The following is a 137,644-nucleotide window of genomic DNA, read 5'->3' as shown; positions in this document are numbered from 1 at the left end:
TTTTGTATGTGTAATTAAGTCAGTTTATGATTATGGAGATCTGCATTTTTCATTAAATTACTTGTGAGTGTGTATCATGCTCACCGCCATTTTCCCTTAGGCACCTGGAGGAGCAGGTGAGCCCCATCTCCCTCGTGACGGTGGGCCTCATCCTGGCCACCTGGTACGAGTGTCACATCGGCCTCACCACGCCACAGTTCTGCTCGCTGCTCTACACGCAGCTGGTGGACCAGGACGGACCCCTGCCCCTCCCACTAGACCTCAGGGCACACCTGACCGCCGCACCCCACAGTGCCCCGGCGCTGCCGCCCTTTGACCCGGGGAAGCACTCCGCCCTGCGCCCCGCGTGGCTCACCGAGCGGCAGTGGCTCCAGGTTGTCGCTCTTTCCAAGATCAATCCATTCCAGGAGCTGGCGGAGCACATCGTGGCTCACGAGAACCTGTGGCGTGTGTGGTACATCACGGAGCAGCCCGAGGCCGGGGCGCTGCCCAAGAAGATGGAGCGGAAGATCAGGGGTGTGGCGAAGCTCATTTTGATCAACTGCCTGCGTCCAGACCGCCTTGACGAGGCGTCCATGATGTACGTGCAGCGAGTTCTGAAGCACGAGACCAGCGAGGCCACGGCCAAGGCGCTCCTCTCCGTGGCGGGCAAGGGCAGCGCCGCCTCGCCCGTCATCGTGTACAGCTCCGTGCCGCTGGACGTGGAGTTCGTGCTGCGCCAGATCCAGACGCTGTGCCACCCCATCATCTCCACCGACCCCGAGCCCCTGGACGTGCTGGCGCTCGGGCAGGGGCGGGAGGAGAGCCTCTCCCTCAGGCTACAGCGGTGCCTCCTCAAGGGCCACTGGCTGCTCCTCAAGAAGAGCACCACGGCCGACTCCTGCATCACCCGCCTCAACAAACTCCTGCGGGACGGTTCGCTCGCCGCCGCGCACAAGCGGTTCCAGATTTGGATGTATTTTGACAATGACGACAAGCTGCCGTCCAGCCTGATGACGGCGTGCCGCAAGGTGTACCTGAGCCTGCCAGGCACCGTGAAGGAGTCGCTGCGCCACCTCTACGAACTGGTCGGGGACTCCCGTCTCGCTTCCTACTCCAACGAGTGGAGCAAGTGGTGCCTCCTGAGCCTGGCTCTGTTCCACATCGCCTTCATCACCCGCCAGACGCTGGAGAACAACAGCACCCCGCTGGCCATCGTCCTCGGGGACGCCCAGTGGGAGGAGGCAGAGAACATGCTGCGGACGCTGCTGACAGGCGGCCACCCCGCTGACGGCTCCCTGCTGACCTCCCTCACCCCGCACCTCGTGGACCTTTACTTGGGGGGTTGCCTCACCGAGGAGTGCCGCAACGTCCTCACCCAGCTGATGCTCGTCTACCTCTCCCCCGAGGCCATCCAGAACGTGCCCGGCAGAGTGTCCGCCCTCACCCACTACACCGTGCCCCGCGCCAGCTCCCTCGAGGACCACTTTGCCCAGATGGAATTCATCTACTTGGCGCAGGATGTGTCGCTCACAGGCGTGGCGCCCATGGTCATCCTGCAGAACCAGCGGGACGAGGCCAGGGACATCAATATTGCCCTGCGGACACTCAACGAGCAGAAGACGTCCTGCCGCTCGCTGCGGGACACCGTGTGGCCGCGGCGCTTCGCTGAGCTCAGGGACAGAAAGCTGAAGTCCCGGAAAGTGCAAGGGGCGCTCCAGGCCATCATGCGGCAGGAGTACGATGACTGTTCGTGGACCGTGCGGCAGGTGGCCTCCAAGCTGACCGTCACCGAGGACTTGGACACCATCAACGGCCTTTTGCAGGACAGCTCCCCGAGCCTCGACATTACCAAGGACGACACGGAGCTGCGCAAGACCGAGTCCAGGCTCAGGAAGCTCAACGCCCGGGCAGACTTCCTGTGGGAGATGGCGGGCAGCCGCGAGCCACCGCGAAGCCTCCGGCTGGGCTTGCTGCAGGAGCCGGCGGCAGCCTGGGCGGCCGTGACGCGCAGCTACTGGGGTGAACTGCGGCCGGCTGCCCTGGAGGTGGCGGTGCTGACGAGGTCCCTGAGCGCTTGTCTGGCCTCAAAGGGGGCGGAGGAAGACGTGAAGGGCGTCGGAGAAGAAGAGGAAAGTCCCTCGCTGGTGCTGGAGAAGCTGGTGCTACGCGGCGCTTGCTGGGACGCGGCGGCCGAGGTGCTCATGACGGAGGAGCTGGGGGCCGGCCTGCCCGCCGCCACCACGCTGGACCTCACCGTCACCAAGTGCACCGCCCGCGTCAAGAAGGTGCTCAAGAAGGCCGGCAGAGGTAAGTCACTGCGTTTCTCTGTTTCCTTGACGTGCTAGCTGTGGCCGCTGTGTCGCCACCCTCACCTTTTCCTCAACACTCACCTTTTTTCCCACAGCGTACCGCACACCCGTCCACGTTGGGGGCGAGGACACCTGCGCGCCGCTGTTCTGGGTGCACCTTCCCCTCGCCTCCAGCATCACCAGCCACACCTGCCTCCTGAGCGGCGTGCGGCTCATCACCGCCTGAGCCAGCAACCCCTGACTATAGGCCCTGTACACGACGCCTTATACGCGGTCGTCCCACTCCAGGCTCCAAATTTGAAGTAGTTCGCGCAGGGCGTCACACGGTTCCGCTATAAGGGTTCAACTCTAGGCTCCTAGGTCCCGCTACCTTTAACTTGCACTGTATTTGTTACACAAGGGTCATCCTGTGCGTGGGACGACTATGTATTCTTGGACTGTGCTGTTCACTACAACTTAGTAAATTCACACGTCAGATTCAGGCAGACCCACCATCGTGCATTTGATCACAATCCGATATGCAGTCGTTGACATACAAAGCCTTTCGACTAGAGATATATACTTGTTAGAGTGCGTTATTGTCTTTATTTTCATCTCTGGTATTTCGTAGGGGAAAAGAAATGTTGAAAAAAGTCTTCAAGTTTTATTCAACTTCGCACAACTGTGAACGCTTCCCTGTCCCGAATATGAGAGGAGAGGGCGGCTGGGGTGTCTGAAGAGGGATGGGTGAGGGCAGATTACGACCCATACAATTAAACCATACAAGGGGACGAATGTAACCCTTTTAGCATCCCCCAATATGACCTCTCCCGCCACCTCCTCAATACCTATCCCTCTCTAGGTGCTCTGATCTCCACTGTAACCGAGTCGGGGTGAACCTTACTAACCTATTACCTAGTTACATCTATACAGTAAGGGAACACTGCATCAATAATTCCTGCCGCGTATATAGAAAAGACAAGCTTGCGACTGTACAATAAGCGGAAGAAACACTAATTCCTCCACACCAGTAAGGAGGATTATCAGGAGTCTCTACCCCACGAATATATGTATTGTGTGACGCTAAAGCTAACATAGAACACATACAAAAATACTGCATATCTCCAGCACCGCCCGCTAAACACACACACACACACACACACACACACACACACGCTCCCTACCACCTTGAGGATCAGCGACAGACTTAACTAATACGGAGGGAATACAACTGATTTCCAGGACTCCAGCGGGCGCAACCTACACCCTCCCCCCTTTATATCTTGATGCCCAGACCTGTGGGGAGCGGAGACTTCTTGGTGGAGTTTTGTTTAGGGTTTGGGCGGGGCGTGGTGATGACTGTGGGGCGGGGTGTCGTGTGGGTCAGCGTGGGGCGAGGCGTGTATGCTGGGGGCAGATCTCTCCTTTCCCTGCACGGGGCGGGGGTACAGGTGGGCGTCGTGGGTTCCTGGCAGCAGGGGGGATGGCTGTACGTGGATGGCACCCGCACGGACACCAGCGCCTGTTTCTTGATGAGGCGGCCGTAGGAGCGCACCACAAGGCAGCAGTACGTGATGACCACCACGGCCACCACGGAAGCAAGCAGGTCGAGCGTGCGTTTCTGCAGGGCCGCACGGACGCCGGACCACACCACGGCGGCCATCACCACCACGGACAGCACCAGCCACGGCACCAGCAGCCCGCCGCGCTCCTGCACCAAAGAATAAAACACGTCAACACCACATCACCACGCCACCGTCACCATCAGGTACGCACCCTACACTACACACCTCATAAGCCCTTCACCACGTACAGTAATTATCAGTATTTTAACCATCCCTGTCCCCTTTCCTATTGCCCGCACAGACCCCATTTGATAACTCGTGTACCAGATTTCGTTATGTCCACTTAGTTAGATGTCTTTACCCTCACCACCCGAGTTATTACTTGGTCAGCATACGCGGTCATAATAGGAGTTGTTTTGTTCCTATTTCTTCACATTCGTACCATCAATTTTATAAACACGAAGATTTTTGTATGATGGTTATGCTGAAATGGAGCTTTTTAGTTGTTTCTCCGTCTATATGGAGCTACCCAAGATTCTGTTTACTGTCATTCATTAACTATTTACTTCTGGGTTGTTTACTTATTACTTTTTTGCTGCGTTGTATAGTAATGTTCTTTTTCCCTGGATAAACTACGATGATTTTGTTTATAATGTCACCCGTTGCCCTCCCTCCCTCAGCTCTCTCTATCTCCGACAACCCGCTGCCTCCCCGCCTCCCTGCCTCCCTACCTCCCCGCCTACCCGCCTCCCCGCCTCACCTTGACCGCCGCCACGATGAGCAGGATGGAGAAGGTGAAGAAGAGTAGCCACACGCTCACCTGCGCGTACACGAAGATGCGAACTGCGGAGGAGACACGAAGCACAGGTTAATGATTTACATAGATTTACATAGAAAGCACCCACCCACCTGAGTCTGTAGTGTGTGTGTGTGTGTGTGTGTGTGTGTGTGTTGATCCTCCCGTGTGTGACTATGTGTACGTGATTATGTGTACGTGTGTGAATATGTATGTGTGTCTTTGTGGGGAGCGGAAAGGAATGTTTGTTTGTTTTTCCGTGTGTGTGTGTGTGTGTGTGTGTGTGTGTGTGTGTGTGTGTCTGGGGGGGAGGGTAGGAAGGATGGCAGGAAAAAAAGGAAGAAAGAAAGAAAGAAAGAAGGAAACAAAGAAAGAAAGAAAGAATAAAAAGGAAAGAAGGAAAAAAAGGAAAGAAAAAACAAACAAAAATGTGTGAATGGTCGTGAATAGAGAGTGAGATGGGAGAAGGAGGGAAAGGTGTATGTATGTATGTATGTATGTGTGTGTGTGTGTGTGTGTGTGTGTGTGTGTGTGTGTGTGTGTGTGTGTGTGTGTGTGTGTGTGTGTACCTGCAAGTAATTTCGCGGTGTCCGTCAGATCCCCGCAGGGTGGCAGGACTCCCAGTGGGTCATTTGCCTCCCCGACCCTACAGGCGTCCATGTGCTCCTCCAGGGTGAAGGCCACGGCGCCGTAACCCACAGTGAGCACAGCCGAGCACACCTGTAGAGGGAAGGGCAGGTGAGAGGCGCGGAGGGAAGGAAATCCGAACAGACATTTAAGAACACAAATGGATAGAACACTAGAAGAAGAGAACGGAGAAGAAAGGAAATGGGAAGAGGAAGAAGGAAGAAATGGGGGATTAAGGAAGAGAAGAGAACGAAAAAAAAAGTTATAAGAGGGAGAAAAGAAAGGAGAAGGAAGTGGAGGATTAAGGAGGAGGGAAGAAGATAGTAAAAAAGAAAGGAAGAGGAAAAAGAAGGAAGGGAAGAGTTGAAGAGGAAAGGAAAACGAAAAAGAAATCGAAACCATGAGGTGAGAAAAAGAAGAAGGAAGTGTGGAGTTAAAGAGAACAGAAAAGAAAGGAAAAGAAAACATTGACCAGGAAGTGGAAGGAGGAGGAGGTGGAGGGCTAAGTAGGATGTTACGAGGATGTCCAGAACTCGATGCAGACAGTGTAAACAAACCTCGAGTCGCTCACAACAGGACGTAGTAATTAAGTGACCGTGTGAGGGAGGGCAGGGAGGCAGGGAAGGAAGGCAGGGGAAGGGAGGCAGGAAAGGAAGGCAGGGGAAGGGAGGCAGGGGAAGGGAGGCAGGGGAAGGGAGGTAGACGAAGGGAGGCAGACGAAGGGAGGCAGGTCTTGGGGCGCCCGGTGGAGGGAAGGGGAAAGGAAGGGCAAGGCAGGACGAAGGTAAAAAAAAAGAGGAAAAGAAGGGAAGGGAAGGTAAAGCGATTATGGGGGGAACGAAAGCAGAGAGAGAGAGAGAGAGAGAGAGAGAGAGAGAGAGAGAGAGAGTAGGAAGTGGAGGGAGGGAGGAAAGAATGTGAGGGTCAGTTTAGACTTATAAAGTGTGATCTGGAGAGGCTTATCGAGAGAGAGAGAGAGAGAGAGAGAGAGAGAGAGAGAGAGAGAGAGAGAGACGACAACAGGCTTGCTCTGTCCCCTCTCTCCATCAAATTCTTCTCCTCGTCCTCTCGAGACATCAGAAGGAATTAGACTCCACTTTTTAAGCGTGAATTATCTTCCCTTACCGGAGGAGGGAGGGAGAGGGGGAGAGCAAAAGGGAAGAGGAGGAGGAGAGATAAAGTACGGGAGAGAGGGGAAGGGGAGAGAACAGGAACAGGAACAGAGGGAAAGGAGAGAAAGGAAGAACAGGAATAGAGGGAAAGGGAAGAGAGGAAGAACAGGAAAGGAGGAGAAAAGAGAGAAAGAAAGGAGAGAGAGAGAGAGAGAGAGAGAGAGAAAGAGGAAGAAGGAGGAGAATAGCGGCGAGAAGAGAGAAAGAGGAAGGAGACAGGGAAGAGGAGGAAGGAAAGTAAAAAAAAAAGAGTATAAAAAGGTAGATAAGCACACCCTTATCTAATACATTACACACATGAACAGTGCGCGGGTTGGGATAGGTTAGTATGTCCTTGATTCTTCGAGGGATTACGTGCGATCAGACTTGAGATAACAGAGCAGAAGGAAGAGTAGTGGTAGTAGTAGTAGTAGTAGTTGTAGTGGTAGTAGTAGTAGTAGTAGTAGTAGTAGTAGTAGTAGTGGTGGTGGTGGTGGCGGTATCGTTGTTGTTAATGGAAATAAGAAAGAAAAGTAAAAAAGAAAGACAAAACAGAGAGAGAGAGAGAGAGAGAGAGAGAGAGAGAGAGAGAGAGAGAGAGAGAGAGAGAGATTGAGAGAGTATGTATGTGTGTGGTAAGAAAAAAAAAAAAAGGAGCTGATAAGGGTGAGGTGAGTAGGAGCAGACGTGGGAGAGATATGCTGGTAGGAGGAGAGGTTATTCTGGGGCTGGAGGAGGAGGAGGAGAGGAAGGAGGAGGAGGAGGAGTGTGAAGTGAATCAAACAACTTAAGTGGTGGGAGGATGTGACTAAGAGACCTGTGGGGGGGGCGGTGAAGGGAGGGAGGATTGAGTGTATTGCAGGATAAGAGTTAACTAACGTAGAAGGTGAAACTGTGAAAGAAATTAAGTGTAGGTGAGAAAGAGGAATAGAATAAAGACATAAAGAGAAAGTAAGGAGAGAAAGTAATAGTGATGATGATTATAATAAATACCACGCCAGGAGGAAAAAAGTTTTGATAAGTTAGAAAGAGGAATAAAACTGAGGCATGGAGAGAAAGTTAGAAAACGAAAAAAAGTAATAATGATAATGAGAACAAACAAAATAAAAGAAAGTGTGTAGGTGAGAATAGGGAATAAAATAAAGACAAAAAGAAACTAAGAAAGCACAAAGAAAGTAATAATAATAATGATAATAAATAAACTCAAAAAAAAAGTGTAGGCGATTGAGGAAAATAAAATAAAGACGCGGAAAGAAATAAGAAAGTGAAAGAAAAACTAATAATAATAATAATAACAAACATCACACTATATTAAGTCCAGCATATTACTAATCCGCGTCGGGTCTGGCTGGTCTGCTCCTCGTCGAAGCTCTAAATCCGCCTCTTCAGCGTGCATGTGTGAGCGGCCAATACGCTGCGTCAAGGTGCCGCAGCCTTCACTCTTGAGGCCCATCGCGCAGCCCGGCAACGCAGATAACGTTATTTTTACGGTCTTCCTGTGTGCCGTGTGGGGGGTAGGGGTTTGTAGAAATCTGACCTTTTTTTTTTTTGCGCTTCTGCCTATGGCGCCGGTAGGCTGTCTTCGTGGGGCCTGATGGCCGGCCCCAGCCTGTTATAGCGTAGGCGAGTGTTTATAGTGGCGCCATCTTGCTTGGCTCATGCTGCCCCCCGGGGCTCATCTTTGATCTAGAGTCCGGACTGATAGGTGGTCTTCAGGACAGCAGGTGGGTCCTTTCCACTCTGCGGTGAATGAAAAATCCCAGCTTGTGGAGGCGGGCAGGACGCGAACCCGCGTCCTCCTGGTCGAGGTGCCCGCCAGCCCCTCCTCCCCACGCCCCAGTATCTATATATATATATATATATATATATCTATATATATATATATATATATATATATATATATATATATATATATATATAAAAGGTCCCCGATAATGAATAACTACATCAGAACGATCAACGAACCTAAACCATACAACTGTACACTCCTGCTGTATCTCCTCCCCTGTATTGTAAAGCAGGAAACATTTGAAACATTTGAAACATTTTGTTATACTTGCACAGGGAGGTTGGTGAGGGGGAGTCGGTGATCCTTTAAGGTTTGGGCAAGGTTATAATGGTGATTTATTGGTGTGGGTGGGTCTGAAGAGGGTACGGGTGGGGAGGGTGTACTGAATGTAGGTGTAGTTTATGGGAGGGAGGTAAGGGACGCTATATTGATGACGATGGAAGGGCTGTAGTAGATGGATGGTGATGGTGAGGATAGTGAGGGATGGTGGTAGTGAGGGTGTACTGTGTGTGTTTCAGGGTGTGGGTGAGGAGTGTGAATGGTAGGGGGGTTGGGATGGTGTGTGGGGGGGGATAGTGCTGATTGTGGCGTAGTGGTGCATTTCTAGGGGGTCAAAGGGTGTGGGTGTAATGATGGTGGTGTGGAGGGCTGTGGGGGGTACAGGGGGTGGTCTGGTGTTGGTCTTCGTCGCCATACACACACACACATACACACACACACACACACACACACACACACACACACACACACACACATACTCACACATGCACTCACACACTCCCCTGCGAGCATTGCCCCCCCGAGGCCACTATTGCCGCTACATACTCAGCAGTGGGCGTAGGAGGGTGTGGGTGAAGGGGGGCTGTGAGTTCCGCCAGACCTTGCAGCCAAACGCCCACACCCCCGCGGGAGGCGTTGGGTGTTCTGTGGCGATATGCGGCGAAGCGATTAATAGCTGATCACGGCACAGAAGACCCGTTACTAAAGGATCTTCCGACATGATTTTTGCTTTCTTTTCCTCTAGACTTTCCTGAACCAGAACGTGATTGGGACGCGTCTCCACTAACTGATAACGAAATAAAAGAAGACCTTTTTGAAAAAAATCTGTCGACATTTTTGTTTTGTTTTTGTTTTGTTTTCTTTGTTTTCATTTTCTTTGGACTTTCCTCCACTGACACGTGGTTGGGACGCGTTTTTTAAATAAGTGAAGCGAAATACTGTTTTGTTTTTCTATTTGTGTTTCGGAAATCCTGTTTTTTAAGTCCCCGTGAGGTGGACACGTAAGAGGGCAAAGGGTTCGCGTGGCAATGCGTAGGAAGGGGACGGCGAGGGGACAGGAAGGGCTCGTAAAGCAAGCACAGTTTCCTTATTTCTGAATGGTCCGTTGTCCGCGTGAACGGCATGCCTAACAAGATGAGCTGTTTCCTTACACTGGCGGCGTCAGGTTGCCCGCCCTCCCCCTGCCCCGCTGTTTGTTTGTGTTGGGTATTCACCTGATGTAGTCTTGAGAGAGGCGCGATGGATGGTGAGGAAAAAGAAGAAGAGATATAGGCGGACAGGAGTGGCAGCCAGCGGGAGATTGGGTGATGGAAGGAAAGAGTACATCATAATCAGTAGCAGTGAGGTATGACACGGACACGAGGAAGCGAGGGCGGAGTACGAGCAGGAGAGGAGGCCAGGGTCGCCACCATGATGTGGGATTATCACTTGAGGTGAAGAGGCCGCCCCTAAGTGGCCAGACAGACCTTCAAGGCAGAGACGTTACTTACGTCCCCTTACCTCCCCCTCCACCCATCCTGCGTAGCCCCCCCCCTCCCCACCACCCTACACCCCTACTCACCCATCCCCCCTCCCCCTGCCCACCTCCCCGCCCAGGTGAGTGGCGCGAAGAACCTGATAGATTAGAATGAACGTTGAGGCGGCAAAGAGGGCGGAACTTACCATGCCCAGCACCCCGATGGCCACCACCCCCTTCTGGAGGCTGACGCAGCACCAGCAGCACCGCCGCATGCCGCCTGGGGGGAGAGAGAACGTTACTTCTCACGGCCTGTCACCGGAACACACTGCAACACTATTTTCCACTGTCCTGATGTCACCTGTCAACGACGTGCGAGCCAACACAACTTACTTGCTGTCACCGCTCGTCACAAAAACTGTCACTGTCACCGCGGTGTCCCGGAACTGGCCAGGCGAGGCCGCGCGTGGCGGGCAGCGACGCAGCAGTGCTCCTCAAGCCACAGTGTCCCGCCCTGAGGGCCACCAGTTGATATCAGTGCTGTAACACGCGATTCGGCCTCACTGCTGCTCCTCCAGGCGTTTAGTAAGGTGTGAGGGCAGTTCCCGTGTCTGCTGCGGGGCCTGGCTCGCGGAGCGTCACAGTGGTCGATGCGGCGGGGCGGGCGTGCTGTCCCTGCGGCGGCGGGCAGAGTAGTGGCGGGACGGGCCAATGAGACAGTGAATGACACTGACCAGCTGAGGGCGGCGGCGTGAATGGTGCCACCGACTCACACAGTCTGAAGGCTGCGAGGGAGGGGCTCCACCTGCCAGTGGCTCACAGGTGCACTACATACCTGGAGGGCCACGACAGGTGAAGGCCGCGCCGCTGCTCAGCGTCACTGATTACCCAGAACAGTTTTGTATCATCAGCAGTCAGTGGCTCGCGTGCCCACACAGTATCAGCTTACAGTTGAAGGCTCTGTGACAAGAGAAATTCCGGCTGCTACACGAGCTTTAAGCATCAATAGACGTGACTTGCCCGCTGCGTTACATGCTATGTAAGTACTCGTATTGATAAAGGCTAACGGGTGAGGATTTCAGAAAAAAAAAATACCCTCTTATTAGAGATATAATTTCACGTCCCTCCGGCCAGCAGGCTGGAGAAGCCCTTTACAGGAGAGTACCGAGTCGATGAGTCCTGGACAGTCCAGGACGGAGGATATTGCATACACGTGGCTGCCTCTGCCCCGGCGGTGGGCACAGCACCACCGGGATCCCATCAGGGGGAAGTGCCATCCACGCTGCCGTAACGCGGCAGTCGCGCGACGACCCAGAGGCCGATATAGAAACACTTAAGGAGGAGGGGGCGGGGGGGAGAAGACAGTGTTTCATATCCTGCTTGCCTCACCCCCACCCACACCGCCCCGCCTCACCCCTGACCCTCCAGTCCCCTGCTGCACAGCCTCAGGGGGCCGCCGGCCTGGCCGCCTCCACCCAAGAGCCATGCACTGTCCCGCCCCGCCACAGGCACGAGAGGGTCCCGGGTGACCCCTTCCCCTTCCTCCCCACCCGGCGGACGTGGTTGTGTTCACGGCCTGCTCCAACACGACCCTCCATTGCGTGCCCCCCATCGGCATGTTCACCAAATATGGGAGAATAAAGTGACAGCGACATGTTCTGTTATGTTGCTGCTTACCGGCGCAGTTGCTTATTTCTTGGTCCTCCTAGAAATGTCAACAGTCCTCACGCAGCTATGGGCGGCCAGGGCCGTGCGGGGCGTCAGGACTATCTTCCCTCAGAGATGAATGCACCGCCGGGGATTGACTAACTGGCCTCGCGCTCGACAGGAGGCGCCGCGTCGGTGTGCCCTCGCTGCCCCGCGGCCTGAGTGGAGGCTGTCACTCAGTCCACACACCTCGCCGCGTCCCTCGCCAAGCCTCGCGGTGACCCAGCTCTCGGCGCCGTGAGTCACCAGCCTCTAATGGACACGAGGAATCCTGAGAGCTGCCCTTCGGGACCCTTAATCTCCAAGGTTGCCGCAGCCCTCTGGAGGCCGCCCAGTGACCTTGAGCCTGGCCACTCGCTGGCCCTTAAGTGTGGCGTCGCTGGTTGAGTTTATCAAAGATAGGTATGCCGTGAGTCTTCTGACGAATCTGTGGCGTTCCTGCGACTCTACTGCCCCGCCATGCCCACACCCTGTGCGAGGCTGTGACGCACCGAGCCTCGGGGGACCCCCGTGGATGCATCGGTGGAGAGAGTTGTGGAGTCAAGGCCACAGGAGTGCCGTGAGTGCCACCTTTGTTGAGGGCGACCATTGTGACGATGACGCTGGCCATGTCCTGAGTGTCGGGGGACAGATTACCGGCGCGCCGCGGCGTCCTGGGACTCGCAGCAGCTCGAGGCGATACATTCTGGGGCAGCGAGCGAAGCGTATTCATTGCGCAGGAGCCTGCGGGGCGCCGCTTGGGCCCTGCAGCGGCCAGTGTGAGGCTGGGAAGGGGAGGTAACGCCCTGAACTTCTGACAACCCTTATTATTCCAGAGATCGGCGACTCAAGATGAAACTTACTCAGAAGAGATCGATGAGATTATTACTTTCTTTGTTTACATCTTCTGATATTCCTCACCCGCCGCGGCATTATGCTTGAGGAAAGGTCGCAATCACTCTACTTGTGGCTGACCTCACTTGGCGGGGTCACGAGGGTCAAGGGGCGGCAGGGCAAGTGGCGGGGTGCGGCGTCAACACAAACACAAACACACGAACAACAAAACGCAGAGGCGCGCCGCGGGAACTATTGGTCTGCGTGCCGGGGCGGGGTAGGAGGAGGAGGAGGAGGTGGCTGCATATTAATCTAGATGGGTGACTTAAGGTCGTGGAGCGGGCGTGGGCGGCACAAATGGTGACGTCAGGCGCTGATGGAGATCGTCAGGCCATTAATGCATCGCCGCGCCTCGCCCCGCCCGACCATCCCCGCCTCTGAGTCACCAATACGCAACGGAAATGTCTCCTACAGAACAAGAGGAGGGCGATGGAATATAATAGCGAACCCCTCGTTGATTCGTGAGTCTGTACGCTTGGTTCAAAGAAGGTGCTGGTGAGAAGGAGAATGTTTACGTACTGATGCATGTAAACTTCGAATATTTGCGTCCTTTTAATATTAAATAACATAATACCAACATCAACAACGCCAGTAAACCAAAACAATATAGATATCATTATAATTATTATGTGTCCAAAGTCTACCATGCACGGAGAGAAAGAGGAGAGGATAATGACTGAAACACCACGAGTCACGCCGTTCCTGACCTCGTGGGCGCCTGGGTCACCACCTTTTTGAGGAATTCACGTCACGCACTTATTCTTAAGCACGAATATCCTGTAGGTGATCGGTGAGGCAAGTCTGGGTGTGTGTCTGGGTGTCAGCGTGTGTGTGTGTCGTCCGCGCGGCGTCACGTGTATATTTAGCTGCGGACAGGCCTGAGGATGTTGATTACTGGCGGCGTACTGCTGGGCATGCGTCTGTCCCCTCATGCGTCCGTTTGTGTGGAGTCAGACGTAACGCAACATCCTGAACCGATACTTAATGTGTGTGTGTGTGTGTGTGTGTGTGTGTGTGTGTGTGTGTGTGTGTTGGCGTCACAGGGACATTTCCGGACATGGATGTAGGGTAGGGGCTCAGAGGACGTGGGGAAGGGAGGGTGGAGGGAAGAGTAACATGCAGAGGGGAGAGAAAGAGAGAAGGTGTGGAAGAGGAAGAAGGGAGAGGGAGGAGAGAGTAACATGCAGGAGGAAGAGAAAGAGGAAGGAAGGAAGAGTGTGGAGGAGGAGGAGGAGCGGAGAGGGAGAAAGGAAAAGTATCATGCAGAATATTGAGGTAGGAGGAAGATAAAGAGGAAGGGAGAGGGAGGAAGAGCGGGGAAGGAGAGATGGAGGGAGGGAGGAAGAGAGAAGGAGAGGGAGGGGGAGCCACGCACGACACCACACAGTCAGCTCATTGATTCCCTCTTGTTTACGTTTGACCGAGCGACGATAAGCGCTGCGTATTAGAAGGAGATGAAAAACAGCAAGCAGGTGACAGCCAAGGGGGCGTGTAACTACTTCTGCCTTTTTACATTTGCATCTTATCTGCCGCTCTGATGCTGAGGCTGGTACACTCAGACACCCCCGCCCCTCACATCAACTACTTCCAAAGGCCACAACGGAGCTCAGTTGGACTCAAAGTAGTGTTTCTTTAGATGCATGGTACAGAGGAAGGATCAGACTACCACCAGGGTCATAAAGCTACCTCTGGAAATGCTTAGAACTCCTGTGAAAGCCTTGTCAAATATGTGAGCTAGCCCGCTGAAGTGTTTAAAAATATGACTTCTCAGATCTCCTTGCCTTACCCTCCCTTTCCTCCTCCTGGTTTTCATCCCAAGACTCGTACTCTCAACCGTCATAAATCTACCCCTGGAAATACTCAGAACTCCCATGAAAACCTTGACAAATATGTGAGCTTGGCCGCCGAAGTGTTTAAAAATATAACCCGATTCAGCTCTTCTCCGCTTCCCCTCCCTTTCATCCTTCTGGTTTTCATCACAAGACGCTTATTCTCAAATCCATAAAACTACCCCTGGAAACGCCCACAACTCCTACGAAAACCGTGTCAGATATGTGTGCTTGGGCGCTGAAACGTTTAAGAATGAGAACCTTATCCTCTTATAGCGGGTCAGGTCCTGGGGGGGCTTCTAAGTTTGTGTTTAAGGTCAGGACGAAGTGGAGTGAGGCTGGGGGAGGCGAGGCAGGCATGAGGCGAGTTTTAGGGTCAAGGAAGGCAGGAAAATAAAGTGCTTCTAACTGATCTGTGTAACTTTATGCGAGGTTGAGTTACGGTATATTAAAGAACCGGGGCGACATGATTTAAGTGACATGATTGGCCGAATGTGGGAGGATAGAAATTACTGAAGGGATAAATAATGTAGAAAGTCGTTGTTGGTGATTTGTCTTTTTGTTTTTTGTTTTTTGTTTTTTGTTTTTTGTTTTCTGTCTTGTGTTACGTGTCAGATGTCAGGGATGAGAGAGAGAGAGAGAGAGAGAGAGAGAGAGAGAGAGAGAGAGAGAGAGAGAGAGAGAGAGAGAGAGAGAGAGAGAGAGAGAGAGAGAGAGAGAGATGTTAAAACTGACAAACTGGAGATAAGAGAGAAAAATACAACAGGAAAGAGGAAAAGAAAGAAGAAAGAAAAAGAAAGAAGCAGAAATAAATAAAACGAAGAAAAGCTAGAGAAAATGGAAGGAGGAGAATGGAGAGATAAAAAGAAAGGAGAATGAAGGAGAGAAAGAAAAAGGAGAAAGATTGAGATCGAAAAAGAAAAAACAACTCGCATATGTAACTTTATTTTTTCATCTTGTGTTACGATTTAAATGTCAGAGTACAGAGAAAACGAAACATATAACAATACGAACTTACCACAGAAGAATAAAGATACTGAAAGAAAAACAAAAAGTAATATAAGATTGTAGTTAATGTATTGTTGATGTGTTACTTTATTAAAAACTTCACCCACGTATCAAATATCAAGGAACAAAGAAGAAAACGACGAAGAGACAGCGATGACAAGACTGAGCGACCTTGAGGGATAAAAGACGCAATAGAAGAAGAAGAAAATAAAGATAAAAATAAAGAAGCTGTAGAGTGTTTGATGATGCTAATTAGACGTAGCGGTGAATTAAAGGATCCAACTCGACATCTTATTAAACGGGAGGTGGCGGTGAAGGTCATTGTTTATTTGTTTTTATTGGTAACAGTGGTCATTAAGTGGTATGATGATGGTGGTGGTGACAGTGGCTTTGAAGTGGGTGGTGTTGAAGTGGATGGTGGTTGGGGCTAAGTTCTGAGTGGTGGTGGTGGTGGTGGTGGTGGTGATGGTGGGTGGTGTTAACTTCTGGGATGGTGATGATGATGGTGATTGTAAAGAGTGGAAATGGTGGTGATGATGGTGGTGGTGGTGGTGATGGTGGGTGGTGTTAACTTCTGGGATGGTGATGATGATGGTGATTGTAAAGAGTGGAAATGGTGGTGATGATGGTGGTGGTGGTGGTGGTGATGACTAATGTGGACTCTATGGTGGTGGTGATGATGATGGTGAGTGTAACGAGTGGTAATGATGGTGGTGACTGATTCAGGTTTATATGGTGATGAAGGTAACTTTAACGTATTTGGTGATGATGATGGTGATGACTAATTAAAGCTTCTGTAGTGATGACAATGACTCTAATGTGATTGGTGATAGTGGTGGTGATGGTGGTGGTGACCCCTGAGATGAACGCTCAGCAGCTGGTGGACGGGAAAGCGACGAGGATGCTGCACCGCCATCTGGGGAGTGTCTGGGATGCTGCCGTGACTTCCAGCCCGTCGCCTCCTCCTCCTCCTGCCCCGCCCTTCTCTGTCCCTTATCTGTGTGTATGTGTGTGTGTGTGTGCCTTGCTTTTCCTATTTATATCCGTGTCTCCTTCCCTCCTCGTCCTCTTCCTCCTTCCATTCCTTCCTCGTCCCCATTCTCTCCTATGTATCCTTTTCTTTCTTCCCTTCTCTCTGTTTGTCTTGTTTTGCTTTCTTATATCCGTGTTTCCTTTCTTCATCGTCCCCTTCCTCCTCTATACCCTTTTCTCTGTTCCTTCTCTCTGTGTTGTTTTGCTCTTTTATATCCGTGTTTCCTTTCTTCATCGTCCTCTTCCTCGTCATCTTCCTGTCTCGTCCCCTTCCTTCTTCGTTCCCTTCCTCTTCCTGTCCCTTCCTCTGTCCCTTCCCTCTATATATTAACTTTCCCCTTTCTTTCCTCTGTTCTTTTCTCTCCCTTTCTTCCTGTTTCCTTCCTCCCTTGTCCCCTTCTTTCTTTTTCTCTATCTGTTCTCGTCTCTCCAATCCATATCTTATCCCAACCCATTTCGTGTTTTTTTTTCTCCCACCCCTGTTGTGTGTGTGTGTGTGTGTGTGTGTGTGTGTGTATGATCGTAGCGGTAATTCCCTTTATCAGTACATGGCGCGCCCCTCGTACAAGATAAGGGCATATCACCTCACACCACCCGCTGACCTTTCCTCTCTTCCTCCCTCCCCCTTCCTCTCAACAGTTTCCCTTCCCTCCCACCCACCCCTTCCTCTCTGCTTCCCTCCCTCCCTACCCTTCCCTCTCTTCCCTTCCCCTCCCTACCCTTCTCTCTCTACTTTCCCTTCCCCTCCCTACCCTTCCCTCTCTTCCCTTGCCCTCCCTACCCTTCCCTCTCTTCTCTTCCCCTCCCTACCCTTCCCCTCTCTTCCCTTCCCTCCTACCCTTCCCTTCTCTTCCCTTCCTCCCTACCCTTCCCTCTTCCCTTTCCTCCTACCCTTCCCTCTTCCTTCCCTCCTTACCCTTCCCTTCTCTTCCTTCCTCCCTACCCTTCCCTCTTCCCTTCCCTCCCTCTTCCCTTCCCTTCCCTCCTTTCCCTTCCCTCTCTCTCTCCCTTCCCTCCCTCTTCCCTTCCCTTCCTTCCCCTCCCTACCCTTCTCTCTTCCCTTGCCCTCCCTACCCTTCCCTCTCTTCTCTTCCCCTCCCTACCCTTCCCTCTCTCCACTTTCCCTTCCTACACTTTTTGGGCGTGGAAAAGAAACTAATTATATATCACAGTTTATTTTTATCATGTGTCTTATTGGTTACTGGCTTATTCATCTAGTGATTCATCTATTATTAGTGCCTCTTAAAAGTACTATTTACGTATATCTATTTTGATTATCGTAATTTATGTAACTTATCTATATTAATTTTACTTGTCAGTCTGCTTATTTTTACATTGGTTCATTACTTGATGTTATATATTAGTTTAATCTCGTCTACCCAACACACACACACACACACACACACGCAGAAGGCAAGTTGTAGCGGTGGTGGTGGTGGTGGCAGCGTTGCGTCACCCAGCCTGTTGCCGCTTGTAAGGTGTGTGGAAGAGAGGGACGAAGAGGATGACGATGACGGAGAGGACCACCATGACCCCCGTGATGGGTGCTGCAGGGGCGGGATTGAAGGTCAGCAGTTGAAGAGTAGTAGTAGTAGTAGTAGCAGTAGTAGTAGTAGTAGCAGCAGTAGAAGTAGAAGTAGAAATAGAAGAATGAAAAGAAAAGAAGAAGATAAGAAGAAGAAGAAGAAAAAGAAGAACAAGATCAAGAAAAATATTAGAAAGAGAAAGAAAAAGAAGTAATAGTAGCAGAAATAGTTGTAATATTAGTAGAAAATAGTAGTAGTAGAAGTAGAAGTAGAAGAAAAAGAAGGAGATAAGAAGAAGAAGATCAAGAAAAATATGATAAAGAAAAAGAAAATAAGTAATATTAGCAGAAATAGTTGTAATATTAGTAGAAATAATATTACTAGTGGTAGCGATGAAGTTATTAGTTGCAGTGAAAAAAAAAGTGATTCTGATGGGACCAGGTGTAACAGGTGACCCAATTAACACACCTGAGTAGTCCCGAGCCTCCAGGTTAGAGGTCAGGCCGGCCGTGCACACCTCCACGCCCTCGAGGCTCCGCGGCAGGTCACTGGAGAAGTACACGACGGCGTTGGTCATGAGCACTCCGAGGACCTGACCTGTTGGGGAAGAGTCAAGGTCATGAAGGATACCTGAACACACCTGACCCCTCTTACCTGTGGAGCTCATTAGTGTGTATTGCGTTTGGTGGCTCTGAGGGTTTATATTTAAGTGTATGATCGAGTTTTTGGCATGGTCCATTGTTTGTTTGTTTGTTTGTTTGTATTACGATAAGGGGGGCCACTCCCACACTAATATAAAAGAACAGACTACTGGGCTAGCTTTGGAATAGGTGCCCTTATGGAAGAGGGCTCCTTTAGCTAGTGTCACCCTATGCCCCTTTTTGTATACTTTTGTTGAAATAAAAAAAAAACATCTCAAGGGCAACAAACAAAGAACAGGAAAAAAAAGAAGCTAATTCGCTGGTCCTGCAAAGAAGAGAGGTCAGCTTCGGATGTAGAGTTCTTGATAAGTCTTAATACTCTTAGCGATGTTGTTTTGATTGTTTTTGTGCTTATCTTTGGTGTGCCGATTGTCTTCACTCTTGTGGCACCATGATTCTGTTTGCCCTTGGGTGGACCAGCTGGCGGTGGGGCAGGGAACACAGGGGAAAGTTCATATGTATTCAGAGAGACACAGTGGGATCCTAAATAGTGTAAAATCAAATTGGGTGATTCATGAGTAATATATTGCGACGTACAAAATACCTTCACTTTCTCTGGGTCACCGGTGTTGGTTGGTGCCAGGAAGACGCGCGTTGTGTCACTCACCCGTCACATACATGAGCGTGGCGCTGATGGTCTCCTCCACGGGGTAGGTGGTCTCAACGCCCATCTCCAGGCTGAGGGCGAACACACCGTTGCAGAAGAACCCGAACAGCGAGGCGGCGATCAGCAGGAGAACGCTTTGATCCGGCACGAGGTACATCTGGCGAGGCAGGTGTTAGGGGGCTACAGGTGTGCAGTGCAGTGGCCAGAAGAGAGGTCAATTTCGGATGGAGACTGGAGAGTGTCTTGGTATTCCTTAGCTATGTTGTTTTAATTGTTATTGTGTTTACCTTTGTTGTGACGTTTGATTTCACATGGAATTTTATACGTGAACCTAAGCGGGTGGAAAGGTTCAGCTAATGTGGACAAATAACATCAAACCTTCCGTGTCGTGGAAAGACCAGTTAAACCGAGACTCTCAGTGGCTCAACACACTCACCTCCATCATCACCACGGCGCAGACAACACCAAACGCGTAGGAAAACTTGACGATCGGCGTGAGGGCCTTGGTGCGGATGGCCACCACGGCGATGGTCAGCGAGCCCACGAGGCCGGCGATGACGAAGGTGGTGACCGTGGCGCCGCTGAACAGCTGCAGGAGGACAAATAAACCGCTGGACACAAGGAAGCGAGGTCCATCACGTGGAGATTTCGACAATTATTTGCTGTGTCATGAGCGTTACAGGTGAGCTGCCAGACAAGCTTCTCCGCGGGTCGCCCGCCGTATCATGGCAGAGGAGCGTCGTGATACGTACGTCACTGTATCCCATGGAGCAGAGTATCTGTTGGGTGAGCGTGCTGAAGGAGAGGAAGGTAGCCACGATGATGGCGGTCATGAGGAGCATGCCGAGGAAGGGGAGGCAGGTCAGGGTATCCTTCAGCTGCTGCAGGAATGGCGCGCGTTTTGCCTCGCCCTGCTCGGCGCTGCGGCTCGGCGGTGTCGGCGGCCTCGATCTGCGGCCAAGAGCTGTATTAGGTGGACGTTAAAATTGCACGGCTGGTTGAACCATTGTACCTTACTGTCCCGCCATCACACGTGTGCCTCGCGCCCCCTCCCTCCCTCCCCCACCCACCTGGTGACGCAAACGACGGCAACGAGTTCGCAGAGGACGGCCAGGCCAGCGTACGCATAGTTGAGGGTCGGGAGTTGCTGCGTCTCCGGCACCAGCAGCGGCGACACCACCTGCGCCACCGAGATACCGAGGGCGGGGGCTTGAGAGAGGAACACTTTGGGTCAGCAAGGAAGGTGTCGGCAAGGAGCGTCAAGGAAACACGGAGCTACTCACAGAAAGTCACGGCGGTGGTGGCCATCATCCGCTCCTCGTCCGGGAACCAGTTCTGCGCGACCTTGGTGGAGATGAAGGCGAGGTAGGTCGAACCGATGGCCGCGGCGACCTGTGTGAGGAGCCTTTGCGTTAATGCTGCCCCTTGGACCCGTGACGCCACACACACACACACACACACACACACACACACACACACACACCTGCCCGGTCAGACTGACGGCGTACTGCGTGGAGGCTTTGTTGATGAGTCCCGAGGTGGCCAGGGCGCGCGTCAAAGCTCCCACACAGTTCAGAGCCGACCCGAGGTGGATCTGTGGACATACGTATTCAAGCAACCCTTACAGTCTACAGTTTAAAGTGCTGTGAGGCAGAGATCAACCAAGACGCCAAGAACTGCAGTGCCCTGACAAAACTATAACCATGAACGGAGAACTATAAAGAAAGATGTGGTGAGGCTAACTCGAACTCAAGGAAAAAAAGAAAAAGGTAGTTCCCTGATAGTATTACACCGGTTAATCCTTTGGCTCGGTACTCACGCCTGCCTTCACGCCGAACTTGTTGAACGTGAAGGTGGAGACTAAGAAGAACATGAAAGGGACGACGAGGTAGACTTCCGAGAACCAGTTGATCTGTGGCAGCGTGGCCTCGAAGTAGTCCGCCGCCTTGTACGCCACCGACGCCAGGTTGAAGCACAGCTGGAGGGCGGGAGAGAGGGAAAGAGCTCGTGTGTGTGTGTGTGTGTGTGTGTGTGTGTGTGTGTGTGTGTGCTCACCCCGGCGTTGCACACGTTGAGCAGCATCACCGTCACCGCCATAGCGAAGCGTCGTCTGTAGGCCCGGTAGGTGGCTCCCTCACCCTCGACGCCTTGCCCCTCCGCCACGACCCTCCCGTCCCCCATCTCGCCTCACCACGTTGCCGCGACTCACTGAAGACACACACGCGTTACTTCACGTTACACTGGTTAAAAGAGTAGAAATATATCACGGTTATGGAATTTACGATTTTTTCATAGAGCGAAGATTAATATTGTTCAGTCTCGCTTTACCACGTCGATGCGATTCACTGATGATGACATACACACACTGGTTCACAACTTACGCTGACTTTTACGATAGGAAATGTATCACAAGTATGGAATTTGTTGTTTTTTTCCACCCAGTAAAGATAGATATTGCTCCGTTGTGCTCCGTAGTCCCTATCACAAGACAGAATCTGATGTTATTGAATTCTTTGTGATTGTAGTGTTCGATTAATGACAGGCAGGTTCTAATTGCTTGAGTGCCTGATCTGCCAACCTTTAAAATCGTAGAATCGGATTAGCGTCAGGCAGGTTTCGAATGCGTGAGTGACTGACCTACCAACCTTTGTAATTGTAAAGCTGGGTTGATATCAGGCAGGTTTCCCGTGTGCCTGACCTGACAACCTCTCCACCGGCCGCCGAGCACTGGCCACGAAGTCTGTCAGGGGGAACGTTCACTTGGCCCACCGATAACGGATGCTGACGGTGGTGTGTGGAGAACTGTGCATGTATGGGGATCCTCCTTCCCTCTCAACCTTTCACCCGCCAGCCGCCTGATCGTTGTCTCTTCCTGACGCGTTATCTCTGCGGCTCCCGTGTTTTGCGCCGTCTCGTCTGCTGTTGGAGGGTATCATCTTCCGCCCTGTGCGCCTCCTCCGTCCACTATCCTGCTTATCTCTAACCTTGGAAGACCCCGTCACGTGTGGTATGACCCCTTCGTGCCTAACTTACAGTGACTTGCAGAACTTTCATCCATGTGCAAGCTGTTAATGAGGCACCAAAACACACGTGAGGTATGTTGATATTGAGTTGTAGATGTCGAAAGAAAAAAGTAACAAGTATATTAGCCTTACCTTATAACAGGAATATCTTAGTGCGTGTTTTGTTTTATGTTTCATTTGATAATTACATAAATCTTAATTCACGGTGAAAATATTTGCCAATGAAGACCTTATGAAGAAAAAACATCAAGTATATAATTTTTACACTAGAAGAAAGAGCTCAAAGGCAAAAAGAAAACAAAAAAAAACGCTCAGCACTGCATCTAGAAACACGAATAGAAATGAGTTACCCAAAAAGACTTAAGCTTACCCTAAAATTGAGGCATCGTAGTGTTTTCTTCCGCTTAAGAATTACGTAAATCAGAACGGTGAAATTAGTTGCCAGTGGAGGCCTTGTGAACCTAGGATAAGAGTTTAAAAATATTCCACGGTGCTGCCAGCCTGCCCACGTCACCGATAGGCCGAGAACGGTTACCTCACCAGTACCCGACACACCGACTGGACGTAAATGTGTCAGTAAAGGGGCTAGTACACTGGGCGAATACTCCGTGGGTCTTCAGTCAAACCACGATTTCCGCCAGCGTGGTTCTCATTTGTTTCTTGTTATTGCTGCTGATGATGATGGTGAGTAATACCGTCGTCCTTCAGTGAAATCTACCGTAGCTTTGGAAGATCGTGGACACGTAAGAAAACCACGGAAATACGAGAACCACGCCAGCGGTAATCGTGGTTTGACTGAAGATCCACGGAAAATTTGCCCAGTGTAATAGCCCCTTAAGAGGAAGGAAGGGCTGAACACGCTGGCATCACCACTTCAGCACCACAGAATATTTGGCCACCATCATCACCAACAGCAGCAGCCATTACCAGACCACTGCAGTACATATGTTAGTTAATAAATGTGACTCTGACAGGGCTGAACACATTGGCATCACCCTTTCACTCACACTTCAGGATTGTCAGCCATTATCATCACCAACAGCAGCAGCCAATACAAGCCCACTGCAGAACACATCTTAGTCAGTTCATCCTTGTGACCATAACAAGCACACAACAGGCCACTCTATACAGGCTCCAGGGAAACCTTAGTATACATGAACTTGAAGAAATCGCAGAATATCGAGGCGGAGGAAAACATAGCCGTGTGAAACTCATTTATTTTTCGACTTTTCAGCCTAACTACGAATGAACTCCAAAAAAATATCACTGCTAATAAATAGTGTCGGCGGTTCCCTAACGGTACGAGACGGCTAAACACTGAGATCGTTAACGTTATGTGTGGCGAGTGGCGGGTAGCCTAAACTGTGCTCCTCGTGACAGCGGGATGATCTCACCTGCCCTCATGCCAACAGACGACCCGCTGAAATCACTGACATTCCCTGGCGTCGACTTGCGGCTTGTGAGGGCGAACTATTAATCATCGACGGCGGCAGTGGCAAGTTAGCGATAGGAGGTGAAGGAGGAGGAGGAGGAGGTATGGAACTGAAGGATAACTGCTCTCCACCCTCCACTTCCAACCACCACCACCACGGAAGAGGAGGAGAAGGCACGGAACAGGAGGAGTAGGTGGCGTAGGTGATGGGGAAGCATGGAAGAGGAGAAGGAAGTATGGAACAGGAAGAAAAGTGGTCTCTTGCTTTCCACCACTACCTGCCACCACCACCACTACCCACCACCTCCACCACAGTCTGTTTCTTCCTCCACGGCACAAACACCCGCCGCAGGACCTACAAGCGGCACTGTTCGACGTCTGAGTCAGCCTCCGTCGCCGCCTCCTTCGCCTCGTCCTTGGCCAGCACCGTGACGCGGGTTTTGGAGGAGTTTGAGGTGGTAGTATTGTTTCTTGAGACGACCTCTGAGCCGTAGCCCGAAGTGGCGGTGAGGGAGTGGCTGGAGGAGGCGTTTGAGATGTCCGGGTTGGATGCGCTCTCAGCCTCCAGTCTCTTGTACGGCGTCTTGAAGAATATGATGATGAGGAGCACGACGAAGGTGAGGAGCGCCATCATCCCCGTCAGGGAGACTGTGAGAGAAAACATGATTGGTTGGAAGCTGGAAACAAGGCGAGGATATCTGAAGGCTACACAGGAAGGAAGATCGAGGTGTATAAAGGTCTAAGAAGCGATACAATGCGTCAGAGGTCTACAGAAGAAGAAGATGAAGAACAAGAAGAGAGAGAAAACATGATTGGTTGGAAGCTGGAAACGAGGAGAGAAGGATATCTGAAGGCCACATAGGAAGGAAGATCGAGGTGTATAAAGGTCTAAGAAGCGATACAATGCATCAGAGGTCTACAGAAGAAGAAGACGAAGAACAAGAACAAGTAGAGAAAAAAAATTATTGGTTAGAAGCTGGAAACGAAGAGAGAAGGTTATCTAAAGGCTACACAGGAAGGAAGATCGAGCTGTAAAGGATTAAGAAGCGATACAATGCGTCAGAAGTCTACAGAAGAAGGAGACAAAGAAGACGAAGAACAAAAACAAGAAGAGAGAGACAAAACATGATTGGATGGAAGCTGGAAACGAAGAGAGAAGAATATTTGAAGGCTATACATCATACATGGGAAGGAAGATCGAGGTGCAAAAGCCTAAGAAGCGATACAATGCGTCAGAAGTCTACAAAAGAAGAAGAAGACGAAGAACAAGAACAAGAAGAGATGAAAAAGAAGAAGAAAAGACCATCAAGCCAGATCAACGCCACACTACTTCACCACCTCACCACACCAACACCACATCACATTGACGCCACACTGCCTCACCACCTTAGGCTCATAATCTCAAACATTTAGGGGCTTACACACATACCAACATTTGATAAGACTTTCGTAGAGGCTGTGGGTAGTTTTATGACCCTAGCGATAGTTTGACAAGGCTTATGCACCGTGAACTTGAAAACCTCTCTTGAAACCCCGACTAATCTCCTTTGTGGTCTTTGGTAATAATTGCTGTGAAAGCCGAAAGCGTCTGAGAGCACGGTTGTCCTGGTGGAGGTGTAGCTGCAACCATATGTACAGCAACGTTGCCAGATGGTGGTGTTCAGGCTCCTATATTTGCCGATTTCCAACCCTAAAACTGTCTCCTCCACCTAAATATCTGGCTTTGTATATAGCTAACGTTAAAATGGTCAATTATTGCTGTTTCTTGGCAATAGCTATGGGGCAGAAACCGGTAAATATGATGCTCCGAGTACGATAATCTGGCAACGTTGATGTACAGGTGGGTTGTAAAGAATAGGCCCTGCTCCTATTCTTAAGTTTATTGGGTACAGGAGCTGGCAAGGGCGGAGCGGTACACCCTGCCAGAATGGTGGTCAGGCTCCCACTCATCCCACCGCTGCCACCATATGTACTGGTGGAGGTGTAGCTGCCGCCATACGGGCCTCTCATAATAAATATCTCCAAACGGCACAAAGGAGATAAGTTGGGGTCTCATAAGCCTTTTCTTACGTTCATGATCCAGAATTCTTGTCAAACTATCACTAGACTCATAAAACTATACCTATGGAAATACCCACAACTTCTACGAAAGCCAAATGTGGGTGTGTAGACCCCGAAATGTCTAAGAACACGGGCCTTCGATACCCCCTACAGCGTCACTTACTTGAGTAGTCCATGGGGTGCAGGTCGGAGTTCTCCTCGACAGTGCAGACCTCCAGGTACTCATACGCGGGCTTCATGTCGCGTGAGAGCAGCGTGACCATGGCGATGATGATGACGCCCTGAGCCTGGCCTGGGACGCGGAGAAACCAAATGAAGGGTGAGAAGCGTTTGAAAGGACTTGTGAAGGAGGAAGAGTGCATGGTGCAGTAGGAAGGATTTTGGAGGAGGATTGGTAAGAGGGAAAAGACCTTGGTGAAGAATTTTGTTACACTCTCCTCACTCACAAAGAACCTTGGAACACTCCCTTAACACCTACGCCTCCAGCACGTTTGAGAGGACTTGTGAGGCAGCAAAGATACACTGGAGAAAGATTGATGCAGTAATGATATAGGAGAGGAGAATTTGTGCGGGGGAACAGATAGTGGAGAAGAATTGTGTTACAGCATCAACACTCACAAAAACTCTGGAACACTCCCCTAACACCGCGGCCTCCAGCGCTTCCCCTCGAGGCTCACCGGACATGAAGATGAAGGCGGTGCTGATGCTCTCCTCCACAGGGTACGTCGCCTCCACCGCCAGCTCCAGGCCGATCGGGTACGCCCCCACGCCGAAGAACCCAAAGAGGGCGCAGGAGAGACCCACAATGACAGGCTGGTTGGGCACGAGGAACATCTACGGAGGGAGGCAAGGGTTACAGACCAGGTCACAGGCCAGGTCACACAGGTCAAGCCACACACACATGAGTAAGTTTTAAGTAATGTCTCGCCTCAGACTGACCTCCATCATGACAATGGCGAAGATGGCCGCGCAGCCGTAGAAGAGCTTGGTGATAGGAGTAAAGGCCTTGGTGCGGTCAGCAGCTATGCCCGTCACGGCAGAGCCCACGAAGCCGCTCAGGATCAGCAACGCCATAGCCACGCCGCTGAATACCTGCGAGGGAGGAGGACGCCAGTGTGTGTGAAGGTCAAGGAGGAGGAGCAAGACATCACACTGACCAAGGCCAAGAAAGAAGTTTGGCCTTGGCGCTGACCGCCGAACAGTTATCACTCACATCGTCGTAGCCGAGGGGACAGAGGATCTGCTGCGCCACGGTGGCCAGGGCCGAGAACAGCGCCACCCCGCACCCGAGGGCCAGCAGCAGCAGCAGGTACGGGATGCAGGTGAAGGTGTCTTTGAGCTGCTGCAGGTACGAGGCGCGGTCCCTCTCCCCGCGGGCCGCGCTGTGGCTGGGCGGCGTCGGCGGCTTCGACCTGCAGACAGCGATCACGTTAGCCAGCGGGAGGCATCCCTCGCGGCACAGCCTTGGCCCGTCCTCCCCAGGTAAAGATGCCCTCCACGCCATCCCCAGCTCCCGCACTCACCTGGTGATACAGACGATGGTCACCAGCTCGCACAGGATGGCCAGGCCCCCGAAGACATAATTAAGAGTCGGGATCTGCTCCTTCTCTTGCACCAGGAGCGGAGAGGCCACCTGCGTCACCAGGATGCCGAAGGGGTTGGCTGCGGGGGAGAGGAGGGCCGTGAAGACATGTTAGGGTGACAGTAGCGACTGCCGCAGCGTCTGAGGCCCAAGCATTCATTATTGTGTGTTTTCACTGCCACCAGGCCTCCCAGGCGCCCGTGGAACAAGTCTGGCGGTGCAGCCTTTCCAGTGATCATATTCGCATTGCCGCGCCGATGAGCTGCAGGGAGGTCGCATTTGACCCGCACGTCGTGATGCAGTTATCGTGTCACGGTGACCTTCATGTTTCTTGGCTTTACACAATATATATTTGGGCGTTGTCTGATGCTGTATCTCGCAGCCCTTATGACCGCTGAGCATTTAATCACAGCAGATAACGTATCAGAAATATTTTCAAGATTTTGTGGCCATCCCACGGTTTACTAATAGACTTGTGTACTTATGTGACGACCTTGATGGATATTCTTTGAAGAGGAGAATTGGGAAGGGCGTAAGGAAGGTCAGTGTCGCCTTGGAAAGGAACTGTGCTTCGTCTCTCACCAAATAAGTCTTCATCCTGTCCAGATATATTACCTACAGCAGTGACGGCATTGACAGGCTAAGAAAAAAAATGAACTAAATTGCTTTATAGACAATAAATACTCCCCCAGCAACAGACGACCAGTTTCGCAGGCTGCTTTAGGTAAGTGAGACGGAAAAGCTGGAAACAGAACCACCAACGAAACTCACACATGGAGAGGATGGTGGTGGAGAGCGCGCGGGAAGACTCGGGGAACCACAACTGAGACACCTTTGTCGGGATGAAGAGCAGGAACGACTGGGCCATCGCGGACACCACCTGCCGAAACACTGGGATTAGGACACGGCGGGTTTACCTGTTCTTCTCACCTTACTCAGTCACTTGGAAGCCCCGTAAGAGACACTGCAGCCTGTCCACACACCAGCACCCAAGAAACTGTAACCATGAATGACTTAAAATGAGACGCCTGTGATTGCCTTTCTGTTGAATCCTGAGACGAGGTTAGATTAGTGTGATTTTGATGTTCTCTTACCGTGTAATCAATGACCTCTACCGCTCAAACTTGATATCTGTGTGTTTTCTCAAGCTTTCAAGTTGTTTTGTGGTGTTCAGATTTTGGAATGTATGAAAAAGAGAAAGAGGATGAGAAGAAATAGGATGAAGGCGCATAAAGATAAGGAAATAGAAAAGAAAGAAGAATAAGAAAGGGGAGAGTAAGAGAAAAGGGAGAAGAGAGAAGGAAGAGCAAGAAGAGGAGCAGAATAAAGATAATGACAAAAATGAAGAGGAGGAGCTAGGAAGTAAATCGTCAAAGGTAGGCACTGTGTTGTCCTTCACTGCGCCCCTTCCTCACGCCCTTCTAGCCTTACCTGCCCCGCCAGACACACAGGGAACTCAGCCTCGTGCGGGAGAAACCCAGCGGTGGACAGAGCGCGCACCACGGCCCCGATACAGTTGAGGGCGCCCCCGATGTGGATCTGTGCACGGAACCAGGAGGAAAGATGGACAATGAGAACCTCGGAGAATTGTCTTGTTGCAGTAGAAAGAAAGGATGGCAAATAACAGTAAAGAGAAGTGTATTTGTGACATGCACTGGAAGGGAAAGATGACTGTACACGAAACCAAGAGGAAAAATGGATGATGAGAACCATGAAAAAAGTTTCTTGTTGCATTGGAAGGGAAGGATGTCAATGAAGAGTGAAGAGAAGTGTATTAGTGACTGGCAATCTGATACGAAGACCTGCTGCATTGGAAGGGAAAATGGCAAAGAGCAGTGAAGACATTAGTGACTGACAACACCTGATACAAAGAAAGAAAGGAGAAAGGAATGAAAAGATGGAGTAATCTCGTGTCGTGGAAAGAAAATGAAGAACAGCAAAAAGAAATATCACCAGCTGGCAATACTAGATGACTATTTTAATTGGGTGAGGAAAAGATTGAAGACCACCAATGGGAAATGTTAGCAAATGACATTACCATATACAAAAACTGTCTATGTTAAGGATGATGAGTTTTCTGTCTTTCACCATCCAAATCTTCAACGACCTATCCCCAAAAAAGAAAAACTGGATGAGGTTTGTATGCTTACCGCTGCCCTGAGGCCCAGCTGGTTGACGCTGAAGGTGGAGATGAAGCAGAAGGGAATGGACACGAAGAGGAACGTGAGGCTGAACCAGTTGACGTCTGCGATGGCCACGTTGAAGTACTCCGCCGCCTTGTACGACACGGGCGCGATGTTGATCCAGAGCTGCGGCGGGAGGGGGTTGAGAGGATGTTAGAAAAGAGAGTCAGGAGGAAGATATTGAGAGAAACGTATATAGAAGGGTAAATAGAATGGGACAAATGCTAAAGCTGCACGTGGTTTCGGTGATGCCTTAACTAAATACACAAGAAATAACATCGTAATAATTCCTGTCATAAAATACGGTGGTTCACAATGTTAACAATGGATTAGTATAGTATCGGTGTGTTTGCGTGCTAGCTTATCTTGAGTCTATTGATGCTGATACCAAGACTTCATATATTGGTTATCACGTCTGTTTACGGCATCTTGTAAGAATTTCTTTACAAATGAGGACTAAGAAGAAAAAGAGGAAGAAAAGGGATAAGACCACTCTATACTCACCCCGGCGTTCGAGATATTCAACATTATGCAAGATTTCCTAACTAATGAAGACGAAGAAGAAGAAAAAGAGGAAGAAAAGGAAGATCACTCTACTCACCCCGGCGTTGGATATATTCAACAACACCACCGTCAGCAGCACCAACCACCTCTGTCTGTACACTCGGAAAGTCGTTGCATCGGCGGCGGGGCTGTTCTTCCTTGATCCGCCGCGCCCCGCCACCGCCTCCACCGCCTCCTCCTGCTGCCTCGTGCCGTCCATCACCACCCCGACGCTCTCCTGGCTCGTGGTGTCTCCGTCAGGGCTCCTCATGCCGGCGACTGGGCGGGGGGCGGAGAATTTGGGTATTGTCGCTGTGTACTTTGTTTCAGGGCCGTGCTTTGTTCAAGAAGGTGCACAATGAAGGTTTGTTATCGGTGGTGATAGCGAAGGAGAGGACAGGGGGACGGGAGAGTGTGTGAGGGAGGGGGGAGGCATGTGTGATGGGGGAAGGGGATGGGGAGGGGAGAGGTGTGGGGAGTTTGAAAGGGTGTAGGGGAGAGAGATAAGAGATGTTAAGAGGAGAATGGGGAGAGGTGTGTGGGAGAAGAGGATGGGGGAAGGGGATGAGAGGAGAGGTGTGGGGAGTTTGAAAGGGTGTAGGGGAGAGAGAAGAGATGTTAAGAGAAGAGGGGAGAGGGAAGAGGAATTGTGGGGAAGGGAGAAGAGAAGTGTGTTAAGAGGAGGATAAGGAGGGAAATGCTGTAGGGACGAATGATTTGCGATACAGTGGTAATCTTGCGCTGTGGTTGTGTTGATATCGTGGCCCATTAGGACCCAGTTGTGCTATATTTTGTTTTGAGTGTATGGAAGTTTGTAATGACATGTATATTCGCTGATGGGTGACTGGCCTCTTTACTTCACACATTATTCTTGATCAGGTAGAAAGTTAATATCTGAGGTAGGCTATTATGTCATTTTGTTATGCTACTTCGAATTGCAGTAAGAGTAAGCTATGCAAGCGATGCCACATTAATGTAAAATCACTTTAGGTTTGAAGGAGAGACCCAACCATGGACCATGGTGTCTGTATTTTCTTGTTTTTCATATGTAAATCTGTAATCTCTCTCTCTCTCTCTCTCTCTCTCATAAGCAGTAAATCTTGTTCGTTATATGTCTGTCTTCGTTGCTGGCTTAATCTTATCTTGCCGCCCACTCTAACGTTCTTTCCTCAACCTCCTGTATCCTCCTTGCTATAGCCTGCTTCCTCCGTCTGCCACCAGGGTCACGGAACACACACACACACACACACGTACCAGCCTCGTATAATCCTTCCTGTCATAAACTCCGATGAATCAAAAAATGTTAATGGATTTATAGCTGTGTGTTAGTTTATGTCGCCTCTGTGTTTGTGCTGGTAGTAAAGTTTTGTATATGTGTTATCGCGTTGATGTGTTTATGGCGTTGTGTAAGAATTCGTGACTTATGAGGACGGAGATGATGAAGAAGAAGAAGAAGAAGAAGAACACGAAGAATAAGAACTAGAAAAATAAAAAGAAGAAGACGATGAAAATGAAAAAGAAAATATTCAAAATAAAGAAGAAGAAGGAAAACAACAACAGTAACAGCTATAGTAATAATAACAACAACACCAAGGAATAAAATAAACAAGTATATCATAGAAGTAGAGAAAAAGAAAACAAGAAAACGAAAACACGAGAAGAGGAAACAGGATGAAAGCACACACAAAAAAAAAGGAAATATCAAAAAGACGAAAGAAGAAAAGAAAGAGGTCACATTTTATCATCAGTAAACTTAGCCTCCTTTGTTTTTATCTAGTGTCATTTTATCATCAACTGCAGCTGTCGGTTTTTTCTTCTTCTTATCAGTGTATTACGTGGTTGCCAATCATATCGAGTACCTTCATTAATTAGTTTTTTTTTTTTTTATACATATTTTTCCTTTTTATCTTCCTTTTTTTCATTTTTTTGGTTCATGTATGAGTCGTATTTTGTAACTATAGCCTCATTTTAGTGTTCGTCGGTACAGTTTTAAATATTTCTCCTTTTTTATTCATTAAACTAATTTTTCATTCATTCATTTTTTTTTTACTTTCTTCCTTTGTTACTGTTCTCCATCTTTTATTATTTAGTTTATTTTCCTTATTTCCTTCTTTTTATTTTTTTCTAATTCTACGTTCATTCATTTTTTTCTTTCTTCCTTTAATGCTGTTTTCCATCTTTTATTATTTAGTTCATTTTCCTTATTTCTTTCTTTTCATTCTTTTCTAATTCTCCATTTATTCCTTTTTTCCTTTCTCCCTCTTTCTTCTTCTCTCCTCCATCTTTTCTGATATATATATTTCTTCCTCGCCTTCGTCTCTTTCATACTATCCTGACCTTCAATTAGTTCATATCTTGCCCCCTTATCTTCCGCCTCTTCACCTATTCCTTCCTTTATTCCTCTTATGTCATTCCCTCTTCCTCCATCCCTGTCATCCTTTCCTTCTATTTCTATTCTAACTCATCCTTCCTCCTTCTACTTTCTTCCTTTTTCCTCCCTTCTTCTACGTACCCTTCTCTTTCCTCTCTTCCTCTATATCCTTCACCTCCTTTCCTTCACATTTTTCTATTTTTATCTTATCTTCAAACTTCATCCTTCCTTAATTCCTTCCTTTCCTTCCTTCCTTCCTCGATGTCCTTCACCTCCTTTCCTTCTCATTTTTCTATTTCTATCTTAAATTTCATCCTTCCTTCCTTTCTTCCTTTCCTTCCTTTCTTTCCTCTCTTTTCACATCATAAAAAGGTGATAAAAACTCCCTTTGTATATCTTATCAGGAATTGGTTCATATAAGTGCACGTATTGTTTTTAGAGAGAGAGAGAGAGAGAGAGAGAGAGAGAGAGAGAGAGAGAGAGAGAGAGAGAGAGATTATAAAGGTCATATGAATCGGTGATGATGATATAAATATAGACTCATAAATAACCTTAATAATAAACTAAAAGCTCGGTATTGCTTATTAACTTACCTTGGAATATATTAGGGAGGAGGTGTGCTTGAGTTTTGATCAGCTGGTGTGTGCGTGTGTGCGTGCGTGTGACTCTGAGGCAACTTCGTATAATGAGAGATGGTCAGGAAGGCAGGAAGTCTCTCTCTCTCTCTCTCTCTCTCTCTCTCTCTCTCTCTCTCTCTCTCTCTCTCTCTCTCTCCTTTTTCGTCGTCTTCTTCTTCTTCTTCTTTTCTAGTACCTCCTTTTCACAATAGGCTACTACAATTTATCCATTTTTCTTTCACTATGTAAAAAAAAATAGGCTGCTTCTTTTTCACTTCAAACACAACCTCCTTCCCATTTTTTTTCTTTATACCTCGTCTTTTTCTTTTCCACTACACACTTTTAACTCTCACTCCTTTCTTCTTTCTTTCTTTTTCTTTTCTCCTTTATTCTTAATTCTTTCCAACTCGTCTAGCTCCTCCCTTTTTCCACTTCACAGCTTAACTTCACCCCTTTCTTCTTCCTTCTTCTTCCTTCTTCTTTCCAACTCTCCAACTAAACACTTCAACTTCAATCCTTCTTTCTTCTTTCTCCTTTCCACCTCGTCTCCTCCCTTCCACCGTTCTCTTATGTCCTTGTTCTTATGTCTGTATCTCTCCTTTTGTGTGTTTCCCAATGGCCTGTCAGCTGTCACACTCCCTCTCTATCCCTTCCTGCGCCCCGGCCGTCACTGCTAGCATGTCCATCCCTTGTTCAACTCAATTTCCGACGAGCTAACAAAATCTTATCGTGGTTTGCTGATAACGCAGGGACGGGCGAACCACAAAACAGCGCTGAGTAGTGAGAGGCTGAGAGGGCAGGGCTGAATATTTATAGAGGAACATGCTCGCTCAGGCCTATTAGTTAAGAGAGGAAGCTGATTGATTGATTGATTGATTGATAGTTTATTGTTGCAGGTAAACGACAAGGGAGAAGGGTGAGATCGATATAACTTGAGACTTCGATGATTAAACGAAGTGTTGGGACTAAATATTCATAAAGGAACACGTTAATAAGATAGGGATGTGAGATTGACATGACTCGTGACGTAAATGAATGAATAGATAAATGTATAGATAAATAGATATGCGACTTTTATTACTGACGTTGGCTGGTTAAACATTTATACAAGAACACGTACACTCAGGTTGTTTAGTATAAGTCAGAAAGGAAGTTGAGATTGACATGACCTCTAACTTAAATGTCTGCATAAATGACCGACTTTCTATATTGACTTTAAAAGCGGGCCATAACATACATAGCCTAATATACAAAAACATTCACAGTGAAGTCGTTTAGCATAAGAAAGGAAGAAGAAATAGACTAATAATATAGGAAGTTAAGATTGACATGACTTCAGATTTCAATGCCTTTACTGACGTGCGATATAACTAATTAATTGAAGCTTGTCCCATTGATAAAGGATTATTATATTCGTCTTTTTGTGGTTGCTTGTCCATAGTTGAATAGTTACTTGTTACTGAAGCATACAGAATATCATACAGCATAACCCCGCTCACAATTTTGCTCTATTTATGCTGGATTGTAACTTTTTTTATAGATATTTCAAGACTGTCAAGCTTTCCTCTCACGAATGACAAGCTTTCAAAATGGTGTTAAAGCATTGAGAATAAGGCAGTATCGCGTGTTGTATTACTTTATTGAATGCAGTTACACTTTTATGAGTGAAAAGTAGCCTAATTTAACAAGTATTTATGCGTAGAAAGTTGTACTGCGCATCACATAAGGCTGCTGTTTAATCATTGAGAGTCTTTGTTCCTGATTAATTCTTTGGTGAGTTTTAGATTATTTTTATTAATATATTCGTTTATTTTACATCTTTATATCAATTAATGGATGCACTTCTGATTTTTAACTGCTTGGCTCATCTCCCACATTGGCAGATAGTCAAATGAGATTCTCTTCTAACTAACATGGGACAATTTTTTAACAAAATATATGAATAAAACATATATGTAAAAGAAAACTATCATTTTCCGATGAATGAGAAACAGTATAAACAAAAAGCTGGGCAACGTGACATCCACACTGGGAAGGGAGGAGCCGGACTACCAGATTGTCGTACTCAGCATATTCTATTTTCCGGTTTCAGAGCCATAAATACTGCAAAAAAGCATACAAGTTATCAACAGCTACAACAAAAGCCTTCATTTTATAGCATTAATCGTGAAGGGACGACAGTTTGGGCCCTGAAATCAATGCAAATGTTCTGAGTACGGTAATTTGAGGTGCAGTCCAACGTTGCCAAATTGTCGTACTCTGCCTCCTATGTTTGCCAATTTCCGACCTAAAAACTGCTTTCATCACCCAACTGACTGCCTTCACATATGGTTATCGTTTAAATGGTTAATTATTGGTGCTTATTGGCAACAGTTATGGGCCAGAAACCGGTAAATACGCGGCTCTGAGTACGGTAATTTGAGGAGCAGTCCTTCCCCGGCGTGGTGCTGAGAGTGCTGAGCGCCGCCGTCCCTCCCTCAGCATGTCGGCGAAATTCCTGGCGCCGCAGATCCAGGATAACCCTACAGGATGGGGCCCCTGCGACGTGCCCGAGCAGTTCAAGGACATGCCCTACCAGCCGTTCTCTAAGGGCGACAGGCTGGGCAAGGTGAGGCTGTCCCCTGTGGCGCCCCGAGGGATGGCCAGTGTTTGCTTGGACGTATTTCCTCCTCTGTCTGTCCTGTTATCTGTGTTTTGGGGTGTGGAGTGGGTGTGTTTTTTAAGGAAGGTGGCCTGGGTGTGGGTGTGGGTGGGGGCGGGCGTGGGGCCATATGGAACAATGCACACGGCCCCGGCCATATTGTTCTCTTAATTAACCTTTGGGGGCATGTTACCTGTATATCTAATTAATCCGTGCCGTATTTTAAGTAATTTTTCCCCACCATTTGCATCTAATAAAGTTTTGCTGGTTGCCTACACACTCCTGAAAGCCACACTCCTGTTTCTGGTGTGTGACTTGAGTTGCTCGAATCCTTATAATTGTTCTTATAAGTAATGTTGTCTTGATTATCGTTTGGAGCATGATACCTGTATATCTAATTAACCTGCAGCACGGGGCAGGTACACTAGAGGGGCAGGTGGTGCAGGTTTAGCCAGATGAGAAGAACAAGGAGGTATTTCATGGGTCAGGGTGAAAGTAACGTGGTTTTGGGTGTTATTCCAGAGTTACTTAAGTTTATTGATTTCAACTGCATTGGAGGTTAAGTCAGGTCTTGTATGTTTTCCATTCATCAATCTTCAGTTTAATATGTCCATAATTAATTTCAGATATGAGGCTTATACTTTTAACATTTTCTCACCTTTTAATAATTTTATGGTATAATTTTAGCTTGACAGTTGTAGTTGTCATAGATTTAGGTGTCATCACCACGGCCAGTCTGGGGACCCACCGCCTCCACACCTCTGCTCCATCTTCAAGTATTGCAGCTGGTCAATGATGGAGTCTAGTTTTGAATGAGCTGGTGTTTGACACTTTCTGATAGATTTTCACAGATTATATCAACCATGCACAGTTCAGTCTTGATGTTGGTCTTGCCACTAATAGATCATGGTGGCAGGTTACTATCCTTTAGACTTTGGGTCCTCTTCACATTTGTTCTTAGTAAACACACCTTACATTTTTCCCACCATTTTCTTGTTCTGACGAGGTATCTTTACTTTCCCAGGTGTCGGACTGGACCGGAGCAACATACCAGGACCGTCGCTATGCCAGTAAGTACACCAAGTCCACAGTCTAGGAAATTGAGATCTGTAAAATAAGAATGTACAGTATATAATTATCTACATATTGTACTGGAGCTAATCCCTTCATGTCTTTCCCCCAGTCAAGTATCAGTCCACCTTTGGCAGTATGCAGCAGTATGCCTACTACCACGAGGAGGATGAGTCAACCTTCCAGCACGTGTACAAGACCAATGTTCCCAAGCCTCTGTACCAGCGCGGCCGCTACATGCGCAACCAACGCAACATGAAGAACCAGCGCAACCAGAAGGGGCAGCAGATGCAGGTCCTGGGGAAGGGCAACAAGCGCGAGTGAGTCCCTGCGGAAGTTTGTTTTTATATTAATCAGAGAGACTCATCAGTTGAATTCATAGGTTTCTTGCATCCCTTGAAGAGCTAACCTGTATTTTCTGAGGTCATTTTTTTTTTTTAACAGTAAAAGAAGTAGCTCAAGGGCAAGAACAACAACAAAAAAGCCCGTTAAGCACTAATTAGTAGTTATATATTTCCTTTTTTTCTATTAGTGGCACATGAAAACTGATTTATTAAAGAAGAATATCCCATTAGCCATAAGTCTTGGCATGGACACCCCCACACATGCTGATCCACACTGTTGCTAAGGCCATGACTCTACAGTAACTAGGGGGCGCAGTTTTGGGTTCCAGAACAATAAGAACTGGCAGAAGCAGCAGTACCAGCGTAACCGTTGGAACCGCGGCGGCCACCCCCCCATCAAGAACCGGGATGCCTCGGTGACGGTGCGGCCAGAGTGGAAGGTGATCGAGGAGATGGACTTCCCGCGCCTCTCCAAGCTGTCGCTGCCCAATATTGAGGACCCCAAGGACCTGTGAGTGTGTGGGGGGTAAAGGGGCTGTGTGTGAGAAGTAGGTCCACCAATACTATGATTTACAAGCTCCGATCCACTCCTATCCTCCTCCATATCGTAAATCAATTGACTCACTATGTTGTCACTTTCTATTCTTTTTCTATTTTTTACTTCTGACAATTTTGGCTAACGAACTTCAGTAACTATCAATGACTTTAAGGCTCGAAACTTCTTGCCTGTGAAGGAATGGAAAGAAAAACTGAAAAATGTCTACTTTTTCATGTATTTTCTCCTTTCTCCTACAACTTCACACACTTTCCAAGCTTACCATCTATATGATCCTTTTAAGAAATTATTCACTCTCCACCTCATTCTTTCAAACCCTTAATTAATTCTATCCTGCATTAACTGAAAAGGGACAAATCATCATAAGCTTAATTTTCCTCTGAACTTAAAACTTTCACTTATGTGCAGACACTGGCATTTATTTACGATCTGACAAGCTTACCCAATCTTCAGGTATCTCTGTGGCTCACTGGAGTATTATGACAAGGCCTACGACCGCGTCACCGTCAAGAACGAGAAGAAGCTGACCCGCATCAACCGCATCTTCCACAAGGTCACCACCACCGATGACCCCGTGATCAGGCAGGTCAGGCTCGTGTCTTGATGTTTATGGGATGGAATAAGATCAGGTTTTGCTCATTTTCTTATTAGTTACAGTAGTAGAGGTTGTCTTATTGTGGCAATATCTCGCATGAACTCAGTCAGGGTATTTTTTTCCTTCTATTTTCTTTTGCCCAATTGCTTTCTCTGGTTTAAAAAATTATAGTATGTTTTTTTCAATAGTTTTTCATTGTCAGTCCTGGAATACCCACAAGTTAACATGTTTTTGATAATTAATACATTGAAGATTCAGTGTTTTACCTTTGGGTAGTTGAAGGATTAGAGAGAAAAATCTGTACAACACTTGGTCAGTAATGTTTATTTTGTATAGGTGTAAAGGTGGCATTTATACAGTTTGTTGTTTTGTTGTGCAGCTCACCAAGACGGAGGACAGCAATGTATACGCCACCGACGCCATCCTGTCCACCATCATGTGCTGCTCACGCTCCAGCAACTCCTGGGACGTGGTGGTGCAGAAGATCGCCGGCAAGCTCTTCTTTGACAAGCGGGACGACTCCGAGTTTGGTGAGTATCGCCACGTTGGGTGCACTTTGTATGCTTGTCGTGGAAAACTATTCTGTGGCAGTGATGCATTGGTCATGTTCCAACTACTACTTTCTATTTTTTTCTTTGGCCAAAGTTAGGGATGTTCCAGACTCATGCAGTTTACCCACGTGTAGGGGAAGGGGGAAGGGGTATAGATAATTAGAGAGAGGGAAAGGGTTGCCAGGTGAAGGATTTAATCTGCTTAGAGGAAGTGCCAGAACAAGGAAAATTTGAGTTTCTTCCATGGTTTATTCATGTAGGTCCTCCCTTACAGAAGCAATTGTTATTGTACTGCCTCTTCCTTACCACAGGTCTGTCAGTGTGTTGATAGTCCTGTCATTGCCAAGAGGCAGATTAAATACTAAGTGGACTTTTTTCTCAGTTTACGTTATGTAACTGAGGTGGTGCATTTAGCAGACATTAGTTAGAAGCTTAAATTAGAGTTACTTAAATGATCTACAATTGCGTGGTATGGCCCAATTGTATTAATCATGACTAAATGCTTATCATATGTTCATAGGGCTTTTCTCAACCCTTCACTCTGCTTGTGCTTGTAGAAACTGGTCTTTACGTAGCATATAGGTAAGGAATTCTTGGCCTACATGGATATACATACATGTGTGACAAAGCTGAGGTCAGGCAGCCTCTATCCCAAGTGTATCTCCTCCAGACCTGTTGACCGTGAGTGAGACCTCCAGCGAGCCGCCCCAGGAGGAAGGCAATTCCCTCAACTCCCCCAGGAACCTGTCTCTGGAGGCCACCTTCATCAACCACAACTTCTCCCAGCAAGTCCTGCGTAATGTAAGTCACTCGGCATACTTTTCAGGCACCTATAGCATCCTCATTCACTGTATTTTGATATTTTCTTCTGACAGGGCATGGCATAACAACAGTGTAGGTAATGAGGCATCACATGTCCCCACAGGATGGTAACCGCTACAAGTTTGAGCACGACAACCCCTTCCTGGACGAGGATGAAGAGGATGAGGTGGCGCCAGTGGGCTACAGGTACCGCAAGTGGTGCCTCGGCAATGACATCAACCTGGTGGCTCGCACGGAACATGACTCTGTACAGGCAGCTCCCAACAATGAAATACAGTTCATCAATATTAAGGTATGGTGGTGGGGAGTCTACTTTGTTTTGTATTAGTTGGAGAAGAAAGAATGAGCAAATATTTGGAGGATAGTTTATTCCTCGTGTTTCTAATAGCACTCACCAGTTTTCCTTGCCTAGCTTGTTTAAATATTCAATAGAAGCATTTTCAGTGTTAAATGCATCACTTCTCTTTTTCAGGCCCTCAACGAGTGGGACTCCAAACACTCCGGCGGTGTTGACTGGCGGCAGAAGTTGGACACTCAGCGCGGCGCCGTGCTGGCCAACGAGCTGAAGAACAACGCGTGCAAGCTGGCCAAGTGGACCGTGCAGGCCATACTAGCAGGCTCAGACCAGATCAAGTTCGGGTGAGTTGAAAAGGGCATGAACAGCAGATGGGTGTAATAGAAGGTACTTTTTGATAGTGAATGCCTCATACATATATACATCTAATATGAAATGCTTATTTATGGACAGAAGCCATTAATTATTTCTCTCCATAATAAGCCCAGCATCAAAACAAAAAATCAAATAACTCCTTTTCCTTTACTCGTAGCATCCCATTCTGACCACCTACGCATGCCCTTTCTCTCCACACAGCATCAGCCTCTCCTTTCTCTCCACACAGCATCAGTCTCTCTCCTTTCTCTCCACACAGCATCAGTCTCTCCTTTCTCTCCACACAGCATCAGTCTCTCTCCTTTCTCTCCACACAGCATCAGTCTCTCTCCTTTCTCTCCACACAGCATCAGTCTCTCTCCTTTCTCTCCACACAGCATCAGTCTCTCTCCTTTCTCTCCACACAGCATCAGTCTCTCCTTTCTCTCCACACAGCATCAGTCTCTCTCCTTTCTCTCCACACAGCATCAGCCTCTCCTTTCTCTCCACACAGCATCAGCCTCTCCTTTCTTTCCACACAGCATCAGTCTCTCTCCTTTCTCTCCACACAGCATTAGTCTCTCTCCTTTCCTCCCCACAGCATCACTCTCTCTCTCCTCCCCACAGCATTAACCTCCCCCTATCCCTATAGAACATCAGCGTCTCTCTCCCTCTCCACACAGCATCAAACCCACCTTCCCCTACACAGCCTCAGTCTCTCCCCTTCCTCCTCACAGCATCAGCCTCTCCTTCCTTCTCCTCAGGTATGTGTCTCGTGTCAATGTGCGGGACTCCACCAAGCACATGATTCTGGGCACGCAGCAGTTCCGGCCCATGGAGTTCGCCAACCAGATCAACCTGAGCATGGACAACGCCTGGGGTATCCTGCGCTGCATCATTGACATCTGCATGAAGCTGCCTGATGGGAAGTACCTCATCATGAAGGATCCCAACAAGGTGAACCCCCATACTTTCACGTTGTTTACACACACCTGTGCTCTAGACAACCTGAGTACTTTTTTTGCTACACTTATATAACTGATAAGGTGCCTAAAATATTCTTTCCACATTTAACATTACTTGCCTTCATAACTCAAGCTATCAGTCACCTTTATCCTTTTAGTGTATTGCATAGCTTCTTATGATTTCTTAACTTGCCTTCACAACTCAAACTATCAGTCATCTTCATCCTTTTAGTGCCTATCACATTGTTTCCTTTTTGTTAAATATTTACAGTGCACTTCTCAGAGGCTAACATTTGCCTATACTCTTCCACTCTGTGCCTGTTCTTAATAAACATCTTCCATTCTTTAGGCAATGATCCGGTTGTACGACATTCCTGACAACACCTTCGAATCTGATGAGGAGGACGGGGGTGAGAAGCAGACCGAGCCGGAGAATAAGCACGAACTGGTTGACTGAAATAAGGCAAAGCTCAGTGAAGCCCAAGACCAGCCAGCAAAGCCCACACCAGACATTCAAGACAAGGAACGGACATGAAAGAGCCTTAACCTGTAATGAGCACCAGTATAACCAAAGGCGGCATAACATAACTGTGCCTTTTAAATAGCTGCTCAGTAAGGCTATTTCTAAAGTAAAAAGAACAGTATATTAGTTATTGTGTCATCACCACCTGGGCTTACTTGTCACATTCCTCAAGTAAATCCATCTGAGGTCTGGGCTTCCGCTGAGACCACTTTGCTGAAGCCATGTAACTCATTTTTTAAGTGAAGTATTTGTTGAAGAATATTGTTTTGTAAGGTATCTGGTATCTAATAAACATTCGGTTAAAACAATATCAATTTTATGCCTCCTGACCCCCCCCTGTATCACATATTCGGTGGCAGTTTAAACCTCCAAGCATTTAATTTTCCTGTATCATCTGCAGAAAAGAGAAGCTTTTTCTGTGCTGGGTGCCACATGTGAGTCACGATGCCTTGCACATCCTGCCCTCTGTGTCCATCATGACAGAAAACCTTGCCATCACTTTCTCCACATAGATAATCATGGATCTCAACAGTTTTGTCAAATCCAGCCACAGAGAGAAGTGGATCAGAAGGACTTAGATGTACTGTGACCTTCTGAGATGACGTGTGTGCACTTCCTACATTGTGTGAATAAATCTCCTTGTGTGTATGTCTAAGATCATGCACACTCACACTTCCACATGAGCTGGCTAGGGCTACAATATCATCTTGGTTGGCATCCATCGTCCACAAGCCACTGGTGTCTTTCTGCACTTGTACTTCTTGCACAAATGAGTCTGTCCGTTGGTCAAGTATAAGCACAGATCCTTTACATCTGGAACAAATGAAGACTTTATGACCAACACACTTGATTTCACTTATTTTGTCACTTCCCTGAAAAGTAACGGGAAACTCAATTGGCTTGTGTGTATTTTCGGAGCTTATGTCCAGCTGGGTAAGATTAGAGAGTGTGTCCCCAGCATACACACGTCCAGCTTCAGACACAGCCAGCGCCACCTCCCCCTCAGCGCCACGTATCAGGGTGCTGGTGAGGCTGATCACATCTGGAAGAACACAGTGACTCGGTTCATATAACTATCATTCAACACATGTGATTTAGCAGAATATTACTAAAATTTCCTTTAACCCAGTACCAGCGACGGGCCAAATTTGTGGCTTTACGGTTAACCAGCGACGGGCCAAGTTTTTGCCATGATATAACCCCCCCAAAATAGATGATGCATAAACTGATCACAAATGCGTTGATATATATTGTGAAATGGTTTGCGTGAGTGATGATTTTTTTCTCATTTTTCTTGCTTAGAGGGCCCTTTAAGAAACCTGATCCCTGCAGCTACTGGGTTAAAGATGTGTTTGGACTAAAGATGATCTCATATTTACCACCCAAACGGAGTCAATCATTATATTCACAAACAGGAAAATAGCAGGCAAAACTTTACTAAAATCTGCCACTACCTGAAGGATTATTAGATTGAGGGATTGAGTAGAGGTGGATGCCTCCCTCCTCAGCCACAACCACACTGCTCCCAACTCTTACAACCTGCAATGAACCACACATTATTTCCCCATAACACCTGGGTCATATTTCATGTTATATGAGTAGAAGGGTGGGACGATGCTCAGGAAAGGGGAAACTAGAGGGGAACAATAAAACTTTTAGACCAAGTCATGAAGGTTAAAGATAAAGTATTGGAAGGTTTCATTTGGGACTGAGTGAGTGCAGATGAGATACAGAACAGCTTTAGGCCAATGAGAGGTTCATACCACTGATCCTATATAAATACCCAAGAAGATGTGGAAGGAGGTAGTCCATATGAATAAACACGAACTGGTTGACTGAAATAAGGCAAAGTTCAGTGAAGCCCAAGACCAGCCAGCAAAGCCCACACCAGACATTCAAGACAAAGAACGGACATGAGAGAGCCTTAACAGAAAGCACGACCAAATATGATGCACGTAAGCCTTCCAGAATGAAACCAGTAAGATATTATGCCTATTATTTACCTCATGCTGACTCATATTCTGTCACAAGTTCTCAGGTAAGGTGCTGAGTGACACATCAGATACATACCTTCTTGACTGAGCCACTAGTGTAGCCTGCAGCCACCAAGTTGAAGTCCCTGTTCTTGACAAGGCCAGCGCTCCTTCCAGCCAATAACAGCTTGTCTGGTACACTCAGGAGCCACAGCTCATGTAACGAACCTGCATAATTAGTTTAATATTCATATAAATAAATGAGCAAATGAATATAGAGATACAGTACAACCCACTTTTTGATGATCACTATATAACATTTTGTTGAACTGAACTATAATAAAAAAATCCTTACTCCTTGAGACACCCAGAAGAACCTTGGAGTTGTCATAAAAGGTTGCACAGCCAATGTCCCCCTGAACATCATACATCAACAAGTCGTCATATCTGAAACAATGTGAATAACAGAATTTAACGAAGGAGGACAAAAGCAGACTAGATAATTTAAGGTTAAGAATCATTCTATGGACCAGCTGATATCACGTTTCCTACTCAACCCAGGCTAATTTTAATCAAGGAATCTGCAATGGTAAATATTGGCTGGAACTGCTAGCTAGATATTCTATTCCTCTCCACCGCCACCACCACCACCTCTGGATCATTTAACCCGGTAGCAGCGACGGGCCAACTTTGTGGCTTTACCGTGTACCAGCGACAGGTCAAATTTTTGCCATGATATAAATCCCAAAAAATAGATGATGCATAAACTGATCACAAATGCATTGGTATATATTATGAAATGGTTTGCTTGAGTGATGATTGTTTCTCATTTTTCTCGCTTAGAGGGGCCTTTAAGAAACCTGATCCCCGCAGCTACCAGGTTAATATTCTTGGGAGCTGATCAACACCTGTATCAGTTAAGTGTTCTTGAGTTGACTCACTCCATATTCCTTTACAAAGAACACAATGTCCCAGTCTACTGATATATTGGGCTTAGAGCACACTTTCCAGCCAGGTTTTCTGTTTGTATTACTGGTGCTATGTGGGAGTCCATCCAGGTAAGAAACCCCAAAACACTTATCAAACACGAAAACTTATCCCAAAATTAATAGCCTACCACATTGAAATGAGCCGCTCTGATCTGCTGAATAGTATATGACATTTCTATTGTTTTGTATTTCTAGATTAGAGCATTTAAGAAAAGGATCTGCCTGGTCATAGTGGAGCCCCATCTCAACTCGGGGCCATATTTTTAAATGTATCGGGCTCCCATCCAGCCTGCCTTATTGGATTATGTTCTGTTGTTTGATGAGCTTGGATAGGCTGGTGCATTGGTTGGTGAGACCTTTCGGTTCTTTGCTGGTACCAAATGCCGGCCTCCAGGAGCACCACCACCCAAGGCACGGCAGGCTGTGGTACATCAAGGACTTAAGGTGTGTCCTCAAGAGTGAAAACCATCGTGCACAACAACTTCACCCACACCGGAGCACGCCTGTTCAATGCAGTGCCTCCCAGCATAAGGAACCTGACTGCGGTAACACTCAACACCTTCAAGTACCATCTGGACAAGTGGCTGTCAACAGTACCTGACCAGCCACCAATGCCAGGTTATCCCAGTGGCAACAGAAATGGTCTCCAAGGCACAAGAGGAAAGGAGTCAGTGAGAAGCAGCGGAGGTCCACCTCAGCTGTGTCCGTAGTCGACGAGATTCAACAAAGTAAACAAAGTAAACCGACCACTAGCCGACAGAATGCTAGGAAGTGTTACATGGTGTGATTTCCTTTGACAGGCCGCCACGTGAGGAACAGCTGAGAGGATCAAGTAACAGTGGCCATAATTTTATCCTCCTCCCGTTACCATTATTTATCCTCCTCCCGTGACATTTTCTATCCTCCTCCCGTGACATTTTTTATCCTCCTCCCGTGACATTTTTTATCCTCCTCCCGTGATGATTATTAGGATTTACAGAGGCCTGGCAGTGGAGTTAATTAAAGATAAAGGGTTAATCTATCTTTGGTAACCTTTCCGTCCTTTGCAAATAAGAGGAAAGGGAGAAAATGTGATAAATATGAGGGAGAAGGAAAACAAATATGAGGAAAGGGAGAAAATGTGATAACTATGAGGGAGAAGGAAAACAAATATGAGGAAAGGGAGAAAATGTGATAACTATGAGGGAGAAGGAAAACAAATATGAGGAAAGGGAGAAAATGTGATAAATGAGGGAGAAGGAAAACAGATAACAGGAAAGGGAGAAAATGTGATAAATATGAGGGAGAAGGAAAACAAGGGAAATCATGGCGGTAATTTGGTTGGCAGCCCTTCCCTATCTCACCTCCTGATGGACTCGTAGAACCACTCATCGTCTGACTCCTCGCCCTGTAATGTGTTGTCCTCCATGGCCGCGAGATAAGGACACAAAATAAATAACAAGACTTTCGTTGACAGCTTTCATGGACGTCCCGCGGCCGGCCTGGCGCATTATACCACTCCTTTATTTATATAGGAAAATTATAATACAGCTGTAAAATACTGTAGCTATATTTTATCTCAGATCATCATAGTAATTGAGTTAAATCAGGCCTTATCTATTGTTGAAATGATGTCCAGTTTCAGATGTGGCGCATTCTACCACTCCTTTGTAAATAAATATAGCTACAGGCAAATAAATCAAATAACACAGGTGTAAAATACTGTAAAGTCATATTTAAATTCTTTTCATTATGTTATTCAAGTTAGATTAGGCACTATCCGCTGTCAATATGGATGCAGAAGTAAAAAAATAATTCACCAAACTACTTATACATATCTCAAAATTACTTACACTAAACCATCAAAATAATGTATATAATTATCAAAGAAATATATAAATTCAGTTGTTTTCCTTCTTCATGCGTTCTTTTCAGATTTGCATTACTGTCAAGGTCCTTTTTTATACGTATCTCAAAATTCCTTGCACAAAACCACCCAAAAAATGTCTATAAGGTCAAACTAACGAATAATTGTACCTGTTCTCCTTTTTTGCCTTATATTTGGACATTTTTACTATTATTACTGCGCGTCAAGGTCATTTTTTACACGTATCTCCAAATTCCTTGCACAAAACCACCCAAAAAATGTCTATAAGGTCAAAATAACGAATAATTGCACCTGTTTTCCTTTTTTGCCTTATATTTGGACATTTTTACTACTATTGCTGCGCGTCAAGGTCAATTTTTATACGTATCTCAAAATTCAATGCACAAAACCACCCAAAAAATGTCTATAAGGTCAAACTAACGAATAATTGCATCTGTTTTCCTTTTTTGCCTTGTGTTTGGGTTTTACAAGGAGCGTGACAGTGACTCAGAGGGTACAGGAAGGGGGTGACCGTGTGGCATTTTCTCCTTTATTTACCACGTCCCTCGTTAACACAGGTAATTATCTCGCTTTTCACAGGTAAATTAACACCTTGAAGACTTACATTAACAGGTAGATCAGGTAATAATGGCCTGGAGGTGAGAATAGGCAAGAGAGATGTTACTAGGAGTGTTTCTGAATTATTTGAACTTATTATTTTCCTCGTCCCTCGTTAACACAGGTAATTGCTTCGCTTTTCACAGGTAAATTAACACCTTGAAGACTTATATCAACAGGTAGAACAGTTAATAGTGACGTAGAAGTGAGGAGAGACAAGGGAAAGGTGTTACTACGGGGATTACTAAAATATTTTGCTTATTTACGTCCCTCGATAACACTGGTAATTATTTGATTGTACAGGTAAATTAACACCTTGAAGACTAGTATCAACAGGTAGAACAGGTAATAATGGCCTGGAGGTGAGACCGTGAGAATAGGCAAGAGAGATGTTACTACGAGTGTTTCTGAATTATTTGAACTTATTATGGACAATTTACGGTTTAACCCAACCAATGATTTTCTCACATGGTTCATCTTTTTCTGGTGATAAATGTAGTGAATTGCACGATTTTGTACCTCATTTCCGTCGCAAAGGTCTAAACCGTAAATTGACCTTAGGAAGTGTTAGCAAGAGAGCGAAGGATATCAACATTGTAAGGCTAAAGAAAAAAGTTAAATAATTTTCCGTTAAAGGTAACACATGAATTTTTCAATGGAAACTTTTTTTGGACATTTTGTTGTTTGTTTGTTTGAGTTTGTAACATTTTGCACACCAGACGTCACATGATACTTTTTGCAAATGGATATAATAGTAAAGGTTGAAGTATTTTTTAATTCTGTGGGTTACCTTTAACAATAAAATACAAAATAATCCCAGTGTATTTTGACATGACCTATACCACCAACCAAGGAAGTCTGTTTAACCTGGTAGCTGCGGGGATCATGTCTTTAAAGGCCCCTCTAAGCGAGAAAAATGAGAAAAAAAATCACTCACGCAAACCATTTCATGATATATATCAACGCATTTGTGATCAGTTTATGCATCATCTATATGGGGGGGTTTATATCATGGCAAAAATTTGGCCCATCACTGGTACACGGTAAAGCCACAAATTTGGCGCGTCGCTGCTACCGGGTTAATTATAGGAATCTCACTATGTTTCTGAGGAATATCTGGAAGGCCAACCATAAGGCATGACATTTCTTTTCCCATATTTCCAGTTAATAGATAGCTGATGATGCATTGAGTGTGTGATACTAGTAAGATACTGACCCATGTTTCTAACTCTGACTAGTCCACCAGGATGACCAGGTAATGCAACAGTGGCGGCAGACAAACCTTTAGTCCTGGGCTGTAGTTTGTATCCTTCATATTGGGGCAGTTGTATTGGTGTCCTTAATGTGGTAACAATGGGAGAGATTGAAAGCTTTGAGGAAACATTTACAACTGCCCCAAAAGTAAAGTATGCAGAGCCATGGATTAATAATGTAAACCCTGTTTTTTCATCTATTTGCTGTGTAATCATAATATGGCTTTACATTAATGATACAAACTTCCTGTTGCCCCTAGCAGTAGTTTGAGGCCCTTTAGTCACTGTCCACCACAACACTGCAAGGTTCCCACTTCGTGTTATGCTGTTGTCATATTCATTGTAGCTGTTCATGAACACACATTTTGTAAATAGCTGGAGTCTTGCAATGCTTTATTATTTAATATGTATATGTACTGTGACGCCAGAAAACGATGTTACTTTTTGTATTAACATTGTTATTTTCCACTTATCTAAGTTGATCTTTGAATACCATAGTTTTTTGCCCATGATTTCCTCAAAGAAATTTTATAACTCAGGTGTTTTCCTGATATTCTATTTACTGGAAGTTATCATCAGAACTTTTTAAACTACTGTTCTGTAGATGAGTTATTAGTGATTATTTCTTTGTAATGCCAATCAATGTGTAAATGGTTTTATGACGTGTGAATCATTAGTATCAAACTGTTACTTGGTTTGTATCAAATTGCAACCTTATTATTAAGGAAAATCTTCCAAGCATTTAGCAAAATAAAAGTTTCTGGCCTACGACGTAGATATAATAATCAGCACCTCTTTGACCCTTTTGGAGACAAAGCATTTCCTGCTTATTTACTATTTCAGAAGTTACTTGCGGCAACCTAGGAAATTTTGTAGCGTATAACAAGCAGATATTTGCTAGGAATATGCAGCATTGCACTCCCAGTAAACAAGGAAAGATAATTTGAGTGTAGAGTATTCTTCAAATAAGTGCTACGGTAGTGAATCTTGTACTGTTGTTTAGAATAAAAATAACTCGCAAGGCCAACATTAGTCATGCTAGCAGGCACCTCCTGTCATGCCGCCCCCTCTCCCTTCCCATCCCACAGCTCCAACATGCCGCTGGAGTGGCTCTTTGGGCGCAAGATGACGCCGGAGGAGATGCTGCGGAAGAACCAGCGCGCCCTCAACAAGGCCATGCGTGACCTGGACCGGGAGCGCCAAAAGATGGAACAGCAGGAGAAGAAAATCATTGCGGACATCAAGAAAATGGCCAAGATGGGACAGATGGTAAGGATAAGGACTCTTTCAAACACTTGCAATGACTGAGGGATAATTACAACAATGGATGATTCATTTTCTACACTCAGTCATTGAAACGGTTGTAAAAGGATGATGATAGTGACACTTCCACTTGAAATTGACCTCTTTTATGGCCTTTTGTTCTCTTTCTTTTGTCGGAGCTGCGTCTTTTTTTTTTTTTTTTCTTTTTTTTCAGCAAAGGAGATGGCTCAAGGGCAACAAGTGTGCAGATAAAAAAAAATGCTACTCACTGCTCCAATGGGCCTTTCTGTTGTTATTTTTGTTACTTACCCTTAAGCTGCCTGCCTTCCTGTAAAAAACAAAACTGAGAGTACTAATAGCCGTGACAATGTTCCCATACCACCTCAGGATGCAGTGAAGGTGATGGCGAAGGACCTGGTGAGGACGCGGCGCTACACCAAGAAGTTCATCATGATGCGTGCGCAGATCCAGGCCGTGTCCCTCAAGATCACCACCCTCAAGAGCCAGAACGCCATGGCCCAGGCGATGAAGGGCGTCACGCGGGCCATGATGAATATGAATAAGTGAGTGGACGCTAAATTTCTGTAGCTTCTTTTCAGTAAACGATGCAGTTGAAGAGCAAAACAGCCAAGCATTGAGAGGGGGTCACACAGGCAATGATATATGTAAACATGTGAGTGGGCATTGAATTTCTGTAGCATTTTTTCAGTAATAGATTCAGTTGAAGGACAAAACAAGCAGCTAATGAAGGTGGACAAACAAGCAATGGTAGGTATAAATAAGTGAGTCAGTGCTGAGTTTTGCATGTGGTTCAGAAGAGCGGTTAGCACGAAAACATTGAGAGTAGAGAATACCAAATAAAGTAACATTGCCACAGAATTTAAGGGGTAGAAAATAGTCAGTAAGAGGAGGAGAGTTGATGAGGTGAAAAGAATTTGACTCAACTCCATCCAAAAGAGCTGTGTAGGATAGAACCTCATGTGTGGGATGCATACGCTATACAGGGATGGATAAGGCTCTATTATATAAGTACAGTAAACTTTCGATATAACGTTCTAATTGCGGGGGAACTTAGTCCTTTATAAGCGGCGGAAATTTAAAGATACGTATAATAATACTGACAAACCTAATAAACATTGGTATATGTAGTTAGCTTCTGAGGAGAGAAAACAATTAGTAAGGGCAATGTTGAACTATAAAGAATGTGTGTGCTTTTATGTTTGTGTATCCATGTGTGTATATCAACCAGTCTTCCTTTCCTCTCCAAGCATAAGGTCTATAATGTGTTTCCTCTCCCCACCACAGGCAGTTGAAGCTTCCCCAGATTCAGCAGATCATGCAGGAGTTTGAGAAGCAGTCTGAGATTATGGACATGAAGGAGGAGATGATGAATGACGTGATTGATGATGCCATGGGTGATGAGGATGACGAGGAGGAGAGGTGAGTTGAGTGCACTGTGTTCTCAGAGGGTTGTGGGAGGTAGGGAAAGAGGAATAAAGGAGAGAACAGAGGAAGCAAGGGAGAATACTATAAATGAACAAAATACTTATCATTAGAACTATCTACCCTTCATTGTCATGCATTGGTTTAAAATTTGTTGGGAAGGAGGATTAGAGGAAAGAAGGGAAGAAGCAAGGGAACGTGTTATAAATGAGCATATATTTATCATCAAACGCCTTGGCTTTTTCTTATAGTATTAGAACTATCTCCCATCATTGTCATGCATTGGTTTAAAATTTGTTGGGAAGGAGGATTAGAGGAAAGAAGGGAGGAAGCAGGGGAGCATGTTATAAATGAACAATATATTTATCATCAAATGCCTTGGCTTTTTCTTATCATGGCATTGGAACTATCTACCCATCATTGTCATGCATTGGTGTATAATTTGAATAGAAGCAGTAAAGGAAATTAGAAAAAGAAAGGCTAGTATGGCATGAAAATACCAACTCACTGACCCATCTTCTTACCATTCTTCCTTCTTTTTTCCTCCTGCAGCGATGCCATAGTCTCCCAGGTGCTGGATGAGCTCGGCCTACAGATGACAGAGGGCCTGAGTGACCTTCCCTCCACTGCCGGCACTCTGGGCACCGCCACCGCCGCCTCCTCCAAGACTCCCGTGGCAGTGACGGATGCTGCCGATGATGACATTCAGGCTCGTCTGGATAACCTGAGGAGAGAGTGAGATGTCTAGGGTGCTTGGAGCCTCAGCCCAGGGTACAGTTAGTTCGTGTACGTGTGCATTGTGGTTCACGTCCTGCCCAGCGACCCTCAGGTGGCCCAGCCCAAGCCTCACTTCTCTGCTCCCCTGGTCTTCAGTATGAATCTTGTCTGTGTATGAACGGCCAGATTGTAGAATTATTTTCCCTGCAGGTTGCATTCATTCCTGAGAACATCCCATGAGACTATACATGTATTTACTTTTCATCAGTTGACAATTGTTTTCATTAAAATGTCAATAGATTACACTTGGAATGAAAATCTATGATGCTTTCTTGTTTCCCAAAACTTGGACACATCTTGGCCAAATATTTCTGCTTGTGAGATGTGCAGTCATGAAGGTGACCTCGAAGGTATACCAGAAGTTGAGTACAGTAATGCTTTTGTAATTTTTAAAAGTGCTGTAGTAAGGTAGTGAAGTGTTACAAGTAAACACTTAAATGTCTCAGCCTGCTAAGTGCAAGAGTGTCCTTCATATACATACTGTTTAGATCATCGAAGGGAAATTGAATCATAATAATTACAAAACCTTAACATGATTACAATGCATGATTACTTTCATTGTCATTGCAAGTTATTGGTACACTATTTTTTTAGGTATGATACAGTGTGTGTGTGCTTGTGGGGTGTGTGTGTTGTGAGGAGATGAAAGGCCACTTGATTCATTATTGTTTTTATATAGGAATCATAACTTATATAAAACTTCATCCAGTACATAGCATTGTCACACCATATTCATTATTAACAGTAACATTTCCCTTCAGTTTGTGCAGAGACTAAAAGGGTATATTTACAGTGTCTTCTCCAGCACTGTCGACCATTGGCTTATGATACTAGTTTCAAGGCTCCAGGAGTTTGATAAGTTTGGGGAACAGCCATGACTGTGCCTTTGTTGAAGAAACTTGCTGATAGGGCTATACGGCAAGCTATTTACGTGTCGTCTCCAGATGTTATATTTAAAAATCTCATACTTGAACATCAAAATGCTCTCTCACTGGCATGAAAATCTGACATACTACTTATTTCTTCAACATTCTCTTATTAAACAATGGTAGTGTCATTTCATAGTGTGTCTGTAGATTGAAGATACAGTTTATTTTCTGTTTGATTTCTCTTCTTTTTTTTACGCATCAAGAGTAATGTCACAACTTGTATAGTAAGTGTTCATGTGTATATGTCCATGACTGTGTGAGGGAAGGACAGCATGTGTGGGAGAAGGTTATATGAACCAGATGCGCAGAAAGACACCTCTCCATCCAACGTTTATCACTGAGCTCCGTGCCACACAATTGGATTTCTGTGGCATCATTTATCACCCAGCTCCATGGTACACAAACTCACAGGAAACAGTTTACATTTGTTTCTGACGTGAGAAATTTCCATGGCGACATTTTTTCGGCAACTGTAATGTGTCGAGCTTTGAATAGATGATTACTAACAACCCTCACTGACCTTAATCATCAAAAACCTTAGGAGCAGTGATTAGCAGGCTTTTATATTTTCATTTTTTGTCCTCGAGCTGCTTCCTCTACTGTTAAAAAAAGGAGTGTCAGGCGATATGTCTCATGAAGGCTCTCTTTTGGCCATTCATTTCTACGTTCTTAATAGCAGCAGTGATTAGCGGGCCTTTTTATTCATTCATTTTTGCCCTTGAGCTGCTTCCTTTATTGTAAAATGATTAAAATGAAGGGAGTGCCTGGTGATGTGTCATGAAGGCTCTCTTTGGCCATTCATTTCTACGTTCTTAAAGCAGCAGTGATTAGCGGGGCTTTTTATTCATTCATTTTTGCCCTTGAGCTGCTTCCTTTACTGTAAAAATATAAAATGAAGGGAGTGCCAGGCTGTGTCCTGAAGGTTCTGGTGGTGGTGTGAGAGACTGCACTGTTGCATCTGAAAGGTACTTAGAGACTATATATAAGCTTTTCTATTCAGTGTCAGTACTATACACAAGGAGTCCATGAGAATTTATTTTAATCTAGCTGAACAGTGGTTGTATATTATGTTAGTTGAAAAAGAAATTCTATAATTTGAATTTTATTAATAAAAGATAATTAACATGTTTGTCTGAGTCCCAGTGACCTCAATAAGACTTACCCTACCCTTACATTGCCTTACCTTACCTTACCTTACCCTACCCTACCTTACCTCACCTTACCTTACTTTACCTTACCTCATCTTACCTTACCTTACCTTGCCTTACCTCATCTTACCTTACCTTAGCATACCTTACCTCACCATACCTACCTTACCTTAGCATATCTTGCCTTACCTTGCCACTTAGCATACCTTACCTCACTTTACCTTACCTTGCCACTGAGCATACCTTACCTCACCATACCTCACTTTACCTTACCTTAGCATACCTTACCTTAATTTACCTTATTTTGCCTTGCCTCATCTTACCTTACTTTGTCTAGCCCCCCTTCCACCATCACTATACGAACACAGTTTCTTGGTACCAGGCTTAAAGCAAATATCACAGCAGATACTATTAAATAAATACACCGATTAAGTAGATTAGATATATGATAATGAAGATTGCGCGATGCCCGTGAGGGTTGAGGTTAGTGATCGAGTTGCCTTCTTTCGATCAGCCTCCATGCAGTCTCGACCTGCTTAATTATCAACGTCAAGTGTCCCTTTGAACGGGTAAGCTTTGGCATGGTGTCTCACACTGCATGATGCAATAAAAAAAGTCATGCGACCATACCAGCCAGCAGGCAACCATGGACGTCGGACGGGCAGTGTTCACTTTGCTCAGAGGCTGCACAGATGAACTTCAACGTGGTAGCAATATATAAACCAGCTGAAGGTTATCAAGTTTACCGTAGATATATGTGGCTTGGGGTCACTATATATCACGAATCCAATTCAGTATACCTACTACAAGTACAATTTATATTACTCATTTTTATAGATGAACTCGAGTCCAAGTACAAGTTTTTTTTATTTTTTTTACTGATGTAACCTTAAGATTTTTTGTTTTTCTGCTTTTGACAAGTGGCAAACTGGCAAGCCCTCTATGCCCTGAGTCACCTTACATGATCCTGTTGTGTCGCCTCACCCTGACCTCACCCCACCCCACTTGCTGGCCTCCCCAAGGGCCAAGATGAGGACACACCATTGTTATCACCCTGACCTCACCTCCATCCTGGAAGGTCGTCAAACACCACACTAGACACACGTTTGCATTTTGGGGTTGTACTCGAAAGAACTCAAAGCCTTACTATAGTACAAATACAAGTTGTAATTAATCCCGATCGAATACAAGTACAAGTAGGCAACATGATATTGTGTACTTAACTGGGGGTTGGGATGGCATGTTCCTCCCTTCCCCCTTGTTGTTTACTTGCAACAATAAACTATCAATCAATCAATCAAGTACGAGCACCTGTACTCGACCGGACCAAAGCCTGAATATCCTCTATCGGGTTAAGAGAAACGAAATACCGTGGAACAGGACGAAAAGCAGAGGAACGCCTCGAGGCCGCGTCACGTCAGATTACCAGCAGGGGCGGACAGGGAGGGAGGGACTGGTACGCGTCACGTCTCGATCCTGTACCCTGTCACTGGCACCTAGCCGTCATTTATTTCCTCGTCGCGTGTCACGGTGTGCGGTGTGTCAGAGTGTGTCCAGCAGTGTCTGAAGAGGTGGGAGCAGGAGGCAACACACGCTGACAACTGAAGGTGCTGGAGATAAGGAGGGAGAAAGGGGATGAGAGGTGTGTGTGTGTGTGTGTGTGAGAGGCCTTGTGGAAGCTGCCCTTAGTGACCTACGCAACACAGGTGATGAGGTGTGTGTGTGTGTTAGGCCTTGTGGAAGCTGCCCTTAGTGACATACGCAACACAGGGGATGAGAGGTGTGTGTGTGTCAGGCCTTGTGGAAGCTGGCCTTAGTGACCTACGCAACACAGGTGATGAGAGGTGTGTGTGTGTGTGTGTCAGGCCTTGTGGAAGCTGGCCTTAGTGACCTACGCAACACAGGTGATGAGGTGTGTGTGTGTGTGTGTGTGTTAGGCCTTGTGGAAGCTGCCCTTAGTGACATACGCAACACAGGGGATGAGAGGTGTGTGTGTGTGTGTTAGGCCTTGTGGAAGCTGGCCTTAGTGACATACGCAACACAGGTGATGAGAGGTGTGTGTGTGTGTGTGTGTTAGGCCTTGTGGAAGCTGCCCTTAGTGACATACGCAACACAGGTGATGAGAGGTGTGTGTGTGTGTGTGTGTGTGTCAGGCCTTGTGGAAGCTGCCCTTAGTGACCTACGCAACACAGGTGATGAGAGGTGTGTGTGTGTGTGTGTCAGGCCTTGTGGAAGCTGCCCTTAGTGACCTACGCAACACAGGTGATGAGAGGTGTGTGTGTGTGTGTGTGTGTGTGTGTGTGTGTGTCAGGCCTTGTGGAAGCTGCCCTTAGTGACATACGCAACACAGGTGATGAGAGGTGTGTGTGTGTGTGTGTGTGTGTTAGGCCTTGTGGAAGCTGCCCTTAGTGACATACGCAACACAGGTGATGAGAGGTGTGTGTGTGTGTGTGTGTGTCAGGCCTTGTGGAAGCTGCCCTTAGTGACATACGCAACACAGGTGATGAGAGGTGTGTGTGTGTGTGTGTGTGTGTTAGTACTTGTGGAAGCTTCACATAGTGACCTCGCAACACAGGTGATGAGAGGTGTGTGTGTGTGTGTGTGTGTGTTAGGCCTTGTGGAAGCTGCCCTTAGTGACCTACGCAACACAGGTGATGAGAGGTGTGTGTGTGTTAGGCCTTGTGGAAGCTGCCCTTAGTGACCAACGCAACACAGGTGATGAGAGGTGTGTGTGTGTGTGTGTGTCAGGCCTTGTGGAAGCTGCCCTTAGTGACATACGCAACACAGGTGATGAGAGGTGTGTGTGTGTGTGTGTGTCAGGCCTTGTGGAAGCTGCCCTTAGTGTCATTCGCTACACTTGTGATGAGAGGTGTGTGTGTGTGTGTGTGTGTCAGGCCTTGTGGAAGCTGCCCTTAGTGACATACGCAACACAGGTGATGAGAGGTGTGTGTGTGTGTCAGGCCTTGTGGAAGCTGCCCTTAGTGACATACGCAACACAGGTGATGAGAGGTGTGTGTGTGTGTGTGTGTTAGGCCTTGTGGAAGCTGGCCTTAGTGACCTACGCAACACAGGTGATGAGAGGTGTGTGTGTGTGTGTGTGTTAGGCCTTGTGGAAGCTGGCCTTAGTGACATACGCAACACAGGTGATGAGAGGTGTGTGTGTGTGTGTGTGTGTGTGTCAGGCCTTGTGGAAGCTGGCCTTAGTGACATACGCAACACAGGTGATAAGAGAAGGTGTGTGTGTGTGTGTGTGTGTGTGTTAGGCCTTGTTTAAGCTGGCCTTAGTGACCTACGCAACACAGGTGATGAGAGGTGTGTGTGTGTGTTTCAGGCCTTGTGGAAGCTGGCCTTAGTGACATACGCAACACAGGTGATAAGAGAAGGTGTGTGTGTGTGTGTGTGAGTTCAATACGTGTATGCAACAAGTATTCTAAAACTGGAATCCATGGACGTCATCATAGGCCTTATCGCTTACTAGGCCTACACTATTTTGAGCTAAGTTTGATACCCTACACAGTCCCTTTCCCACTCACTTAACTTTGTTCTTGAGTGTGTTGAGTTATATACGTGTATGCAACAAGTATTCTAAAACTCCTCGGTGGTCATTAGGCCATATCGCTTAGGCCTACACCATTTTGGGCTAATTTTGATACCCTACACAGTCCCTTGCCCACTCACGTGTTCACCTTTTGTTCTTGATTGTGTGTGTGTGTGTGTGTTGAGTTCAATACGTGTATGCAACATGTATTCTGAAACTGAAATCCATGGAGGTCATTATCAGCCTTATCACTTAGGCCTACATCATTTTGGGCTTAGTTTGATACCCTACACAGTCCCTCTCCTACCCACGTGTTCACCTTTTGTCCCTGTATTCTTCCATATCCTTCAGGACTTCCATACCTAACCATATATACATTCATATTATAAGGACCTTTTTTTTTTTTTTTTTTTTTTTTTTTTTTTTTGCCCGTGAACTATAATAATGAATGTGTATATGGTATTTTGAGGGGGCGGAGCTGAACTATACATTTACCACACCTTAGACATTTACACCTATTATTTACTTGGTTAAGCTCAGATACCATTTCTCTCCATTAACAAGTACAGGACTTAGTCTTCACCAACAGTAATGAGACTGATTTTTCTTTTTTTACCCATCTTTCAAGGCATGGTCAGTTAGTTTCTTTTCATATATAACACTTTTTATGCTAAGGTTTGTAATATGTCAGCTTAACTCTGAGAAAATCCATTGCTTTTAACTAACGATTCTAAAAATGTAATTAAAAAGCTAAACTAACATAACTTAATAAATACTAACATGACCTCTAAAAATCTAGCCTTTCACCCATTCAAATAGTATCCATCAGTAGTCATAATCATTCCATCCTCATAGTCTACATTAAGGTAACTACTTCTCTCCTCTGCAGGGTTATCTCCATTATATCGCCGCTGAGGTCCGCTTGCTGTCAGGATGGTGGAGGCTGTCTCGAAGGAGTCCCAGGATCCGTCTGGGGTGTCCTACGTCCTGGAGGCGATATACAAGCAACAGCAGGAACTTGAGGCTGATAGCTGGGTGAGGAACTGTTGTGTTGGACATGTTACCAGTTTTTTTAGAGTCATCCCTTATTTTTTCCTCAGCAACAAGCAACAGCAGGAACTTGAGGCAGATATTTAGTTAAGGAAGGTATATCAGGAATTCTTTTTAGACTTTTTAGATTCATCCTTAGTATTATTTCTAAGTAACCAAATCCCATTGAATAAAGTAGACTAAACCCACCAAGTTCAATGACCTAACCCTATTAAGTTAAATGACCTTGCTCCACCTAGTTACATTAAGTGAACTAACTCTACCAATATAAGTGACCTAACACAACCATTATAAGTGCCTTAACCCTACCAAGTTAAGTGACATAACCCCACCTAGTAAAATAATATAACTCTACCAATATAACTGACCTAACAACCAATAGTGTCCTAACCCCATCAAGCTAAGTGACCTAACCTGACCTATTAAACTAACATAACTCACCAAATAATATAATATAACTACCAAATAACTAAACTAGAGGGTCAGTAATTTGTATTTTTAAATTAAACAAGTACCATAGTCAAACCCTTTTTTAATAAGCGAAGGAGTTAGATGTATATGGTTTATAGTTCAAATACTTACCTGACTTCCTCCATGCTTCACACACACATACATAGATAGTACACGAGGTCATAAGTTTGCTGAGGAAGAAGCTAGAGACATTCCCCGCCCCGTTCCTGGCCTCGGCGGAGTACAAGCTGGTGGGCAGTGCGGCGGAGAGCCTTGTTGTGTCCAGGAAGGATGACAAGGACGTGTTGCTGCTCCTGGGCCAACCCTACACACCAAAGTACTTCCAGGCACGTGGCAGGATATCTTACTATGGATTTATGTTTTCGGATTTCTTTTATACCTTTAATTTTTATCTGCTTTGTCACTCATGTTGTGTATTATTTGTAGTCCATTTCATTCTTATGCACAGTGCTATCTAATAAGCAAAGATGTACTCAAATTCCACTTCACTCTACAAGTTAATGCATAGTAGTTAGGTCATGATATATTCCATTGTTGTCCTTTCTGATTTTTTTTTTCTATATTGGTGTTATTATGGTATTGAAGAATGTATTAATTTTTTCCTACATCATTGTAATTACCTTCTTTCCATTCTACGAGTTAGAGATAGGTTAGGTCATTTAATATATTCCATTGTCGTCCATTCTTCATCAAGCATTTGATATATTGGTGTTACTCTGGCAGGGAAGTATGTATTTCTAGGTAACCAAATCCCATTGAATGAAGTAGACTAAGCCCACCTTATTAAGTTATATGACCTTTCTCCACCAAATTCAATGAAAAGACCTAACCTAACCAAAATAGTGACCTAACCCTGCCAACCCAAGTGACCTAACCCTTCGTTGTGTCCTCCCAGTCGGTGTATGACTCTCATGGGCGACACTTCCTCAAGTGGAACAAAACCCTCGTCAAGGGCACCAAGCCACGCTATGTGGGGCCCACGGATTACCTGTCCATCATGGCTCTGAGGACTTTCGTCAATGGCTGGTGAGGTTCTGAGTGGTTGAAGTGTGCTGTATTAGAGTTAGACCAAAAGTATAAGTGTGTACATTCTTACTGATAGATATTTTAGGGTGTCAGTGTACATAATCTTATTTGCTGAAGTAAAATGAGACATAGATAGATATATAGATGGAAACGTATTTATTGTTAGGATAAAATCAGAAACAATACTAACATCTTTACCACTAAAATCCTTAAAAGTAGAAGTGCATTCTAATTTTCTAGAGTAAATAAAGTGCAGAAATGACATAGATAGATTAATGTATACAGTTTGAGAATAAGATCAAAACCATATAGAATTACCATCCATATAAGTTTAGATTTCTTAAGGTAGCAATGCATTCTAAATAACTCCAGGAGCTAATGTATCTATAATAACTTAAGTATTTATATGAAAAAGCTTAAAGAAGATCAGATAAATTCTTGCCCACCACAGGCTCAAGGGCCAGAGAGACAGATCTATGAGCACTGAGACCACACAGTTATAGAATATGCCCCAACTCTACCTTTGCCTAATGTCTGACCCTCTGTGACCTCTTCCAGCCTGCAATCGTCCCTGAAGGGGGAGCGTGTGGGGAACCTGAAGGTCAACAAGCTGGAGGTGTGGAAGCAGGCCGTTCGCATCCACCTCAAGGCGGAGACAGGGAAGCAGACACACATTATTGACATCCTCCCACAGATCAGAGGTGAGATGGAGGGCAGCTCGGGGGGGCTAGTGGAGGTGATGTTGTAGAAGATGAAGTTAATTTGTGTGTTCAGTAGACCCTTTATTTAGCACATTTATTTTTGATGATATCCTTAATCTGTACCCCTGACCTGGCTCCTTCACGCACACAAGCACACACGCCAAAAAAAGTTCCACCAGTTCCACGTCAATAAATCTCATTGAAATAACACACCTCCGCTTTGCTGAAATTTCTTTGGCACCCGTCTCATGTTACATAGAGGCTTTACAGTGTCTCTTAAACTAGTAAAAGTTGATATTCCTTTGCTAGTATTGTTTGATGTACTAGAAGATGATGCATTGTGTCTGTCTCAAAAATTAGATGATGTTTCCTTCTTGCTGAAATAGAAGATAGTCACTAAAATTGCCATGAAATAAGAATGCATGGAGAAGAAGAAGGACTTTACAACCTTCTCTCTCTGTAATAGAAGTTGATATGCACTTCAATGTATCTCTTGAGGCAATAAAAGATAACTGAAATTGCTGTGAGACTAATATTAAAAGAATGAATGTTGCGCTTCCAGGAGACCAGTGGAGCAAGGTGGAGGGGGTGGAGCCACTCAATCGCCTGGGGCCAATGCTGAGGAAGACTGTGAGTGCGGTGGAGGCGTCCGGAGAGCCCAGCATCACCTTCTCCCTCTTCGGTCCGGCCGGCACCTCGCCATCCACTGTCACCACCTGCTTTGCCCTGGTGGAGAAGGAATTTTTCACCAAGAATAAGGGTGAGTGGGGAAGGGGAACACAGAAGACTTACTGCATTGCGTCTCCCACCAGCATTTCCTTAGAGAGAGAAATATATGCATCTAATGTTTATGAAAGGAAAGATTGGTAATAGGGAGAATTTGGCATCTTTAGAATATGACAAGAATAAAGAAAAGGATGTAGAAGAATTATTCCATTATGTCTCCCATCAGTAGTGTCATAGGGAAGAGACAAATATGTGTATCAGTATTGTTTATGAAAGAAAAAAATGGGGTGATTTTGCATTTGGGGAATATAAGAAGAATAAAGAAAGGGACAGAAGGGTTATTCCATTATGTCTCCCGTCAGTAGTTTTGCAGGGAAAAGACAAATTTGCGTATCACTAATGTTATGAAAGAAAAGAATGGTAACAGGAAGGATTAAATCTCTTTGGAGTACGAAAAGCTATATGTGTTTTTCTGACGAGTATTTTATTTTATTTATTTATTTATTTTTATTTTTTTCATTGTCTTCGCCCAAAGATCTACGAAACGTTGCTCTGCTGGCCAAAATCATCCTGACGGGCCACAACTGGAAGAACAGGTACGGCCTCAAGATTGCCCACTTCAAGAGACTCATCATGGCCAAGAGTGAACACTTCAGCACCCTCTCGCCCTGTAAGCTTGACCTCACGTTTTATTTATTTATTTATTTATTTATTTTATTTATTTAATTTATTTATTTATTTTTTTTTTTTTTTGAGTAAAGGAAGCAGCTCAAGGGCAAAAATATATGAAAACAAACAAATTGACCTCTCTTTTGGCCACTCATCCTTACTTCTTTTTATAAGTCATTTGAGACTAAAGACATGCTGCATTCCTTTCCTTCTATATTTGCTCTTTCTCTCTCTTGCCCTCCTCATTTAGTAACTTTCCTGTGTCCGTCTTAGTGTATATAATACTAAATATATCTATGAGGCATCTGTTAAAGCCTCACTGTATACCATTTGGCTGGGTTATCAGCTGCTAGAGACACATACTTTATTCCTTTCCTTCAAACTCTCTTATTCTGTGGTTGTGCTGTTGATGTGTTTGCCTCTATGCTTCAGGGCAGGGGCTGAGGGAGCTGCTTCACACGGCCAAGACACAGCTTCAGAAAGGCTCGCTGGACGGCTTCCCAGATGTTAAGCGTGACCTCATGTGGCACAAGACAGACGAGGACTGCCATGCCGCCGCCAAGGACATCGTCAAGGTTATGATGACCCTTGACCCCCAGTACTTTGCCCTGTACTTGTGCTAAACGTGTCGTAGACTTAAGAGACTATTGCGATAAGTAACGCAATATTGTGTTTCCATAGTTTATGAAATGGTGAGATTGTATTTTCATGACTTACGGCTCCAAGCGAACCTGTCTCATCCATTTTTTTATTTTTTATTTTTTTTTATTTTTATTATTTTTTTTTTCCAAGGCCAAGGATATTGTTTTATGGTTTCATGGATGGAGCCTTGTCTCATGTTTTTGATTGCTGGTTCCATAAATAATGAACCATGGTTATTTTATACTTAGGGTGTCATGGCATCAAGGTTGCCGCAGTGCTGGCTCTTTTCTGGCATCTGTTTAGTAACTTCATTTGAGAGACTGATACAAAAACAAGACCTTGGGAGATGAAAATTTGAATAATAACAGGTCAAGGAATTTAGAAATCCTTTTAGCACAATGAGGATGTTATCCAGATAAATATTACAATACTACAGGTAAGTATTGCAATAGTTCTGTCCACACCCAAGTCATAGAGAGGGACAACCAGTGTTTATGTGCCTATGGAGAGAATTTCTCATTTTGAATTGTCAAATGTATTTTTATATGATTTATGAATTTTATTTATTACTTAAGGGTGGTCAGTAATTTACTAGACATTCAGATGATTTTTTCATCCTGAAATTCCATTTGGCAGTTATGCGCATGGGTACAAAGAGTTCAATAAGGTTTTTGCATAGTGTTAATGAAATGTATCATTGCACAACAATACTATTCTCTAGATCAGTGCTGTCCAAACTTTTTCGCCTATTGTAGCCTTTATTACCTTCTCCTACTGTTACGTACCCCATTGTTGATTAAACTAAATTATGTTATATTATATTAATATTATATTATAATATATTTAGGTACACGTACATTACTCGTCCTTCCTAGGTACCCGTCCCTCCCTCTCTCCTTTCCTTCATAGAACATGGGAAGTTTCTGCTGTGTGTGTGTGTGTGTGTGTGTGTGTGTGTGTGTGTGTGTGTTTTCACGTACCCCTTTGATCTATGTTGCGTACCCCCAGGTGTACGCGGACCCCAGTTTGGACAACTCTGCTCTAGATCACCTTTTAAGTACGTGTGAGGTGGGCTGCAAAGCATCAGGCACTGGCAGTTGCAATTTTACAAGATGTTTTCTGTATTATGCATACTGTGTGGTGTGTGTTGTGGGAAAATATTGTCTCCCATGCTTTGGAGAATATCTCGGTGTGCCTCAATATTGTGAGTGATCATTCTCTCTCTGCTGTCAGTTGTGCTGTGAGTGGACGTCTGCACCCCAGCCTCCACTCCTAACAGATTCATTTTATTATAACATTTACAGGAATGTTCAAGAAACTCCTCATGGTCATCCAGCTACAATGTGTAATTACAATTGCTATTCTTCAGACGAAAGTGAAAGCAAGAAGGCTTGTCAGTCTCAAGTGAATTTTATAATTTTTAGTGTTAATGTTATCATCATTATTTTTCTCATCATCATCACCCTCATCCCTCCTCCCACCATTGGAGTCATCCCCCCCCCCCCCCCCACCACCATGAGCTGCCTCACCAGCCTGGGGTCATCATTGCCATGGCTCAGAGTTGCTGGAGAATGCATCAACAAGTGTTTAGTGTTATAAATGATTAGTGTGCCTTAATCATGCCACACAGTTTTCTGGGAGTGATCCATTTGATGATTGTACTTTAAAATTGGGGAACAGCATCAAGGCTTTTGTTACTTTATTTATTTATTTTTAATTTTTTTGTTTTATTTTATTATTTTCTTACAGCAAAGGAAACAGTTCAAGGGCAAAAAAAGGAAACTAATGAAAAAAAAAGGCTGATATTTGTTGATGTGCTTGTATTAATATTACACTTTTCATTGATACATAAAAGTAACATGTACTTTTTAATAAGTATTTTGCATTTTCCTGAGGCATGGATATGATGTCACATTACTGTTGAAGGATGTAGTTTATTTGACATCACATTTGTTTTGTTAGTACGTTTGTACACCAAGAGGATTTTATTTTAGTGAGTTTATTGTAACCGAAGGTGCTTCCTTACACAAATTGTAAGTTTCTTTACACATTGTGTGGCTGTGTATTCAGATGTGGCTGTGTATTCAAATATGTACTTTAGTGTTGAGAAAATATATCGAGGTTAATTTTCATGCCTTGTTTTTTAACCTGAAGCTGCCTACTTACACCACATCACTTGTAACATGTTAGCCATCAGTATGCATGACCTTCCCATAAAGATGATTTTAAGTTCGGCATCTAGGAACTCCTGCTAAGGTTGAATGTTTTCGAATCAGTGACGAGAAGAATATAGTGTAAAATATTTTTTTTAAGACAGCCTGGGCGGTGTTCAGTGGATTAAAAGATGTTCTCCCTGCCTTTTTTTTTTATTTATTTCAGATCTAACCAGAGGGAGATCACTTCAGACAGTACGTGAGGCCACTCATCCTAAGTGAAGTGTTACAGAGGAGTTCTAAGAAGTAACACACGTAGGAGGTGCCGATGGGAAGGCGACAAGTGAGCCAAGACCAAGACCGAAGCTTCATATGTTTACCTTTTGGCTCGAGTTTCCACGCTGTGAGCGGTCAAGGGGCTCTGTAAGGTGTTGTGAGCCTTGTTATAGCTCTTCTTTGCCATATTAGTGGATTATATAGAGTGCTTGTGTGTTCAGCATATTAGGAAATGGCTGCTTGTGATAGTTTTAATTAATCAATAGGAATCCAGGGTGTGGCCAGGCGGGGGAAGAGGTGCTGGTATTAAGGGGTGCTGGTATTAAGGGCTACTGGTATTAAGGGGTGCTGGTATTAAGGGGTGCTGGTATTAAGAGGTGCTGGTATTAAGGGGTGCTGGTATTAAGGGTGCTGGTGTAAAGGAATGCTGGTATCAAGGGGTACTGGTATTAAGGGGTGCTGGTATTAAGGGTGCTGGTATTAAGGTGTACTGGTATTAAGAGGTGCTGGTATTAAGGGGTACTGGTATTAAGGGCACTGGTATTAAGAGGTGCTGGTATTAAGGGTACTGGTATTAAGAAGTGCTGGTATTAAGGGGTACTGGTATTAAGGGGTCCTGTTATTAAGGGGTGCTTGTATTAAGGGGTACTGGTATTAAGGGGTGCTGTTATAAAGCGGTGCTGGTATTAAGGGGTACTGGTATTAAGGGGTGCTGGTATTAAGGGGTGCTGGTATTAAGGGGTACTGGTATTAAGGGGTGCTGGTATTCCTCTTCTTATTCCCAGGAAGTTATATACGTTTCTTGTGGTCAAAGATTACTTCATGTACTTTATATGCCAGATTCCCTCCTTAAAAGAGTTGTTACTGCTCCAATATTGATCTACTTTATATACGTCAAATTCCCTCCTTGAAAAAGTTATTACTGCTCCACCAAGTAACACAACGTAGGTGATAGTAAAGGTTTACGAAAAGGAATTATGTGATTGAAATATTCTTAGGAAGTACTGCATAGAGTATCAGTACATTACCAGTGATAATGATAATAATAAAAGTTTTATTTCGCCCAGTGGCATATATAAAAAAACAGGACAAGTAAACAAACGAGATCAACCGAGATATATATATACACTTAATAATATCCCATCAACTTAACTTTATAGCTATAGGTGATAGGAAACTGTGATAATGGATTGTGACTGGAATATAATAACCAAGTACTGCATACATCACCAGTGCCTAATTGCTAATCCTGTGACCTGTGATATTCTAGCAACTAAACTTTATATAGGTGATAGGAAATTGTGGTAATGGATTGTGACCAGAATACTAACTACACTACTACTACAATAAATAAGCACTGTATACTGTCACCAGTGCATAATAGCTAATCCTGTACCTTTTCACTTCTAGTCTGCATGATGGCTGAGTGTAATGGACTGGACAAGGGTTTCGTTGAGCACCACAAGCAGCAGCTCCAGTCCTCAGGCGTCCCTTCACACTTCTGGCCCACCATTTTCAGGAAACTAATTGCACAGGTAACCAGCCCCCTAAAACACTGAAGAAGAAGAAGGCTACAGTTTGTCATTCGAAGAGCAGTTGTCAAAGATGGGTTGTGATTTTTAAAAGTAGTGTTCATTAAGTTTTTACATAGATAAGATTGCAAAGTACTCTTATAGTCAGTTAGGTGTGCAAACTGTGATTCATAAGTATTTTTTATCACACTATGTTGCTGATTTACAGATTCTTTGACTCCATGGCCTTCTTTAATATTTTTCTGTTACCTTTCTCATATTTTTTGTGTATATACATCACTAAGATATTCACCTCCAAAGTATTGCACCAGAAACTCAAGACACACTTTGAATATGTTGATGATTTACACAGATTCTTCGACTAGGTGACCTGCTTCAGTATTTTTCTGTTATCTTACTTGTATTTCTGTGTATATTTAGCAGTCTTTGTATACATAGCAGGTTTTTTTGCTGTTGTATTTGTATTATGCCCTTGAGCTGCCTCCCTTGCTGTAAAAAATAAATAAGTGAATAAAAAAAATAAAATAGTCACCTCAGAAGTACAGCACCAGAGACTCACGACTAACTCATAATGTCTTTCAGGTGTACGATGCCGGTGAGTACTTCCAGCTGTGCCAGTTGACCTATTCCGACGGTGATAATGACCAGGGTGACGCACTGTGGCGGGTGATCGTCATACACCCCGAGGGCATCAAGGCGTCCAACCCAGACCAGTATGTAGCCCAGCAACTAGCAACAAGTAACTTCTTATTTTCCTTGTGTATTCACTTAAGCAGCACTGGAAACTTTTGATGCGATAGGAATTAAAGAAAGATAAGTTAAGACATTTTCTCATTTTCACTCATATCTTTCTTTTTCCCCTCTCACTTTCACTCATTTCATCTCATTTTAACCTTTTTTTTCTCTATTCCTTGTCATTTTCATTCTCTCATCATTCTCTCTCATTTTCACTCCTTTTTCTTTATTTCTTCCTCTTATTTTCTTTTTACATGTTTAAGCAATGATTATGATTTTACGTTCTTGAAAAAAAATAATGTAATATTTCTGAGGTGCATTGGTTGGATAAGAATATAATTAGCTAACACTCCTTGGTTTGGCTATACATGATGCACTAGCCATTTCTAGTTAATATATTTTGAGCATGATATTAACTTTGCTATGGAGAGATCATTTTATGCCTCATTTTACATTGCCATTACAAAACCATCTTCCCTTTCCGGCCAGCATTTTCATCATCGATCACGCCTGGACTTACCAAGCTAACGATGCCAGACAGTGCTTGACGGAGATCCCGGGGCTGCTGGAGAGGATGGCCAGCCTCATGAGCATCCCCGACGAGGAGAACACTCAGGAACAGTTTGTGGAGAAGGTGATGCAGGAGATGTGGAAGTACAACAACACCTACAGCGTTGGTGAGCAGCTGAAGGCATTACCAGTTGCATGATTTTAGGATGTTTGTTGCCCTATATTTCTGTCTCTCCACTTCTATGATCTATATTATCTCTCTTTTGGACGCTTGTTTTCTTTTTGCTGTTTTATTTTTTTGTTTTCCCTTGATCGTTTTCCTCTACTTTTCTGTCCCAACACTTCTATGATCTTCTATATTATCTCTCTTTTGGATGCTTGTTTTCTATTTGCTGTTTTATTTTTGTGTTTTCCCTTGAGCTTTTTTCTCCACTGTAAAAATGAAATAAATAAATAGTGTGGGAGAGAAAATTGCCTCTTAGGATGTTTGTTGCACTATATCTCTGCCTCTCCACTTCTATGATCTTCTATATAATCTCTCTTCTGACGCTTGTTTTCTATTTGCTGTTTTATTTCGGTGTTTCCCTTGAGCTTTTTCCTCCACTGTAAAAATAAAATGAATAAATAGTGCGTGCGAGAGAAAATTGCCTCTCACATGCACCCTTTCTTTTTTTCCCTTAGCCAGTAAGAAAGCCGAGGACTCGCTGCCCGTCTGGTACATTATGGATGAGTTCGGGGCGCGCATCCAGCACTGCGGGGAGCCAAACTTCCGCGTAGTGCCGTTCTACTTCTCCCCTCACCAATGCTGCTACTCTCTCCTCTTTCCTTTGGAGGTGAGAAAGAAAACGCATTACCGTGTTGTTTTAAGAATGTGCAAGGTAGTTGAACCCTTACACATTATTATTATTACAGTAAAACCCCGATTATCCGAAAGCGGATTATCCGAAAAACCGGATTATCCGAAATTGATCTAATTATTTTTTTTTTTACAGCTAAAGAAACAGCTCAAGGGCAACAAAAGAATAGTCGTTGTTCCTACAGAGACAAGTGATGAGTGGCCAAAACAGAGGTCAATTTCGGGAGGAGAGGTGTCTTGTTATTTTTTGTTTTATACCCTTGAGCTGCCTCCTTTGCTGTAAAAAGAAGGTAGCCATACACTAAACCAACCCAGACGTCCCCCCTCTCCTCCATAGCAAAGGGTTCTGATTTGTTAGGTAAAAGGAGGTCGGAGTTAGTAGTTAATGTTACTTTTGAGGGAGGGTGAGGATGAGGGGGAAACCTTGACCAATTTAGTGTAGTGTAGTGCAAGGGTATGGATTTGGATATAAAGAATTTCAACTCTAACTCAGACTCCAGGAAATTTTAACCCGGTAGCAGCGGGGATCATGTTTCTTAATGGTCCCTCTAAGCGAGAAAAAGGAGAAAAAATCATCACTCGCACAATTTCATAATATATATCAAAGTATTTGTGATCAGTTTATGTATCATCTATTTTGGGGGGTTAAAATCATGGCACAAATTTGGCCCGTCGCTGCTACACGGTAAAGCCACAAATTTGGCCCGTCGCTGCTACACGGTAAAGCCACAAATTTGCCCCGTCGCTGTTACTGGGTTAAGAAACATGATCCCCGCTGCTACCAGGTTAAGGTTACAACTCTCAAACTCAGACTCCACACCCTTAGTCTACAGTTCAATTATCTGATTAGCCTTCACTCTTAAACAATAACCACCCACACAACACTCCACACTTCAGAACGTGGATGAAGGGGACGAAGTTACTCGGAATTACGTGGAGGGCCCGCCGGTGGACTCCCTGACAAGAGACGCCCAGCTGCTGCCTTGGTTTGAGGAAGACCTGACGCATGTAGACCCCCAGCAGGACGAGCCACCGAGGTACTTCTTCCTGGTGAGCTGGTGGCCGTGTTTTGATCCTAACTCATGCATGGTTGTTTGTATTTGAAGGAGGAATATTACCCTTCTTTCATGGCAATATTACCCTTTTTCATGTTTATTTGTATTTCAGAGAGCAAGATTACCCTTTTCTATAATTATTTGTACTTAAGAGAGCAGTATTACCTTTCTTTCATGGTAATATTCCCCTTTTTCATGTTTATTTGTATTTCAGAGAGCAATATTACCCTTTTTTCATGTATATTTGTATTTCAGAGAGCAATATTACCCTTTTTTCATGGTAATATTCCCCTTTTACATTATTATTTGTATTTAAAAGAGCAATATTACCCTTTTTTCATGGTAATATTCCCCTTTTACATTATTATTTGTATTTAAAAGAGCAATATTACACTTCCATGTTTATTTGTATTTCAGAGAGCAGTATTACCCTTTTTTCATGGTAATATTCCCCTTTTACATTATTATTTATATTTAAAAGAGCAATATTACACTTTTCCATGTTTATTTGTATTTCAGAGAGCAGTATTACCCTTTTTTCATGGTAATATTCCCCTTTTTCATAGTTATTTGTATTTGAAAAAGTAACATCACCCTTTTTTATGATTATTTGTATTCGAAAGAGCAATATTACCCTTTTTTTCATGGTGATATACCCCTTTTTCACTATTACTGGTATTCAAGAAGCAATATTACCCTTTCTAGTATTTGTATTAAGGAGCAGTATTTCCCTTCCTTCATGGTAATATCCCCCTTTTTCATAGTTATTTGTATTCGAAAAGCAACATCACCCTTTCTAGTATTTGTATTTAAAGGAGCAATATTTCCCTTCCTGCACGTTTATCTATATTTGAAGGAGCAGTATTACCCTTCCTTCATGGTAATATTCCCCTTTTTCATAGTTATTTGTATTCGAAAAGCAACATCACCCTTTCTACTATTTGTATTTAAAGGAGCAATATTTCCCTTCCTGCACATTTATCTATATTTGAAGGAGCAGTATTACCCTTCCTTCATGGTAATATCCCCCTTTTTCATAGTTATTTGTATTCGAAAAGCAACATCACCCTTTCTAGTATTTGTATTAAGGAGCAGTATTACCCTTCCTTCATGGTAATATTCCCCTTTTTCATAGTTATTTGTATTCGAAAAGCAATATTACCCTTTCTAGTATTTGTATTTAAAGGAGCAATATTTCCCTTCCTGCACATTTATCTATATTTGAAGGAGCAGTATTACCCTTCCTTCATGGTAATATTCCCCTTTTTCATAGTTATTTGTATTCGAAAAGCAATATTACCCTTTCTATTATTTGTATTAAGGAGCAGTATTACCCTTCCTTCATGGTAATATTCCCCTTTTTCATAGTTATTTGTATTCGAAAAGCAACATCACCCTTTCTATTATTTGTATTAAGGAGCATTATTTCCCTTCCTTCATGGTAATATTCCCCTTTTTCATAGTTATTTGTATTCGAAAAGCAACATCACCCTTTCTATTATTTGTATTAAGGAGCATTATTTCCCTTCCTTCATGGTAATATTCCCCTTTTTCATAGTTATTTGTATTCGAAAAGCAACATCACCCTTTCTATTATTTGTATTAAGGAGCATTATTTCCTTCCTTCATGGTAATATTCCCCTTTTTCATAGTTATTTGTATTCGAAAAGCAACATCACCCTTTCTATTATTTGTATTAAGGAGCATTATTTCCCTTCCTTCATGGTAATATCCCCCTTTTTCATAGTTATTTGTATTCGAAAAGCAACATCGCCCTTTCTAGTATTTGTATTTAAAGGAGCAATATTTCCCTTCCTGCACGTTTATCTATATTTGAAGGAGCATTGTTACCCCTCTCTCAATGCAGCCTATTCTCATCCCTGTAAGTTTCCTCGTTCCACAGTCTGGGCGCTTCAAGGAGTCAAAGCCAGACGAAAGTGTTGAGGCTGAGGACCAGCAGCATCACACTTCCTTCACTCCTGTTTGTATTGGAGAGAACAGTGTTACTCTCCTTTTTATTATTTGCATCTGGAAGAAGAATATTATGCTGATTTTATGGATATATGTATTTCGGGCAGCAATATTACGCTTCTGTCATGGTTATATCACTCATTTTTCATTGTTATTTGTAGTTGAAAAATCAATATTACCATTTTTTCATTGTTATACATATTTCAAAGAGCAGTATCACCCTTGTTTCATGATTATTTGTATTTAAGAGAACAGTATTACCTCTATTCATGGTCATATCACCCATTTTTCATTATTATTTGTACTTAAGCAGTATTGTCCTTCTATGGTTATTTGTATTTGAAGGCACAACATCACCCTTCTTTCTCAGCATATTCTCGCCTCTGTAACTTTCCTCCTTCCACAGTCTGGCCGCATGAACGAGACATTGCCGGATGGGAGCGTCGAGGCTGAGGAGCTGCCTTCGCACCGCCCCCTCAATGTTTACACTGAGTACGAGTATGTCCGCCAGTACCTCACCGACGAGCGCTTTGCCGTAACTGAGTCGCGGGAGGAAGCGGACATTCTTTGGCTCAACGAACACTTCAAGGACTTCAAGTGAGTGTTTGTGGCTCACTATAAAGACTATTCATGTGTCTTTAGGCTTTGTAAGACTTGTTATGACTTCTTAAAACATTCTATTATCTTCACCAGTTGACAGAAGAGTGAGTGTTTGTGGCTTGCTTTAACCTGGTAGCAGCAGGGATCATGTTTCTTAATGGTCCCTCTAAGCGAGAAAAATGAGAAAAAATCATCACTCACACAAACCATTTCATAATATATATCAATGCATTTGTGATCAGTTTATGTATCATCTATTTTGGGGGGTTTATATCATGGCACAAATTTGGCCCGTCGCTGCTACACTGTAAAGCCACAAATTTGGCCCGTCGCTGCTACCGGGTTAAAGAATATGTGTTTTTAAGCTTCATAGAACTTGTTATGACTCCTTAAAACATGCATCATCTTCATCAGTAGATAGAGTGAGTATTTGTGGCTCACTTAAAGAATATTCATCTGTTTTAAATCTTCATTAGCTTTACGAGACCTTAAAACATCTGTCATCTTCATCAGTAGACAGAAGAGGTTGTGTTTCAATTATTTTTTTTTTTTTACAGGAGCAGCACCTAGCAGGCTTTTTATTTATTTATTTTTGTTTTGTTTTTGCCCTTTAGCTACTTCCTTCACTGAAAAAAAATAATGTGATCCTCATAGTGTTCGCACTCCTCCTTCTCTACCTGTTCCGTCTCTTGCACTGACACGCCACATCCCCCATCAGAGGTCTTAGGGAGAGGCCGAGCTGTCGCATCAACCAATACCCCTTCGAGCACCTCATCACCATCAAGGACCTGCTGGGGGTGGTGTGCCGCAGGGCCATGCATCTCAAGGAATGTCCGAAGCAGGAGGACTCCGGCACCCCCTCCTGGCTGCCCCTCACCTACTGCCTCAAGCGGGAATTGGTCAAGTTTGCGTCGCTGTTCCAGAGGAGGGAGAAAAGGTAGGTTTCCCATTAAAAATTGTTCATACATTCTCACATTTTCTATGATATTTTCATTTTAACTTGAACAATGATAAAAAAGGCTCAGTCACTTCAGTTTATTTACTTGTATACATTTTGCTCACTCCGTGCTGTTTCAGAGGAGGGAAAAAGGATATGGTTCCCCCCTTAAAAATCCTCATAATATATTCTCACATTTTCTGTTCATTTTCATATTAACTTGAACAATGAGGAAAAAAGACATAGGTTGGTGTTCTCAGATGCTTCCTCCTTTCACATCAAGTATTTTCAAAGGCCAAAAATGAGACGAATCAGATTTCAGTGAATGTTTTATAGGTTCATAGTACAGATGTAGGGTCAAACTACCACCAGGGTCATATAATTACCCCTGGAAAGGCCCGCAGCTCCTTTCGAAAGCCTTGTTAGATATGTGAGCTTGGGCGCCAAAATGTTTAGATGTATGACCCTTAGTTACTCTAGTTCAGTTACTTGTATGCATGTCACTTATCCCATGCACTCCCTTCTCTTCTCGTCAGGGGTGAAGACAACCACTGGATCATCAAGCCTTGGAACTTGGCGCGCGGACTTGACCACACCATCACCAACAACTTGAACCATATTGTGAGGCTTCCTGCAACTGGCCCCAAGGTGAATCCAATATCTCATGTACCTGCCACTCTCTTACTAAATGATTTATGAACACTCTGATATTGTCCAGCTAGTATAAGTTAGTAGAAGAACCATATAGAAAGTCAGGAACAGAGGTTGAATTTGCAAGTTATTATTATATTTGTATCCTCTTGTTCATTGTTGTATTCTGAGGGCTGGTGTCTTTATATGTTAGTGTAAGAACTGTATATATTGGAGTCAAGAGGCAGAATAGGATAAACTTGTGGACTTGTTTATTATGCTTGATTTATTATGTTTCTGTTTGTTTATTATGTATCTTGATTATTATGTTTGACCCCTGATTGGTTCATCTGGTGAAAAAAAAAAAATACTCTGCCCTGTCAATTTCTACATGTTTCATAGTTGTATATTCTTGTTTTAAAAGTCATGCATGTGTCAGTGGTTGCCTGCTGTGTGTTACCTTCCCCTCACCCTCTTCCTTCCTCGGCAGATTGCTCAGAAGTACATCTCAGACCCGGTCCTGTTCCACCGCGAGGACATCGATGGGAAGGTGAAGTTTGACATCCGGTACATCGTCATGCTCCTGAGTGTTAAGCCTCTGAAGGTGAGTGGTTCCTTTATAATGAGGTGGGAAAGAGAAGCAGAGGAGTGATTTTAGGGGGAGGAGGAAAGCTTCATAACAAAAATATAGTTGAGAATTGCTGTAGCTTGGTGAGAGAAGTAATATGATAAAAAAGGTTCTGGTCATAGGTGAATTGGAGGGGTATTTTAGTGAAAACCTATAAACAAGATATGATGGATACCTGAGACTATGATTACTGTTAATATCTTCTTTTTCTTCTTCTTTTTCTTTTCTTAACATCCTTATTTTCACGATAAAAGTCTCACCTATTCTTGACGATCTTATACTCTCTCCGGCCTGATGTTCCTGATCTTGTTGATGATGATGTAGTGTTAACATGTATAAGAGAAATAAAAGTACAGTTAATAAGTAAAAACAAGATAGGAAGCAAGCAATGGTTATGAAAGAAGTTAGAGTCAAGACATAAAAGGACTGATATAATTGTGTTCCTACTTTGTCTCCTAAAATACAAGATAAAAACAAGTATTGGTTATGAAAGAAATTAGAGCCAGGAGATAAAATGACTGATATAATTGCGCTCCTCCTCTGTCTCGTACATCACAGGTGGCTGTCTACAAACGGTTCTGGCTTCGGTTTGCAAACATTCCCTTCGACCTCACCAAGCTCGATGACAACCAGAAACACTTCACCGTCAACAACTACAACGACTCTGGTCTGCTGCAGGTACGAAGGCAGAATTTACCAGTTATTATTATTTTTTTCTCCTGTTCATTCTCTTATCATTCATCCTTATTCATTATTTCCAAAGCCCAAAAAGGAAATCACTCACAATCTAATGAGGGTTTTGTAGGTTCATGGCACAAAAGAATAATCAGACTACCAGAGGGGTCATAAAACTACCACTGCAAATGTCCAAAACCCCTGTGAAAGCCTTGTCAAATGTGTGTGCATGTACTCTGAAATGTTTAAGAATATGACCCTATAGGATTGTGGAATTGGGCCTTGATCTCATTTTCTTCCTTAACCTGTCCGCTGCGATTGGCACGGATTTTGCCTTTACTGGTAGCCTGGTAACAAATACTCCCAGGTCTTTCTCTGCCTCTGTGGAGGATAGTGGAGTGTTTCCCTTGTGGTACTGGTATGCTGGATATCCTCTCCGAAGGTGCATTAGTTTATATTTTTCTTCATTGAATTGTAGCAGCCACTTTTTGTTCCATTCCTGTAGCTTGGTGATGTCTTCTTCTAGGAAATCCGCGGTTAAGGGGTTAATACTTAGTCCATGTCTCATTGTAAAGTCCGGTAATGAACTTGATTTCCTCCCACAGATGTTTTGCCACGACTTTGTGACCAAGTTTGATAGCCAGTATCCAGACCACCCCTGGGAGGAGGCGGAGATGCAGATCTTCTCCATGATACACCAGGTGGGTGCCAGCGAGGACTTAGAGGCAGAATGTATTGTTGTTGCTCTCACCCTGTCCCCTCTACCCTCCCCCTCTGTCCATCCCTCTCCATAATCTATATTCTCTTTCTCCTCCTTGCTTTCACTTTGTACCTCTGTTTCTATAATCTATATCCTCTTTTCTCTCTCGTTCTCTCTCGTCGCTTTCTTTTTGTCCCTCCATCTCTATAATCATCTGTATTTTTTTGTCCTTCTTTCGTCGCTTTCAATTCATTTTCTCTTTCTCGGCATCTCAGGTGTTTCTGGGTTACCAATTAAGCAGCATATAGTGTCTGTAGTCCACCTGCTCTCCCTGCTTTGTCTCTACTAATGATGATACTGATAATAGGAATAATAAAAGAGATTGCTTGTTATGTTTGCTGTAGAATTTTAGATGGATAGCTTTGGTTTAGTACTACACCAGATAGGAAAGCGATATCATAAGGAAAATTTGCCATACATGATGTTTTACCTGTTCCCTTCCCTCCCAGGTGTTCCAGGCAGCCACCAGTGAGGAGGTTCCCAAGGGCATCCCCCACAACCCCCAGTGCAAGGGCTTCTACGGGTTGGACATCATGCTTCAGTGGGCCAAGGGAGAAGGGGGTGAGTCAGCCTTTGTTTTGCCAGTCTTACTTATGTCAGCTAATTTATGCCTTACTTATGATCTTATTTTGTGTGGAAGTTAATTTTTTTTATCTAGTTAACAAGAAACATTTATTATCTGTTGTCACATGTCTTTTGAATGTTTATGTTATTGTAGGTTGTGTGATTTTCATATGATCAATTTTTCTTCTTCTTCGTTTTCCTCTTCCCCTTATTTTTCCCCTTTTTCTTTTTCCTCTTCATTTTTTCTTCTCCTTCTTCTTCCTCTTCTTTTCCTTCTTCTTTTCTTGTTTTAGTGTGATTGCAGCAGTACTAATCATTTCCATTCGAACCATTCCCCCTTAAAATCATCTCATGCACATTTTCAGACACAAAATCCATGGAGCCGCAACTTCTAGAGGTGAACTACAGCTCCGACTGTAAGCGTGCCTGTGAGTACTATCCCGAGTTCTTCAATGACGTGTTCTCCGTGATGTTCCTTGACGAGGCGGAGGGGCACAACGTCGCAATCCTGGAGTAACAGTGCTCGGAACATGACAGGAACCTCACCTTGCTGAACACCGGCTATGCAGACTTGAACCTCGGACACGAATCACATACTGAGTCTTGGTCTTGTGCGGCTTCATTATTGCTGTTTGGGTGTTGGCAGAGTTGTCGTATGTCCTCGCCAAATTATGTACTTTTTGTTGACATTTTTGTGTTATGAATTATGGCAGACTTGAGCTAATAGAAATTGTAATCAGCATTGAAGACGTAAGGTACATTCCTGGTTATATTTATTGGTTTTATCTATTTATTGAGAATGGGAGTCAAGTTGCATGATCTAAGAAATCCCATGAAACGTCCTATAACTTAATGTGCTGGGAAAGTTGTTTGCATATTCAGATACTAAACTAACTGATGCAAAATTATTATGGCTATTCAATCTTGCATGACATTGGTAGGGTGTATGGAGTTAGGCCAGGTTTGAGGTGCTAAGTGGCATTGTAATCATCAGTGCAAAGGAAAGGATATAAGATAATCGGTGTTTTGCCATCAGTGAAGTTACGCTTAGCATGTGCATATCATCGGCTGGGCTTACCGCAGTCAACCAAGCCACCCTCGTGTTCTTAATGGTTAACTTTACTTTGGTTTCATAATGAGAGAGAGACTTAGGTTTGACTGGAAAGAAGAAAGGTAGATGTAGGAATAAGTGGAAAAAGAAGAAAAGAAAATGTATGATTAGTGAAAAAAGAAGAAAAAAGATGAATGAATTCGTTAAAGAAAAGAAGAAAGGAAGATTTATGAATAAGTGAATTTATGAATATCTGTTATATCCGGGATTGTTATATTGTGGGATGAGAAAATGAGAAGCATGTATTTTAATGTTAGAGAAAAGGTAAAAGTATCAGGGTTATATAATTTGACATTAGGTATTAATGAGAGAGCATCTGTTGTTGATTAATCTGAAAATCCCCGTTGGTTGTGATGTGTTATGATAAATGTTTTCCGAGTGGTGACGTGCCTTATAACTTATATATTGTGCTGCTAAATGGTCTGCATCAGATCAAACACCATACAGTTTTTCTTACTTTTGCTCTATGGAGTGTCATGAAAGCTACTGAATGGTACTTTTAAATTGAACCTCTGTGTGTGGGTGTATGCATGGATGTGACTTAAATTCTAATCAATATGCAGTTCAGTATTATAGTTCTCTACCCCTCTAGGACACTTTGTACTTAGAAATACACCACTTGTTTAGAAGGATATATTGAAGTGTATTTGCCTCAGTGGAGAGTATCAAGACTTCTCCATCTGACACTGACCTCTTTTCTGGCCTCTCAATCTTTTTTCTTGTCCTGGAGCAATGCTTAGTGGGCTTATTTGTTGTTTTTTGCCCTTGAGCTGCCTCCCTTGTAAAGAAAAGAGACATGAGATGAGGTATGTGTTTTGTTATTACTTGAAAATGTTCTTGTTCTGTATCGGTTCAGAGATGCAGTGAAGACATCTTAACCAGCACAAGATACTCGCCAAAAACTGATATCCAGCTCCGTGGTAAATCTAGTGATGGCGTGAACCAGTGATAACAGAATTTATCGCTATGTCTCGTGTATAATTTATGCATTTATAAATTTGCAATACTTTTCATCAAAGCACATATTGATTTTCTGATGATATGAGTATATAATCAATGCAAAAGAAGTATGTTTATGAATTTATAAAGCATGTGGCTCACTTATGTTTCATTCATTCTTCCATTATTTTAGTTTTAATGTTAGTCAGAGTGTCGTACATTAAAATTTAGTCTTATCTGCTGCTTTGATACGATGAAATAAAAGTTGTAAGACAGTAATGATTAGCATCCTGAATTAAAAATCATTGTTCATGGGAGGGATAAGAAGCTGATAACACAATTTTTATATAATTATCTGTAGTCAAGGTATTGCAGACTCTCTTAGTGATATGTTGTGTTGTTTTGAGTTTGTCCTCTTCATACACAACAAATCTAATCAATAGGTATGTATACTGTATTATTTTGTCCTGTTCTCTTTCTGATCTTAATTATGATTGCAATTTTCTGTGTTATTTTGTGTTTTTCAGCTTCACACAGAGCTAATCTAGTAAGTAGGTTTGTATACTTATTTATTTTCTTTCTCTCCTCTCTGCGGATCTTGATAAATTTTCTGACTTGAGTTTTTAAGCATTGTATAGTGTCCTAACCTGAATAAGTTTAAACTATTTCAAGATTCATAAATGGCCTAAGCTCACTGTTCCACCACATTCTAACATACATTCCATACTGTATCATGATTAATATAGTGTTCCTTATCTGTCTTATCATCGCTGGACAGGTTACATGCTTGACAGAGATGGAAACACAGTCCATATCACACTACATGGCCACTTCCTCCTCTCATATCTTTCACAGCTGTCCTGATAACCACTAATTAATTCATGCCGCCTTTCTCTCATTATTTATTTACTTTATTTATTTATTCATCTATTCATTTACCTTTTATTAGTGGTACTGCATGCAGGGGAAGCGAAATTGATCCCATGAAGTATTATGCAAATTTATATCAATGTCCTCTACCCTTGCAAGCCTATATATACCAGCACCTTCAGAAGTATTTATTTATTCATTCATTTATTTATCATCCTGTACTCTCCATTCCCTTCCCTTCATCTCTAGCTACATACCATAAACTACATAAGGAAGGCTTGCTGGAGTAATTCATTCCTTACATCTTTCATATATATTTCATTGTTTATTCATTTATTTTCCCATTCCTCCCCACTTTCCTTCATCTCTACATAGCGTAAACTACAGAGAGAAGGCTGGATTAGTTGCTTATCCATTATTATTCCATATATCATCTTGTTCACATGGATATAGGACACGAGTATTATCTATTTATTTCCCTATTCTCTCCTTTAATTTATCTCTACATAGCGTAAATTTAACTAGAAAGGAAGGTTAGACAGTTATTTATTCATTACGTGTCCCATAGATCCTACACATTGATAAAACACGTATATATCATTTAATTCAAGGGGGCACTATAATAATCTTCATGGCATTGCTCCTGTTCGTATCTCTGCTGTTACCTACCTGTCCCTCCTCTTATCCAATTCCGTGCATGTTACCCTTTGAATTAATCACTAAGGCCATGTTTGTGATTATATAGAAGGACGTGTATGCCCATTTATCCCTATTTTATTGACCTTTCTATTTCAGAGACCCGTATTGTTTCATTCAAAGGGGCACTATAATAATCTTCGTGGCCTTGATATGCCCGCTTTTTTTTGTCTCCTGGTGGAACCGCTTAATTCTGCCACTGCGTATATGTTTCCTGTTAATAATAGGTATACTCCTCTATTACATCATTTCCTTGTCTATCTATCATTACGTGTATGTTACCAAGGCCTTGTTTGTGCTTATATAGATGGATGGGTATACCTATTTAACCCTATTTTATTGCCCCTAACTCCTATTTCTGAGTGGAGCCCCCCGTAAGGTCACCCAGCATTTAAATGACCATCCACGTGTATTCTACTTCTAATTTGATCATATTAACCTTTTCTCTATGCCTGTTTATGGATATATCTGCCTATTTAAGCCTATTAGACCCTCCTATCCCAGTGTTTGGCGCCGCCCGTGAATTAAGTCTCAATTAAGGGTCTCGCCTATCCACTTATCTACCCACCCACTCCTTCTACCTGCCTATCCACGTGTATTCCACCTTTAGTATAATCACAATCGCCTTTTCTATATGTCTATTTGGCTATTTACGCCTATTTCAAGCTAAATGCCTCTCCTATCCCTATGACTGGCGCCGCCCATGAGGTCACATTCTAAGCGTTGCCATCACCCACTCTATCCACCTGCCTATCCACGCGTGCCATACCTTTAGTTTAACCATCATAGCCCCTTCCCTATGTCTATTTATGGCTGTTAACGCCTATTTCGGCCCCCGTGCCCCTCCTAGCCCTGGTTGCCTCGGCCCCCGCCAGGGTGCCTCAGTGTGCCTGGCGTTGTTGTGGCCGAGCCTCGCGCCGTAAACAAAGCTGCATTTTATCACTTTTTCACCCTCCTCCCGCCCTGAACCCCCTGCTGGCACCCGGGACGCGAGGATGAGGGTGAGTGCCGGGGCCGGGCGGAGTGTCAGGGGCGTGGGGGCCGCGGCGGGGCGGTGAAGGCGGGGTGAAGGCGTCAAGGCGTGAGAGAGTGTGAGTCAAGACTTTTCCCCGTGTGCCGAGTGTCCCTTGGCGTCCCTGCGGCGCCCCGCGCGGCCTGGCGGGGCGGGCGCCGGGCGGCGGGCGGCGGGGCAGGGCAGGGGCGGGGCCTGCCGTGCCGCGGCGTGCCCCGGGGCGTGAGGGGCGGGGGCACCGCCGCGGCGGCCACACTCATTACTGCTTATTATTAGTCTAATTAAGCGCCGTGCAGGGGCTGGGGCACGAGACTTGGCGGTAAATCTCTCTTATTGCCGCTTTCTATTTTTGGTGTTTGTCTTTCTTTCATTAGGTACTTCGATTTGAGTGTTTTGAGCTCCCATGTGTGCACGTGAATAATAACCATTACATGCCCAATGGCCAGTGTGACCAGATGGGGAAACACAAGGGGTACAAAGGGGCAGAGCCCCTGTCAGGGTTACATATAATTCACTTGTATTTATAACCCTGATGGGGGATGGTGGGGCGGAGCCCCCCTGTTAGGAGGTTACACGTATATTCACCTGTTTTAGTGGCCCCAAGGGGATCAAGAGGGGCAAAGCCCCTTATAGGTATGAGTGTTAACACTCCTATTGGTTTCTAGCCGTGGTGAGTCATTGGGTTTGGTTGCTGTGGAACTCTGTGCTAACCAGTACAGCCGCTCATGGCTGTGTAGGTTAGCACACATTTTTCATGGTTATTTTCTCAGCCGTTTTGATCCCTACACGGTCATTTTGGAGATTGACTCCGCGCCTCCAAAACACGATATTACGCCTCCATATTATAGTTAAGGGACAAAATACATGTCCCTCAACCATAATATGAAGGCACAAGTACTTAAAAGTAAGGTAAAAGGCCTAATCCCCATCCCCTAATGATCTTGGGGGACGCGTGGGAAATCGGGGTCTTTGGGTGGGGGATCATATTTAAACTACTCCAACCGAACTTTACATAACCTAACCTCTAACAGGGGGGCTTCGCCCCTCTCAACCCCCCTCCTAGCCAGGGGGGCACAGCCCTCCCTGTACCCCCCCACATGTATGATGCACCGGTAAAACTAGAGAAGTACAACAGTATGTGAGACTTTGGAAAGGTTATTATTCTCGTGGGGGCAATATTGGAGGCGCATAGTGAATCTCCATATTTAGCTCCAACACTTCCCAGTGGTTTCCTGGGAGGTTTAAAGGTTAGTAAAAAATGTTATGACAACAGAAGAGGAGTTGGTTTAGTAGGTAACGAGTAATAATAGCAATCATTACCCAGTTATCAGGATCAAATTGTGGCTACAATTCCTTTCTTCAACAAATGAGGTTTCAAAACACTCAAATGGAACAGAAACTATTAATGGAAGAAAAACAAAATCAAAATAGGAAGCTTCACTGTGCTGATGTGCCAACTTATTTTCAAGTCCGTAACTTGCAGGATGGAATTTATGATATGTTACACTATATGTGGTAGATAATGCACCAGAAGTAAGTAAACATTTCCTCATTTGAATATGTTGCCAGATCCCTCATGAATAAAGTTGTTTATTTAATCTCCTTATGTCTGTCCAGGGACCTTAGAGCCAATGATGGAGAGGGTCATCACTGTAGCTACCATGACGAAGGGCCTCCTGCCCCTCCTCATCCTCCTGGTGGCCCCCCTCACACACCCCTCACGTAAGCCTCACACCCTTCTCCTCTACATCAATTAATGTCAGGCTCTTGAGTTGTGTATACCATGATTATATACTTTTAAATACAGTCTGGAGATCGATTAGCTCAATGATTATGATTACTCCTATTTTTTGAGCAAGAAATTCATATATGTTTTCTATGTAATGAGTTTTTATGACAAGTTTTGTTATTAGTATGTACCTTATGATGATACAGCAACTTAGGTATGTGTCATGTGCTCTCTTAAAGTTGATCTGCAAGATGCGAGTGAAGAAAATTTCATATATTTTGAAAAATTACAGAACAGTAAAATGAATGGTTCGAAGAGTTATGAAAGTGGAAAGTTTAGGCAAAATTTGGGAATAGAGCAGAAAGAGTCACAGTTGTATATGGAAATTGATGAGACTAGGATTAGGAGAAGTCAAATTTAAATGGCAGTGGAATCATGAAACACAGAAAAGTTATGGCAATGAGCAGACAGAGTAACAGTTTAGATATGCTGACTGATTATATTGGATAGCTTAGAATAGTTAGGTTTAAATGGCACTAACAAGTCTCGTGGTGTGTGCCTAAACAGACGGCCAGGTGGTGAGGGAAATAGCAGTGGAGTCAGGGAGTACAGAGCCCCTTGCCGGAACCAATGTGACGCTCTCCTGCAAGGGGCGCGGCGACATGCTGCAGTGGCGGCATGGACACCACAACATCACGTGAGTATTGCCATGTGCTTGTGACTCGCCCTCCTTTCTTACTCTACCTTTGCTTGAACTTTACTTTCCTTGCCTCTTCCTTTACTTGTGTTTCTCTATTACTCACCCTGTGTTCCTTACTCTTTATCCTGTGTTTCTTGCATTCCTGTATTCCTCTTTATTGTTACTCACCCTCCTTTCTTAACCTTTATCTGTGTTCCTCTTACTCACCTTCCTTTCCTCTTTACTCAACTTCCTTACCATCTCCCACTTTCTTCTTCTCTCATTTTCTTATTACTTATGCTTGTTACTCAATTTCCTTTCTCATCTTCTATCTGTCTCCCTCTTGTTACTCACCCTCTCACCCTCCTTCCTTACTCTTTATCTGTTTTCCTCTTTATTGTTACTCACCCTCCTTCTATACTCTTCATCCGTGTTCCTCTTTACTCATCTCCTTTGCCTCCCCCCCCCCCACCCCAGACCCAATGAGGACAGGTGGCATGTGGAGATTGAGTCAGAGCCACGGAATGTCATCAAGAGTCGCCTCACCATTTTACAAGTGACGCTGAGGGACTCTGGCCGATACCACTGCCAGCTCACCAAGAACAGCAAAGACAAGGTTGCCGAGGGGAATATAACCCTCCACGTGCAAGGTAATGATAGGTTACTTCACTTATTATTTACTACTCTTCATCCCACCATTATTGTACCAGTGTCAGCTCACAAAGATAAACAAAAGCAAGGTTGCCGATGGAAATATAACCCTTCATGTGCAAGGTGATGATGGGTTACTACACTTATTATTGTTTTTTATTCAAGCATTTTCATCATCCACTTACCTTTAAGATGCCATCATTTTGTTTAATTTATTTCCTCTCTCCTCTGATCATTGGGTTGCCTCACTAATTACTGTTTTTTTATTCCAATTTTTTGTACTAACTTTCCTTAAACATGTCATAATTTCATTTTATTTCTTGCCTCCCTCCTCTGGTCATGGGTTACTGCACTTACTATTCCTCTTTTTATTCCTATTATTATTATTATCCACATTCCTTAAGTGATCATTGGTTACTTTACTATCATTATTGCTCTTTTTATCCCACCATTCTTATTATTATCCATGTTCCTTGTGATTATCCTTATGTTCCATCTTTTTTTTATTGCCTCCCTCCATATCTTCCCTATTAGTTGCTTCATCAGTACCCCAGTTGTTCATTATCAGTACTCCAGTTGTCCATTTCCTCCATGGTTTCTTTCTTCCTTCCTCTCCAGCGAGCCCGGTGCTGAGGGAGGCCCGAAATGACACAGTGCGGGCCGGTTTCAAGGCTAAGCTCTCCTGCACCTTCTCGGCCGCTCCCGCCCCTGAAGTACACTGGCTTAAGGGGAAGGATATGCTGGATAAGATGAAAGAGTAAGTTAGATTATCGCTCCCTGTGTTTTTGTATCTTGGAATCTTGTCTGTGTTACTCAAGTGTGTGTTTCTGAAATCTGTCTTTTATATCCTTATACGTTATTGCTTGCTTTTGTGGGATAGTGACGTAGTGGGCTTTCTTACCTTCTATCTTTTTCTTTTTTCTTCCTTTCTTTCATTTTCATTCTTTTTCCTTTTTTCTTTTTTCTTTTTCTTTCTTTCCTTTCATTCTTTCTTTATTTATTTTTCTTTCTTTTTCTTTCTTTCCTTCTTTTTTTTTAGCTGTTTCCTTTTCCATAACCACACAAAAAAGAGTTGACCTGATGTTCTTATGTTAGTATATTGTTTTCTTTCTTCCTTTCTTGTACCTTCTTTCTTTTCTATCCTTTTTTTCCTTTGCCATAACCACACAAAAAAATAGTTGGCCCGATCTTACGTGTCATGTATTTCCCTTCTCCCGCAGCTACACTATTACGCCAAAACAGGAATCGGGACTCCACCTCTCGGACCTCGTCATTGAGAACGTGACCCTGAAGGACAACGGGACATACAAGTGTTTGGCCTCCAACGCAGTGGGGCCCGGAGACATGCCTGGTGAACCCATCCTCATTGTGCAAGGTAAGAACGGAATGCTTAATTAAATGGTTGTGACACTTGTGCTCCTATTAAACAAAACAGTAGCAGTAGCAAGTAGGTTTTCCCATCATTTTGTAAGTCAATAATATGCTTCCATCTATTTCTGATTAAGGTTATGATTCTTATGGTATGTTTGAACTCCTCACAGATCTGCCAGAGGTTAACCTGACGCTGGTGAGAGCCATTGGGACCAGCCAGATCCAGATGGAGTGGGCGGTGCTGGACAATAACTCACCCATCCAGCTGACCAAGATACTGGTGGGTCATGTTCATACACTCTCACCCATGCACTTTGTTGTCAATCAATCAATGGGGGTATACACTGTGAGAGAAGAAAGTGTGAGAATTTGGGTTTAAGTGGAAATAGTTGTGGGAGTTGAAGGCATCTGAGAATACAGTTTTAAATCTCTCTTATACGTCACAGATCGCAAGTGGGGACTCAGACTTTGGCGAACCTTCACTGCTGGCTGGGGATCAGCAGGACATCATACTGGAGGACGTGGGAAGCGCCGGAGAGGTGGTGAGGATCAAGATTTTGGTGGCCAATGAGGTCGGCGAGACGGAGAGTGAAGAGGAGACGGTTACTCTGCTCAGTGAGGGTAAGTGACGAGTTATGTTAGGCTCCTGGGTGCCATGGGGGGGAGTGGAGAGAGTGAGAGAAAGAGTGTGAGTGAGTGTGTGATAGTTTTTTTCTCTTAAACTTCTCATGTATAAAAGAATGGAAAAGTAATGGTTGCTATGATGATCAGCGTCAGGGAACTATTGAGGAGTGACTTTTTGCTTCTGTGTGAATACTTATCTTTCATCTATCTCTAATTAGTTCTATTTTATTTCACTCACTCCCTTCTAGTTCAGTATCTGCTCCTTGCATCTTGTTCTGACTGGCATTCCAATGATTCCATACCCCATTCAGATTTCTTCTATTTCATACTCCCTGTTTCAATACTTCGAAAGTTCTCCCTGTTAAGTAATGCAGTCCTCCATTTCAACATATATCATTGCTTCCCCTCCATGTGTGAATGCATCCCTAGTTACGATAAGGACCTTCCCTCCCCTGTCCACTAGGGAGCAGCTGTGTGGTGCTGGTGAATGAGCTGAGTGTGCCGTGGTCTGGGTGTGTCCTGTGCAGTGACTCTGATTGTGTTGTGTTTGATCTCTGCAGTGTTTTGGTGTGCAGTCATCCTGTGTGTTATATCTTTGTGTCTTTTTCTGTCTGGTTTGAGGTGTCTGTCTGTTGAAGGAATGGAATGTATGGAGTGTTCTAGGCTGTTAACTCCCTGTGAGATGTCTTGAGGCTGTGTCTGTATTAAAGACTTCTTGATGTCAGAATAGGAAGTTTTGTCTCTCACTTTGAAGATAATTGATACAAGTTGGATTTGCTTTGCTGCGTCGTGGATAGGTACCACTGCACGTGGCCAAGGTATGTTGCATCATGGAGCACCCACCACGGCGGAAACACACACACACACAGACACACACACAGGACGTGTTGGTTGGTGCTTGGTGGTGTGTGGGACAGGGGGAGGTGGGAGGAGTGCTGAGGCCATGTCCCTACCCCCTCATCATACTATCTTGGCTGGTGCTAAGCTGGACAGAATAAAGATACAGAGTGACAAATGGATGCTGCACACACTCAATAAACCAGTAAAATAATGGCCACTCACTGTGCAATCAGAGACTAGATATGATGGCGGAAGAAATGTATGACATACTTGATATAACTTGACTTAAAAAGGCAAATTTTGAATGTCAGATGTAATAAGGTCACTTTTCCACTTATAAAAGTGCACAAACAGTTCATATTTGAGGTATTCAAATAAAAGCACAATGAGATTTTTTTAATGATTTATTTTGAGATTTTCATTGGCAGTATTTTGCGTTTGTGTGTGTTGCAAAGGATTTCATGTAATAATAGAGATAGCAATAGTAAAAGTTTGACTGAAATTCTTGAAACATAAATGGGAGAGTAAGTTTCACTAAAGGTCAAGTTCAGTCTGGCTCTTTAGTATCATGTCTCCTCATGATTAATAGTGTTTACAATTGCTGTGTGCCATTCCTTGTTTGTCCAGGATCTTTATTCAGTCCGAGTGTTTGTGTCCCCTCTTAGTGACATGACTCAGCGCTAGGGCCGGCCACTCACACCCTCACCCCTACTGACTCTTGTCCCTCCCTCCCACAAGGCATGGCTCAGCACAGTGCCATTATTCAGCACCAGGGAATGGCCAGTCACTCATTCATGAACTGACTCACTGAACCACAGCCCCTTGGGAGTCCGTCCACACCCACCAACACTCCACTGATGCACACTCCCTCGTTTGGGGGGGCAGTACATTCATTGTGGTTGTGCATTGCATGACTTCCTGTAAATGTCAGAAGAGTGCATGATGAGGCAGGCAGCACAGGAGGGCATTACAGTTGTGTGCATCAATTAGCTGGGCTTTACATATTCTTCAAAGCAAGGGTCAGGGTAGGAGAAAATGCACAGAATAAGGATTATGAAGTTTGCATTCCTTACTCATTATTGTCTTCAAGCAGATGATACGTGAAAATCTTGTTATGATGACCTCACTTATTCTTATTCATTAGTTATTTGAAAGTGACACCCATATTTACTTAGTGGAGGAAAGTCCAATGACGGACTCTTGAGGTGTTCACTCATTAGGTGCACAGCCCAAGAATGTGTGTCATGGTAAGAGTGTAACAGAGGTGTTACTGGCATCCAGTCAGGTTGCCTCAGGTGCACTGCCAACCTGAGTATAACTGTCAGAGTACTGGTGATATACATGGTAGTTTTGTGGGGACCTTGTCGTCATTAATGGTTATACAGCATCATTTTCCTTTGGACCCTTTTTGTTTAACATCAATAAAATACAAATAAATGATCACCTTTATTCTATGTTGCTGATACAATAGATTTTGGGTCAGGATCTCTGGTCCATATGGAGAGTAAGATAGAATGTGTCTGGTATAGGAGGTAGCAAGCTTAGCAACCCTAGCCCCTAGAGTAAGCATGCCAGTAGGAGTTGATCAAGTGGTGTGTCGGCAGCTCTGTTGTGTACATAGGCAGCCTGTGGTCAGAAGCATGACTCCTCACCCCCGTGGACAGAAGGATCACCACTACTTCACCCAGAGACTCAGAGACTTCTCAAATGGCCTATCCAGCACTCATCAAACTTGTGTTCTCTTGGTGTTTTGAGATATTCCTGTCTGCCCACCTCTCCTCTCCTTTACTCTTTGCACTTTTTCCTTAAATTCTAAGTCACTCTCAACCCTAAGCACACACCTTCAAGAGATATTTCAGTATCCTAAGTGGTGCAACAATAAATATTAAATTATATGGAGAAATCTGAAGAGCTACAAAAAAATGACAGTTACAGGTAGCTCTGATTAGCCTGGATTTAAAAGGGTGTGCCCTTCGTCCTCAACAGAGCCAAGTTTTGTCCCAGTGGCCTCCCCCAAGGGCTCCGGGCTGGACTCCTTCACGGTGGGGTGGAGTCAGCCGGAGGATGAAGAGACGAGGGCGCTGGTGGGGCGCTACCACCTCTTCCTGCAGCAGCCAGAGTCAGGGGACGTTCAGGAGCTGTTCCTCTCTGTTCCAGCTGTTGATCATATGTTCACCAACCTCAAGCCAGCCACACAGTACACTTTCAAGGTAACGCGGCTTTTGTTTTTGTTTCGTTTTAAATGCCTAGGTGCTTGTTTCTCTAATGGGGCCAGAATGAATGAAAAAAACATAATTCATCCTCTTGTGGCTCCTCAGGTGGCTGCTTGCAAGGACGTCTTCCCTGAGAAGGAGAAGGATTGTGGGGAGTACTCCGAGGCGGTGCAAGGCAAGACAATGAATGGTGTTCCCGGTGTGATATCCGACCTGCTTGTGAAGTGTCATCAGAACCCACACACGCTGGCCAACACTGTCCACATCCACTGGAAGCCACCGCACAACCCTAACGGCGTCATCGACCGCTACAAGATTGAGTTGAAGGCGAGTGCATCCTACATCAACGAGGAGGGCCAGCGTCAGTTTCACAACGATGAGCACCAGCAGAACGTGGCGGGCTCGCTGAGGAACTTCACCTTCTACGGGGCCTTGCCGAACACCAACTACACTGTGAAGGTGACTGTGTGGCTTGTTGTGTTATATATATATAGTGTGTGTGTGTGTGTGTGTGTGTGTGTGTCAAAGGCAATGTAGTGTAAGTGTTTTCATCTTCTTCGTTTAAAGTCCATCATCTTCCGTTCTCGGGGTTGAACTTGCGATGATCCTCCTCCATCTTGCTTGATCCAGTGCCAATCCTTCCTTTATTTCTAACACTGCTAAGCCTTCTTGTTGCACTGTTCCTCTCCATGTATTGTAAATGTTCTGTGTTACTTTATTATGGCAACTCAAGTATTCGCACACAAATCAGCATGTAACCAACACAACCCTATGACAGGTATATGCCAGGTTCAAGCATTGTATTGTGTTGTGTGAGTGTTGTAGTACATGTATTGCAAGTGTCTCAAGTTACTGTATTTATATTGGCAACTTCACAACTCGCATCAGTCGTCACCTAACCAACACAACCCCATGACAGGTGTATGCCGGGATCAAGCGCCAGTACAGCTCCCCGATGAATGCCGTGTGCAGCATGCCTGTCTCCACGCCCATCTCCACGCCCATCAAGAAGTGGTGGCGCTATCATCACAACGGCCGCATCGTGCTCAGGCTCCCCGTCCCTCGCGTCTCTGAGAGGAACGGGACGATTTGCTGCCACAGGTGAGGATTGGGGGAGTCGCCTTAACTACCACATATCTTTACCTGGGTGACATATTTAAGGCCAGGTGTTCTGTGACTAATCTTTCTTCTTCCTTATCTTTTTCTTTTCTTTGTCTCCTTCCTTATTCTCCCTTATGGTATTGGATGGCCCATGAGTCTCTCCTACTCTTGATGGTCGCTAACTCTTGCCTCCCTGATGTTTATCCTTTTGGTTCCGCAACTAATATTATTGTACATTGTTTCACTGTTTGTCCTCCTCCTTCTCCCCCCTCCCCCCGCCCCCACACACACATGTATCCCTTGACTAAGCAGCAACACTTTCTCCTGCAGGGTGGTGGTGGTGAAGCTGGAAACGGGTGCCTCCCTTCAGACCCTCCGTGAGCCCGGCAACATCCCGCTCAGCACGTACGAGGAGGTCCACAGCTCACCGTCAGCCACTGGGGCTTATGTGGCGGAGGCTTTCTCGGGGTGAGCTGCTGTACATTTGTTTGCTCGTTGATGCCATTCCATTGTCTTTTTATTTTGTTTTATTTTACATATTCCACACTTGTTTCTTGTTGGACTGATTTGCCTCTTTGGTACATGGAATATTTTTTTTATTGTGTCCGTAAATTTGATTGATGCTAAACGGAATTTCACTATGTTGTATGGAAAAGGAATCATAACTTGAGGTCTTGTGCTAAATAGACATCGTTAAATAGAGCCATGTCAAATTTTAAGTCCCCTGTAGTAGTAGTATTAGCAGCAGTAGCAGTAGTATAACTTGGTATTAGTATATGTGAAGTCATCACTGCTTTCATCTTCCTCCAGGTGGCATATCAAGGACAAATACCTGCTGCTGGGTGATGGAGAGGTGGCTGGGAACTGGTCTTGGGGCTGCTCTCAGTGTCTTGGAAGCATAAGCCCCATTGGTGACCCCTCGGCCGCCCACAGCACTGACAACAGAGCCACCACAGTGCCACCAACTCGAGGGAACCGCAGGGACTTGCTCTCCCTGCAGAAGGTGCCCCCTGTGGTTGATGGCCTGCTGTCAAGTGAGGCAAACTACACGGGCTTTGTGATCATGTCAGGTGAGGGTATAGTGTGTTTTTTTGGGGGTTGTGTCAAGGCCTGATAGGAGAGGGGCTTTAAGTCAATATTGTCAAATGCTTTCCGCTCACATCAACTATTTCCAAAGGCTGAAAAGGAGATATGTCGGGTTCTCATGAGTTTTTTTAGGTTCATGGTACGTAAGAAGGGTCAAACTACCAGCAGGGTCATTAAACTACCCCTGGAAATGACCCAAACTCTCATGAAAGCCTTGTTAAATATGTGACTTGGGTGACAAATTGTTAAAAAATACAGCCCTTAGTGTGTTTTTTCTTTCTTCTTTTTATTTAACATCCTTATTTTCCCTCATGGATGTGCGTGAAGCTGAATATAGTCGCTGTCCTTTATGCCTCTTACTGTTAAGTGTTTACCTATCTATTATTTCATTCATTATTTCATTCTGTAGTCTGCATATTCTCAGCTGACACTTTCTTGCAACTGTACCATCTAAGTCTGCGATCACTATAGTTAATTTAAGCACCTTCACTATCTACAGCTTCTCCATTGATTTTCCTTAACCAACCATTATATCATCCATTATTTCATTCCGTATTCTTAATGTTCTAACCTGACATTTCTTGCTACTGTATCCTCTAAGTATTCCCAGTATTATGCTTTTCCACTTTCACTAACTACAGCTTCCTATACACTGATTAACTACTTATTGTTTCATCCCACATTCTGCATATTCCCATCATTAATAGCATGTTTCTCCACCTTCACCAACTACATCCTCCCTGACACTGATCTTCCCTAACCATCCCGTTGTACATTCTCTCACAGTGGAGGGCAAAGAGGGGAAGGTGCTGACCTCCTACACCGACTTCTTCCCCATTATCCAACCCAAGGAGGAGGTGACCACATATGATCCTGACCCTCCACCGAGTATCACAGAGATGGAGATCATCTATGTCGCGGCAGGACTCTTCACCTTCCTCCTGCTGCTCTCCTTCGCCCTCTGCACCCTCCTCTGCTTCTACCGTCGCAGGAACAAGCACTTGGAGGAGGAGGAGGTGGCGGAGAGTCTGTCCGGCTCGCTTGGGTAAGGCTTTTCGGGCTTGTTCTTGTCATTCACTCACTGGATTGTTTGGTGATTCAGGCTTTCAAGAGATGAGGTTACAGTAAAGTGGAATTATCTTAGTTAATTTGTTTCTACTAACGGTTTCAGGGGCTGTGTTCCCCTGTTTTTCGCATCGGACAAGGATGTTATTTTGGCAGTGGATGTTTGAGACCCCGACCTAATGGGCAAAAATATGATTTGGTGTCACATGTGGATAATGAAGCACTTATAAGAGTAAATTTAGGGTAAACTTGGCTGAAAGTTAAAGGCACTGTGAGCGAGGCTAGCCCCGCCCCACTCATCTTCTCGTGATGTCGATGTGACGTTTAGCTCTGACGTATGAGTAATCATCCATCCAACCAGTAATTATGTCTTACTGCTTCACACACACACACACACACACACACACACACACTGTAGCAATATTTAATCTACTGTAAATATGGATGTTCCTTATATGGACTATCAGTTGGGGAGAAACAGTTTTACTCAAAGGAAATTACTTATCCTTTACATGGAAAATGTGACTATTGGTAGTACATGCTGCATGTATGTAAGCGAGCAGTAGTTTTTGGTTTCATCCCTTGTTGGTTCACCAACCTCCCCCATACCCAACCTTTCCTTCCTCACACAATCATCCCCACCCAACTACCCAACAACACCTTTGTCGTTGGCGGGGCCAGCCTCGCTCACAGTGCCTTTAACTTTCAGCCAAGTTTACCTTAAATTTACTCTTATAAGTGCTTCATTATCCACATGTGACCAAATCATATTTTTGCCCATTAGGTCGGGGTCTCAAACATCCACTGCCAAAATAACATCCTTGTCCGATGCTTTGTTAAAGATTTATTTGCGAAAAACAGGGGAACACGGCCCCTGAAACCCTTAGTAGGCTTGTATTATTTGATATTCTTGTATTATATGAGTTAGTTCACATATTCAACTTTTACATTGGTGTGTGAACTATATTTTGCAACAGATCCAAGCCTTAGTTTGTTTCCGTCTCTCTAAGAACAGGGAAGGTAGGTATGAGGCGTGTAGTGTTAGAGGGGCGACCTGCCATATTAATAGTTTTGAGAGAAGAATCACACAACTTGAGGCTGTTTTTAACCCGGTAGCAGCGACGGGCCAAATTTGTGGCTTTACCGTGTAGCAGCAACAGGCCAAATTTGTGCCATGATATAAACCCCCCAAAATAGATGATGCATAAACTGATCTTAAAAGCGTTGATATATATTATGAAATGGTTTGTGTAAGTGATGATTTATCTCATTTTTCTCGCTTAGAAGGACCAGTAAAAAACATGGTCCCCGCTGCTACCGGGTTAAGTCACAGTGCAGCAAGAATTAAGCTGCCAAATGCCTCCAAAAACACAATACCACCTTAATTCATTTGGTTGCCCCTTTTACACTCCTCGTATAATCCTTCCCTCTTCCCGGCTCACAGCATTAACCACACCCTCCCCTGCAGGAGAATATTCAGGTCCCTGAGACGCTCCCACACGCTAATGTCACAGCCGGCCGTGGATGTGAAGCCTGTGCCCAGGGAGGAGCTGGTGCCGCAGTACATCGAGAAGCTTAAGGACTCAGAGCTTGGGTTCCGCAGGGAGTACGAGGTGGGTAGCAGGGGAAGGTTATGGGGGTCACGTCATCACAGGCAGCGTTGTCAGATTTTCTTACTCAGCCTCTTATATTTACCGACTTCCGACCCAAAAACCGTCTCGTGGACCCCAATAAGGAGATTCACTTATAATTATCGTTAAAATTGTTAGTTCCTGATGTTTCTTGGCAATAGTTAGGCGTCAGAAACCGGTTAATACTATACTCTGAGTACGACAATCTGGCAATGGTGATCACAGGAGGGCTCGGAGGGGGTGCTTGTGAAACCTTGAAAATATAGGAATAAGAAGAGAGGGTCGTAGATAGGTAAGTAGGTATTTAGTTAGTTAGTAGGTAGATAGGAAGTTAGTTGTAGATAAAATAAGTTAAAGGGAAGTATCAGAAGGTGGGAAGGTTATGGGGGTCACATCATCAGAGGAGGGCTCGGAGGGGGTGCTTGTGAAAAACTTGAAAATATGGAAATAAGAATAGAGGGTTGTGGGTAGGTAAGTAGGTACTGAGTTAGTTAGTTAGTAGGTAGACAGGAAGTTAGTTATAGATAAAATAAGTTAAAGGGAAGTATCAGAAGGTTATAGGTAGCATGAGTTAGAAATAGAATGAGTAGAAGGTTGTGGGAGCTCAAATAGATGTAATTAAAAAACAAACCTACACTAACAGTAACCATTTGAGGGTGACACTGTATCCAGGCGTAGAGAGAACCAGTCGTTGCCATCCTCTCACCTCAACACAAGCACAAAACAAAACAGTGATATCGGTGCTCTCAGTTGCTTCCCCTTCTCACATCAGCCATTTCCACAGGTTGCAAAGGAGATTAATCAGGTTCTTATGAGTTTTTTTTCACGTTCATGGTGCAGTAGCCTTGTCAAACTACCACCGGGATAAAACTACCCATGGAAATACCTACACCTCCTAAGAAAGCCCTAACAAGTGTGTGTGCTTGGGTCCTGAAATTTTTTGAGAATATGCCCCTACTTCTCCTTTCTTATCTCCTTCTCTTACTTCTTCCCTTCTCCTCTTTCCTCCTCTTCTTACTTCTTCCTCTCTCCTCCTCTTCCTACGTTTCTCTTTCTCCTCCAGGCCCTCCCGGAGAAATTCTACGATCGCACGTCAAGAGCCTCGGACATGATCGAGAACGCCCCCAAGAACAGGTACCCCGACATCAAGGCGTACGACCAGACTCGGGTCAAGCTCTCGCAGATCAACGGGGCCATCGGGTCGGACTACATCAATGCCAACTACGTTCTCGGGTACAAGGAGAGGAAGAAATTCATCTGTGCCCAAGGTGAGGCTGAAGGGGCGGATTTTTTCTTTCGTTTTTCTTTCTTTTTTCATTGTCTGAGTAACCTTATTTTTTGGGGGTGGATTCTTGGGATGCTGTGTTAACCTAGAACCATACTTTTCACCTCCTGGAAGGCAAATGTTAGTGTGAAGGTCATGGTTATATTCTAGGGTAGGAAGACATGGGGTATGGGTTATGTTTGCTAATTGGTATACATGTAAATTGGTACTGAGCTTACTGTCTCAAGTCTGCAAATACAAAGACATTCAAATAGTCACTCATGATATTATTTTTTTGGGTTTAGTCATGAAAAATCTAACCACTCAGCCAGTGCAATGCTATTTTTTTCCTCTTCCTCCAACTGCCTCATGTCTCTCTCAGTTTCATCTCCACCTGATCCTCTGTCTTCCTCTCATTCGTCTCCCCTCCACCTGACTTCTCCGTGCCATCTTCGCAGGGTTAACCTCAGTATAGCCCATAAGTACACAAACCTAAATCCACCTCAACTCTAATTCCACCTCGACCACCACCTCCTCACTCCACAGGCCCGATGGAGACAACCGTGGATGACTTCTGGCGGATGATCGTGGAGCAGGGCTGTGGCGTGGTGGTGATGCTGACCAACCTGGAGGAGACGGGGAAGGTGAAGTGCGTCAAGTACTGGCCTGAGGCGGGGCAACCCAAGACATTCGGGAACGTTACCATCTACCTGGTGAAGGAGAAGGCCTACTCGGGTAAGTCTTGGGATGATAGAGAAAGTTTCTGTTTATATTACCTTACTTTTTTCCTTCTTCTTTTTCACATTACCGTACTTCTTTCCTTCTTCATTTTCTTTATTTAACGTCCTTATGTTTGAAGATTTTTATGTTTGTATTACCTGATGTCAATAATAAAGTGGATTCAAATTTGGGGGTTGTCTTTTAGAGAGAGTGTAACGTTTAAAAAGATTTGGTTGTTGTGCTCTGCTTCTTGTACTTCTTTTTCATCTTCTTCACCTTCATCTTCTTCATCTTCCTCTTCTTCATCTTTCTTTTCCTTTTGTTCTTGTTCTTCTTGTTCTTCTTCCAGCCCCACAGTCCCAAAATCTTCTTTTTCTTCCTTCTTCTTCTTCTTCTTCTTCTTCTTCTTCTTAATCAGTACATCATTATTTTCCCATATGTTATTGGACGTCCCACACTCTTAACACTTAATACTGATGCACAAACTTCCATTACAGACTTCATGGTGCGAACACTAAGGGCAGAATGGGGCGGGGGCGAGGGGGAGGACCTGCACACCCACGAGGTTTGCCAGTACCACTACCTCCTCTGGAAAGACTTCATCGCCCCGGAGCACCCCACCGGCGTCCTGTCCTTCCTCCGCAGGATCAACGAGACCTATTCGCAGGAGCAGGGATCCCTCCTTGTGCACTGCAGGTATGGAGGGGGGATAGAAAGGTCATAGTCGGAAAGTTAATCTTCATCTGAAATTGACATCTTTTTTGGCCACTCATTTACTGTCTTTTATAGGAGCAGTGATTAGTGAGCTTTTTTGATTTATTTTTGCCTGCTTTCTTTACTGTAAAAAATGATGCTGATCCAGTTTATGCTGTAATAATTTTTCTTCTATCTGAGTATCCTTGATTTTTGGGGGACTCTTAGAGATTGTGTGTAAAAGTATAACCTTATTTTTCATATCCCAGAAGATAGTTTAGAGTGTTCAAGGTCATATGTTAGAGTGTTCAAGGTTATATTCAGAGGCAGGAAAGCATAGGGTGTGGGATATGCTTACTAACTGGTACAAATTGTTAGTCATTCTATTTCAAACAAACCTGGTCCCTTTTTGCCGCAGTGCTGGAGTCGGCCGCACCGGGACCTTGGTGGCTCTGGACTCCCTGGTGATGGAGCTTGACGAGGAGGGTCAGGCCTCGATCTTTAACTTAATCTGTGACCTGCGGCACCAACGGAACTTCCTGGTGCAGTCCCTGGTAAGTCATGAGTCTGCAGATCATGATAGGGGTCAGGTTGTTTTACTAGATTAGGGCAAGGCCACTGAATTGCATAAACAGTTTTCTATAGTTGACATATTAACTTCTGGTTGTGTTGTTTTTGTGTATTCATCAGGACAACTTTAAATACATAGATAACAATAGCTGTGTCTGGGTTTTATGGGATATTTTTTGTAATGATTTCCACTCCTCTATATTAGTTCACAGTGAGGTAATAACTCTGACCCTTGTTTCCTAGCTCATTGTTTTACTTTTCCTATCATTATTTTTACCATCTTTTTTATTTTTGAGTTGCCATCACAATGTTAATTTTCCTAATCCTCTTATTGCTGCCTCCCAATCTGTAAATCCCAACCCCTGACCCTCACTCTCCTCCCTGTGTCCGAGCAGAAGCAGTACGTGTTCATCCACCGAGCCCTGATGGAATACTCTCAGTTCGGCAACACGGAGCTGACCATCAACCAGCTGAAGGAACTCTACAGCAACCACACGCACCATGACAGCGTGGACGACTCCTCACCCCTAGAGAAGGAGTTTGAGGTGTGTGTTTAGATAGTCGGCCTCTGGAAGCACGGTGTTATTTTACTTCGTTTTACTTATTAAGGGATTGATAGACTCCTTTTTCCTATTTTCGTCCAGCCCCATGAGGGAAAATAAGGGTTTTAAAAGACAGAGAAAGAAGATAGATTCCTTTTTCTCCAGTATCATATTTCTCATTTTTCTTCAGTATCAAAGCAGTTCAATTTGCCCATTCCTCTGCTCCTCTTGATAATCTCCTTTGCCTTTATCTATTCTTTCAGCGTCTTGGCAAAGTGGTGAAGTTTATTAATTTATTTAACTTATTGATAGATAGATAGATAGATAGGCAGTCCTTTTTTTTTCAGCATTTTTTTCCACAGTTTTCCCACATCAAAGAAGTTCTAATCATCCATTTCTCTGAGCCTCCAAGTAACCTCCTTTCCCTGTTCTTTCAGTGTCTTGGCAAAGTGGTGAAGTTTATTTTATTTAACTTATTGATAGATAGATAGATAGATAGGCAGTCCTTTTTTTTTCAGCATTATTTTCCACAGTTTTCCCACATCAAAGAAGTTCTAATCATCCATTTCTCTGAGCCTCCAAGTAACCTCCTTTCCCTGTTCTTTCAGCGTCTTGGCAAAGTGGTGGAGGACAGGAAACCGTTCGCCATTGCCACCAGCGAGGAAAACAAACCCAAGAATCGCTATGACTACGTCCTGCCCTACGATTCCAACCGGGTCATCTTGGCGCCGCTCTCCACCCGCCCGTCCTCCACGTACATCAACGCCTCCTTTGTCACGGTGAGTCGTTGTGGCTCTCTCCTATGTCACCAGTGGCTTATGATACCCGTCTGCCTCCTAGTTCTTGTGGTTCTTCTGTCACTAGAGCCTCATAATGCCCTGCCTTCTAATGTTGCTCTAATGTCTATCTCTTTCCATAGTGTCGCCTATATCAACAAGTTCTCTTTGCCTGCTCTGTGAATCTCTTACAACAAAAATATGGGAACTTTCCCTTTGATCTTAGACTAATATCTTTATCAGTACGAGCTTTGGAACCTTTTATATCTTCTTTTTAGTGTCCCAAGCACCACAAAACACATATGAATCGTTGAAAATAGAGGTACGGTGACTGGGCATTTTTTATTTTATTTATTTATTTATTTTTTACAGCAGAAGAGACCGTGCAAGGGCATAAAAAAAAGAAGAAAACAATAATGAAAAAAAAAAGCCCGCTACTTACTTCTCCTGAATAGAGTAGAGTGTAGTCTTACCCTGAATAGAGTAGAGGTAATCTTACCCTTCAAATTGCACTTAAAATCATCCCCTTACTATACCAGAAACGTCTCTCCACTTTCCCTCGTGATCCATTTCTTATTGTTTCTCCTGCAGGGGTATGACTTGGCGGAGTCCTTCATCGTGACGCAGGACCCCATGGAGAACACCATAGCAGACTTCTGGAGGATGGTGTTTGACCAGGAGGTGAACACGATCGTCATGCTCTCGGAGGTACGTTTTGCGTGTCTGTCTGTATGTGTGTGTGTGTGTTTGCTGGAAGCTGTTGACTCAATACCTTACTTTTTTTTTCATGTGATTGTGAGAGAGATATGAGTGATTTATAAGCTTGTGTATTTTTTATAGTTTTAGGTTTTAAGTTGATTTAATTTATATTTGTAGTTTACAGTGTGCTGTTTGATTTTTGATGATTGCCAATTCTTAGATTCATTCATCAGTGGTTTCATTTTCAGTGTGTGTGTCGGAGCTCAGTAGAATGTTTTATGTTGCCCCCATGTCACCTTTCATCAACCCATCCCTCATTGTCCACACTCATAGCTTGGGAAGTGGTTTATTAACAGTGTCAGAACTAAACTGGCCTCACTCGGGAACAGTTTACACGCTTTTCCAGTGTCTGCACAAGTAAACGTTTTAGTGGCAACAAGGTGCTTATTATGTACAAAGCAAAAGTTTAACACCTTCCATAGCACCTGTGAGAAAGGCCAAACCACAACAGAATCAAAAAATTGCACACCTAACATGGATCATTTCAATATTGGGATTATCAGTTTATTATTATTACACTCAAAGTAAGGCCATGGAGTTGCCTTTGGTGGAGGTTTAATACAAGCACCCCGAGACGTATTGATGTAAATATCACCTTTAGGAAGTGGCAGGGTGTAGTTGTACATGTGGGTGGGGAGCAGAGAAGGGCAAACCTTGGGAAGTGGCTAACAAAGCTGTGGGAGACGTTCCATCCCTCCAGTGTGTGTTTGTCACAGAGGTAGGAATGGGGAGCTGGGTAAGGAACCATTGACCCGCATCATAGGAGAGTGTGTTTGTGACAGAGGTAGGAATGGGGAGCTGGGTAAGGAACCATTGACCTGCATCATAGAAGAGTGTGTTTGTGACAGTGGTAGGAATGGGGAGCTGGGTAAGGAACCATTGACCTGCATCATAGAAGAGTGTTTGTGACAGGTAGGAATGGGGAGCTGGGTAAGGAACCATTGACCTTCATCATAGAAGAGTGTTTGTGACAGGTAGGAATGGGGAGCTGGGTAATGAACCATTGACCCACATCATAGAAGAGTGTGTTTGTGACAGGTAGGAATGGGGAGCTGGGTAAGGAACCATTGACCTGCATCATAGGAGAGTGAACTACACAGTTGCTCACATTTTATGCTTTTATAGTATGTAATCACACATGTCTATAGTGGGATTATAACTAGCTCTGATTGCACAAGCACATGCTTACATTTTGCAGTTGGGTCACCCAGTGCTCAGCTGTTGTTTATCATAATTACATACATTATACATTCTCTCCATTTCCTATTAGCACAGCCAGGCGATGAGTTGTGTTTGTGTGATATTCACTCATGATAAAGTATCTTTGGCCAGGTACATGAAGTGCTTAGATGTAGGAAATAAGGAAAATGGGAGATATTTTGCAGCTTGAATGAGAGGAATCACAGGATGGTGTATTTATGGTTCATGAGTGTGCTTGCCATGCCTGTTAATGTTAGAGGAGTGGGCAAGCACTTGGACAGTAGTAATGAAAGTTTTTGGAAAATCATGAGCTCAGCCGTGCAACAGATGAACCTTGTAGTGTGTTTTCATGACATCCTCGAGGGTGCGGTGCCAGTGAAGTGTTTCAGAATTTCAATAATCTGACCCACCATTAAGCAGGCAGTGGTGACATGTATACCCAGTGTTTACATGTATGAATGTATGTATGTACATGTTGGTAATGCTGCCCAGCTTTGAGAGGCTACTCAAAAAAGGGAATAATGTGTACTTTGTCCATCATGTGTCATGCTGAGTTTGCCAGGCTGTGGCAGCAAGCTGTGAAGCAGAAAATTAGGGGCGCTGTGGTACTTATTGCATGATGTAGCCTAGTTGCTCTCTCACTGTAGACCTCACCTTCAGTTGGCTCTCACACTCACCAGTAGCGGCCATATGCATGGGTTCTGTCTCCTCGGCTGCCATGTCTCACCCTCCACAGTTTTCTTTTCCTTCCTTTAGGCCACGTGATGCTAGCTCTACTTTTCACTTCACTGACAATATTCTTCTCGTTGTGCAAATGTTTTATAACTTCCAGATATAAAAGTTTTTAACTTTTTGTATAGTTATCTCCAAGCTAAGGTTTTAGCTTCAGTGTCTTTCTCAACTGCAATTCAGAGAGTATATCAAAGTAAGCCCTCACTGAGAACAAGCATAGCTACATACCACTGTCAATTTCTGAGTCACTATTTCATTTGTTATTGGAAAATGTATTCCTGTGCTTCACTCTCAACTAAACTACAATAAGTGTGATGCAGTGTTGTCACAGTACAGTAAATGTCTGGCCAGTGAACTTGCATCACATGCTGACATGAGCTTCTTTTATATATTTTTGTTTTGTTTCTATTCGTGTTTGTTTATCAATTTTTTATACATTGTGCCAATAACTTGTATCCAGTTGTAACTGTTAGAGACTTCCTTTAAAAGATGTTTTGAGAGCATTATGACTGGAACTTCACTTGAAGGTTGAATGAGTTCTTCCGTTCCCTTGTAAGCACTTAGTTGTGTAAATAATTTTATCTTCTTTGGTGTTAATATTGAGTCATGAGGCGCACCAGACTAATTCATCCCCAACCTCTGTAAATATTACCTTGATCATCGTCATTACCAGCAGCAGCAGCAACAGCAGCAGCAAGCAGTGATGGCATCGTGTCTGCTTCACATTATTATTATCCCCCCCACACACACTTATATGTGCCCTCCAACTCCCTTGTCAGTCAGATGTTTGCCTCATTGATTTTAAGATGTTGATTATATCTGTGATAAGCTTAAAGTAATTGGTTAATCAGTTGGCATTTTCAGATAAATTATCCACGGATTTTTTCTTTTTATGGCCAGTGTCTAAAAACACTATTTTGTTCATTAATCTCCCATTAATATTATATTATAAAGCTTTTATATTGTCAGACTTAGTAAGTCACATGGAATATGTATCGACAATTTTTGTAATAATTTCAAAAGCAGTCACACACAAAAAGTTACTTTTATGCAGAGAAACTGCTGATTGCTGTACTCCACAATGCACATCAGCATTATGAGGATCATTAACACTGGCATCTAACTTCAAATTGCCAAATGTTAAGCATCAAAATATAGTTTAAGTGTAAAAACATATTTATCACCAGACATTTTTACTTGACCATTAGTTAGGTGACAATAATGTAAACTTTGTTATTATGACCAGTGCTCTGCACAGACTGTGCATTGTTTGGCATCAAGGAAATGTCATTTGATTTAATATTCAGTTATTCCTAAATCATCAACTACTTACAGTGAACCACCTCCTCTAATAGTGTTAGGTTAAGCCTCCTCCCCCCCTGCCCCCTAAAATTGCTCTGGAGGTGAATCCATGTTGAATTGGAGCCTCTCAGTTGACCTGAAGCCCCTCAGCGGGACGTGATCCAAGGAGGCCTGCACATGTGACACCAACAGTGGCAGGTGGCAGCCTCTCAACCCTGCTGGATCATCATAAATATATCTTTTATAAGTTCTTTACTTTCTCATGTTGCAATGACCCCTTTAAATCTTGGTCCTTCCTTCCCCCATATTGGTACTGATGCTTGTAGGGTGACGTCAAGCAGAAGCAACATGAGCAGCCACAAGACTCATTTCCTTTGATCCCAGACCCTAATGGACATGTGTGCTGTAGGGAGTAGAGGAAGATGACTTTTTACTTGCTCTTAAGCCTGATTAAACTTTCAAAATAGTACTTTGCTCAGCTAAAGTTTTGACTAATATTTGTAGAACTTGCTGAGTGATTCTTGTAGTTTCTTCCGTGTGCTGCAGTACAAACAAAACTTAATGCTTTTATTTTTAGATTTTAAGTTAGTGTTTTACTGTGTCTTACATCTTTTGTAGCCACTCACTGATCACATATATTGATATCCCACTAGGTGCGCCACGAACAGGTAAATTACCAGCAAAATTGATACGCTCTAAATTAGTGTAACCTCATGTTTACTAACTCCCAGACCTCCCGGAGCTGAGCTTACTAACTCTACTAACTCAGCTTCCTGCTCCTCACCTCCTCTGTCTTGGGGCTCTCCCTCTCTCCTCCTGTCATGCCTGTCACTCTTTGCCAGGAAGGATTAGTGTAAAACCTTGACCTAATGCTTTATATCAGTAGAATTTAAAGTTATTTTCCACCCATTAGTAACATTTAGAATACTGTTGGCATTTCAATGACTATCTATTCTAATACAACAGCATTAGCAATTTTTTATAGATGAGATTCAGTTATCAAGGTTTTATGTCAATGCCTTCCTGACCTGCCTCCTCTCTCTTCTTGGCTGTGGTGGTGCTGCTGCCTCCTCCTTGGGCGGCCAACAAGCCCCGTGCTCCTACAACACCTGTCACCATAGCTGTGTCTTCATAGCTGGCTGTTTTGCTGTTGTTGTAGTGCTTTTGACTCAATTAAATTCCTGAAGGTTTTGTCTTGCTTTGCTGAGTTACAGGGAGATCCTTGTTTTCAGGCTCCTCTACTTATTGAATCTTTTATTATTTGTTTTGCTACAATTATTTATATTATCAGTAACCATGATGGTAGAATTCCTCCTTTTAATATTTTATTTCCCTATTTGTATTTCCAATTGTTTGTGGGCTTATTGCTTGTCTCTGGCTGCTGAAACTGAATAGTTATCCATTGTTGTTATCGTGTGGTTCATCATAGTGAGTACAAATAATGCAATGTAGTAACAAGCAGTCTCCCTGGATTCCCCCTGCCCTTCAGACTGAACATAATGCCCATCACTCCTCAACCTAACTCAGTGAACCCCCCCACCCACACACATGCTTTGCCTTGCTCATCCAAGGCATCCACCAGTGCTTTGCTACCCAACAGTTATGACTCTCCTCTTCCCTGTAACTCATTTCTCAAGCCTTTATGGGTATTTCTTCTTTTCCACAACTTGGTGTAGGGAATTTCATCTCCCTTATGTCTACTGTTTTACAGATCATTGATTTGCTTTACTCTGCTTATTGATGTTGAAAAAGTGTGCTGGGGAAGTGCACAGAACCCTAACATGGCAATGGGTTTCAAGGGGTCCTGGAAGAAGCAGTAAAAGCAGTGTGAATGGCATGTAGAATAAGTAAACCACCCGCTCCCTGTGTTTGTATGGAAGGTTACGTCACCCTTGCTTGGGCTGGGCCTGGCCTCTGGTCTTGCTGTTGTTGGGGTCTTCCTGCATGAATGCCAGCACTGCCCACGACATTTGGTGGATCAGACTGCATATTTGCTAAAAGCCGAACACTCTTGATTTAATAATTTAAGAGGCACTTATGCTTGAATTTTTTTTATAAGTTAAGCTTAGCTTAAGAATGATAGCTTAAAATAACACAGTTAGGGAGAGACAGAAGGATTTTTTTTTTTTTTCTTTTTCACTCATTTCACCTGAAGGTCCAAAGGCTGTCCAGTCCTTGGCACACTTGAGTGGCTGTTAACATGTTGATTGTTTTCTGGAATACTTTTATAATTTCTTTTACAGCCACAAGAATGACAGTTTGAATGATAGTTTGAAACTAGTATGAAGAAAGGTACCTTGGAGAGAGAGAGAAAAAAAAAAAAAAAAAAAAGGTTCCTGTCAATATATGTAAAGTACTAATAAAAAAAAATTTGTGGGTATTTTATCACCATGAACCATATTGTAATCATGGGAAATTGTTAACATTCCACCTTCCTGTTAGGCATGATAAGGAGGTGGCTCAGCAGTGGAGGTAGGTGGAGGCAGCTTAGGAGAATATTGATAACAAGAAAGAAAAGGGCAGTCATAATGATTTGATAACACAGTATATGCTTTGAACCCAAGACCTGGAAATGACAGAAGAGACAAAAGACAACGGACAAAATACTAGACACTCATATCCACAGACTTGGTGAAACACTGAAGTTAAGGGAAAATGTTAGAAAAATTAGGTAGATGCAACACACACAGTCTAGGGTAGGAGTGTCCTTATGGGCGTCATGGGGTGTACATCTGCGTTCTGTTGTCTTTGGCGGAGCAGCTGGGCAGTGGCGAGCAGTGTTGCAACAAGTATTGGCCTGACGACGAGGAGACCTATGAACACATCTCGGTGAAGCTTGTGTCGAGTGAGAGCTACCCCAAGTACTCCAGTCGGTCCTTCCTGCTCACCAACACAAAGGTAAGTAGGATTAGTTGGGTTATTTCCGACATATATTTAGACATTCCATTCTTGCACACCAGTAAAATCTAGTTAGTTTCTGGTATCAATTTGTAATGGTAACAGTGTACTTAGTTATTTATTAATTAGCTTGATTATTTATGACTTGTATTGCTTGGAAACACTCTTAAGATAGCAAATGATCAGGGTAGTTTCCATTAGTTTGCTTCCAGACATTCTATTTTTCCATACCAGTAAAGTCTAGTTATAATGATCATACTGTACTTATGATTAGATTCATATATTAGCAGCCTTTTTTTATTTATTTATTTATTTATTTATTTATTTATTTATTTATTTATTTTTTTTTGTGCCTGTGACCTGCTTCCTTCACCGTAAGAAAAAAAAAACATTGTGTCCGTTCGTCTTCCAGAACAGCGACGTGCTTACAGTCACCCACTTCCACTACATCGGGTGGTCGGGGCTGCTGGGGGAGGTGCCTCTGGTGACCCACGGCATCATGGAGATCATCACCCGTGTCCAGACCCACACTGATGCCACGCTTTCCTCCGCTGCACCCACTCTTGTCCACTGCTCGTGAGTCAGTCAGGCCTGTTGTGTGGGTATGGAGAGGAGGGAGGGACTTTAGGACATTGGGAGGGAAGACAGAGGACATTGGGTTTGTTTAGGAGTAGAGGAGAGAAAGGCTGAGTTAATAGGATGGGGGAAGGGTGATTAATGACGGATATAGTTTGGTTTAGTGACGAAGTGGAAATTGAGTCTGTTTAGGAGTAGAAAAGACAAGGACTTTGGTAACCAGACAGGGAATAAGGGATGATGAAGAATATGGTTCAGTTTAGTGAGGGAGTGGAAATTGAGTTTGTTTAGGAGTAGAAGAGAGAAAGACTTTGGTAACCAGACAGGGAATAAGGGATGATGAAGAATATGGTTTGGTTTAGTGAGGGAGTGGAAATTGAGTTTGTTTAGGAATAGAGGAGAAAGGAGTAGAGAGAAAGGCTAAATTAATCAGACAGAGAAAGGGGGATGATGAAGGATATAGTCTAGTTTAGTGAGGGAATATCTTATCAGAAGTCTTGTGTCAAAAGCATTCACAGTCTTAAAGAAATACTGATAAACTCGTTTCAATAGACAGGACTATACCAGCTGAACTCAATTCAGTAAGAACACTCACACACTGATGCCCTGTGGCACTTCCAGGGGTGGCGGTGACAGGAGTAGCGTGTACTGCTGCCTCAACAACTGCTTGCGCCAGCTGCGCCGCGAGGGACGAGTGGATGTGTTCCAAACCTCCAGAAGAATAAGGGCTCTCAGGCAGTTCCAGCTCCAGGAATTTGTAAGTTGATGAAGCATTGTATACTTTTTTTGAACATCAGGTGTAGAAAACACTATAATTTGAACCATACTTGACTTTTAAACAATAGCTCTCCATTGCCAACTGTGTGTTTTCAGGTCCAGTAAATTGTTTTATTATTTGTTAGCTGTAGAAGTCACCATGATATGCTCCTTAGTTAAGGTTACCATTATAACCCAGCTGCATGCTCTTCATCGCCCACTCTCTGTGTTTCCAGGCCCAGTATGAGTTCTGCTACAAAGCGTTGGTGGAATTCATCGACAACAAAGGCCTCGAAAACCTCTGAGGATGCCACCGAGCGACCAACGTTAGCTTGACACAATCTTAAGAATATGAATTTTAACACTTAAGCAATCACTGCAGGGAGCAAGGATGGAGTTGTTTCTGTATCTGTGGAGTAAGTCTTCTGACTAGGGTAAGTGTGCAGCATAGGCAGGGGTGGACGAGGCATCTGTTCCACCCAGCAAAGGGAGTTGATCACTGGAGGAGTTTTCTGAGCGGAGTAAATCAAGAGGTGTACCGCCGGGTGCGACCGGGGTCTGTTGCGAGGGTGTGAATCTCCCACATCTACTGCGAGGGCACTAGGAGGGGGTCTAGGGGTCAGCATCCCCGACACACCTTGGCTCTGTGGTCAAGATGTTCACCTAGTTTTTAAGGCACAAAAGGTCACATCAAAGAATAGTTTATGCATTCGATTGACTCCAGCTGCTGGTGTGCACGCTGGGCTCCAGTTTCGGTGACTCTTCTGTTATTTCTGACAGTCATTATTGGCATCATGTTGGACACAAAATGATGTACGCATAAAACACAAAGTTGCTCTCAAAAGGACCGGAAAATGAGGCACACCAAAGAGTCATGTGCTCCAGCCGTGGGAGTCAATCAGTCACCTTGGTTTTTGTGACGGTCCCAAGTTTGGCCAAGGGATGTACGTTGTGGCCAGAGGGAAGTGACGTAAAGGGTGGCCGAGCGCTCTGAGGCCACGTTGCTGCCCTCGCTTTTATTGTTTGGTTCATCACATACGGTTTGGTGGTTCCGCAAGCTCGCTCAGTGTGTTTAATTTTAGTTCCGTGACAGTTTCCTTCTGTCTTTGGCGGGAATATTCCTACTTAGAACACATCCTGGATCTCAAAATGAGGATGTGTTTGTGGAGCTCATTCTGCAAGTGTAAATTAAGGAAAACAGGAAACAGGTGGAATATAGCAAGTTGCTCCAAAAAAGTGTTAGGTCTCAGCCATGACTCAAAACATTAATTCATTCCATTCCTTCCTCAAGATTTCAGTCACAGAACTTGCACTGAAATCCAAGTCTTGTCCACATCACAGAAGGCACAGCTTGGGGTCATCTCAAGCTGTGGTAGAGCATAAGAACATAAGGAGTCTGCAAGAGGCTGTTTGCCTATACAAGGTAGCTCCTGTAACAAGGAAGCTCCTGTTTACAAGGCAGCTCCTGTGGAAAGGTCATTCGTCGAGTAGCACAAAACAAGAATAATTGGTAGATTGGCACAAAAACTTTTGCCTACAGGAACAAGATTCGCAGTGCTCAAGCTTGTTAGTAATCATTCTTCGTGCTTGTGTTGCTCATTCTTCATCATGCAGCAGCCTTCCCTCAGATGGAACAGTGAGGGTTGTGTGGCAAGTTTCTGCTTTCTCTAAACTATTCTTGTATTTGTACTAACTCCTGTTTACTGCAGTCTGCTTAGCCTTATGGATTACTGTGCAGTCATGTGAAGGCTTGTGTGTTCATGTAGATGGTACGAGAACGTTGAACGAGGACGCATCATCAAGTGTCTCGCCCTCCCTGTCGTTCACTCAGCAGGATGTGACGTGATGCTTACTCGCAAATTTTTATTTAATATTTAATTTCTCCATAATAAGTATAAGTCTAGTTTCCTGACATAGGTGTTCTGTCATCTGAAAGTGACCCCTATTCTTCCTCCACCACCAACCAAGGTGTAATTCAACTAACTAGACTTATAAAACAATTTTATTTATTAACTTAATGCATATTTTTGCCTTCAGGTGGAATTTGTTGCTCTGCTACCAGCTTTAATCTTTTCATTAATGTTATATAATTTAGTGTCTTCTCACACATGCTATGCACTGAAAGGGAATTGGTCGTGAGTCCTCAGTGTAAGCTATTCTTTGTTATGCCACTGTTAACAGTTTTTTTAACCGACCCAAATCTCTGGTAAAGTTTTGTGTTGCCACTGAACACAGTATACCCCATACCAAAATCTGCAACCCTAGAAAATAACTCTCCAAGCATGCAAGATAATTTTTAAAAGCCTGAAGTCTATCAAGGTCACAGTGTTCTCTGTCATGACGTCCTAACAGAAGGACGAGAGTGGTGGTAATGTGAAATGCTTAGATTGAGGACTTGCTGGTTTGTGTGTTGTGTGACCCCTCTTGCCATGCCACACTATGTCCTGCTTGTGCTGATAGACTTTGTTAATTGGGATACTTTTATTATACACAGTGCAGTGGGGTCATTTTCTTGTTATACTCAAATAAGCTTCTGAGAAATTAAAGATGCAAGGAGACCCCTTCAGTTTTGCTCTGTAGAAGTTACCTCATGACAGAAGCAGGTTGCACAGTGGCAGGACATGGTGTGTGTAGGGCATGGAGGGTGTCACCAGCATGCCTGGGGACCACGAATTGATGCCGACTGCCAGATGCCTTCACGGAACACCACGTCAGTCCTCGGTTCTCACTTGGTTGTCATCCCTCACATCACCGGCAGGACAGTGTGTCGGAGCGATGTGTATTTACCATCCTGCAGCACAAAACAGGAACATGCAGATTCCTTTCACATATTGCCAGATGCCATTGTTGCACTTTAGTCAGTCACAAATATGAGGTTGCCCCTTTAAATTTTATGTTTGTGGCTCCCTTGAAAGTGACGCCCAATCAGATGGAGTTGTTACTCGGCCAAATCATGTTAGGAAGATCAGAGGCATACTGAGGCCTGTTGGGGATGCAGAATGACCGGTGTTGAGTGTGGAAGCGAGGACTGAAGGTGACTGCAAAGCCTCAAGGTACACAGGTCATTGCTGAACCATATCACACTTTTTATGGAATATATAAATGCATATGCAACAGAAGGTATGCATCAACACAGACCCATCATAGCTATTTTTTCCAACAGACAAAAAAGCATAATTTTACTCATCACAATTTCTTTTTTCACTTTTTATTTTCTGTTCCTTTCTTTTTGCTACTAATACCGATATACCACACTGCTTCTTTCCAGCAAAAGAGGAAAGGCATTGGCATGATATGCTAAGGTTGATTAAGGTAGAAGTACTCTTTTTCTATGAGCTGTGTCTTGTGTAGGATAAGGGTCCCAAAGTGTGCGAGTGTGTGAGTGTGTGTACGAGTGTAAGCCTGTTTCTCATTTCTTTCCTCGGCCTTGGTTACCGATATACCTTGAGCTACAACCGTGTGAATCAAAGAGAAGGTGTCCTGGTCTGTTTCTTTAAGAGGTGTGGGTACTCATGCGGCTGCCATGGTATTCACTCCTGCACGCCTCGAGCAAGAGATTACTGAGCTTCATTCTGCTCGTGAGCGTCGCCTCGTGAGCGCTTTTTTTACCGTTGTCCCTTGGGAATGTTAGTTTAATTGATAATGATGATGATCTACGAGGTATAAAAGGTTACTGTTATCATTGCACATTGTAATATAGATTTTGTATTTCATACTTTAAGACTAACAGTAAATTAAGGGCAGCTTGGCCCCGGGGTGAGTGGCAAGTTTATTTGGGTTTTTATATGTTTAAATTATTTGAGAAAAGTGAAGATTATATTATTATTACTTTATAGTGTTATTAGCATCATCATCGTTAATTTATAGGTTACAAGCTATATATGAGGAGCTGATGCATAGTCAACTTTAGGTTAACATTTTTTTCTATGGCTTTATATGTCGTATTCATTATTTTGTGGGTGTGACGGGAGATAGTGGAGGAGCCAGGCATTGGTGTGCAGATGCTGGCCGTGGAGAACAGGTGGAGCAGGCCTTGAGTGGGGAGCAGGTGGAGGAGGTGGAGGAGAAGAGAGAGATAGAGATGTTGGTCCAAAGATTGTTGGAGATACTGATATGCTTGGAATTATTATTATTACTGTTATTATTATTGGAACATTTTTGACAAGTTGGGGAAGGAGAAGACATGGGTGTATTAACCTGAGTGTATTCCCGACTAGTTCCGCTGAGGCTCATTCAAAGCTCACCTAAATACACCCATGTTTCCTCTCTTTCTCTATTATTATCGTTTTTATTAGTTATTATTATTATTTGTGTTAACCTTTGAAGCATGAGTGGTATCGTAAAGCCTGTATCATTGCCCATTTCACACAACACTCTCCTCATCTAGTTTGCCTACTTCATGCAATCACACCTCCGTTGGTGCTCTCTGTATTGTGTTGGGGCAGGCAGAGTCAGAACGTTGCACAAATTTAGCTTCTGTAATTGCAGGATGCGTTCACTGTAAATAAGTGCGTCCCGCTGAGAAGAGGCTGTCAGTGAGGTGGAGGCTGTAGTTTCATCTTTTCTCATAGCCAAGAGCCATGGGTGGGAAGCTAAAGTTCTCTGTCTGGACTAAGACTCGGTAGTTTGATCCTGGTGTGTTGCCCGCAGTTCTGAGATTGGTTAACGTAAATGTATGTGTTCAGCTTACATTAATGTGTTCAGCTTACAGTATTCTCATCCGTTGCCTTACACTCCACCTCAAAATGAAAGAAACGACTCCTGAAGACTGATGGGAGAACATACCAGCCGTTTACAAGTTTGCTTTCTTGGCGCACCGATCTCTTTCCTTTGCTGTAGTCGAGGGTCAATTGAGGACATAAGTTAGCGTTCGAGGGTTTGATTTCACTTCCATGGAGTTGGTGCCACGGGGTCATTGCTGTTGGCAGGAGCAATCAGATATTTGCACGTTTATGTCTACAGTTACGAGAGCGTTTGTGTTTGGACAGGTTTGTTTGATACCCTGGACGAGTCTGGTAACTGGGTGAGAATCAGATGCTGGGAGAGGCAAGATTGTTCACGATGGTTTGGGTGCTATGGTGACTCACTTGATGGGTGGTGTTAGATTGAAAGGGTTGGAAATGATGTATAATTGGCCATATTTTGAGTTTTGTGCCAGAAGGAAGCAGGTCATGCGGTCTTTATGTCTTACGAACCAAAGTGCGTAATTTCTCGAGCATATTGGGAGTACTTCAAAGGCTTTCAGTATGTAGAGATCCAGTATGTAAGGTATTTAGGCTGTGCAGGGAGTGTGGGTGTTGCATATTGCAGCACTCGGCGGTAGAGGAAGCAGGTTCGATGAAGTGTCTGGTGCAGAAACACAAGTCCCGCCGCAGGAAAACTTGCAGCGTGCTCGCAGCAAAGATCAGTTCCAGTTTCTCATGAATGGCACCTGTCATTATACCATACATGTATCAGCTAGTGTGTACGTGTGTGTGTGTGTGCATGTTCTGCTGTGACAACTGGTTTTCTGTGGATCAGTAAGGGGTAAAATGTGTAGTTGACAGACCAAGTGATATTAGCCAAGGGTGTGTTTAGCACATGAGAGGAAGAAAGGGATGAAAGAAAGGATGGAATGAAGAAGAGAAAGAAAAATGATGATAGCTTGATGAAGGGATGAAGGAAAGAAAGCAAAGGATGGAATAGATAAAAGAAAGAAAAGAATGGATTGAAGAAGAGAAAGGGTAGGATAGAAAAGAACAGAAAGGGATGAAAGAAAGAAAGGAAAGGATGGAATAGAGGAAAGAAAGGAGTGTGTCTGAGAGAAGGAAATATGATGGTTGCTTGATGAAGGAATGAAAAAGGAAAGGATTAATTAAAGAAAAGAAAGCAGAGGATGGAATATAGAACAGAAAGGGAAGGATGGAATAGAGAAAGAAAAGAAAATGATGCTTGGTCAAGTTGCGGAGGAGAGAGGTCGATTGAGCAAGTTCAATTCATAACCGGAGTGTTTTTTAAGACGCATTTTTATAATCATTGTACGTATACATGTTTAGGTAGTACCAATATTAGTTCTATTTTATTATTATTACCATTACTCCTGTTGCATGACCTTTATGTTTTCGAAAGTTCGCTCCATACTTCTTATTTCCCGAGTGCAGCTTTAAAACTCACCATTAACGGCCCAGCGCCAACGTATATGTTAATTTTCTTTATCACTGGTATACCCACGTCTCTGTATTCACGTTTACGTACGCTGTTCTTTTAGCATTAGCCGGCCGTTCTGTTGGGTTTCATCCTAAGTTATGTATTGTCATCTGGATTCGTGGGTTCCAATCACGCCCGTTTGACCCTCAGTTGTTGTCACCCTCCCGCCCCACCCGATGTAAGAAACCAAAACAGTCCATAGCCCATCTGTCCATTTGAAAATAATGCCTACTTGATTAAGATCCATAGATTAATGTTACTTTAGCCTACTTAATTACTCCATTCAGTTGTAAGTTAGGGAGGCGGCGCCCGGGGTGTGTCCGGGTGCCAGCGCAACACTGAGGGGTCAAGGCCGCGCCCACGCCAGATATCGCTGTGGCTAGTCTGGTATTAGTCTTACGCAGGTTAGGTCTTCCCGAAAGAAAGGAACATTAGCACAGTAATGTTAAGTCTGTAAGCTAATTATTATTATTATCATCATTATCATTATTATTGTTTATAGTCGCGAGGTTTGGAGTATCGTCTTGCGAGCAGCTGGTGTTTGTTGGACACGAGAAAGATACAAAGGCACTAGAGAGGGAAGGCAAGGACGCTGCTACCCATTTTCTCTCACCGGAAATTTTTGTCACACGTGTAAAAGTTTGAAGAAAATGTATTTGTACAGGACATGTTAACTGAGTTTTCATCCTTCTTACCAAGTGTAAGTGTAAAAAACGAAATTATGGTTGCAAGAGTTATATAGTGCGAATTTCCGCCTATGGTTAGCTACGATATATCCTCCGAGTAGCTCACGTAGAAGTGTGTCCCAAACTTGTTACTAACCAACCCCACTTTTAGTATACAAGGTCACTGAAGCTCTTGTCTCGTTGATGCCCCCAACCCTCCTTCTCCTCCTCCTCCTTCAACACTCACATCACTACATTCCTTTACTGTTTACTTCTCATTTCCTCTCCTCACTCCGCCTCACCTTCCCTTCCCTTCTCCCTCATTTAAGCGTTAAGGTTTTATATAACCTTTTTTTAGTCATGAATTACAGTGATCAGTCATTTGTGAGAGCTTTACTGTACAAAAAATAATAATGTCATGCAGAGTAGTATATCGAACCTTGTATAGGCCCCCCGTACCTCTCTCTTCCTAGCCCTTCCTGTCTCCCTATCGCCCCATCCTCCGTCTTCGCCACACGTCCCATAAGCCGTTCTAGGAGGCCAGACAGGTTCCTCCGTCACTACTTAGGGTGCTTGTTCTCTTCTCTCCTTCGTGAGGTCCAGGGCTAAACACAACACATTTCGAGACATGCGACGCTTCACTCATTAGGGTTCGCTGCTTCAAGACCTCATGTTCTGACAAATACCCAGAGTGTCCCTGAATTCTCGACCTCTTGTTCAGTTGCCGTCGCCTGCCCTCGTCTTTGGATCTCTCCTCTTGATGTTTTGCCTTGTGATGTACTCGGAACAGATTTTTGGGACCAGAAGAAAAAAGGTCTCAGGATGTTTTGATTCTGCAACATTTTGGAACCACTTTTTCAGGTCTTGACTTTGTTTGGAGGTGTACGCAGAACAGATTTTTGGACCAGAGGAAATGGAGTCTTGGGATGTGTTGGTTTTATGGCATTTTTGAGACACTTATTCTGGTGTCAATTCTGTTCGATGGTGTGCTCAGAATGGATTTTGGGACCAGAGGAAATGGAGTCTTGGGATGTGTTGTCTTTTTGGCATTTTTGAGACACTTATTCTGGTGTCAGTTCTGTTCGATGGTGTGCTCAGAACAGATTTTGGGACCAGAAGAAATGGAGTCTCAGGATGTTTTGGTTTTATGGCATTTTTGAGACACTTATTCTGGTGTCAATTCTGTTCGATGGTGCACTCGAAACGGAATTGGGGACTAGAACTTAGGTCTCAGGATGTTGTGATTCTAGGACATTTTTGAGACACTTATTCTGGTTTTGATTCTGTTCGATGGTGTGCTCAGAACGGATTTTGGGGACTAGAATTTAAGTCTCAGGATGTTGTGGTTCTGACATCTTTGAGGCACTTTTATCTGGTCTTGATTTTGTTTTGGACGCAGCGAGGGACGGTCACAGAGGAGGCCAAGTTGGACGAGGCAGGCGGCCCACTGAGATAATTCTGGTGGTTAGGTTCAATGTCTTTAGCGCGAAGTTGCCGCCGCTGTCCTACTTTAACAACTGTACATACGAGTATCTGCTTTTTTTTATCTCATTGTATGATTGTATTTATGCTTTGTACACTAACCATTTACACTGTGTAGTCTGTTTCTACTGTATAACATGACAAATACATCTTGTGTATAAAAAAAAGTAGTTTTGTAATGAGGCTTCCTTGATAGACTTAAGCGTATGATTGGTGGTTTGTACAACTGTGAACTATATGTTATCAGTTATAGTGAACTGGATGTGTCATGATAAATATCCTGATTTTCAAATAGTCTGTCTTATCAGATTGTGTTTGACATTTACGACATAATGTTGAGTGTGGTAAGTTTCTTGACCTGGAGTGAAAAACTAGTGAAAAAACATCCTTCATTCTAGTTGTGTGTGTGTGTGTGTGTGTGTTCAGGAGTGTTGAGGCCCCACACTGAACAATCTTGACTCTTTTTAACTAGGATTAGTGAAGCTGATAACACCATGACATTTCTGAAATCGGCACCTTCTAATGTGTGCTCCCCTTCACACTAGACCCCAGCAACCCTCCCTCCAGTTTCCTTCTCTAATGGAAGAAACAACGGCTCTTTGACCACCCTCAACCCTCCTTTCTTCTCCCTCTCAGCGGCATGCACAGAAGAGCTCACCACCAAGGCACGGCCCAGCGATAACACGTAAAGTTCACCCACGTGTTGACTTACGTTGATTAAGGGGATTAGGTGTTTGATAAGGTTCCCGTCGCCCCGGTTTCGACAGTCTGCCAGGGCCTGTCTCACCTGCAGGGTTCCCACAGGTCTTGAGGGTCAGGCTTACTCAGTCGCGCCATCAGGAGTTGCTACACGGCCAGACTTACACGAGCACTCTTATTATCAAACGTTTGCGAGTGTTGTTATGAACGTTTTGCAAGACCAGACAGTTGTGTACGCGGATTCAACTTCGGCGATTCTAGTTGACTTCCTGTAACGCCCTGGAAGGAAATTGCGCTGGACACGATGAAACACTGAAAGGATGACGTAAGTACGTGTTGAATGCAGTCTTGTAATTGTCAGACAGTTATGGAAGAGGATTTTAACTTCAATTTTCGGTGTATAAGACGCGCCGGCGATGCTAGTTGACTTCTTATCACGCAAAACAAAGGAAAAGAAGAATCAAAACCATTGATGTTGAAGTGGAAGACTGTACTATAATCTGCGTTTTTACGTTTGATATGGGAGTAATTTTTGTATACACGCAAGACTGTTAATACGTTTGATATGGGAGCTATTTTGGTATACACGTAAGGCTTATCTATTTTTACGTGTGATACGGGAGCTATTTTTATCTACATCTTATTCACCTCTTAGCGCCTCTGAAGTGACCGAGAGTACCTAATCTGTGTCATTGTGACGAACGCTTTTTGCTGAGGGAGTGAGCTGTAATATGCGTAGGCCTCCATTACCAACCCTTCCCCTATCCACCAGACCCATTACCAACCCTTCCCCTATCCACCAGTCCCATTACCAATCCTTCCCCTATCCACCAGACCCATTACCAACCCTTCCCCTATCCATCAGTCCCATTACCAATCCTTCCGCTATCCACCAGTCCCATTACCAACCCTTCCCCTATCCATCAGTCCCATTACCAACCCTTCCCCTATCCACCTGTCCCATTACCAATCCTTCCGCTATCCACCAGTCCCATTACCAACCCTTCCCCTATCCACCTGTCCCATTACCAATCCTTCCCCTATCCACCAGTCCCATTACCAAACCTTCCCCTATCCACCAGTCCCATTACCAATCCTTCCCCTATCCACCAGTCCCATTACCAATCCTTCCCCTATCCACCAGTCCCATTACCAACCCTTCCCCTATCCACAAGTACCATTACCAATCCTTCCCCTATCCACCAGTCCCATTACCAACCCTTCCCCTATCCACCAGTCCCATTACCAATCCTTCCGCTATCCACCAGTCCCATTACCAACCCTTCCCCTATCCACCAGTCCCATTACCAACCCTTCCCCTATCCACAAGTCCCATTACCAATCCTTCACCTATCCACCAGTCCCATTACCAACCCTTCCCCTATCCACCAGTCCCATTATCAACCCTTCCCCTATCCACCAGTCCCATTACCAATCCTTCCCCTATCCACCTGTCCCATTACCAATCCTTCCCCTATCCACCAGTCCCATTACCAACCCTTCCCCTATCCACCAGTCCCATTACCAATCCTTCCCCTATCCACCAGTCCCATTACCAACCCTTCCCCTATCAACCAGTCCCATTACCAATCCTTCCCCTATCCACCAGTCCCATTACCAACCCTTCCCCTATCCACCAGTCCCATTACCAATCCTTCCCCTATCCACCAGTCCCATTACCAATCCTTCCCCTATCCACCAGTCCCATTACGAACCCTTCTCCTATCCACCAGTCCCATTACCAATCTTTCTCCTATCCACCTGTCCCATTACCAACCCTTCCCTTATCCACCAGTTCCATTACCAATCCTTCCCCTATCCACCTGTCCCATTACCAATCCTTCCCCTATCCACCAGTCCCATTACCAATCCTTCCCTTATCCACCAGACCCATTACCAATCCTTTCCCTATCCACCTGTCCCATTACCAACCCTTCCCCTATCCACCAGTCCCATTACCAATCCTTCCCCTATCCACCAGTCCCATTACCAACCCTTCCCCTATCCACCAGTCCCATTACCAATCCTTCCCCTATCCACCAGTCCCACTACCAACCCTTCCCCTATCCACCAGTCCCTTTACCAACCCTTCCCCTATCAACCAGTCCCATTACCAATCCTTCCCCTATCCACCAGTCCCATTACCAATCCTTCCCCTATCCACCTGTCCCATTACCAACCCTTCCCCTATCCACCTGTCCCATTACCAACCCTTCCCCTATCCACCAGTTCCATTACCAATCCCTCCCCTATCCACCTGTCCCATTACCAATCTTTCCCCTATCCACCAGTCCCATTACCAACCCTTCCCCTATCCACCTGTGCCATTACCAAACCTTCCTTTATCCACCAGTCCCATTACCAATCCTTCCCCTATCCACCTGTCCCATTACCAACCCTTCCCCTATCCATCAGTCCCATTACCAATCCTTCCCCTATCCACCAGTCCCATTACCAACCCTTCCCCTATCCACCAGTCCTATTACCAATCCTTCCCCTATCCACCAGTCCCATTACCAACCCTTCCCCTATCCACTAGTCCCATTACCAACCCTTCCACTATCCAACAGTCCCATTACCAATAATTCCCCTATCCATCTGTCCCATTACCAATCCTTCCCCTATCCACCAGTCCCATTACCAACCCTTCCCCTATCCACCAGTCCCATTACCAATCCTTCCCCTATCCACCTGTCCCATTACCAACTCTTCCCCTATCCACCAGTCCCATTACCAATCCTTCCCCTATCCACCAGTCCCATTGCCAACCCTTCCCCTATCCACCAGTCCCATTACCAATCCTTCCCCTATCCACCAGTCCCATTACCAATCCTTCCCCTATCCACCAGTCCCATTACCAACCCTTCCCCTATCCACCAGTCCCATTACCAATCCTTCCCCTATCCACCTGTCCCATTACTAACCCTTCCCTTATCCACCAGTCCAATTACCAATCCTTCCCCTATCCACCTGTCCCATTACCAATCCTTCCCGTATCCACCAGTCCCATTACCAATCCTTCCCCTATCCACCAGTCCCATTACCAATCCTTCCCCTATCCAGCTGTCCCATTACCAACCCTTCCCCTATCCACCAGTCCCATTACCAATCCTTCCCCTATCCACCAGTCCCATTACCAACCCTTCCCCTATCCACCATTCCCATTACCAACCCTTCCCCTATCAACCAGTCCCATTACCATTCCTTCTATCCACCAGTCCCATTACCAACCCTTCCTCTATCCACCTGTCCCATTACCATTCCTTCTTCTATCCATCAGTCCCATTACCAACCCTTCCCCTATCCACCAGTCCCATTACCAATCCTTCCCCTGTCCACCTGTCCCATTACCAATCCTTCCCCTATCCACCAGTCCCATTACCAACCCTTCCCCTATCCACCAGTCCCATTACCAATGCTTCCCCTATCCACCTGTCCCATTACCAACCCTTCCCCTATCCACCAGTCCCATAACCAATCATTCCCCTATCCACCAGTCCCATTACCAACCCTTCCCCTATCCACCAGTCCCATTACCAATCCTTCCCCTATCCACCAGTCCCATTACCAAGCCTTCCCCTATCCACCAGTCCCATTACCAACCCTTCCCCTATCCACCAGTCCCATTACCAATCCTTCCCCTATCCACCTGTCCCATTACCAACCCTTCCCTTATCCACCAGTCCCATTACCAATCCTTCCCCTATCCACCTGTCCCATTACCAATCCTTCCCCTATCCACCAGTCCCATTACCAATCCTTCCCCTATCCACCAGTCCCATTACCAATCCTTCCCCTATCCACCTGTCCCATTACCAACCCTTCCCCTATCCACCAGTCCCATTACCAATCCTTCCCCTATCCACCAGTATCATTACCAATCCTTCCCCTATCCACCAGTCCCATTACCAACCCTTCCCCTATCCACCAGTCCCATTACCAATCCTTTCCCTATCCACCAGTCCCATTACCAATCCTTCCCCTATCCACCAGTCCCATTACCAACCCTTCCTCTATCCACCAGTCCCATTACCAATCCTTCCACTATCCACCAGTCCCATTACCAACCCTTCCACTATCCACCAGTCCCATTACCAACCCTTCCCCTATCCACCAGTCCCATTACCAATCCTTCTTCTATCCAGAAGTCCCATTACCAACCCTTCCCCTATCCACCAGTCCCATTACCAATCCTTCCCCTATCCATCAATCCCATTACCAACCCTTCCCCTATTAACCAGTCACATTACCAACTCTTCCCCTATCCACCAGTCCCATTACCAATCCTTCCCCTATCCAACAGTCCCATTACCAATCCTTCCCCTATCCACCAGTCCCATTACCAATCCTTCCCCTATCCACCAGTCCCATTACCAATCCTTCCCCTATCCACCAGTCCCATTACCAATCCTTCCCCTATCCACCAGTCCCATTACCAATCCTTCCCCTATCCACCAGTCCCATTACCAACCCTTGTTGGCGGAGTACTTTATAATATCACAGAAGTTAAGGAAGAAGAAAAAGGAATAGGAAAAGAGAAGAAGAATCAACTACTCTGCACCAGTTAGTGACACAAGTAGAGGAAGAAAAAAAGAAATGCGAAAAGAGGAGAAAAATAAACTACTCTGAACCAGTTTGTGAAGTACTTTACGCCATAGAATTAAAGGAAGACGGAAAGGAACAGGAAAAGAGGAGAAAAAGAAACAACTCTGAACCAGTTTGTGAAGTACTTGACGTCATCCAAGTAAAGAAAGAAGAGAAGGAATAGGAAAAGAGGAGAAAAAATAAGCTACTTCGACCCAATTTATGATGCATACTGAAAGAAGATAAGTATTAGGGATTAAGAAATATAAACAGGAAGAAGATAAATAAACGTGATAAAGAAATGTATATAGGAAGAATGATGTATACTGGAAGGGAATTATACAATAAAATATGTAGAAGGGAAGAGATATATACGTACAGGAATTAAATGTCGGGAAGTGTAGCATTCTGAGGTAGGCAGAATAACCCCTCACACAATTACTCCTTAAATGACACTCAACTATTTCTAAGGGTCAAAGAGGGGATCAATCGGGTTCTGATGAGTGTTTCTTTGGGTTCATGGTACAGAAGAAGGGTCAAATTACCATCAGGGTCATAAAACTACTCCAGGAAATGCCCTAAACTCCTACGAAAGCTTTGTCAAATATGTGAACTTGGGCGACGAAATGTTTAGTAATATGGCCCTTAGGAGTTCTAGTGAGCGCGTAAGCTACATGAAGGAAATATGTATAGCCTACGAAGATCTATAGAAGTAAAGAAAATAAATATACGAGAAGGGATACATATGTGAAGAAAATATGTATACCTTTGGGAAGAGTATATGAATAGCCTACAGGAAGGAGATCTATGGAATGAAAGAAGATATTTATACGAAGAGAGTGATGTGAAGGTGTGAGCTCCCTGGTGACAAAGTGAGAGTCCACCTCCACCTCCACCACCGCCCACCACCTCCACGTCACTCCACAAGCCTTTGAGTGATTGCCCAGATAAAGGAATACTAAAATCTCACATGCTGGCCCGGTAAGTCTTGTTCTTTTCTTCACTTCCACGGTTCATATGTTGTTCTTGTTGTTGTTGTTGGTGTTTAATGTAGCCTACTTTTGTTTTTCTAGTTTTGTTTATGTTTTGTTTTTGTGATGTTTTTGTATAACGTGCGATAAAAATGAGGACGATAGTGATAAGTTTGTTTTGGTTTTCGATATAGTAGTAGTAGTAGTAGTAGTAGTAGTAGTAGTAGTAGTAGTAGTAGACAATAATAATAGTCCAACCGTGTCTTTTTTTGACTTATTAATAATTTGCTTTATGTCCACCTATCACAACTTGCGATAATAATGACGATAATGAGTCTGTTTTGGTTGTCGATGTAATAATAGCAGTGTTAGCAAATATAATGAAAGTATCAGCATCTATAATAATGATAAATAAAGATGATAGTGAGTAATGAGAACGCTAAAACAACAGGTAACAGAGGCAAAAATGAATAAGCGAAACCAAGCAGAACATGGCGGGGGTCGGACGAGCATCAGGTCTCCCCTCCAACTCCTCCTCCTCTCCTTGTTCCTGTGCTTCCTTCCTTACCCCGGGGCCACGGCAAGCACCTCACCCACGAGTGCTACCCTTAGAAGATCACCCACCAGCACCACCACCACCACCAGCACCTCAGGAAATAAGACAAAAACCAGCAATACCAACACACTCAACACCCAAGCACTGAATATTAGCACCAGCACCAGCACATTCAATCCCTCAGCACTCCAGGCGACAAGACCCAGCGTTAGCACCAGCACCTCAGGAAATAAGACAAAAGCCAGGAATACCAACACACTCAACAGCCAAGCACTGAACACTAGCACCAGCACATTCAATCCATCAGCACTCCAGGCGACAAGACCCAGCGTTAGCAACAGCACCTCAGGAATCATGGCAAAAAACACTGATACTAATACTCTCAGCGCTCGAGCACTTCACATCAGCACCGTCAGCATATCAGGAATTCAGAAGGGACCCACCACCAGCACCACCAGCACCATTATCAGCAGAGGGAGGACGAGGACGAGGATCCGCCGAGCCACAACCAAGAGGCAGATTTGTCCCCCACCCGAAGAGGATGTGGGGAGCCAAGGAGGGCCTCGCGCGGGGCGGAGGAAGGTGGCGTCCGGCTCACCTGTCCCCGCAATGAAAGGTGAGGCGTATTCAGGTTTCTCCTCCCGAAATTGACGCATCTTTCGGCCACTTCTCTTGACTCTTTGTAGGAGCAGTGAGTAGCGGGCTTTTTTTTCATTATTATTCTTTTTTGCCCTTTAACTGCTTCCTCTACTGTAAAAACACAAAACAAACAAACAAAAAAAAATAGGTGATGAAATACGATATGGAAGGTAAGCGAATGAAATATATTAAAGTAGTTACTGATTTGTGCTTGGGATTGATTGATGAATAGGTAGATGATGGATGGATTGATGAATAGATGATTAGGTAGATAGATGGAGAGAGAAAGTAATAAAATTGTTTATCTTCTCTTTTTCTGGCGTTAATTACTGACCATTGAATTTTCATGACAATTTTATTCCCTGGTTCGGTTTTTCCTTCTTCATGGTTTTTGTTTGTGTAAGTTTGAGAGCTGAATCCGCCATGACCACATTATCAGCAACAACAAACTCCACAAAAACGTGAACCTGTTTACCTTCTATTTTTTCTCTCTCCTTTCATTTCTTTTCCCTTTTGCTTGGATTCGTAACACAAAACTTCTTTCATATCTCTCACAACTACACTAGCTACAACAGTACAATCAGTAATAAAAATGTCTATCTACCTATCTCTCCTTTTCTTTTCATTCTTCTCTCTCTCTCTTTGCTTGGAAAAGTAAAATAACCTTCCGTCTCACACCTTTTCAACAGAGTGCGCGGAGAACCAGCTCGGCCTTGTGGTGGAGGCGGGGGCGACGGAGGCGTGTCGAATCAACGTCTTGGACACCTACGAGTGTGACCCCAGACAGGCCGTGATGGTGCTCGTGACGCTGGACGAGACGCTCCACTCTAACGGCAGCGTGCAGGCCCACCAGGCGAGTGTGTGGGGGTGGGGTGCTGGTGGTGGTTATGAGGGTGGGACAGAATAGCGTAGCGTTGGTTTAGTTAAGGCGGTGTCACGCTAGCACTTTTTCCGTCAACTTTTTCCGTCGTTTTTCTGAAAATCGTCGATATCTTGGCTGCAGCCTGTCACACACAAACTGTGTTTCGTCTGAAACTTTCCGTCGGCACAGACCAAGGAATGTAAACAAACATGAGTCCACGCGCGTCAACAGTTACGCAGTTTCTCTGTTTGAATCTGTTACTGTGTATTGTGACCAGCTAAACAACAAAAAAAAGCCAAAAATGATGCTCTCGGTTTGGTTGCACCGAAAAGAAGAGAAAAGTGTTAGTAGAAAGTTAGAAAAAAGAGCTTAGAGGGAGGATCAAGTTTGACCTTGAAGTATTGGAGGTTGTATAAAGCCAGTACTACAGACTTCTGGAGTTGGGGACACCTCTTATTGGAGAAGGATGACCAGGATGAGGCAGAGCGTTTGAGCAGCAGATAGTAGTAGGTAGTAGTAGTAGTAGTAGTAGTAGTAGTAGGAGTAGTAGTATTAACGGTTTGTTCCTGATACTGCTACTGTCTTTTATATTTTTTTTTTCTTTCACTCTTTTTTCTTATTGTTGTTAATTTTGTGTACTGTGTTTTTCTTGTTGTTTGTTCCAATGTTCATTTCAAAAATTTTCCAATGGTGTCGTCCTCTTCTTCTTTTGCAGCCTTCTGCAGTTTCCGCGCTTTTTTCTCTATTTCACATCTGCCTTCAGCAGGTCGCAGAGCAGTGTCGCTTGGTTTCGTTTCATCAGCTTCACACAGTCATGCCACTTCTTCTTTTTCCTGCAGTTCTGTCTTTTAGTTGCATGTTGTGTTGTTGTATGTCTGTCTCTGAGTCACTTGAGGCCTTGTTTGTTGTCCCCTCTTGTCCTCCCAACCTCTGTCCCATTTCTATATATCTTTGTACTTCCACATCTCTTTCTGCCTCCTCTTCTCTCTCTCTATATCTCATTCTCTCTTCTTGCTTATATCATCTTCTTCCCACATTCCTCACTCAGTCACTCCTCCCCTCTCTCAGCCTTCAGTCAATCCTTCCCACACTTCACCTACTTTACCTTCACCATCTCTATCATCTCTCTCCCTCCTCACAAATCCTTTTATTCCACATACTGTCCCTTACCTCCACACCATCCTTCCCTTATCCTGTTTCTGCAGGTCCTTAACCTGTGCATGCATGGCTGCTGCTTCCCTGCTCTGCTGCACATTCTAGCCCTTCCATAACACCAATATTTCCTATCTGTACCTTTTGTCTTATGTTGTCCTTTGCATGTTTTGGATGGCCCAAAATATTCAGATTTTGGCCCAGCATTTTTCCTCTCCAACATTTCTTTCCTATCTCTGTGAACATTTCTTTCCTTTTTCACTTGAATTCTTCTCTTTTTCTTTGCTTCCACATCCTTTTTTTTCGAACATTTCCTTCCTTTGTCTTTGATTATGTGTTCCTTCTTTCTTTATTGACTATTATCCCTAATATTTAATTCTATTTCTGGTTTGTTTCCATTTTTCTTCCATGGTTTCCACTTATTCTGCTTATTTACTTCTTTCTTCTTCTGCTTATCTTTTTCTAGTTCTTATTTCTAACTCTAGTATCACCTGTACTGCCAAATTGCCTCTATTTAACCATTTGCCAGAATCTATGCCATAATCTAAAGCAATCTCTTTAATCCCACATTCTTTTCTACCCTACCACATTCTAATTTTACAAGAAATCATCTAGTTGCTATGTAGTAATCTAGTTCAGGCAGTAGTGTCTATACCACTGGTACACTCTATTTCTATCTCCTATCTCCTTCTTCTTTCTCTATCTTGTATCTATCTCTATCTTATCTTCCTTGTATTAATTATACTTTAACAGAAGTTAACTACTCTGCCTCTTCCGGTTCTATCTCTTAACACTTCTAAATCTATTCTTATCTCTTCTTACACTGTCTCTATCCTTGCAACTATCAATATCCTTTCATCTTACAATTTCCTCTTCTTACAATATCTTCTAATATCTTTCTTATCCTCTCATCATCCTGCCGTATCTCTTCTTATACTGTGAATCTTAATCATTTATCTAATCTAATTATCTATACTCATATTCTAATCTGCTTCTAATGATTAGCTAAGTGCAGCCTTACTTTAACCAGCTCTTTACATTTGTTCTTTTCCACACCTGTCTACCTACTTTCTTTCCAACCAACTGTATCTTGCCATCTCTGCTCCTCTATCCTCCCATCCTCTGTACCTTCCCTGTCTTTGCTCTTGCAAACATTCTTTATACTTTTTCTTTTATTTATTCTTTTGTACATTCTTCATTCTATTTGTCTGTTCCTTTGATATTTTTTTCTACATTCTTCTCCCTTATTACTTTTGTTCTATTCCCCTTATGCCTTCTTTCTATTAATCTTCTTTTCCCTTCTTCTTTATTTTCCAATCCCCTTTCACTTCTTCCATACTCATCTCTGCCCTCTCTGCATCTTCCTATTCCCCCTCACCTCACTAATTCCTCTCCTGTCCTTTTTTTTCCTTCTCTCCCTCCTGTTCATAGCCTCATACTCCTCTCTCTCTTTCTCTGTCCCTTAACTTTCCTTTTCCATTTCTCCTTTTAGTTCCTCTCCTCCTTTATACTTTTTCCCTCCCCTTCCTTTCCTTTCTCCTTCTTATCTTCCTTTCCCCCTATTTCCTTTCCTCATTTCATCCTTTCCTGTTCCTTTCCCTTCCTATTCTTTTTATTCCTCCCACTTTTCTTTTTCTCCATCTTTCTTATTTGTACATTATCTTCCTCTTGTTTTTTGCTCTCTTAATTTTGTTATCTCTTTTAAGTGTTCTTTTTGGAACTATCTGGCTTTATGAAATTCTTGTTTAGTCTCGGTTCCTGGGAATCTTCTAAAAAAGTCTCGGAAATGGCGGCGGAAATGTAAAAAGTTAATGAAATGATAAATTCATGTGGGATAAATTCGCGGAACGATGAAAAATAGAGCTGATGTCGGTGGTGGTAGTTTTTTTTTCTTTTTACAGCAAAGGAGACAGCACAAGGGCACAAAATAAAGGAAACAATAAAAAAAAAAGCCCACTCGCTGCTTCTGTAAAGAATCCGAAGAGGTGGCCGAAAGAGCAGTGCAGGGGGGGAGGGTGGGGGGCGGGGGCGGCGAATGGTGTTGATGGTGATGATGGTATTGAGGGGTGTGGAGTTTCTCTAGTCATTACGAACCAACGCACTTCCCTATTCCTTCTTCAGGTGGGTGAGGTGTTGATGGTGATGATGGTATTGTTCTAAATGAAGGAAGGGTTTGGAGTTTCTCTGGTCATTACGAACCAACACACTTTCCTATTCCTTCTCCAGGTGGGTGAGGGCGGTGCGGTGGAGGTGTATCTGAAGGAGGAGCAGCCCGGAAGTTACCGTCTGTACTGCATCGACAACCTCACGTCGGAGTCACTCGTCAAGGTGTTTGTGGGATGTGAGTATATTTACGTTTCCCTGCCCTAGTTGAGAAGTTCTTTAGCGGTGATGTCCAACTCCAAGCCGTAATAAAACGTCTGTATATTCTTAGGAGCAGTAAGTAGCGGGCTTTTTTTCATTATTGTTTTTTTTCTCTTTTTTTTTACGCCCTTGCACTGTCTCCTCTTCTGTAAAAAAAAAAGAAAGAAAAACCGTACCGACCCTCCAGTTCGCCTGTTTCAAAAGCCTCTCCTGGAAGTTGTTGGGACTCTCATGAACTGTTTTGTGATTCTCGTGATAGTTTTACCCGACTTCTGTGCCTTGAACGGGAGAAACCACCTAGAAAGACCCGGTTACCCTTCTCTCTGGCCTTAGGAAATGGTCGTTTAAGAATATGGACTTAAAAACAACGTTGCCAGATTGTCGTACTCAGCCGCTTATATTTCCCGACTTCCTACCCCAAAACGATCTTCTGGGCTCCAGTAACGAAACTCATTTATAGTTATCGTTAAAAGAGTTAGATCCTGATGTTTCTTGGCAATAGTAAGGCAATTTAGGCGTCAGAAACCGGTAATTACTATGCTCTGAGTACGATAATCTGGCAACGGTGCTTAAAAATACACAGTCGCCGCACTTTTGGTTCATCTCGCGCATGTCATCACACGGTTCCGCTGCAAGGACTCAGAGGAGGAGGAGGAGGAAGATAAGGAGTAACGAAGGAGGAAGAGGAGAACGCAGAAGAGGAAAGAAATTAAAGAACAGCAAGGTAGGGAAGAAGAAAGAGAGGAAGAAGGAAACCGAGAAAGAAGAGGAAAGAGGTTAAAGAACTGCAAGGAAGGGAAGAAGAAAGAGAGGAAGAAGGAGAGAGAAGGAAACCGAGAAAGATGAACGAGATATTAGGAAAAGGAAAAGAAGGAAAAATTTGAAAAAAACAAGAAAAAGCTAAAAAAAAAGAAGGAAGTTATATAGATGGGGACTCCTTGGTTTCGCTGTCTTAAACTTGCGTTCTACTTGTTTTCTGTATGAGAACCCTGGAGCTTGGAAGTAAATCGCTAGAAACATTGACTTAACCGTGTGACGTCATCATCCTATGCGCGCCGGACGACTGTATAATATTAGACTAAGGTCGATAACAGTAGCGAAATAATTCCATGTTTTCAGTCGAGGTGCTGGACGTGGAGGAGTTCGAGTGCCGCATACAAAGCGTGAACGAGCTGGATTGTGTGTGGACGCTTCCCTACAACCCGGCACAGAATGACAACGATTACAGACCCTATGTTTGCGTGGACCAGGAGAGCAAGTTAGTACCCTGTTTTTAAGCGTTTCGGAGTCCAAGCGCACACATATAGCAAGGCTTTCGCGTTTTTTTTAGCCATCCAGGATTGTAGTTTGACCATTTTTCTGTACCATTAGCACTCATTAGAACCCGATTAATCTCATATTTGGACTTTGGAAATAGCTGATGTAAAAGGCGGAAGCGTTTGAGAATACTGCCTTTAGTGTTTTTGAGTGCCCTGTTTGCTGACTGATAGATTGGTTGACTGACTGATGGATAGACTGGTAGACTGATTAACTGATTGATCGATGGATTTATTAATAAGATTGCTTTACTACCGGGTTATTTGATTGGTTGGCTGACTGATGGATAGACTGGTAGACTGATTAACTGATTGATCGATGGATTTATTAATAAGATTGCTTTACTACCTGGTTATTTGATTGGTTGGCTGAGTAATTCATTTTTAGATTCACTTATTGAAGGACGAATAGGCACCAATCTTTTGACTGGCTGAATAACGAATGCTGGAATAAATGGCAACATCTTTTCGTCACTCATTCTTTACTAATACTCTTCGTTACCTATATATTTTGTTTTTATTTGGGAATGGGAATGCTACTGGACCGTATTGGCTATCCGGCTGCGACTCGGAGACACGTACTGTTTTGACTTAACTCGGTTCCTCTTTTCTGCTATTTTATTTCAGCATCTGTAGTTCTCGCGCCTGCTTCTGTATCTATTACTTTCGCATCTTTCCAGACTGTGTGACTGCATCGACGGCTCCTGCGGCACCGAGGGGGACGAATGTATGAAGGAGTGCTGCAGCTGGGACGTCCGCGCGCTGCCCAACATGACGGTAAAAACAGCGGCTTAAAAGATTGTCTGTCTGTCTGTCTGTTTGTTACCTGTGGCTGTCATTTTTTTTTTCGTTTTCGTTTTTTAGTTTGTGTTTGGTTGAGTTTTGATCGAAGGTGGTAAAGAAAAGTTGAAGAGGAAAAGAAAGTGTGTGTGTGTGTGTGTGTGTGTGTGTGTGTGTGTGTGTGTGTGTGTGTGTGTGTGTGCTGAGTATTAATTTTTGTTTATATATATTTCTCAAAGGATTGTGTCGTGTTTGTTGAGGACGAGACAAATGCACATTGGAAGAATGGAAATGCTAATTGAATAATGTTTTGATTGCACCTACATGGTTATTATTACTATTGATATTAGTGTTAGTATTCGCATTAGTATTTGTATTAGTATTGTCATTATATTTGCTATCATCAACATCATCATCATCATCATCATTTTCACACGTCACGACCTTATTGGCTTCCTCCTCAAAGTCTAAATTAACTCTAAATGAAGTAAATAAAAAAGTATAAATTAACTCTAAATGAAGTAAATAAATAAAGTCTAAATAAAGTCTAAATGAAGTAAATAAATAAAGTCTAAATTAACTCTAAATGAAGTAAATAAATAAAGTCTAAATTAACTCTAAGTGAAGTAAATAAATAAAGTCTTAATAAATTGTCCAAATGAAGTAGATAAATAAAGTCTAAATAAATTGTTCCTCCCGCAGGACGCCGCCGTGTCCATGGTGTTCTGGGCCACCAATCCCCTCATGAACGACTACACGTACTTCAGGCACTCGTTCGATCCCCTGGCGGTGGGTAGGTGTCTCTGTCTGTTTGTTTGTTTTCTTTCTTTCTTTTTCATTCCTACTCTGTTTTCTTCTTTCTTTCTTTCCTTCCCTCGGTCTCCGTCTTTCTTTCTTTCTTTCTTTCTTTTTCTTTACTTCTTTTCTTCCTTCTTCATCTGTTCATTCATTCTTTCTTTCGTTCATTCTTTCTTTGTTGCTTTCCTTCCTTCTACTTTCTTTCATTCTTTCATTCATTCTTTCTTTCTACTTTCTTTCTTTTATTCTTTCTTTCTTTCACTCTTTCTTTCTTCCTTTCTCTTTCCTTCTTACTTTTTTGGTATGTTGATAAGCCTGACACGCCCTCCCTCCCCCTCTTCAGTGGTCCCCGAGGCGCCGCAGGAGGTGGAGGCGGCGGTGTCTGGCCTGGGCGTGATGGTGACGTGGAGGACGCCCGCCGCCTTCCTCGCCTTCCCGCCGTGCCTCACCTTCCTGCTGGACCACCGCGACGCCGCCTGCCCCGCCTGCGCCTGGACCACGGTGCGACACACGCCTTCATGCATAACAAGAGCCTGGAAGTTGTGATTGTGACTGTTTTAAATTGTTACATACTTTCTTTTAATACTGCCACACCAACAAATAATCGAATAACTTGATGCACAGGACGCTACTGGCACCTGCTGCGCTCCGGAGTGTCGCAGCGCCGCGCGGCTGGAGCACTGGTGGCGCCGGTACGAGGTGCGTGTGCGCCTGCGCTCCGCCGCGGCGCCGCAGCCCGTGGAGGGGGACGGCTGGTGGTCTGACTGGCAGCCCCGCTACGTGAACACCTCGGCGGCAGGTGTGTAGGATGACTCACGGCTTGATCATGCTCTGAACTCAATTCTTTTAATTTGTGAACATTCTTCATTGTAATCACTGCATGCTTCCTTCTTCATTGCAAGTGTCCATAATTATTTGTGGAAAGTTATTTTTATGGCATCACTCGTGTGTGTGTGTGTGTGTGTGTGTGTGTGTGTGTGTGTGTGTGTGTGTGTGCCCCCCTGACCTGCCCTGATGCCCCTGGCGTGGGCCCCGGCACCTTCCAGGCCGAGGCGGCGGGCTTCACGGGTCTGAGCGACCTGTGCCTGGCGTGGCGCACGGTGCCGCCGCTGCTGCACAACGGGTCTGACTTCGGCTACCTGGCGCAGCTGTGCGCCTCCGGCGACGACGATGAGCTCAGGTGAGCTGCGGCGATGTGTTGCGAGGTGTTGCACGCAGACACCAGTGTTGTCAGGCTCGAGAGAGTTACTTGATGTTCTAATAGTGCAATATCATGAAATAATAAGGTATATATAATGACCAATAATGCCGTGAGTGTGCCTTGCCTGAGTGTTGCGGCGGCGGTGTTGCAGGTGTGAGGTGTTGAGGGAAGTCGCCGTCACCGAGAGCTTCGCTGTGTTCCAGAACGTGTCCAGCTCGGCACCCTACACGTGAGTGTTGCCGTGTGTTGCGTGTGTTGTGGTGGCGTGAGGTGCGGCTGTGTTGCGTGTGGTGTCGTGCTGTGCTGTGCTGCGTGTGTTGTGGTTATGTGCCGTGGTGCTGTGTTGCCCTGACCCGCCGCCCGTGTTCCAGGCTGCGGGTGTCGGCACGCAACAGTGCGGGAGGCGGGCCGTGGGCGGCAGTATGGGTTGCGGCGGCGCGCCCCGCCCCGCCCCTGCTGCCGGTGGTGGTATGGCACGCCGGGGCGGGGCGGCAGGACGGCCTCTACGAGCTGCGCTGGGCCCCGGGGGGCGAGGGTAACCACACCGTCTACATGTGCACCGGGGAGCACCAGAGTGCGCGGCCGTGCACGGTGAGTGGCGGGACTGTGTTCCCTTAACACTCTTCTTCAAGATCACTCCTTAATTTCTTCACTGTCACTCCTCCACTGGGCGCCCTTCACCCTGCCACTGTCCCTCTCCCTCTAACCACGGCGGCTGTACTTCGCCACTTCGCCCATTCTCATCGGCCTCCGCACCGCCCTCTATTCCCTCACACCCTCCTCCTTCCCCTCCCCCCCAGGGCCAGCTGTACTGGGCCTCGGCGGGCAACGCTTCCGCTGTCAACCTCACCCTGCGGGACTTCGGGCTGCAGGACGCCTCGCCCGCGCAGGTCTCCTTCGCGGTGTCCGCTGAGGATGCCGCCGGCGCCTCCAGCGGCTTCTCCTGGGATCGTTGCGGCGCCCCGCAGCCTTACAGCAGCATGCGCGCCTCCCCGGAGCCGGGCGACCCCGTCACGTGAGTGTGGCGTGTGTGGTGTTGCTGTGCACGGGTGTCTTGTCTTGCCTCCCGCTTCTTGTTCTTTTGAGTACAGGTGTGTCTCGCCAAGGTGGGGTGTTCGCCTCCCTCTTACTACCTGCGTCTCACTCACAGGAGCAGCTCTGGGGTGGAGTTGCCGTGGACACTGAGCTACTGCCAATGGGCGGGCGTGGTGGAGGGAGCGGAGGCCACCTGCTGCCGCGGGGCGCACGCATCGCCCAACAACTGTACAGGTGAGCCAGCCAGATGGTGGGGACGGGGTGTGTGGTGGACATGGGCGCAGGGCACAGGCTACGGGAGCAGGTGATGGGGGGAGAGGATGGTGCTGGTGACAAAGGGCAAAGAAAAACTGAAACGAGCCGCTAACGCTGCGTGTGCTGCAGATGGGCGTGTGTCGGCGGCGGGTCAGCCGTGGGCGGGGGCTGTGAACGTGGCGGGGCTGGCGGCCGGCGAGGAGTACACGGCGTGGCTGCGGCTGCACTACCGCGGCGGCGCCTCGGCCTGGGCTGACGGCAGGACCTTCACGACTCCGCGGCGCCCCGGTGAGATGCCCTTGCGATTCACCTGCGGTAGTAGCAGTTGTAGTAGTAGTAGTAGTAGTAGTGGTGGTGGTGGTGGTAGTTATTGATTTTTTCTTTTATATGTTTTGTTATAATGAATTCTCTTCAACGATATATAAAGTGAGAGTCTTGATTGCGTCCACTCTCTCTCCCTGGCTACCGTCCGTGTCCATGGTGTCCGTGGCGCGGCAGTGGTGTGGTGGGTCCTGGTGTGCAGCGTGTTGGCGTCCGTGGTGGTCCTGGTGGTGTCCGTGGCCTTGCTGCGTCGCCTGCGAAGGTTAGTAGTGTCGCTGCTGTGCAACTTCCCGGCCCCCAGACATGCAAGATGCGCCTCTGGGTCATCATATCCTCTCTCCTGGCATAGTAGGTGTCAAAAAGGGAAAACTTATATAACACTGCAAGCAAGAATCGGTCCCCTCATCAGTCCCGCCCTCTCCCCCCTTCTCTGACCCCCGCCCCCTCCTCCTGACCCCCTCCCCCTCCCCAACTTCTCCATTCCCCGCCCCCTCCTCCAGCCCCCCCCGCCCACTACCCCCTTTTCCGTCCCCCGCCCCCTCCTTCAGCCCCCCCCCCCGCCCTCTCCCTCTTCTCCGTCCCTCGCCCCCTCCTCCAGCCCCCCGTCCTCTCCCCCCGCCGCGGCTCCGGGTGCAGGGCGGCGCCTCGGCAGCCTCGCCAATGGTAAAACAGCCGGCGAGCCGCAGCGCCCAACCAAAAAACACTCCCTGAGAACACATTACGCGGCCCGCTGGAGGGAGGGAGGGAAGGAAGGGAGGGAAGGAAGGAAGGGAGAGGTGGGAGGGAGGAGAGAGGGCCAAATTTAGGGTGTGAGGGAGCGTTACAAGAGGTTTTCCCACGGCCAGTAAAAAATGGTGGTGGCGGCGCGTGCGTGAAGGGAGGGAGGGAGGGAGGGAGAGAGAAAGAGGAGGAAGGGAGGGAGGGAGAGAAAGAATGATGGACGGAGGAAGGGAAAAAATGGCGGCGCTGGAGAGGCTGAGAAACGTAAAGAGAGAAGAAGAATATGAAGACGAAGAAGTAGAAGAAGGAGGAGAAGAGGAGGAGGAAAGAGAAGATGAAGGAGAAGAAGGTGGAGAAGACGAAGTTGAGAAATAATAATAATAATAATAATAATAATAATAATAATAATAATAATTAGAAGAAGAGAAAAAAAGATGAAGGAGATGATGATGATGATGATGATGATGAAGAAGAAGAAGAAGAAGAAGAAGAAGAAGAGGAGGATAAGAGAGAGAGAGAGAGAGAGAGAGAGAGAGAGAGAGAGAGAGAGAGAGAGAGCATTATGTCACTCGTCCTAAACCGTCCTTCCCCCCAACAGGAGACTGAACGCCACCTGGAAGGACTACGGGAGGAACATCAACCTACCCAAAGGACTCTACATCGAGGTGAGTCCTGCCGGCGTATCCTGAGCCCAGAGTGACCGAATTCCTGTAGGATCTTAAGGATGGGTGGAAGGACACATAGGACTTGATAGAAGGATATGAAGGATAATTTGTGTGTTATTTGTTTAAGGTTACTGTCCATTGTTTGCTCTTTCATTTATTTTTTTAATTTATTTTTTATTAATTTTTTTTTTTGCGAACGCTGGTTGAATAAGGAGGATTTGATAAAAGGATATTAAGGAATATTTGTGTGTAATTTCTTTAAGGTTACTGTCCATTTTTTGCTCTTTCGTTTATTTTATTTTTATTTTTATTTTTATTTTATTATTTTATTTTGCGAACGCTGGTTGAATAAGGAAGATTTGATAAAGGGATATGAAGGATAATTAGTGTTTTCTTTTTTTTTTATCGTTACTGTCCATTTTTTGCGCTTTCATTTATTTATTTTATTATATTTTATTTATTTATTTATTTGCGAACGCTGGTTGAATAAGGAGAATTTGATGAAGGGATATGAAGGAGAATTTGTCACTGTCCATTTTCTGCTCTCTCAGTTTTTTTTTTCTTTTCATTTTTCGAACGCTGATTTTTTTTTCCCAGTTAACGAATGAATGGCTATGAATTTGGTAGCATAATTAGTCTTTCAAAATCACATTCTTACATCAACTTAGTCATTTCATTTTACTATTCATTTTCTCCTCATTTTTTTGCTACGTTGCCAATCATTTTTATTTCTTTAACTATAACGTTTTTTTTTTCGTTTTTTTGTATCTTCGTTCACGTCTAAATTTGTATGGTTTTAATCGTGTAGTTTTCGTGTACCGTCTTCAATAATTACACTGTTTGTTTCTTCTCTTTCAGACTCTTGACGAAAAGGGCGAAGGGAAAGGAGGAACGGGAGGAGAAGGAAGTGGAGGGAAGGAAGGAGAAGAAGGAAAGGAGGAACCAGAACTGGAGCTAAGCATTACTGACTCTCCCTTTGCATCGGACGAGGAGATCACGTCTTTCCGCCCCTCGCCAAGGTAGGACATTAAGGAGAAAGACTTTTTTAATGGGTAGAAAGACTGGGTTGATGGATCTTTACGCTCTTGATCTTTCTCCTTCCCTTCCTTTATCGCTATTCCTCAACTTCGTCTTCGTCTGGACAAGGAAGCAGAGGAAGACAGTATGCAAGAGTCACCCTTTGTGGGACCAGTTTTCTCTCACCTTCTTTCTCTTATCTCTTAATCGGCACTTCTTTTATTCTCTTTTATCCCCTTTTATCCTCTTTTTGTACAGCAACAGAAGAAGCTAAAGGACAAAAAAACAAAATAAATAAAAAAGTCCGCTAAATACTGTACCTATAAAAGAGAATTGACGTGAATAGAGAGTAGAATGGAGTAGAACAGTGATTTATTGAGGAGAAATCGGGGTATTGTAAGGATAAGAAAGTATAATTATAGAAGTAGTTTGATTTGCCGTGGTTAAAATAAATTCGTTCAGTAATCGTAGTGAGTCATCAAAGAGGAAGTTAATTTCTTATCTTTTAGGGGCTTTGAGATGTTCGTGTTCAAGGGTGGGCGTATCAGTGTGTGTGTGTGTGTGTGTGTGTGTGTGTGTGTGTGTGTGTGTGTGTGTGTCACTTCTCGTTTAGTGTTAAGAGAAGAGAGATAGAGAGAATAACGATAAGGAGGAAGAGGAGGAAGTAGCAGAAAGAAATGAAGAAGAAAGAAACATGAAAAAAGAAAGGAGTTAGTGAGTGCGTGCGTGCGTGACCTACTGTCCTTTTCACTGCTCTTCCATTTTCTTCATCTTACGAACGCTTCAACTTTTTTTAGTATTATTTCTGCAACACTACCATTTTTTCCCTTCGTGTTCCCATCCTTAGATCCCTGGCGGCCCCGGAACACTAACAACTCTTTTTTTATTATTTCTGTAACATTATCACTTTTTCCCCTTCGTGTTCCCATCCTTAGATCCTTGGCGGCCCCGGAACACTAACAACTCTTTTTTTATTATTTCTGTAACATTATCATTTTTTTCCCCTTCGTGTTCCCATCCTTAGATCCTTGGCGGCCCCGGAACACTAACAACTCTTTTTTTATTATTTCTGTAACATTATCACTTTTTTCCTCTTCGTGTTCCCATCCTTAGATCCCTGGCGGCCCCGGAACACTAACAACTCTTTTTTTATTATTTCTGTAACATTATCACTTTTTCCCCTTCGTGTTCCCATCCTTAGATCCCTGGCGGCCCCGAAACACTAACAACTCTTTTTTTATTATTTCTGTAACATTATCATTATTTCTGTAACATTATCATTTTTCCCCCTCGTGTTCATCCTTAGATCCGGCCCTGGCGGCCCCGGAACACTAACAACTCTTTTTTTATTATTTCTGTAACATTATCATTTTTTTCCCCTTCGTGTTCCCATCCTTAGATCCTTGGCGGCCCCGAAACACTAACAACTCTTTTTTTATTATTTCTGTAACTCTACCACTTTTTTTCCCTTTGTGTTCCCATCCTTAGATCCTTGGCGGCCCCGAAACACTAACAACTCTTTTTTTTTATTATTTCTGTAACTCTACCACTTTTTTTCCCTTTGTGTTCCCATCCTTAGATCCTTGGCGGCCCCGAAACACTAACAACTCTTTTTTTTATTATTTCTGTAACACTACCACTTTTTTTCCCTTTGTGTTCCCATCCTTAGATCCCTGGCAGCCCCGAAACACTACCTTGAGGAACATCGAACTAACTTTGGCTTCGAGGCGGGCAGTGGCGGCGACCGACTGGACCGCATCCCTTCACCTACTTCACCTACTCCTCCATCCAGTCCCGCAGTCGCTTACACATCGATCCAAGCACCTCAGCCACACCGCAACAGCCACTTAACAGAAGACACAGCGCCGCAACGTCAGCACAAGGCCCAGGAAGACGCCACCCTCGCCTACACCACCGTTTCCGATCTCTCTACGTTCCTCGCTGATGTTCCAAAGCTGACGCAAGAAGAGATAAGAGAAGATAAAGCTCCATCAATTAATATGACTTCCGACCGTTCTAAAGAGCTCTCAGGGCATAGTAGTAAAGGCTATGTCACGCTGGACCACTCGCTAAACTATTTACCTTCGGAGTTCACCAAGAAAGGAATTGAAGAAGAAGTCGAGGGGCCAGCAATTTCCATGACTAACCACTCGGAACACTCAGGGCAAACAAGTGAAGGCTATATCCCGCTGGACCACTCGCTTAGCTATCTGCCTCTGGAGCCCACAAAGGAAGAAACAGAAGAAGTCGAGGGGCCATCAATTTCCATGACTGACCACTC

General features: G+C 44.4%; 12 protein-coding genes, 1 long non-coding RNA gene and 1 other non-coding gene across 28 annotated transcripts in view; 9 read left to right on the top strand and 5 right to left on the bottom strand.

Annotated features, from left to right (window-relative positions):
* LOC126999464 (dynein axonemal heavy chain 2-like) overlaps positions 1-2,793 on the top strand; it is a 14,316-nt gene extending 11,523 nt beyond the window's left edge. The window contains exons 8-9 of the mRNA XM_050862081.1: positions 101-2,289; positions 2,387-2,793. Coding sequence (XP_050718038.1) covers positions 101-2,289; positions 2,387-2,517 — 2,320 coding nt within the window. The 3' untranslated portion in view covers positions 2,518-2,793. The remainder of the gene's footprint in view (positions 1-100; positions 2,290-2,386) is intronic.
* Positions 2,794-2,919: 126 nt separating this feature from the next.
* On the bottom strand, positions 2,920-11,165 carry LOC126999465 (uncharacterized). The gene is made up of 5 exons (XM_050862083.1): positions 10,327-11,165; positions 10,140-10,213; positions 5,201-5,351; positions 4,596-4,678; positions 2,920-3,981 (listed from the first exon to the last, which is right to left on the bottom strand). Exons 2-5 carry the CDS (start codon positions 10,206-10,208, stop codon positions 3,547-3,549), a joined length of 738 nt encoding a protein of 245 aa, XP_050718040.1. The 5' UTR covers positions 10,209-10,213; positions 10,327-11,165; the 3' UTR covers positions 2,920-3,546.
* A 6,376-nt stretch (positions 11,166-17,541) lies between these two features.
* On the bottom strand, positions 17,542-22,180 carry LOC126999463 (solute carrier family 49 member A3-like). Of its 4 annotated transcripts, none has more exons than XM_050862080.1 (11): positions 21,854-22,180; positions 21,272-21,456; positions 21,036-21,194; positions 20,700-20,810; positions 20,500-20,608; positions 20,287-20,425; positions 19,969-20,167; positions 19,653-19,805; positions 19,217-19,373; positions 18,377-18,505; positions 17,542-17,929 (listed from the first exon to the last, which is right to left on the bottom strand). In XM_050862080.1, the coding sequence occupies exons 2-11, from the start codon at positions 21,395-21,397 to the stop codon at positions 17,835-17,837; spliced, it is 1,377 nt and encodes a 458-aa protein (XP_050718037.1). In that variant the 5' UTR covers positions 21,398-21,456; positions 21,854-22,180; the 3' UTR covers positions 17,542-17,834. The 4 variants fall into 4 exon arrangements, with proteins under 4 accessions (XP_050718037.1, XP_050718036.1, XP_050718035.1 ...); XM_050862079.1 differs by having other exon boundaries at positions 21,272-21,424; XM_050862078.1 differs by having other exon boundaries at positions 21,862-22,180.
* A 1,262-nt stretch (positions 22,181-23,442) lies between these two features.
* LOC126999462 (uncharacterized protein B0416.5-like) lies at positions 23,443-33,724 on the bottom strand. Of its 2 annotated transcripts, none has more exons than XM_050862074.1 (11): positions 33,005-33,724; positions 30,099-30,377; positions 29,465-29,623; positions 28,746-28,853; positions 28,086-28,194; positions 27,256-27,394; positions 26,946-27,144; positions 26,672-26,824; positions 26,410-26,566; positions 25,896-26,024; positions 23,443-24,319 (listed from the first exon to the last, which is right to left on the bottom strand). In XM_050862074.1, exons 2-11 carry the CDS (start codon positions 30,309-30,311, stop codon positions 24,027-24,029), a joined length of 1,659 nt encoding a protein of 552 aa, XP_050718031.1. In that variant the 5' UTR covers positions 30,312-30,377; positions 33,005-33,724; the 3' UTR covers positions 23,443-24,026. The 2 variants fall into 2 exon arrangements, with proteins under 2 accessions (XP_050718031.1, XP_050718032.1); XM_050862075.1 differs by having other exon boundaries at positions 30,099-30,319.
* A 1,715-nt stretch (positions 33,725-35,439) lies between these two features.
* On the top strand, positions 35,440-42,053 carry LOC126999460 (eukaryotic translation initiation factor 3 subunit D-like). Of its 2 annotated transcripts, none has more exons than XM_050862071.1 (11): positions 35,440-35,636; positions 36,694-36,739; positions 36,853-37,060; positions 37,401-37,595; positions 38,094-38,226; positions 38,615-38,765; positions 39,457-39,587; positions 39,712-39,900; positions 40,081-40,247; positions 41,022-41,214; positions 41,572-42,053. In XM_050862071.1, exons 1-11 carry the CDS (start codon positions 35,511-35,513, stop codon positions 41,677-41,679), a joined length of 1,647 nt encoding a protein of 548 aa, XP_050718028.1. In that variant the 5' UTR covers positions 35,440-35,510; the 3' UTR covers positions 41,680-42,053. The 2 variants fall into 2 exon arrangements, with proteins under 2 accessions (XP_050718028.1, XP_050718027.1); XM_050862070.1 differs by having other exon boundaries at positions 37,392-37,595.
* Positions 39,078-39,208, top strand: LOC126999630 (small nucleolar RNA SNORA49). The gene has a single exon (XR_007753487.1). It is a non-coding gene; the product is annotated as a small nucleolar RNA SNORA49 (small nucleolar RNA).
* Positions 42,054-42,074: 21 nt separating the features above from the next.
* On the bottom strand, positions 42,075-46,196 carry LOC126999461 (WD repeat-containing protein 73-like). The gene is made up of 5 exons (XM_050862073.1): positions 46,051-46,196; positions 44,074-44,165; positions 43,816-43,946; positions 43,200-43,284; positions 42,075-42,787 (listed from the first exon to the last, which is right to left on the bottom strand). The coding sequence occupies exons 1-5, from the start codon at positions 46,113-46,115 to the stop codon at positions 42,087-42,089; spliced, it is 1,074 nt and encodes a 357-aa protein (XP_050718030.1). The 5' UTR covers positions 46,116-46,196; the 3' UTR covers positions 42,075-42,086.
* A 776-nt stretch (positions 46,197-46,972) lies between these two features.
* On the top strand, positions 46,973-52,096 carry LOC126999459 (charged multivesicular body protein 2a-like). Of its 3 annotated transcripts, none has more exons than XM_050862068.1 (5): positions 46,973-47,131; positions 49,513-49,693; positions 50,075-50,250; positions 50,993-51,127; positions 51,683-52,096. In XM_050862068.1, the coding sequence occupies exons 2-5, from the start codon at positions 49,520-49,522 to the stop codon at positions 51,867-51,869; spliced, it is 672 nt and encodes a 223-aa protein (XP_050718025.1). In that variant the 5' UTR covers positions 46,973-47,131; positions 49,513-49,519; the 3' UTR covers positions 51,870-52,096. The 3 variants fall into 3 exon arrangements, with proteins under 3 accessions (XP_050718025.1, XP_050718026.1, XP_050718024.1); XM_050862069.1 differs by lacking the exon at positions 46,973-47,131 and adding an exon at positions 47,233-47,295; XM_050862067.1 differs by lacking the exon at positions 46,973-47,131 and adding an exon at positions 48,410-48,426.
* Positions 52,097-55,416: 3,320 nt separating this feature from the next.
* On the top strand, positions 55,417-64,937 carry LOC126999458 (uncharacterized). 5 transcript variants are annotated; one of them, XM_050862063.1, is made up of 8 exons: positions 55,417-55,626; positions 58,412-58,557; positions 59,190-59,369; positions 59,939-60,069; positions 60,628-60,770; positions 61,333-61,530; positions 62,032-62,166; positions 62,598-64,937. In XM_050862063.1, exons 2-8 carry the CDS (start codon positions 58,456-58,458, stop codon positions 62,786-62,788), a joined length of 1,080 nt encoding a protein of 359 aa, XP_050718020.1. In that variant the 5' UTR covers positions 55,417-55,626; positions 58,412-58,455; the 3' UTR covers positions 62,789-64,937. The 5 variants fall into 5 exon arrangements, with proteins under 5 accessions (XP_050718020.1, XP_050718018.1, XP_050718021.1 ...); XM_050862061.1 differs by having other exon boundaries at positions 55,418-55,591; XM_050862064.1 differs by having other exon boundaries at positions 55,440-55,555.
* Positions 64,938-65,236: 299 nt separating this feature from the next.
* On the top strand, positions 65,237-78,900 carry LOC126999457 (tubulin--tyrosine ligase-like protein 12). 2 transcript variants are annotated; one of them, XM_050862059.1, is made up of 15 exons: positions 65,237-65,388; positions 66,647-66,771; positions 67,351-67,481; positions 67,993-68,180; positions 68,695-68,846; positions 69,767-69,919; positions 71,828-71,905; positions 72,302-72,492; positions 73,214-73,432; positions 73,969-74,080; positions 74,553-74,666; positions 75,249-75,368; positions 75,971-76,066; positions 76,575-76,686; positions 77,055-78,900. In XM_050862059.1, the coding sequence occupies exons 2-15, from the start codon at positions 66,652-66,654 to the stop codon at positions 77,204-77,206; spliced, it is 1,938 nt and encodes a 645-aa protein (XP_050718016.1). In that variant the 5' UTR covers positions 65,237-65,388; positions 66,647-66,651; the 3' UTR covers positions 77,207-78,900. The 2 variants fall into 2 exon arrangements, with proteins under 2 accessions (XP_050718016.1, XP_050718017.1); XM_050862060.1 differs by having other exon boundaries at positions 65,271-65,383.
* A 2,247-nt stretch (positions 78,901-81,147) lies between these two features.
* On the top strand, positions 81,148-113,473 carry LOC126999456 (tyrosine-protein phosphatase 69D-like). 3 transcript variants are annotated; one of them, XM_050862057.1, is made up of 27 exons: positions 81,148-81,306; positions 82,935-83,039; positions 83,614-83,743; positions 84,203-84,375; positions 84,995-85,133; positions 85,597-85,751; positions 85,918-86,027; positions 86,194-86,368; positions 89,198-89,421; positions 89,530-89,883; positions 90,344-90,525; positions 90,856-90,993; positions 91,336-91,595; positions 92,398-92,656; positions 94,157-94,289; positions 95,371-95,575; positions 96,118-96,306; positions 96,789-96,987; positions 97,403-97,538; positions 97,950-98,099; positions 98,705-98,875; positions 99,464-99,580; positions 103,519-103,533; positions 105,626-105,763; positions 106,176-106,339; positions 106,961-107,096; positions 107,332-113,473. In XM_050862057.1, exons 2-27 carry the CDS (start codon positions 82,949-82,951, stop codon positions 107,398-107,400), a joined length of 4,212 nt encoding a protein of 1,403 aa, XP_050718014.1. In that variant the 5' UTR covers positions 81,148-81,306; positions 82,935-82,948; the 3' UTR covers positions 107,401-113,473. The 3 variants fall into 3 exon arrangements, with proteins under 3 accessions (XP_050718014.1, XP_050718013.1, XP_050718015.1); XM_050862056.1 differs by having other exon boundaries at positions 94,145-94,289; XM_050862058.1 differs by lacking the exon at positions 103,519-103,533 and having other exon boundaries at positions 94,145-94,289.
* A 5,353-nt stretch (positions 113,474-118,826) lies between these two features.
* On the bottom strand, positions 118,827-120,684 carry LOC126999611 (uncharacterized). The gene is made up of 3 exons (XR_007753470.1): positions 120,459-120,684; positions 119,777-119,931; positions 118,827-119,035 (listed from the first exon to the last, which is right to left on the bottom strand). It is a non-coding gene; the product is annotated as an uncharacterized LOC126999611 (long non-coding RNA).
* Positions 120,685-120,967: 283 nt separating this feature from the next.
* On the top strand, positions 120,968-131,127 carry LOC126999453 (uncharacterized). Its single transcript, XM_050862053.1, has 9 exons — positions 120,968-121,692; positions 122,134-122,854; positions 123,567-123,730; positions 127,118-127,232; positions 128,375-128,513; positions 129,252-129,348; positions 130,054-130,144; positions 130,493-130,650; positions 130,774-131,127. The coding sequence occupies exons 2-9, from the start codon at positions 122,149-122,151 to the stop codon at positions 130,954-130,956; spliced, it is 1,653 nt and encodes a 550-aa protein (XP_050718010.1). The 5' UTR covers positions 120,968-121,692; positions 122,134-122,148; the 3' UTR covers positions 130,957-131,127.
* Positions 131,128-131,174: 47 nt separating this feature from the next.
* LOC126999454 (uncharacterized) lies at positions 131,175-133,476 on the top strand. The gene is made up of 7 exons (XM_050862055.1): positions 131,175-131,329; positions 131,502-131,579; positions 131,722-131,941; positions 132,151-132,365; positions 132,501-132,619; positions 132,770-132,928; positions 133,139-133,476. Exons 3-7 carry the CDS (start codon positions 131,903-131,905, stop codon positions 133,393-133,395), a joined length of 789 nt encoding a protein of 262 aa, XP_050718012.1. The 5' UTR covers positions 131,175-131,329; positions 131,502-131,579; positions 131,722-131,902; the 3' UTR covers positions 133,396-133,476.
* Positions 133,477-137,644: the final 4,168 nt, after the last annotated feature.

The sequence above is a fragment of the Eriocheir sinensis genome, chromosome 16, assembly GCF_024679095.1.
Source record: "Eriocheir sinensis breed Jianghai 21 chromosome 16, ASM2467909v1, whole genome shotgun sequence".
Lineage (NCBI taxonomy): Eukaryota > Metazoa > Arthropoda > Malacostraca > Decapoda > Varunidae > Eriocheir > Eriocheir sinensis.
The sequence above is the reverse complement of the archived record's forward strand: the minus strand, read 5'-3'. Positions and strand labels throughout refer to the sequence as shown.

Bases quoted from the DNA above. Each gene is read 5' to 3' on its own strand.
- LOC126999465 (XM_050862083.1), bottom strand. From the start codon at position 10,208: ATGCGGCGGTGCTGCTGGTGCTGCGTCAGCCTCCAGAAGGGGGTGGTG. The intron at 5,352-10,139 runs GTAAGTTCCGCC...TTCCCTCTACAG, and splicing joins CCATCGGGGTGCTGGGCATG to GTGTGCTCGGCTGTGCTCAC. The intron at 3,982-4,595 runs GTGAGGCGGGGA...TCTTTGGTGCAG, and splicing joins TCATCGTGGCGGCGGTCAAG to GAGCGCGGCGGGCTGCTGGT.
- LOC126999463 (XM_050862080.1), bottom strand. From the start codon at position 21,397: ATGGGGGACGGGAGGGTCGTGGCGGAGGGGCAAGGCGTCGAGGGTGAG. The intron at 21,195-21,271 runs GTGAGCACACAC...CCCGCCCTCCAG, and splicing joins TCAACGTGTGCAACGCCGGG to CTGTGCTTCAACCTGGCGTC. The intron at 20,811-21,035 runs GTGAGTACCGAG...GTATGTCCACAG, and splicing joins AGTTCGGCGTGAAGGCAGGC to ATCCACCTCGGGTCGGCTCT.
- LOC126999462 (XM_050862074.1), bottom strand. From the start codon at position 30,311: ATGAGGAGCCCTGACGGAGACACCACGAGCCAGGAGAGCGTCGGGGTG. The intron at 28,854-29,464 runs GTAAGCATACAA...TTCCGTGCACAG, and splicing joins AGCTGGGCCTCAGGGCAGCG to ATCCACATCGGGGGCGCCCT. The intron at 28,195-28,745 runs GTAAGGCTAGAA...GTGTTTCGGCAG, and splicing joins CTGTGTGTCTGGCGGGGCAG to GTGGTGTCCGCGATGGCCCA.
- LOC126999460 (XM_050862070.1), top strand. From the start codon at position 35,511: ATGTCGGCGAAATTCCTGGCGCCGCAGATCCAGGATAACCCTACAGGA. The intron at 39,901-40,080 runs GTATGGTGGTGG...TCTCTTTTTCAG, and splicing joins TACAGTTCATCAATATTAAG to GCCCTCAACGAGTGGGACTC. The intron at 41,215-41,571 runs GTGAACCCCCAT...TCCATTCTTTAG, and splicing joins TCATGAAGGATCCCAACAAG to GCAATGATCCGGTTGTACGA.
- LOC126999461 (XM_050862073.1), bottom strand. From the start codon at position 46,115: ATGGAGGACAACACATTACAGGGCGAGGAGTCAGACGATGAGTGGTTC. The intron at 44,166-46,050 runs GTGAGATAGGGA...ACATTGTTTCAG, and splicing joins TTCTACGAGTCCATCAGGAG to ATATGACGACTTGTTGATGT. The intron at 43,947-44,073 runs GTAAGGATTTTT...CTAATTATGCAG, and splicing joins TCTTCTGGGTGTCTCAAGGA to GTTCGTTACATGAGCTGTGG.
- LOC126999459 (XM_050862067.1), top strand. The intron at 49,694-50,074 runs GTAAGGATAAGG...ATACCACCTCAG, and splicing joins TGGCCAAGATGGGACAGATG to GATGCAGTGAAGGTGATGGC. The intron at 51,128-51,682 runs GTGAGTTGAGTG...TTCCTCCTGCAG, and splicing joins GAGGATGACGAGGAGGAGAG to CGATGCCATAGTCTCCCAGG.
- LOC126999458 (XM_050862063.1), top strand. From the start codon at position 58,456: ATGGTGGAGGCTGTCTCGAAGGAGTCCCAGGATCCGTCTGGGGTGTCC. The intron at 59,370-59,938 runs GCACGTGGCAGG...GTGTCCTCCCAG, and splicing joins ACACACCAAAGTACTTCCAG to TCGGTGTATGACTCTCATGG. The intron at 60,771-61,332 runs GTGAGATGGAGG...TTGCGCTTCCAG, and splicing joins CATCCTCCCACAGATCAGAG to GAGACCAGTGGAGCAAGGTG.
- LOC126999457 (XM_050862059.1), top strand. From the start codon at position 66,652: ATGATGGCTGAGTGTAATGGACTGGACAAGGGTTTCGTTGAGCACCAC. The intron at 69,920-71,827 runs GTGAGCTGGTGG...CTCGTTCCACAG, and splicing joins CACCGAGGTACTTCTTCCTG to TCTGGGCGCTTCAAGGAGTC. The intron at 76,687-77,054 runs GTGAGTCAGCCT...GCACATTTTCAG, and splicing joins GTGGGCCAAGGGAGAAGGGG to ACACAAAATCCATGGAGCCG.
- LOC126999456 (XM_050862056.1), top strand. From the start codon at position 82,949: ATGATGGAGAGGGTCATCACTGTAGCTACCATGACGAAGGGCCTCCTG. The intron at 84,376-84,994 runs GTAATGATAGGT...CTTCCTCTCCAG, and splicing joins TATAACCCTCCACGTGCAAG to CGAGCCCGGTGCTGAGGGAG. The intron at 92,657-94,144 runs GTAAGGCTTTTC...CCTCCCCTGCAG, and splicing joins AGTCTGTCCGGCTCGCTTGG to GAGAATATTCAGGTCCCTGA.
- LOC126999453 (XM_050862053.1), top strand. From the start codon at position 122,149: ATGAATAAGCGAAACCAAGCAGAACATGGCGGGGGTCGGACGAGCATC. The intron at 122,855-123,566 runs GTGAGGCGTATT...CCTTTTCAACAG, and splicing joins ACCTGTCCCCGCAATGAAAG to AGTGCGCGGAGAACCAGCTC. The intron at 127,233-128,374 runs GTGAGTATATTT...CCATGTTTTCAG, and splicing joins CGTCAAGGTGTTTGTGGGAT to TCGAGGTGCTGGACGTGGAG.
- LOC126999454 (XM_050862055.1), top strand. From the start codon at position 131,903: ATGTGCACCGGGGAGCACCAGAGTGCGCGGCCGTGCACG. The intron at 132,366-132,500 runs GTGAGTGTGGCG...TCTCACTCACAG, and splicing joins GAGCCGGGCGACCCCGTCAC to GAGCAGCTCTGGGGTGGAGT. The intron at 132,620-132,769 runs GTGAGCCAGCCA...CGTGTGCTGCAG, and splicing joins ATCGCCCAACAACTGTACAG to ATGGGCGTGTGTCGGCGGCG.